The sequence below is a fragment of the Ceratosolen solmsi genome, unplaced genomic scaffold (genome assembly GCF_000503995.2).
Source record: "Ceratosolen solmsi marchali unplaced genomic scaffold, CerSol_1.0 scaffold49, whole genome shotgun sequence".
NCBI lineage: Eukaryota > Metazoa > Arthropoda > Insecta > Hymenoptera > Agaonidae > Ceratosolen > Ceratosolen solmsi.
The window spans coordinates 413,003-557,181 of record NW_011948450.1 but is presented as its reverse complement, the minus strand read 5'-3'; the positions used below and the strand labels follow the sequence as shown (position 1 = coordinate 557,181).

Below are 144,179 nucleotides of genomic sequence, written 5' to 3'. Positions count from 1 at the left end.
AATTAATGTACTTGTATAAGCATAACTTAACTAAAAATTATAAAAACATAACGTGTTTATTTATTTAAATCAAGCACACTAAGATACATTATTAATGTTGAAATAACTAATGATAAATAAAAAATTCAATGTTTATTCATAGAAAATAAAGTTTACATTACTATAATATAATATGTAATATCTTTATAATGTATATTTACATATGAGTACAACATTAATTTTATTGCGTACATGTAAATATACTAAGTAAATAAACTCATTTTCTTACTTAAAATCATCAGAAAACTAAAACAAGTTATTAAAATCAATTGCTTAATTTTCAATCTTATAGGAAATATTAATATTTGTATATTAAGAAATGAGAGAAAAATAAAGTAAAGAGATATAGAGAACAGAGTAAAAAAATTATGAAAATCCAGAGTACATTTTGGACACTAAATGCTCCTTTCGATGAAAACAAAAATTGTTGTAATATAAACGTGTAGTTACTGTCTTTTTTTCTTTCCTCATCGTTTTCTATTTTATATTGGAGCAACTTTTTATTTTTTTGTTCAACGAGTACATTGTTTTTAATCTTGAGTATTATCAGAGCGGTTAAACTCCAATTAGATGTGGAAAAATGCGAACATAGCAATGTAACTAAATAGAAAAATGATGGAAAGGTATATGGAGAGGGTAAAAACAAAAATGAAAATCATAGAGAAAGGTGAAGACTCAGAGTGATAATGATAATAATTTTCTAACAATGAATTTTCTAGGCAGCACCTTTTTAACGGCTTTGCTTAAATTCGCAGAGTAACTTCATCGAGAGCTATTCAAGTGAACCGATAATTCCAACGCGCGCCTCTCGAAACTATTGCAAAAAGACTAACAGCCTCTTGCAAACGATAATTATATACTATCTTTTTAGGAACGTTATCTTTCCAAGGACTAACATATTTTGCTGCAAAAAGAGAAGGTAAGTTGATCATCTTGAAAATAGGTAAGAAAAATTAGAAAATATATTCGTTTTATATTTCAATCACAGTATACAGCAAAAGATAAAAGAGAGAGAAAGCGCGTGAGAGAGACGATTATTTATGACTGGTAATCATTGCCAGTCTAAGGCAACCATTTCAAATTGGTCCTCAGCATAACTCACATTTTTCTTTAAACATCTTATTCATTTTTTTGTGCAGTTTATTCTTCTTTTTACATGTAGTTTCTTTGCTTATAATCTATTTATAGTCTTATGTATAAAAATAAGTATAAAAGTATAGGAGTCTGTAGTTTGAAAAGCAAAAAGCTTATAGTATGATACAATTGTCATCCTTTCAATTACCACCCTTTATTTCTGAAATAAATTCTATATACATTACATGCATTCACAATAAAAAGTAATTATTCAAGGTGCAATATAAAAAATTATCTTTAATTAATAATCTTTAAATGATGAATTCCGTTACTTTATTTTTTTTTTATATATTTTTTCATAATTATATAATATTTAATTTATTTGTATATATAAGTACAATAATTCAATATAATTTTATACAAATATAAATAATAAAAATATTAATACACTGAGTAAAATATATCATTTTGATGTTATTAAATAATAACAATAGTATATTGATAATACACTTTTCAATCATTCAAAATTAATTGAAAAAAGAAATATTTTGTATACATGAAACGTAATTTTAAAACTTCATTGATATGAAAGCGAAAGCATGACTAAGATTGTTTAAAAAATATATATTTGTTGCATATGCATTAATGAATTCGAAAACCCAATTGAAATGGGTGTATATATATGACTATTGTTTTTTATACAATATTAATTCGATTTTATAATAACAATGGTAATGCCAATTCTGACACGTAAAAATGAACAGGAAGATAATAACAATGATGGTACTAATATAAAGTGAAGTTGCTATTTGTATTACGTATTACAACTAACTTTTAATAATGTTGCACCTAAATCTTTTATAATACGTATGCATATTATTATATATTTTTAAATACCATAATAAATAATTATATACAACATTTTATAATAAGACTATATAAAAGGCTTTTGTTAAAATTTTAAATGTATTTTCTATACAAGTAAGATAAATTAATATATATATATATATAGTATTAGGAGTTAAATATCCAAAGTAAAATGTGAATTATAGTTGTTCATAAAAGTTACCATATTAAAGTAAGCACAGAAAAACGCTGATCTTGGAAATAAAAGCAAAACACTAACAGGTTAATACATGAGAAGCTCTCTCTCTCTTTCTTTGCTCCTTTCTTCACTTCACTGTATGGACTATGCTTCAAGGTCAAGAATCATTCATATTGCCTTAGGGAGTCGGTACTGTGCAAATCTGTTTTCAAGGGAAGACGAGCTTTGTTAAAGGCTACCGTTTAACTTACCGGCTGCTTCTAGACTAATTACGTCCTTGTTGAGGGTCCGGAAACGCCTTCTCATAAAAGTTTCTGCCGCGCTTGCGTTTAGTATATATACTCCTAGTTAAATCAGTTTTTAAACCGCTTTAATATATACATTAAATTTAACTTGGAATTTGATGAAGAATTTTTTTTACAGTAGGTGAAACTTTCAATCAGAAAATCATAAAAATTAATGAAACTTATCTACCACTATAGTATTTGAATGTATATGCATTAATTATTTATTGAAATGGTCAATGTATTGATCTTTATTTTAGAATTTATATTTCTAATTTAAATATATTTGTTCATTTAGAACTGTTATTATTTATATAATTATTTTTGTAATTATTCTCATCGCTCAAGTAGCAAATTATAAAAACTTTAATATATAAATCTTGACTTTGAACCATTTGCAATTGTTCAAATCTGCCACCTTTCTTCCTTTATACATAAATATAATATTTATCTATCGATCTCATATATTAGATACGTTTCTTTCTATAAACTTCTATATACCTACATTTTAAAGTGTAAATAATATAATCAAAAAGCAAAGATAAAAATAATTATATATAAAAGAAACGAACGATATATGCTGTGATGGTGGTAAGCCAGCCGATTTCGTTGAATCTTGCCAATAAAAACTATACTATACTAGTTTTTATTATCTATTTAAATATACATAGTTATTTTAAGTGCAATATCAAATATATATCAAATATATATAAGTATTCATTTGCATTTTAAAAACTTCTTTATTTTCCATATCGTAGCTACAATATTTATTTATATAATCATAATATAATTATTGTCGTCTTGTGGAATATACAAGATTTATATTTTGTTTAAATATTCAAATTGTAATATTCAAAATTTTTTTTAATTTTTGATATGTGATTGCCACTTTTAAAAGCCAAGTGTAAAATAACTTTAATCCAAGTTACTTCAACTAATACACTAAAATCAGATTTAAAAGATTTTTTCTATATATTTATATACACATATATTATAAAAATTACATTGAGAGACAGTATATATTGATTTATTAAAATATAAACTTCATTATTTATGGGTTAATAATATTATATTAAAATTAATTTTGTTATAAATTGTAATATGAAAAAATATATTTGGAAGGATTAAAATATCAGTAAACGTAAGCAATAATTGAAATTTTAGCTCGAAAGGAAAAGCAAAACTAACCAGTGAGAAATTAGTATAATAATGCTCCTGCAAGGTAAAATCTTGCTTTATATCAATGTCGAAGAAAAGGATAATGATATAGTCGTACCAAGGTAGAAATGTTTCTAGTTATTTTTGCTAGGCGGACTAACGCGTTTATTGCCGTACTTTAAATACAATTGTGTAATGGTTTTTTCCAATGACCACTAAGATGTTTCATCATAGTTTCAACAGCAACAGATATATCAAAAGTTAGTATAAACACTTTTTAACTTAGACGATACAGCGTAATATGTTTAGTGTGAGAACCCGAACTTGACATCGACAAGGACGTGTTTCGAAAGGAGGAAATTAAAAATGTGACTCGGACCAGACGCGGCCAAGTTAAAGGAAATAGTTTGTCGAATAGATCCAGACTCCTCTTGTGCTACGACTATCTTAGTCTATAATCTAGTGTTTGTTATAATATAAATCACACTATTATAAAAAGCCAAATTATTATGATAAGGCAATATTAAGTTAAATAGTCCAATTTTTCATTTATTTATGTATATAGATCATTATATCTTTTTATGAAAATAAAAATCCTTCTAATTTGAATAATAATTAAATTTATACGTGTAATACTTCGTTTCTCCCATAATAAGTAAGTATTTAATGTATAAAAATATAATTTAACAAAATTTAATATTTTTTATAAATTCAGTAATTTATTATTTATCTTAATAGTTCCACAAATTTCTTTACAAGAATTATCTGCAGCTTAAAATATCTAATATCTTATATAAAATATTTATAATATTTATTTCTGTTAAACTTTTATATTTATTCTAGTATATTGATGGATATTTATCTCATCATTATATTTTGTTCTTATGAAATATTTGTTTTATTTAATAGTAATGTAATCTTGTAAAAACGCTATTTGGTTTTTATTCATTTTAAATTTTAAAACACAAGAAATGATCAAGTAATATTTTTTTTCTTATAAGAATGAGTTTTTTTCAGTGAAAAATTTTTTTTGATTTATCAAAATTTTCCCTGTATTTTTAACTAATTTTTAGTTTTTATTTTGATGAAAAAATTATCATTCTGTTCTAACAAAAATTTAATATCAACTAAAAACAACAAATACAAAATCGGACATAATAAAATTAATGATTTACAATTGTTATACGCAGATTCAATTTGCTGTAGTATGAATAATTACTATGAAATCTATCGTATTAACATATCATATAATCAAAGCAACGATTTTTTTGCTTATTTCCAATGTTAATTTTATAAATAATTTAATATGTAAATAAACACATATTTACGTATGTAGATAACGATAGAATAATTTTAATATTAAGAATAATATTAATTAATATTAATTAAGAATGTTAAATAGTGAATAGTTAACATGATTTGTATAAATATTTGAATTTTATTACTAAGTTGGTATGGAATTTATTTTAAAATAATAAGTGTAATATTTGCTCCCAAACCATTATTTTTCTTGTTAAGTATTCAAATATTTTTCATGGAAAGTGTTCATTTTATAATTATAACAATTTATACAATTATATAAAATATTTATATTTTGCTATTTACACAATATAAATATTAATTCTTTGATTAATATATTTTTGCTTTATATTCCTTGATCTATGCAATGAATTATAATTTATACGAAGAATATTAAATTATATGTTTTATTACATATACTATTGGTTAATAGTTTTTTATTAAAAAGTGATATAATGCTGAAATTGTAGTTCTTTTTAAAAGGTAAGATGTAATACATTTAGAGTATTGGCACTATTTTTAATAAACTTCAAATGGCAAACTAAAATATTAATACTTGTATTACTTTCATACAATACATGTATATTATTTATTATAATCATTTGATCTTTTTTAGATACTCATAAAGGATACTTTACTTAAAATAGAAAATGTTATAATGATTCAAATGTGATTTCATCATATTAATATTAAATCTAGTACAAAGAAGATTAACACATTTAAATATAATACCGTAAAAAATTTCTTACAATCTTACGAATTCAAGTATGTTGAAATAGAATATTTGTATCCCCATGGGGGGGGGGGGGGGTGGGGGGGGGGGGGGGGGGGGGGGGGGGGGGGGGGGGGGGGTATATAGAATAAGATTACCTAGTAATGGATATGAATGTTTTAAGAGAATTTGTAGAATATAAATAAATAAACTAAACGTATAAATAGCGTAGGAAAATGTCTAGGAAACAGCGAACTATAGATAGATAAATAGCCACTTCTAGATGTTGTTATTCCCAATACTTCTACTGTAAAACTTATTTTCAAATATTTGATTGAAAAACATTTATAAATATAATGTATGCATTCTCAACTAATATATTTTATATAATACGACGAGTATTACATACATATATATATATATATATATATATATATATATATATATTTGTATTCTGTTTTACATTATTATTTAATGATAACTTTAATGATTTTTATACAGTTATTATATTAAGTATATAACGTACTCCTATTAAAAGTGGCTTTTACCTATTTCAGATTTTTGGAAGTAAGGCGGACCTGCAGCTACATACACAAATTCATATGCGTGAAGCTAAACCGTACAAGTGTACCCAGTGCTCTAAAGCATTTGCTAACTCATCGTACCTGTCGCAACATACACGCATCCATCTCGGTATAAAACCATATCGTTGTGAGATCTGCCAACGTAAGTTCACGCAGCTAAGTCATCTACAACAACACATTCGCACACACACTGGTGACAAACCATATAAGTGCCGGCATCCAGGTTGTACGAAAGCATTCAGCCAGCTAAGTAATTTACAAAGCCACTCGCGTTGTCATCAAACTGATAAACCGTACAAGTGTAATTCTTGTTATAAATGCTTTTCCGATGAACCTAGCCTTCTTGAACACATACCTAAGCATAAAGAATCTAAACATCTCAAGACTCACATTTGTCAATATTGCGGCAAGAGTTATACACAGGAAACTTATTTAGCCAAGCATATGCAGAAGCATGCAGAGCGCACTGATAAACGGCCACCTATTATCGGTTCAGGTCTTAGGCCATCTATTCACTCAATGACTGGACACCATCAAGAACATTATTGGCCTAAAGTCAGTCCTGATTCAGTTATTAGTGAATTGCACGAGCGACTACCTCATCACCATCATCCAGCAGCTGAATATCATCAAGCACAACCATCAGGGGAAATGTTATTACCTCCGCCACCTCACTCACATCGGGATTCTCTTGAGAACGATTCAAGGCAACAGACGCCTCAGCCATCTAGCGGTCAACAAAACCACCCAAATCATTCCACTCATCCGAATAGTAGCTCAGCCTTCACCCCTATCTCCTCTATCTCTATCAATTCAATCTCTTCAATGCAGCATCCGCTTAACCCACTCAACCACCTGCATTATCCAACAAGCCACCATCCAGCTTCAAGACCCTACCTTTACGAAACCTTCAATTCCCAAAAGGCTTCCACAACTTCTGCAGCTTCGACTGTAGCTACTAGTGTGCCAACTAATCAGAATTCTTCATTTCCAAACCAGCTTATCAGCTTGCACCAAATCCGAAATTATGCTCACCAACCAAATCTAGGCAATCTTGGCAATCTCGGTAACTTAAGTAATCTAAGTAACCTGGGCAACCTTAGTACAAGTATGGAAAGCCACGCACTCATTGGCAGCCTCAAGGATAAGTAGTAGCCATTTGAACATACAAACCAAGCAGTACTTATCATTACAAAGAAGAATTAATACATGCACCATATATTTTGGATTTTTTTCATTTATTTTTTTCAAAATCTCTGGATGATTATACGCTAAAGTTCATTACGAATCCGCCTGTTTTCTGGCCATGAGTTAACGTGTTTATTTTGCTATTTCATCTTTAGTTATTGCTATTATCAAAATAACTAAGTGAATAATTTTTTGTGTCGTCCAGTAATTCGCTTTGTTTTCCCTCTCTTTCTCTCTCTCCCTCTCACTCATATTCATTTTTCAGAGTAATTTTTTTCTTATCTGTTTTTCTTATTGTCTATTTCTATTTTTTGGCTGCTGTACTTCTTATTTTTTACACCGCCATTTTCTAGAAAAATTCGTACTATACTTATCCTAACATCCTGATTTTACCTTTTAAATTTATCTAATGACAAATTTAGATCGATGTATCTTTAAAAAGTTAAATTATTTACTAATTGACAGTTCAATGCTTGGAAAGATATACGTTATATCGTGTGATACATCAAAAAGAAAAGTCGGTCATGGCATTTTTTAAATGTGATCAAAGATTTAACCAAGGAAATCGGGGCTATCCATGCGCACATTTTTGAAAACACGGATATACAAGCCACTCAGTTCTAATTAATTTTAGAATACTAAACGATTTCTTGTAAAAAATTATTTAACAATAATGAATCGTTATTTTTTATATTAAGATAATAATGAGTTACTAAATTTATATTGTTTATAGTAATAATTTTTATAATTTAAATTAACAATAAATGTTTATACAAATTTACATTTTTACAACTAATCAATTATTTTTATTGCTCATGTATAACTCATTATTGTATAATTAATTATCTATGTTTCGTATAAAGCATATAATAATCCTTGTATATAAAATTTAAAAAATTCAATTCATATAAAAATAATTGATTATTAAAAACGATAACTTATGTTTCACTATTAAAAATTCGATCTTAATAATACTTGGAACTTGTATTTTTATCGTGTTTGATTATAGTTTATAGAAGTAAATAGAATTTCGTTAGTTTATATTGTTTAAAGATAAATGAGATTGTTATTATTATTTATTAAAAAGTATATTTTTAATCAATTATTTAAGAAATTAAAGTGCAAAAATTATATCTTAAAATTTTTAGTACATTTATTTAAAAGTATATTGTTAATTAAGCTTAGTTGTATATTGTTATTAAAAACTTAGTAAATATATCTTATAATTCAACTCCTATTTTATATTTGAATTAACAAAAGTATACTTAGTTTGTATATGTAATTGAAAATATAAATCTATTATAATAACATGTTTTTATTCTCATTTGAAAATTATTTTAGGAATTATGAATAAAAATGTTCAGGCTTAGTTTAATTAAAAAAACTCTAATTTATATTAAAGTAATTTATAGATTCCATCGTAAGAAATTCGTTCTATTCATGTTCTAACATGTCCTCTATTTTGTATTTTGTAAATTATATTATAAAAATTTATAAAATATTGGAAAAAGAAACTAGATAAAAGTAAAAAAATCTTAACTTTAAAAAAATAAATATGTGTAAAAAAATTTTCAAATGAATTTATAAAACAATAAATACGAAAAGAGAAATATGTGAGAAAAAGAAACCAATTAATCGCCTTTTCCTTATTTTCTAATAATTCTGAAATCTTTAACCAATAAAATCATTGCTTTATTTATATATTAAAAAAAAATTAAAAGTAACGTGATTATTTAAAATAAATTCTTTTATATTCAAAATATATAAAAAATGTTTTTTAATTCTTCAGCAATTTCAACACACTATTTATACAAGTTTTAATTATATAACTGTTTATAAAAACACAGTTATTTATAAATAAGTAGTGATATTATAAAGTTATTAAACAAATCAAAAGCTCGACATTTGATATAAATATTTATTTAAAATTTCATACAAATTTGCATGTAACATATTTTTCAATATTTTTATTATTAACCACTAGGTATATTTTATTGTTATTGAATCTTGTTAAACTATATTATTAGTAATATTATTTTGGTCAAACATTAATTAAATTGACTTAAAAAATTTCATAATAAATTTAATTGCTTTGTATGTGCGTGAGAGTTTCAGATATGTACATTATTAAGCACTGTACATACAGTTTGTATTATAAATTATTAAAATACAATTTCCAAGAAATATGACTTTATAGTTTAAAAGTAAAATAATTTAGTAAGAAAATTGTACAATAAAATATATTATAATCATGCGTAGATATTATTTTAACGTTTATATTATATGAATTTAAAATAATAATCTTTGATGAATTTTTTTTTGTGTGCACCCAGTTAAAATTTCCTTGGTCGACTTGGATCATATTCATAAAGTATTTATGTTCTTATCTTACATAAATAAAAAAGGGTTTATTCCAGACGTTCGATAAGAGTCTATCATTGATTCAAATATAATTTCTGAAATTAAGTATCCCACTCTTGGCTTTTGATTCGATAAACTATAAATGTAAACTTCTATCTAAATCATTATATACAAAATATACTCTTAAAGAATATCCAACGTTCATCAATTATTAATAAAAATTCTCGCGACTGGTGTAATTAAAAACCGTCCGTTTCGCAAGTGTACAAAATTTCTGCATATGCAATTTTTAATATATTTAATACAAAGTTTTGCATATTCAAACATCATTAAATTATCTATACTATGCATTATAAAGCAGAAACTAAATATTAAAATTTATATTTTATTTTAGCTATGCGATAATGGAATATCACTTTTTTAAACGTACGGAAATAAAATAAACGATTAACTATGATATGTATATTTTATTCTTTTAAATAACTTTATGTGGAAGTTTGTGTACATACAGTTAAAAATAACTAAAACGCCAAAAATTTTAAAATAAGATTTCTAGAATGATTAATACAGCAAATTTTTCACAATTTCAAAATGTATAATATAGTATATCAAAGCTCACTAAAGCACCGATGTTTTCAATAAATTAGTTAATTAAATAAATTTAAGGTTAATGAAACGGATGGTGCAAGGCTCGCGACAAAACATATTGTCTTTTAGAGTTTTTCTGTATAAAATAAGTTATGTCTTCAAGATTTGCAAGAAAAATTATAATGAAGTTTTATGTAATGATTCATAGTATTTTAACTATACAAAGACGTAAAAAATGCAAAGATAAATAATGTCATAAAGCGATCGTGTGTGAAAAAGTGATAGCGCATAAAAGAAATATTAAAAAGATCACTTTTAGATTTAAACATAAAGGGAGAAACAATATAATGCGTGGTATGAACAGAACTGTGATATTGTTATTATATAAAAATTAAATGACGGAAGAAATGAAAGAAATCTAAAGTAAATACTATACCATAGGGTGAATTACATAATACTGTATTTTACAAGAAAAGTGCATTCTTAAACGTTTTAATGCGATTGTACGTAAGATAAAAGGAATGTATGTAAAACTAAGAAAGTGTAAAAATAACAAATTATTAATACATAAGTCAGCGAGAAACCCTGTAAAAATTGAACGTATTCTTCAATATTAACCATTTCATCCGGTACTTTTATTAATAAATATTAATATTGTAAGTATCAATTCTAAAAAAAGAGAAAACTATAAAAAATTTTTAAACAATGAAAATGTATTATTTGTAAGAAACGTATAAATTTTACAGGGTGCTTAGTACATTGTTTTTACGCTAATCTCCGATTCTGGTATTTAAATAATTTCAACTATTTATAAGAAAAAATGGGAAAAGTCATTGTAGAAGAGAATGTTTTGAAAAATAACATAGAGCGAAATAGTCGTTTAGAAATAAACAGAGCTGTATGTATACTATTATACATATATTGTACTGTATTAAATGTTTTACCACAAAAAAGTGCGATATTTCGATAATTTTTAATATTAAAACAAAAATTTATACGAAATATTCGTGTATAAAGGAATTCTAGATATAAGCGAATGAGCAATAAACACGAGAAATACTAATGTCTAAAAATTTATTAGATAAAATGTATACACTGCATATGAAACCAAGGCTATGCGATTTTTGGTATTTCTCGTGAAGTTGTCCGTTTCCTTCCTCCTTTTACATAAAAAATTTTTTGACGGGGGTATAGGTTTTATTCCATATGAAACGATAATGGTGAGGCGTTTATTTGTCTGTTTTTCAAGTAATGTGAGTGGTAAGCATACAAATGGCTATGTCTGCTTATATCTATACAATGAAACATGGTTGAGAATTATAAATGGCCGTATGAAGAAAATTTCTTTAATATATTACTTCCTTAAGTTAAAATTAATTATTTTCATGTTTAAATAAATATTATTTTGATATTGAATGTTTTAACTGTTCATTGACACCAATTTAATTCTAAAATAAATGATACATATAATGTTAACAATCTATTATTCATTACTCAAAATCAAATTCAGGTACTGAATATTTAAAAGAAGGAATTAGAATTTTTTAATTCATTAAGTTTTAATAGTTGTCATAACCTTCAAAATATAACTTTATTCTTCAACTGTTAATATTTTCTTAATCGATTTTATATATTTTTTCGTTTTTTGGCATGTTTTAAATTAAAATTTGTATACATGAAGTTGTTAATGATTGTACATAAACAAACAAAACTAAGCAACATTTCCATCTTACTTTAGAACTAATTTCGGTTCTGTAATATATATATATATATATTGTAAAACTAATACTAAAAACATTTCATTTTTAACATTTAAATTGATGATTGTTTCGATGTATAGAATAGTTACCAAATACAAATACTTAACAAATTTAATTTATTAACTAAATTAATTATTTTAATACATAAAAGCAATTATTTCAATATTTTAAATAAATATTTTTATTGATAAAATTATTATAATCATGAAAATAAGTTTAATTGTAGTATACATTACACAAAATACTTTTTTTATACTAATAATGATTACATGTCTAAAAACATTAATTTTATTTATAATTATATTTAGTGTAATGATAGAATGCAAAATTTTACAAATTATTTTTAAAAGAGTTTTCAATTATTTAATTTTTTTACAGTTTACAATATGAGTAATTTTTTTCTGTTACTTTTGTGATTTATATTTAGATAAAATATAAATATTGATTTCTTATCAAACTGTAATTATTACAAAATAAGTGATATAAAATAATCAATATATTATAATAGAAAAACTTTCCATAATCTTGTATTTCTCATGAAGTTTATAACAATGATAAAATACAATTTATTCTTACTCACTTAATTGTTACATAAAAAAGTTTAATAATTGAGAAGCATTGATACATCGTGATATTAATCTTTTAGTTTTCAAAAATAAGATAAAATATTTTCACAACTAATAAACATATCGGCTAAATAAAAATATGTAATTATTATAATGTCAACTACAGAATGAATTTGATAAAATTACTACAATAAATGTATATATTTTGCATTTGAGCATATTGTCATATTTTAGAAATGGAAACTCATTACGTCGAAACAATACTCAATTCAAAATGGGAAAAAAATATCCCACGTGAACACGTTCAATAATTTATATAAAAGGCAATATATCATTCATTCTGTGTTATAGGATTATTTTAGGTGTTATAAACTTTACGTATTTACACTTGACTATCATGTAAATGACGGTGAGTAAGAAAAAAAGAATGATATGGATCAACGACCAGTAAGAGTATTCGAACGAGACAGGAAGGAAGGAAGGAACAGCAAATTTATTTACTGAATTCATGATCGTTTTTTAACTTTTTTCTTATGCCGCCATTGTGCCCATATTATCAAATTAATCGTATTTTAGAGAGATTACCTACGTCAATCAAATAGGAAAGTAGTTTAACATGATATATAACTATATGGCTAAATTTTTAAATGTCATTGATCTATAAATTATTTTATAATTTTTTCTTTTTTAGAACATAATGTTTATAATAACTACTTAATAACTATAAGATTTTATTTAAATGATAAATAACAGTGGTATTTTCGAATTATATATTTTATTTAGTGTTTTCTTGCTATTTTATTTCATCAACAGTTAATTAATAAAAATACAAATAATATATAAAATATATTTATATTAAAAGTAAAATTTATTGAATACAAATTGAGGAATGATAACCATTGAATAAGCAAGTCAATCAGCAGTCACATTGTATTAATATGTATAAATGTTTATACGAAATGATTTTAATTTAATTGAAAAATATCATAATCGTAATTTTTAGGAAATGTCAAGATTTTCGTCAAATTAAAATTGAAAATTTTAAGATTGAAAATAATTTTTATATAAAATAATGGTATAAAATAAATATAAAATATAAAATAATGATATTTAATTAGAAAAATTAATAAACAGAAAAAATTTTATCAACGATTAATTTACTTTTACCATTTATAAAAATGTTTTATATACTCATTTGTTATAAAACAAGTTCATTATTTTTATTTGTTTAATTATTGTACATTTTGTGTAAGCTATATATAATTTATGAATGGTTAGATTTTATTAGTGTTTTGAGTTTAAAATTGTTTTAATAAATAAAATTCGAAAACTTTTTTATACATAAAATATAGTTAAAAGTTATAGTATGATGTACTGTTGGGTAACTTTTATAAAATAAAACATATCTCTGCATTGTCTCATTTTAAATATATATATATATATATATATAAATAGAGAAATGTAGAAATAGAGTAAAAATAGTAAATATAGAAATAGAGAAATGTATATAATTGTTTTGTTTTGTACTTTGACACATTTCAATTTTTTTATAAAGAACAATTTTTTAATTATCTTTATAACATAGAAAAAAAAGAATGATGTTACTTAATATTCGATTGGGTTTTTTATTAAAATAAATAAATGTATAAATCAACTATCATGTTAATATATACAAGAAAGTTGTATTATTTTTCTTGAATCAATCAATAAAGTTCAAGTAATGTAAAAAATGAATACCTATTACAAAATCAGATAAATGCGGAAAGGAAAGATACCGATCGTGGAATTATGGATAATGAACACGTTTTACCCTGAATAAGTATCTTGGAATTGTCAATAAGTTTATTACAAATTGGTTTAACATTATTACTGCAAAGAGAGTCGAGATGTACCGACACCTTTTCAGTCATTTGTAGAAATCAGAATAATATGAAATTAATTAAAAATGAATATCCTTATCTCCTCTTTAATTACCTTTATTAGCTCCTTCCTGTATTCACATATAATATAACTATAATACTAAGCATTTATTTACAAATAATCAAAATATAATTATAATTAATTTATAAAATTAATATATAATTATTGTTATTTTACATCGAATAATTGTTATCTTATTACGATTACATGGAATAGAATAAAAATGAGATTTTTGCATTCATTACATTATCATTATTACTATCGCTGTTGTTGCTATTATTAAGACTATTTCATTAAATATGGCAAAATATATCTTAATCAAATTATTAATTTTTACTAATGTAAAGCCAGGGGAAGTAATATTTGGAAAAAATACATGTCCCAATTAATTTTTTTTTTTTAACAATTTTTTATCAAGTATACTTAATCGTTAATTTTACTTTTGAACTATCTATCGTTAAATAAAAAGATGTAAATAAGATTATATAAATGAAATAGGTTATATTGTATCCTCTGCAATATAATTTAAATTACCATAGTTTTTCAATTTCACACAATGATTTGTGATACTCTTTATGTTGAAAAAATGTTTTAGCTTCAAGTATAATAATTATAACTGCTTAAAAGCTATTTTTATCATTGTATCTAGCTGTATTGTATTATTAGCAATTTCAGGTTATCGCTATCTATATCAAAAGTATTAATAATTGTAAATAGTAAAAAAGTATATATTTATGCAATAAATTATGTAAGGAATTTATATTTAATATAAACGCATTTATTATAGCTACTTATAATTTAATTCGTAGATAATATTGATTCTTTTAGTTATATGAATAAGATATAGATAAATATAATAAAAGATTACTTAAAATATAATTACGATAGTATTGTAATACAATATTATAATATATATGATAAGTTATTAATTATATAAGAAAATAATCTTAATAAATATCTATACTATTAGAAAGATTAATTTTGTAAATTAGCCAAATGATTTTAAAACTGTGTTAAGCGAGTTATTTTAATAAATATAACTAATTATTGAAATTTTGCTGTGAATTACTTATAAGAGGAACGATTACAAATAATTTAAATTGATCTGCATTGTTATTCATGCTACAGTATATAATTTTATATTGTCAAAATAATATATATATATATATATATATATATATATATATATTTATTTATTCATTTAAATAAAATTATGACTTTCTTAATTATATCGGTTCTTATTCATTATAAATATAAAATAATGTAAAAACAAAGTAATAATGTAATCTTCATTTTAAACTATTATGCACTGTTTTTTCCAAAGAAGTTGTTCTTTTTAAAATTTTTATATAATCCTGTCATAATTTTCAATAAATTTATCAATTGGGTACTATAATTGTAGGAGTTTGTTTTATTCAGGTAATCGATTCCACATTTAGATAAGTTACAATGTGTGATTGAACATATCCTCAAATGAAACAGAACTCCATCAATTTTTATTCGTCTAGAATCATGCCCGCGGATACTTTGATACCATGTTTCCATCCTTTATTCTTTCACATATATCCTTTAATTCCTGTAATAACTTCAAGGCTTAATTAACATTGCTTTGAGAATGTCTGCAATATAAAATTACATAATTTAAACAATTTTTGACACAAAAAAACAATTCATTTATCTTCAATAAAAAAAATCATACGTACATTATTAAATACTGATTCTTCTATTATTATTATTAAAATGATTCTATTAATTTAAAAATCATTTATATTTAAAAAGCAAATTGGGTTTAGCGAGTACTAATCGGATTAAATATGGATATCTATTTAATGTAGATAGAGTTTATTGATACCAATTAATATATTTATTCTTGTTATTCGTAAACATTGGTTAATCTGTCAATGTACATGTCAGTAAAATTCAAAATCTGATAGAAATCATGATTGTTTTTTTAAAAAAAAATATCATGATAAAAAATTATTTATACAATAATTTTTAATCAAATAAATATTTCAATCAAATAAATTACAGTTAATTGTCCCTAAGTTATTAAAGAGAGACATCATATTGAAGTAGTGTCAGATGCTTAATGCTAGACAGTTTTAATTTCATTTACAATTTTCTTACACAAAAATAAAATATTTATACAATATATTTGAAAATAATTGCTAAAGAATTTTTTTTTTAAATAATAGGTATAAAATATTCATATGCTCAAATAATAGATTCTATAAAAATGTAACTGTTAATTATTCGACATTCTACATCCTAAGGTAATCCAATGGTTTATTTTCTGAGAAAAGATAAGAATGTTAACTATAAACAATTTTTATTCTTTAGTTTCTCCAGGTAAGAGAAATATTTTTTTGAGTGCCATTTTTACTGTGTATTAATTAGATTACTTTTATTATAAACTTTCCATTCTAACATCTTCTATGGGTTATTTTGATAAAGTAAAGACATTTATACTGTTATAAATCTATGTTATCTGTTTACTTTTTGTAAAAAGAAGCAGCAATGTAATATAATTCTGACAGTTCATTAATCTGGTGAAATAGTTTATAAGAAGTAGAATACAAAAAGGCTTATTTAATAGATTTCATTAATATGTATCTAGAAACAATATTAAAGGAATATATTATATTTAGGTTTAAACAAAAAATCTAATAGTTTTATAGGTAATAACATTAATAAATAATCCACAGAAGAATATCAACATTTATGGATTATTTAAATACAAATATTGTTAAAAAAACGAAGACTAGTATTTTAAATTTTATCGTAAGTTTATAGAACAATATTCGCGGTTCTATAAACCTTGTTGAATTGAAATTATGTTTTAATCCATTATCAGCATAAAAATCTAGAGATGTTTTGGCAATCGTTTGTTGACCATTAAATAATTTGTACTTGATTATGTATATAGCTAATTGTATATGGATCTCATTACCTTTAGTTGACGACCAAGGAAGTTACTTAATGAAAGTTTGACATCGATGATTTTGTCAGAGCAAAATCAATAGAATTGATAAAAATATTTTCTGGGCTCTTCTGTCTAAAACAGCTGTGACTGCAAATATAATAACTACTTTTAAATAAATTTTTTTATTGAAAAACTTATGTGCATGCTATTATAATTCGAGTCAATTACTTTGGTATATTGCTTGTATTCACTTAATATACGTTTAGAAAAATCAAATAAAAAACTTACCAAAGGTTCATTTACATAAAAAACACATTGTAAACCATGTAAATATAAAAATGCATAACTAAAAACAATCGTTACAACGAAAAAATGTTTAGAATTCAATTAAATGATTGAATTTAGTTTGATGCTGATAAAATTGAAAAAGAGAAGCAATACTAAATTTTGTTCATGAAAGTTAAACAGTAAGCACTATAAATGAATATAAGGAGGAAATTATGACAAAACTATTATGTCTTGCCACAATTTTATTTGAATATTTTTAAGTAGATTGATAGAAAATATAAATAACTTAAACTAAATAAAAAATGTAAAATACAATTAACAATAAAATTTAGACTCTTTTATTCGGCCTTATATTTATTTTTAAATTCAATAGCTGTAAAAGAGCTATTTTTAACCTTCAAATAAATAATTTGTTGTTAATAGTATATTGCTTAAACTTGTTTGAAAAATAAACTTTTTTCACTGCACATTTTATCTTAGCTACCTTCGGGTCTTTTACTCCGTATAATAAGCAATCTATATTTTGTTGATAATCTAATAAATTTAACGAAAGAAGCCACAAAATATTCAAACATGATTATTAAAAAGATTAATCTTCTATTAAAATGAATCATATTATCATCATAAATCATATACTATTTTTTATAATCATAAAAAATAAAAAATTGTAAGAACAATTAAAAATATAAAATTAAAATATAAACTCAATAGAACTTTAACCTCTATTGATAACTAGAATATAATAAAAAGAGAAGAAATTAAGTCAACTATACAAGAATACAAGTAGTAAATTGTAGTAATAATAAATTTCAATGAAGATGAAAATGATAGTGCTATATAAACTAAATACTAAATAATGAACTTAAATAATAAATAGAAACAGTCAAGTGTTTATTTTTTATGTTTATTGTAATAATTGTTTTGTTGGGTTTTTACACAAAATAATATTGTGGTCGTAGGTTATTACATATTTCTAGAGACATGTTGGATTAAAAAAAATAAATATTCAATATATATGACACTTATACATAACTGACAACTGTTTATTTGCTATAAACTAACATGTCAATTTACCTCTTCTTAAGCTTCTTATGTAAGTGCTTCTTATGTTCACCAAAAATAAAAACGTTATTAAATTTACTTTGAAAATTTAATCAGTATGTCCGGTATGGTGTTAAACGCATACATACACATATAATATATAGATTCCTTGGGTTCCATATTTCTTAGTTTCCCAATTTTCCTTCTATAATATTGTATCGTGCTTATTGTTATATGAAGATATGCTATCAGATATGTCTTTAACACAACTCCAACATATATTTATTCGTTACGCTTTAGATATTAGTTTTTCTCCAGCCGCTTGACTACACGAGACAATTAGAGTATACTCTCCTGTAAACTGAGTTCCAGTATTTTATATATAATTCATACAACCATAGGGTGAATACAGTAAGTTCCAGTGTAGGCCACTTATTTTAAGAGTGACAAAAGATTAAAATAAATTAAACGACTACTTAACCAAGTATTCTAGTTGTTATTAATTCGAAATTATATCGATTTTTTTATTCTTTCCTTTTTTCTCTTCTATTTTTTTAACTTCTTCTTTCATAAAAAAAGTCATCTACAGATGACAATTTAAGATATTTACATTATTAATAACTTACACTATAATATATTTACTCGTAATATAGTGCAAATTATATTCATAATAATTTTTCTCACTAAAATATACTTTATTTGTTTTATATATCATTTGAAACTATAATTCTTTTGCCAGGTATTTGTTTTATTTCTATTATTGTATAGTTATTTGGTTGTTTCTATAGTTACTAATTCATAAATAGTTTAAACTTGAGCATATACATTTTAATTATCAGAATTCTGCTTATTTAAAGTCGTTAGAATGATTACTTTTAAGTTATACATTGATTAATGCGTAGAGTATGGTGCACTGAATTGCAAGTACATTTGAGCAAGATTCAAGTTTATTTATTATTTATTGGAGATAAATTTATTATAGTAGAAGTTATTTTCAAACTTATAGAATTTTTGTTTTGAGTTCGGTATTCAACCCGCTTATTAAATATTATTATTATTATAGTTTACCTCTATTATTATTATATTTTTCCCATTCAGCGATGACCTTAGATTATCGTGAAGATTTGCAGGAAATATAACATATTATATTTCGAAGTCAACCTGTATATATATATATATATATATATATATATATATCTTTTCTGAATAGATTTATTTTGAATCTCACATATCCATTCTCATCACAGAAAATACTTAGAATCACCTTGAATAAAATTTAGATAGTTATTCTGTCAGATTCTTGATTAATGGAAAGCATTAGACGATATTATATCACACGCAATATTTTTAAATATTTTAAAAAGCTATTATAATACTTGTGCTTGTAGTCAAAATAATTTATATTTAGTAAAATAAAAAATTCGAATATTTATATTAGAATAAAAAACATAAAAATAAGATTTATATATCTCTGTTATGCATATGTATTTTTTATTTGATATTTTCAATATAAAATGGCATCATTATCAGTGAAATATATATTGAGTTAAAAGTAAAGCCATGAAAAATTATAGTATTAAAATGTCATAATTGTGTTTTATAATTAAATTATTACTAGTCATGATTATTGTGTAGTCGACTCATTAAATGTTTGATGTTGAAATTCCCAAATGAGATAGTAATTTAATTATATTATATGCATTTATATTATAGAAATTCTTATAGTTTTTGATAAGTGTATGTACAATTTACAATCTAGATAGAACATAAGTGATAATCTGTACAATAAATATTATTGTTGCTAGATTCGGTTATGAATAAATAAAATTAACTTTATACAGCTTCCTGTATAAATATATCTTGTATATATATCTAAAATATATTTTTAATATACAGATATAAAAGTATATAACAATACATAATATTATATAAATATATTTTATATAATAAAATTATTTTAAATAAGATAATTTTATAAATGAGGAAAGAACCTATTAATATTTATGTCTAGCTTTTATTTTGAATTTTGAAATTATTTTAGGCTTCATTAAAATAACAAAGTTACTAACTTTGTCATTATAATCCCTAGTTTAAAAAAAAAATTTTATATAATTTAAATATTTTACATATCGTGCGAAATTACTTTTATTAATTAGCATACAAATAATTTAGATATAAAATAATTAATATGATGAAAAAAGAAAATTCAAGTACTGTAAAAAATCAAAATGCATTCATCCAGAATTAAGCTTTGAATATTAAATTTGAATTTTTTTAGGTAAAATTTTAAGTATTATATAATTTCTATACATCTAATTAATAATCATTAGTTGAAATATTGTAGGAGGTATATTAAAGGTATATTAATTTATATAATAGAAAGATATTCGCACTCATGAATGAATTTAATAATAATTCTAATATTGATTTAAGATCAGAAAAATTATCAATTGGGATTCTCGAAAAATTCGATAAATACTACACATAACTAATTGCCCACAAAGGTTACAATGGTCAAACAATTATAGATATGTAACTATAGGTCTGAAAGAATTTCAATTGTCATATGATAAATGGCACAGAAGAATATACTATTAAATTTAAATTGAATTATTTGAAAAAAAAATAGTTTGAAGAACCAAGTTTTATTTATTTAATAAACCCATTGATACCTAAATATATTAATCTAAATGTGTTTCTATGATTTATGACGTACAATTAAGTGTCTGTACTTTATAATAATAATAATAATAATAATAATAATAATAATAATAATAATAATAATAATAATAATAATAATAATAATAATAATAATAATAATAATAATAATAATAATAATAATAATAAATGTTATTATTTTCATTTTTAATAATATTAAGAAATAGTAACAAAATATAACCAAGAAAAAAAATAAACTAAAAGTGTTAGTAATTAGTTTTAATATTTTAATTTTTCATTTATTATTATATTCGTTATTTATTAGTTACAATATGTAATAATTAGTACTAATCATTGTAGAAAATAAAGTTTAATGTTCTAATGTACCAACAAGTATTAATTAAAAATGAAGAATAAATATTAATGTAAGTTAACGTATTTTGATATATCATAGTATGTCTAATATATTATGCGGTGTATAGTAGTAATACGGTAACATAACGTGATAAGATGTTTAGAATCAATCTCGTTGTTTATGCGAAATGATTCAATATCGCATAATATGATAAAAATAAAAATTCCTCAATAGTTGCGTGTATAAAAAAAGCAAATATAATATTCAAACTTTGACATAAAAAAGTACGATATGAAGTTGCTTCAAATTATTAATATGATTATTTGAATTACGAGTTTAATAAACACAGAAATTCAAAATAACTAAAGGTATAAATAAATAGAAAATTCTATGCATAGTGTTAAAAATAATAGATACTAATATACTATCGTAACTTAAATAAAGACAAATAAATAAATCAAGGAGACGAATAAAACTAGAAAGTAAAATATTACAAAATGTGTTTATTGTATTGAAATTAGACATTTAACAGTGATAATAAAAATAATATTATTTTCTTTTATTAATGAATGATGAATTATTAATGATGATTTATAAGATTAAATAAAGTATTATAATTAAAAGGTGTAATAACATTTAAATCTAGCCTTCGTATCTGGATTAAAATAATTATAATATTATAATAGTGCGATAATAATAATAAATCATATAATATTTTATAATTTATAATATTTTATAATTTATAATAATATTTTATATTTTTATAATATTTTATTAGAAATTAATAAATAATTAAAATCAATTTATTTAATATAAAATTATATCGAATAATTTTAAATTAAACTGAGAAACGTAGAAATGGTGTTTAAAAATCTTATATAGATAATATAAAATTTACATATATTTATATATATAATTCTAAATAAACTAAATTAAAAAATGATGAAATTAAAAAACTAATTGGGTAGATATAATTCTTATATCTTATAATGTGATAATTTTATATAATAAAAATTTGAATAAAAATAAAACAATGGATATATGCTGCTAGCTACAAAATCTTATTTAATATTTAAATGAATACATTATTAATTAGTTTAATTTATTAAAATAACAATATAATTTTTTATTGAATAAATATTACATACTAATCTCATAATATATTAATGGTCCCATAAGATTTTATAAAATAAAAATTTAAAAATATTTTACTATATTTAATTAGTGTATTATAAATGCAGAAAATATTCGACAAAGCAATAATATGAATATAAATTTAATTAAGTATAGGGATACAGTTTATTTATACAATATTATGTATTACGTTTTTATAAATATTAATATTGGTTTTCTATAGCTAATTCCAATCTACTCGTTATTTGATCACTAGTGGTTCCTCTGTAATATAATTAAGATATCAAAATTATTTAACGATGTTTTTATGATTAATATATATATCTGACAGAATATTTTGTCTGATAGAATAACCATTCACTGACTTGTTCGTTATATCTTATGAAATATAACAAAATGTTTTTGATAACTTTCGAACTTCCGTTGTTCATAACGATATACAAATTTATGACATTAAAAATTAACATATTTAATTAAAATCTATGTATATAATTTACAATATTATAAAGCTGATGTTGTTCTATAAACCTTAACTATATTTTGAAGCATTTTTTATTTAAGGAATAATATATTATCTCAAAGAGGATTTATAATATTTAAAATCATACAAAAACTGAAATATTACAATTAGAAAAATTCTTAAAATTTCTTTATAAATATTAAAGTATATCTCAGGATTAAAATGCGAAAGGTATTTAAAAAATAAAATAATCATAATTATATAATATGTATTAAAATAATTATATAAATGTGTTGTACTTATAAATATAACTAAACATATACCTAAGAATTGTAGTAATTATATATATAATTCTATTAATATCGTATCACAATTTAGGTAGGCATATTTTCACTAAAACTGTAAAAAAATAACAAATTTAAAGAAAACAATAGCTAAAAATAAATAAACAGTTTAAAATTCCGACTGAACTATTTACTTGCAAATTACTTAAATGAATAAATAATTATAATTAACCTTAATGAATTATTCTGCAAGTAAATAAAATTGTGCATTAAAAACATTATGGGTTATTACATATATATTGCCTTTAATGATCAGTTCTTCTGAGTTAGTAAATTTCAGTTACATTAATAAAATTAGGAATTAACTTTACTAATTCTTTCATTTTTATTTTGATCTATGTATATACCTTGCTGTATTTACCTCTCTTAATTATCTTTTCTTTTTTCTATTATTATAAATTATTTGTTTTTTTAAGATTCTTTATAACATGTTTATCTTAAATATCCTTTTGGATTACCTTTCTATATGGAAGGAAAATATCAATATTAAAGAAAATAACAATATTAAGGATTAGTACTTCATTGCTTTTCTGTTAAATTAAAAATTCTAATAATGAACAATTGTTTTATTGCATTTCTCTCCAATTATTCTAAAACATATTGATCATTAAAACTTACAACATTAGCACTAGTTATCGTCTGTACAAATATCGAATGTATATTTCGTAAACAATTAGAATTTCAGACATATAGGTATACATTAACGTATATAGTAGTCTATATATATATATACATATATATATATATATAATAAAATTTATGATAACAAATTTATAATTTGTAAATTAATAATATAATTAGTTCTAAAAGCAGCTTATAAATTATTTGTATTTTTGAAGTTATGTATTCTAAAATTTTTATAAGCTTTATATTTACGTGTGTTTTTAAAAAATGGTTTTTGAATAAATTGTTAATGAATTTTGTAATTTTTGTCATATAGAACAGTAAACATGATTTGCAAGAACGATATAAGCATATACACGTGTATATTTCAAAATATTGTTTAAATAAAATGAAGTTAATTAAGTGAATTCGGTCATAGAACAGAGATGGAAAATTGAAATAATTTACCTATTACATGTAATTGGATCATTTCAATTATAATTAAACTCAAAAATTTTTTAAAGACCATTTCTAAAATACAAAAATATAAAACAATATCTTTTTAATTTTCCTTTTTTTTTTAATAAAAGATCAAACAACCGCGCATACATTAACCAATTAGTATATAGCATAGAATCTAGATTAGCTCATTCGTATCGTTACATGTATCTCTACTTTCATAGTAAATACTGCCATCTAAGAGAAAGTGTAGAAAGCTTATACTCACTAATGAACGAATAAAACAATCAAGTAAAGTTAAAAGTATATTATTAAATTATCTATTTAATTATTTTGAGTGTATTTTATTATTTAAGAAAGAATGAAAGTTTACTTATTTCTATAAGTAATTTAAAACAAATTGTTTTAATTTAGAATTTTCTAGTTTTCATTCGAATGTTTCGATAAAATTTAAAAATCAAGGATGACCTTTCTAGAAGTAAGTTTTCTAGTAATTTATTTTGTAAATATTATTCTCCAATATATTTTTAACATATTACAGTAATATAATTAAAGTAAAACATATTATTTATAAAATATTATATTTTAGTGGCGTCGTTTTAATTTTTTTGATCTTAAGAAGGATGTTGATTCTGGGAAAATCGTAGAAATTCTTGGTGTAAGCATAATTTTATTAAAATTTATATTTAAATTTAAATTTATACTTAAATTATTGAATGATAGGAAGCACGAATCATAGCAGGAACAAGTGGAAACGGACACTTGGTGTTTGGAGATAATAATGGAAATATACATTTAGTCAATAGACAATATGAAATAACTACGTTTAAAGCATATGAAACTAGTTTAACTGCAGCTCAACAAGTACAAAATTCTATATTTCTCTTCACAATCGGAGTACAATGATTTATTAAATAATTTCCCATAAATGTTTAAATAATATATTAAGGACTTTATATCTATTCTAGGAAGATGAAACTGGATGTAATCCAACCATTAAAGTATGGAATTTAATAAAAAAAGATAAACAAGGATTTCCTACCTGTGTACGCATCAGTAGAGCTGTACCTAGCTATAGAGCAATACCTGCAAACGTATTATGTGTTCACTCAAGTTTAACATTAATGGCTGTTGGATTTGAAGATGGTTCTATTATGCTTTATAGGTATAAAAGTTGAATCAACCCTTGATTTTTATTTATAAATATTCTTATATATACAGTTAATATTTAAATTATATTTACAGGTAAAAACTAAGATATATTTTCTATGTAAAAATATATGATTGAATGTTATCCTTTATAGTAAATTATTAGTAAATAACTAAATAATGTTTTATTAAAGTACATGGTGAAATTAATTTTTAATTGTAAATTTAAGTGATTGATATATTTTCAACTTTATTTAGTTCTTTAATTTAAGGATTAAAATAAAAAATAATACTTGCTTAAAACATGTTTATTTTAGAGGTGATTTGACACGTGAAAGAAAGAACAAAATAAAAATTTTAAAAGATAGTAATTCAGCAATAACTGGCCTTGCAATAAAATCAACATGTAAACAAATGTATTTATTTGTAGCAACTGTTAACAGTGTTTATATATATAATATAACAATTAAAGATAAAGAATTCAAATCCGTTTTGGATAATATGGGTTGTCCAAGAAAATGCAGTGTTCTTGCAGAATCAAAACAAGACAACCATTTTATGATTGGTCGAAATGATGTAAATATTATAGTTAAAAATATTTTTATATATAAAATTTTTTATAGACAAAATTTTTCAGGCTGTCTATTGTTATACTCCAGATGGTAGAGGGCCATGTTATGCAGTAGAAGGCCAAAAAGTAATGTTAGAATGGTTTAGAAATTATTTAGTTATAGTTGCTAAAGACACAGGAATTGTACCTAGAACAACTACTATTTCTACAAAACCAAGGTAAAATTATTAATTATAAAACAGTAGTTTTTATATTTATAATTTTATTTGTATTTAATAATGTTCAATATTAGTTCTATAGAACCAATACCTCCAGGAGCTGATAAGCACATTATTACAGTTCTTGATATTCAAAATAAATTTATTGTTTTTTCTGCTACCATGTTATCTATTCAAGCAGTTTTATCAGAATGGGGGGGCTTTTTCATACTGAGTGGAGATTGTAAATTGTATCATTTAGATGAAAAGGATTTACAGTCAAAATTGACATCACTTTTTAAGAAAAATTTATATGATGTTTCTATTAGGTATTGCTATTTAAATAATTATATCTAATATTTTTAAGTTTAATTTTAACTATACAAACTTTTATAGAATAGCTAAGAATCACCATTATGATATTGAAGGTCTTGTTGATATATTTCGTCAATATGGTGATCACCTATATTCTAAAGGTGATCATAATGGCGCCATAGAACAATACATAAAAACAATAGGAAAACTAGAACCATCTTATATTATTAGAAAATTTTTAGATTCACAGCATATAGACTATTTAACTACATATCTTCAAGCTTTACATAAACAAAGTCAAGCTACTGAAGATCATACAACATTATTATTAAATTGTTATACAAAACTTAATCACACAGATAAATTGAAAGAATTCATAATGGTAAAAATTTTTTATTTCAAACAATTATACTTTTGAACAAAAATTTCATGAATAAACCAAATATTTTATAGACAAAAGATCGTGAAATCGATTTTGATGTTGAAATTGCTATAAAAGTTTGTCGACAAAGTTCTCCTCCGGATGCATTGTTATTAGCTCAAATGCATAAAAAGCATGGGTGGTACCTTCGTATCCAAATAGAAGATAAATTGGAATACAAAAAAGCTTTAGAATATATAGCTACTTTAGATTTTGAAGAAGCTGAAATGAATATGAAAAAATATGGAAATATTCTTATTGAAAATATTCCTAATGAAGCAACACAATTTTTAAAATATCTTTGTACAAATTATAAACCAACAAATAAATCATTATATAAGGTATATTTGTTTATTAACTAAATACAAATAAATAGTTTCTTTATATAATTTATTAAAATATATAATTATGTAATATTTAGGAACAATCAATTGGACAAGCTAACCCTGAAGACTATATACATTTATTTTTGAAAAATTCTGAACGACTTGTAGAATTTTTGGAATATTTAATTAAAACCGATAGCAAGTAAATAAAAAGTATTCATTAATAATTTAAATTTAAATACCATAAATAAGTTTCAGATTAAAGAAATTTTATTTTATAGATGGAGTACACCAGTATACAATACTCTAGTTGAACATTATTTACATGTTTGGTCTTCTTTAATAGAAGATATTGCAAAATTAAAATATGAGCAAAATGTTGTACGTTTATTACAAAGTTCAAATGCATGTTATAGCAAGGATCAAATATTAATATTATGTCATCAACATAATTTTGGACGAGGAGTGTTGTATCTATACGAAGAAAGGAAATTGTAAGAATATTATGATTTTATACTATGCTTTATAGTAATATGAATACAAATTTTATAGATATCAAGAAATATTGCAATATCACTTACGTGAAGGAGATATTGATCAAGTTTTAGCTACGTGTAATAAGTTTGGTCGTCAAGATCCAAATTTATGGATTCAAACATTATGGAGTATAGTAAGAAATCAAAATACACCTCCTAAATTTTTATCTGATATTCTTGATTATATTGGTAAGATTTATCGAAAAATTATTTTGTTCATTTTTAAAAATAAATATTCTGTAAATATGTATAAATATTTTTGTAGCTAACGAAAAATTATTATCACCGTTAATGGTAATTGATGCACTTTCAACATCGTTGACATGTACTTTAGGAGATGTTCGAAATTATTTAAATAGTGTATTACGACAAGAATACGAACAAGTCCAAGTTGATACTGAATTAACAGAAAAATATCGACTAGATACTAAAAAATTAAGAGAACTAATACAAAGTATAAAAAACAGTACAATTATTTTTCAAGGATCAAGGTGTAGTGCTTGTCATCATCAGCTAGAATTACCGTCAGTACACTTTATGTGTCAACATTCTTATCATCAACAGTTAGTATACATTAATAAACTTTAATAATTTTAAATAAAATTTTAATTATAAATATATTCTAGTTGTTTTCAAAGCTTCTCAGAAAATGAAAATGAATGCCCAGCTTGTATGCCAAATAATAAAAAGTGGTTAGATATTATTAGAGTTCAAGAACAATCAAAAGACCTTCATGAAACTTTTCATAGTCTTTTAGACAGAGCAGAAGACCCTTTTTCATTAGTTGCAGATTATTTTGGTCGTGGAGTTTTCAAAAAACTTATGGTTATTGCAGAATGGCAACAACCACAAATTATAGAATTGATTAATCAAGAACAAAAGTTAAAATATAATGACTATGAACTTGATGTAGAAACTAAGATTCGATTAACTAAAGGAAAACATAGTATGTTAAATAAATAAAAATTTAATCAATATATAGTGTATTGTGTACCAAAAATTTCATTTTGTTTTATAGTTAAACCGAAAGAAAAGACCAAAACTGATTTATTTTCATCTCAGCCATTAACTGAGGATTTACTGCATGTAGTAAATAAAACAAATATCTATAATTCACCATTAGAAGCTAATATAATTGGAAGTGGTTTTTCAACAACTCAAGCCATTTTAAAAAGAGAGTCTTCAATACTTATTCCTGAAGCTAAAATTGTAAATAATGTAATATCAAAATCTTCACTAGCTGAAAAAGTATTCATTCCACCTAAAATATCAATTATTCCATCAAATCCTTTTAAGAGTGATTATGATGAATCTAAAAATCCATTTTCTGAAGATTACAAAGATGATAAAAATAACCCATTTGAAGGTAGCTATGGCGACTAGTAAAAAATAAAATTATTTCTTGTGAAATTGATTCATTAAAAATTTGTGCATACATAATACATAATATCAAGCTTTATATAAATCAATACATCAATGCTTTATTTGGATATATTTTTTTATTAATATTATTTTAATTTTATATTTAGAACATAGATGTGTATATAAAACTGGTAAAATAAAATAAATTATATAAATTAGACATTTAATAAAACGAATGTAGTTATTATATAAATATAATTGTCTAAATTGATATTAAAAATTATTATTCATAGAATGTTTCCATATGTATATTTTATTACTTATTGAGAAGGCATTTAAAGTATTCACATTAATTGAATTTGAAGATGTAGGGCGCATTATTATGAAATATTGATTTGTATATTTTGGATTATAAAAATCAGAAAGTTTGGGTATAATATCCTTTTCTTGAGGTTCCGGAATCTTATTTCGTACAAACCTAAATGATGGTTTATCATCCATTGATAAATTTATCAAATCTTTATATACTGATTCATATGGTGTAAAATCTAAAGCAGCTGAAATCTTAGAATATAAAAAATAATGAAATAGTTTTTTCAATGATAAATTTGTAATATACCTTCAAAGTTTAAACATACTTTGCTATTTGAAAAATGTTTATCCATCAGTGATAAATGTTCGGTATTATTAATTAATTTTTCTGTTTGAATTTCTTTCAATTTTTTTATAATGCAAATACTTGAATTGTATTCAGGAAATGATAATAAATTTATAGAAGTATTTCTTCCTTTACTATCTTCAATGAAATTACTTGTATTTACATTGTGTTTCTTGGACAATATAGTTGGATGTACAATATTATGTTTTCCTTTAGTATGGAATATTCTACTTTTTTTTAGATTTGTTTTCAATAATTGTTCCATGCTTTTATTATTAGTTGAGATTATTTTAAATTTTGCATAAGGCATATATTGTATTTTTTTTTTTAATTTAATCGATTTTTTATTAAATATATTATCAGGTAATTGCAATACATTATTTTTTAAAATCTTTGTTGAAGTAAATGTTACAAATTCATTTTTCACTTTGTTAGATTTGACAAACTTGGAGTAATTGCTTTTATCTCTTTCAGGTATTTTATTAATTTTATGATAAACATGTTTTTCTTTTTCTTTATTTTTTTCATTAAATTTTGATTTTGTGCAATTTATGTCACATATATTTGCATTTTTCTTAATAATTTGTATATGCGACGGTTTTTTAGATGTATTAATAATTTGAACAATTTGTGTATCATCTTCACAAGTTATATTTTTTGTTTTATCTTCAGGCATAATCTGATGAAATTTAATATTTGAATTACTAGTATCAATATAACTTTGTATCTTAAAAACATTATTATTTATCTTATTATTTTTGGATTTAGTATAATTTTCAATATTTGGAAGTTCAGATTTTAAAATAGTACTTGATTTACGTGAATCAATTTCTATTATAGATTTTAATTCTTTTATAGAGGGCATAATAGATGTAGCATTATTAAAATTTCTTTTATCAATATTGTATATACGTTTTTCTTCATGTTCGCTCTGTTTAATAATTTTAGAATCATTATTTATATCTTGTTGGTTTGTTATTAAAATACTATTTTTTAAAATTTTGATTGGAAATTTTATAGGGAAGCTACTTTTAATTTTTACCTTTTCTTTACTATTGCTATTATTGACTTCTACATTTTTCTTTGTAACGACACTTTCCAAAGATTTATTAAATCTAACTTTTGGATGTTCTATAGACAATTCTACTGACTTATACATTCTGAAAAATGCATTCACTTATTAAAATTTGTAATCGATTTAAAAATAATCTAACTGCATAAAGCACTATCTACTATTTTCAATTGGCAATCAAAATGTATACTAAATGTATACTACACAGCATTTTATTGTGATATATCGTCGTCATAAATATACGTATTAAACATCGAAATAAAACGTAAATGATGCGCTTCGAAAAGAATCCAGTCTAATTTTATTCGTTCTTTTTAACATGTTCAATATGAAAATCAAATTATAATAATATCGAGAACTTTTAATAGTTAAATAAAAAAATATGGAATAAATACTTGAAACTAATAAATAAATGTTATCTTAATTTAATTTTAATTAATAAATATATTTTAGAAATATTAATTCAAATATAATTGTTGAATTGCAATTATATTTAACAAGTAAAATAGTATTTTTATATTGAAATAAATTCAATTTATTAATATTTTTCATTTGTATTCTTTAGTACAATAGAGTAGTTAAATGAAAGATCTAAGTTTTTTTTTCAATTATTTTAAAATTTTGTTTATATTTTTGTTGGTTAAATAATTCCAATTTTTAACTTCTGTGCTTGTTCATTAACCACTACATTTTTATAGAATTATAAATATTGTAGAAATAATCTATTCATAATTATTTTATATAAATTAAAATTGTTTATTTGTTTAGATATTTAATTAGTACTATAATTATTTTTGTTTATGTATATTGAAAATTAGTTATTATATTTCTCAGTATTTGATTTACTGAGCTTTTTGTTTTGTACAATAATTTTGATATTAAAAACTATTTCCATTTTTAATATTTCTATTAGAAGCTGTAAAATGTTATTGTCTTTAAAAATTTGTAAAGGTTAGGAAATTTTTTTAAATTGTATATCAAATATATTTGCATTTTGATTTATAAAATATAAAAAGTATTAATTTTGTATTTGAAATATTTTTATAATTTCAAATGTTATTGGAGAAAAAATTTATAGAAAAAATAAAATATTTTATTAAATGCAAAAAATCACACTATAATATTATTAGTAAATAGTTAAATAAAGTTTAATAGTAATATCAAGTTTGTTTTATTTTACATATTAAACCTCTTTAATAATGAACAAATTTGAAAATAAAGAAACTTTCATGATCAAGGTATTTCATAATTGTTTCCTTTGTGATCCAATACAGGGACGATGATTAACTTTTGATGTTTTATGCTTCTCCTTTTTGTTTTTGTTATCGTTCGACTGTCCTTGATCTTTTTTATTGCCTATTGAATAGATTAAAATAATAAATGTACAATAAATTCTAACATATCTAATTAAACTAATAACTTACTAATATTTTGAAAATGAGTCTCTAATACTGTTGTTCCTTTTTTACTTATTTGCTTTTTATCAGTTTTAAATAATAATTGATCTGTTTTAAACTCAAAATTTTCTTCGACTCCTTCAGAATAATTTCTTTTTTTGAATGTACTAAATACCTAAAAATACATTTATAATAAATAATCTTGACAATTTCATAGTTTAATAAAATTATATGAAAAATATACTCTAGGCGTAATAAAAGGTCTGGCATCAACTTCAACAATATCATCTTGAATATTTGAACCAACATTTTGATCATTATAGGTATCATCATATTCATCATCATATTCACTTGTAACTATACTATATTTATTATAAATATTTTTCGATTCAGCTATATGAGATTTTTCATTTAATAGCTCATTCAAATTTTCATATTTATCTTTTCTAAAAGAATGTAATTTAAATAAAATTTGAATTTAATAACTAAATTATAAAAAATATCTAATTTACATTTAATTAAATGAATAATAATAAATTATTTCTGATAAATTAATTAAGAATGTTGATAAAAAAGAAATCAAAATTAATACTTTTACCTTTTGCCTTTATGTATGCTTATAGAATCTGTAACATCTTTAGTCATAATGTCAAATTGATTATTTTCACTAACATTTAACTTTTCTATTTCGTTCGATAAATCAATTGTAGGTGCTAATTTCTAGAAATATATTATTTGTAAAAGTGAGATGAATTAAAATAAATATATTTATTAAATAAATTTATATATATATATATATATATATATATGTATATATTATACTTCTGAATCCGATGGAAGATATGGAAGAGTAGGATCTAAGCTCTTTAATTCAACTGGTAAACAATCCTCTAAAACAGCATTTATAACTGACTCTTTATTGTAATTATAATACGTAAGACATTTCTACAAATTAAAGCATTTTTAGAATTATAAAAATTTGTAAATTATCATTTTATTGTGGATTTACACATATGTACACTAGCAGTATATACAACTTAGATAAAGAAGTAAGGGAAGTAGCTTTTAAGTACCTAAATTCACAAATGATGATTTAATAATTAGTTTATTCCATAACTCTTAGGTATTGATTTCATAAACAAATTATATTATTTTACAATTATTTTATTTTAGCGTTATATCAACCAATTATACTTTATAGGCGTAAACACAAAATTCTATTCATTTGCATTTAGCCACTGAAATACATGTGTAGAATTGAAATACCGCTAAAAGCATACAGTAGGATTCATGATTAGATATTATTGTACTTTTACTACCATTAAATTTTTGGCAATAATAAGCTTATTAATTGTTGCTATTTAAACAAGTCACACACAGTACTTTTTCTAAACTTTAAATTATGTATCATATCTTTTATAAACCTTCTTTGGTTTTGATATTTGTTATATTTTTTATAATTTGATCTATTATTAATATATACTGACAATATTTTTTTGTAGTTTCCATTTGCATATAATTCTTATGGAAGTTTTTAACACGCCCTCACATTTTATAATTAAAAATAATAATAAATAATAATAAATTAAAAATAAAAAAAAGCCAATAACATTAATATTAATGGTATTAAATTAACAAAACATCTAAACCGATTCATATATTTATAAAATAAGTCATATTTCCTACTTCATAGAGTAAAAAGTTTATTATAAAGTACAGTTATTATAATAAAGTAACATTCGAACATTCATATACTTTTTATAATAATAATCAAAAATAGCAATAGGTCAATAATAGGGTAAGTGAAAAAATGAATAAAATATGGATATATTATTCTGAATTTAATAGGTAGTTTGCAAAGTGTCGAAACTGTTCTTAATAACCAAAAATTTCTAAATGAATAGGAAACTGCCAGATATAACTTATGCAATACTTGTTACATAATATTCATCAGTATTTTAAGAAAAAACAGATACAGATAATAATGATCTAGTACTTTACAATTACTATTATACTATTATATATTATATATAATTATTAAACAACTCAAAAAGCAAGTAAAAATTACTGCACTTTCTAAAATAAAGTAGAAACTATTATAATAATAAAAAAACTTAAGTATAAATTACTACACCATCTATTAAGTTTTACATATTCAGTCCCAAGCAACTAATATTTATTTACTTAATTTAAAAGAAAAACAAATATGTATCAAATAAAAATATATATAAAATTGATGTATATTTTAAAAGCATTGATAGTATATGAAATATATTAAAATTTTAGAGAGTAGCTAATTAGATTCTCTTAAAATAAACTGTGTTAAAAAATAGAATCAGTTTTTTATTGAAATTTTTTATTTTGTTCACTCATTGAAATAGATATTTTTTGTTATGCTTTCCTCCTATTTTTATATATTTATATATGAAATTTGCATGTGTAGTTTGAATCCCCAGCTTAATGCTAAGATACAATTAATTTTCTGTATATATATAGTGTGAACAAATGAATTATTTTTGTAGTTACTTTATTATAAATTAATTTGCATTTGATGATTTAACTTATTGATTACACACTTAACATAAGATTTGACTATATTAAATAATAAATTTTACTTAACTAAATTCATAATGATAACTTACTAATGTGCATAATTAATATACAGCTAATTCGTTTAATTTGTACAATATTAAATTAAATATAGTCTATTTTAATAATTACAAACATTTTAGATGTTTTTGAATTAAAAACCATTCATTTTTATTAAAAGAAAAATTAATTTTCATTTATTTTTAATGTGTATAATAGAAAGATAATAAATTTTATAACTAACTTATTCTATTTGAATCTAGATGTATTGAATCCTATGAATTAAAAAACTTATAAATTACTAAAACAAAAATTTACTTATGTTATGAAAATTTAGTACTAAAAAGTAACTACAGACATTTTAAAATATATTTAAGTTAATAGAAAATAAGAATAATCACCGGTAAGTACTGTGAATAATTTTATTTTACCTGAATCATTCCTTCACTAAGATTACAAAAAATATCTTTTATGTCGGATATTAGAGATAATAATTCAACTTCAGATTTGGCATTTGTTTTATCAATAGAAGTTTTATTTTTTGTTTCTAATATGTCATTGCTTTGAACATAATTAGATTTTATCATATCATTCTAAAATAAAAAATATTTTTATTAAATTATATATAAAAAGCAAATGTAAATATTTATTAATATCCAGTTGATTAATGTTTAAAAAAAATTACTTACAGGAATTCTTTCAATTGAAGTACATCTTAAAGAAAAAACTGGTTCATCCAAACAAGAGAAAATAGAATTTACAATAAATTCACATTTTATTATATCACTTATGAAAATTTAAGGAATCATTGATTATATACTTATAATTTTATTATATTAATTCTAATTAAAAATTAGAATATATTTTACTTAATTCTATGATTTCTTGTATTAATAAATTGTATTAACAAATTATTCTTAAAATTTTTATTTATACTGTTATTTTATGGGCTATTACTTTTTCTTTCTTTATACTAATTTTATATCATTCTGCCATTTAGGTTTAAAAATTTATCAGAATAAATTAAAAATATTTTCATTTTTCTTATATAATCAACTTAAATTCATCTTTTAAGAATAATACACTTTTATATAGGATTGTTTTTATTTCCAAGTTGTAAACTCAGTTTTTTATAAACATTTATTTATATGTATTTGAAATAATAGTAATACTATAAGTACTCGGTGCAGAGCAAAGTTTAAATAAAATATAAAAAAATATACATAATGTATAAATAAATTGTTTTAATATTTTATGATTCTTTAAAACTAAATATTGTAAATTAAAGATGGCAAATTTTTTTATTTTCAAAATTTTTATAGTCAATGATATTAAAATATATGTTATATTTTTAATACATAAAACAGTTTTATTCAAATAAATATTTGTATATATGGAATTATTAAGATTCAAATTTTTGCATAAAACAACTAGTTAATAAATTTTTAATATAATTATGAAATTTAATACAAAAGTGATCTATTAATTTTATTCACAGATTATTATAATAAAGTGTATGTTAATAAATTAATTAAAATACATATGATAAAACTATTAATAAATTAATATTAACAAATTTTTATTATTAGAGTACATTCAATAATTTGATGTAAATGCATTTTAACAAGGATACAGATCGGGATAAAGATTCAATAATGTTTGAAAATCATCAGTAACAGGATAAACATTATGATAATCAATTATGAATTTTCTTTCAGATAATATGTACATCAAGTTTAATAAAAAATCTTCTACAATTTCATTAATTTCAGAAGAAATGAAATTTCTATAAAAAATATGAATATTTTTAAAATATATAATATGTAAATTTAACTTTAATATTACCTATTTCCAATATTTTTTATTTGTTTATAAATAATTGTTCGATAAATATGTAAAATTTCTATCCTTATAACATCAAGCCTGTGTTTTAATTCAACATATTTTTGTACAGTTTCATCTACTGATGCTAGATCATTTAATCTTTTATAAATTTCTGGTATTGTATTACTATATATTGATATTATTCTAAATTTAACATTAATTAAATCTATTAAAATGTCTATGAAATTATTATATAAGTTAAATAATTATAAGTATTTACTTTGCTGGAAAATCTTCAACTTTAAAACTATCCACACAAGCATCATAAATATCTAAAAATATACTGATTGTAGATACTGTATCAAGCAAGTATAGTATTAAGTATTCCAGATTAGGGAAAGTTATTTCAACATTTGCTCCACCTCTTTCAGAAAGAAGAATTGGTTTTCCTTTTTGATTAGTAGGGCAATCTTCAAATCTTTTCTCAATTTTTGTTAATGCCTGCGTAATCAACAATTTATTTAAAAAAAAAATTATATTAATAAATTAGACTTTGTATAATAACTACTTTACTTGTATAATAAATATAATAGCCTTTTCAAGATCTGCTTTATAAAATGGTTGTAAGACAAATACAGAATTAACAATTTTTTCTACAATTCTTCTATTATCACGTCCATATTGTTGACATAACTCCATTAAAATTGGTACAGTAAATATATACTTATTATATAATAACTGTGCATGCTCTTGCAAATTGATATATTCTGTAGGGCTTTCTTTATTTGTTACTAGTCTAGTAAATACAATGAGAATATTTTTTCTAATCATATTAAAATGTTCCCTTAAATGATATGTATTATAAAAATATTCTAAAGTATAAAAATTTGGTGCCTCTTGTAGAAATGTAATAATTGAATTCATTATACATGGGTTAAAAATAATATTGGACCAAAACCTAAAAATATATAAATATTAAGAATCTTATTTATATTAGAATAATAATTTTAATAGTCAATATCTTACTTATAGAAAGGTAAATAACGTAACCAAATTAAATCATTTAAAATAAAACTAGTAAGTTCAAACCATTGTTCTTTGGCTCCAATAATATCTTTTCCATTTGAATCTATTAAATTTGGTGTTTCATAATTTAAAAAGTATTTTTTTTCAACCCAATATTTATCCTATAACAAGAACATAAGTTATACTTAGGATTAATAAATAAATATTAAAGACAATAATTTTATTTATATCAAGACTTACTAATGCTGGAATTCTTTTAATAATTCCATTAATTTGAATTTCAAGTTTTAAATCTTCTAATGGTTTATTTTCTGGATTCTAAAATAAATTTTATATAAGTTTTTATACGACCAAATTCAAAATATACCAATATTAAAATTATGTCTAAAAAGAAGATAATATTGTTTTACCTGAAATATATTAAATTTCCTAAATAATATATCATTCATGGTACAAGTTGTATTTTGAAAACAGCAAACAACAAAAATGTATTCATGTAAATTTTTTTACTCGTAATAATCTAATCTATTAAATTTTTATACAATAATCATACAATAATAATACAATGGTAAAATTATACATATTAAAAATATAGATAAAAATAATAGAAATTAACTAAGGAATACAGAGTATGATTTTAGAGATTATATAGTTGAAAAGAAAGATAAACTTATTGACTTTCAATTAGGTATAAGATACTTTATATAATATATTTAATTACAAATATAAATATTAATAATTTTAATATTAAAAAAAAACTATAAAAATGAACTATAAATTAATCAGCAAATATCTAAAAAATATTTAGATATACATATAAGTAAATTGTCCATTACTATCCTTAAATTGAAAAAACGGTTTATGTATATTTTACTAATGTACAAATCTATAAATGATACTTGTTTGTAACATTGTAAGCCTATATTTAAAGTGCATATATTCGAGAGAACTAAAAAACTTAAATTTTCAATCCGTATGCTTAAAAAATACTCATTACTTAGATTCTTTGATTATTATTATAAATATGATAATTTAGCAGATTTTGAACAAAACTATGCGACGAGTTTTCAAAATCATGAATGGGAAAAGTGCTATATTACGTAAGGCATATACAATACACATTACTCCTTGTAAAAACTTACAATTTCTCTATACAAATTCCCTATTTTAAATATATAGGGTATTCAACAAAGAATGTTCCGTTTTACAGAGAATTTATTAATCTTAATTGGGATTGATTGAAACATGAAATTATATATATATACAATTTTTTAAATTTAATAGTTTAAAAGTGTAAAATAAAATTTATAACGTAAATAATAAAAACATAAATTTTTAGTTACATTCTTGTATAACAAAAATAATCTAAAATAATTAATATAGTTTAAGGTAATTGAAAAATTAGTAATAGTTTAATTTATTAATATAATATAATATAGTTAATATAATATAATATAATATAGTACTATATATATAATATAATATATATATAGTTTTATATAATATATAAAACAGTTTAATTTATTAATATAATATAATTTATGTTTGTATCTATGTAAATTTGCAATATTATATATTTTTTTTAATTTCATAATTTATATAAATATATTTATTTAATAAATATTTTTAAATATTATAAAAATATATTTCTTATATAGTATTACGTAAGGAATTATTCATCTATATTGTAATTAATGTAATTAAAATATAATTTGTTATTAAATAAATTTTAATAACAATACCTTTTCAAAGAATACAGAACTATATTATTTTTTAGATACCATACATAATCAGTACATTGTCTTTATCATTTTAATATAGCTTATTTATTATTATTAATATAACTTTATGATTCAATTAACTCACTCTTTATGTACGTATTAAAATTTTAACTAAATACAATTATTTTATTATAAAATTAGTATTACTAATATCGAATATCGTATTTTAAAATTTCTTGAAAGTTGAAATATGAAGTTTATTAATTTTCTATCGAATAAGTCAACTCCCAATTGTGATGTTATTTTCCCGATTTCCACTGGATTTTGATATTACTAGCTATTCTATAGTATAGGTTCTTATGTTTGCAATATTTTTACTTTGTATATTTATGTTTTTAATATAGCTAGTAATATTTAATACTAATAATTTGATTCTTTAATACTGGTAATATATAAATATATAATTAAAAAAAGAGTAGGTAATTTTTTAATTTTATTATTATAAAATAACACAATTTACTATATTAAAGTATTATCTAAAAATTTTAGAGTCAAATTAATTATTAATTCTTACTAATTTTTATTTTATTTGATAACGATGAAGAAATTATCATTTTTCAATAAATATTCAATTAATTGTAATTATGGTATTATTCAATTTTTAAGTTAAATTTGTAAAAAAATTTACTATGTAACTTCTAACAGAATCATTGATAGCAGGATTATAAATTTTTTAAGTTTTCAAAATACATGTAAAGTAGTGATGAATAATAAGAAATATAGCTAAATGTAAGTATTTTACTTCACTTTATATATTAAAAAATTTAAACTACTAGTTTAAGCAATACCTGATTATACAGCTTGGTAGTATATTATAATTTATCCAATATATTAATAAGTACGCTGATCAAAGAAAGTCATATATTTTTAAGAAGCCAACGATTTCAGTAAGGAAAAGTAGAATTTATGAAGCTAATAGTTTAATAAAAATTATAAAAAAGGTAACTACAACATTGATAACATGGAAAACATTATAAAATACATATATTCATATAATATTGTTTAATTATGTATGTTACGGATTGCAGCAATTTTATGCGGTAAACAAAATGGGAGAGGTAAAGTCACCTATGTTTAGTAAGAAAAACTTGCGCCGAGTCATAAACAATTTTGCGAACTCGAAAGGCCTCACTACACAAAATAGTCGAATGTACGACCATAATTCCGAGAAGTATTAACACGTGAATCCTGCAAAGCTATGCCCTATTGACGTCACGAAAAATACGGCATAGTAACTGCCACCGATGCGTTGTCGGCGCATCGAGTTGGTCCGAGAATATTTAAGGAGCCGCGCTTGACGCTCTCGCCCTCTTACTAGTTCAATCAAGCATTCATCAAGATCGGATCGCCGTCCTACAGATCGAACCCAGCTCAACGTAAGCCAAGCTAGTCTCGGCCATCCAACACTGCACAGAACGACTCCAGCCCAACGGAAGCCAACTCACTCGGCCCACCAACGCTGAAGAGATCGACTACAGTCAACGGAAGCCAAGCTCACTCGGCCTACCAACGCTGCGACAGAGATCGACCTCAACACACGTAAGCCACGCTATTTCACATGTTCTTACGTACCATTAGTGCAACAGAGATCGACTCCACACACGTAAACTACGCTATTACACACGTTCTTACGGATCACTAATACACGGTTCCCATCAACTAAATAAGCAGCAATATTAATAAGTGGTCATTTTCTTACAATAATTGTCATTTTCTTCATGTTTTTCAAAATAATGATGAAAAATAATTTTAATGAATTTCCTTTCAACAATTTTACTAAGCCAATTAGGTTTCTAGTTAAGTATTTATTTAATAAAATTCTTAAATATAAGTAGAAAAATTAATTTCATGAAATATAGAGGAATTTAGCATTGTTCGGAATTGGAGCATTTTCCAGGTATTTGAACATTGGGAGAAGTATTAGCCTTCTAACTCTTGTATTTGTAAACATTGTGTCTGGGATATAAAATAAAAAAAAACCTCCCGGTGATGTTGGGTGGAGGTGTTGCTGGCAAGTGGAGGAGGCAAATGCAATGATTCAATTCTACACACAGTATATCTTGGTCTTTCCTTTATTAAATACAATAATATAATAATAGTTAATGGTATAGAAGTGTATGAATGGAGAGTATGAGTGACTTATGTATGAGGTTTCTTCAATTGTTTTACGTGCTGATGAGAGTGTGTGCAATTTCAGTAGTGTGAGGCGTGAATCCTTCCTTTCATGAGAAGTGTCGCTGTTGTAGCCGGCGCGCACTAAAGGATCGAATGAGTTAATGCTACTTTAGCCGCCGGTGTGCTCCGTTGATGTATGTTGTAGTTATAGTTTTGTTATTTTCACTCTTAGTTTATGTTTGCACTAGCATTTCTTGAATATAAGTTTAACGGATTCTGATAGTTTTGGCATCACTATTGGTTTGTTAGATTACTTATTACTTGATGATTAAGTACTTGCATAGCTACAGAGAGTGATAACTGTAGGTTGTATGCCTGAAGATAGAATAGTGAGCCCGTTGTGGTGACTTCGTAATTGTTACTATCACAGTGCACTGGGCACGACGCGCTGCTCTTAAATATTCTCGTAGAAGCTTGCGACGCCGGCAGCACACCGGTGCCTGTTGCTATACCAAAATTTGTCGTGACGTCAGTAGGATATAGCCTTGGAAGGTTCATCGGCATTGCTATTCAGAAATATAATCGTATATTCGAGTTTTCGGCGTAGGAAATTTCCCGAATTCGCTAAATCCACTTGAATTCCACTATTGAATTCCGTTTTCAACTGCTTCAATTCCGAACACATTGATTTCGGGAATTCTCGAATATTCTATGCCTTATTTTCCAGTGTCCTACAATATTTCTGCTTAGCAACGTCATTTTAAATTCTACCAAATTTGTAGAGCCTTACTTTCTTGGAGTTCTCGAATATTCTAAAGCTTTAGTCTCTGACGTCAAGCAACACTTTCGGCGGCAGCACCTATGTATTGTTGCCAGCTAAATAAGCTGCCGCGCGAATATTTAAAGTAAGCTCGCGTCCAGCCTCTCTCTCAATGAAGACGCCTTGACACTGATCACGATTTGTTCAATTCCGTGTACGTATTCAACAGGCTTGCAGGCTCATTATAAATTATTCAGTCAATCAGTTATCAGTCATTACGCTATTCAGCTAGTGCTTTCTGCCATACACCAGTCACTCAGTTGCACTTATTTTACATATATCATTCAGTCTAACTTTACAGATAAAAACTAGGTACTCAGTTACGCTAATGCAGTGAAGCCATTATATTCAATACCCTTTCAAGTCTCAAGTGTGCAATAATTTAAAGCAGTCAAGAGTGCTGATTGCATCACGAGAACGGACACGACTACAAGAAGCGCAATTTCTAGGTACCCATTCGCAGGATCCAGCAAGGAAACTGAATCGCTGTAAGTAAAAACACAATCAAAGACCTATTAATAATTGTACACCTATCACAAGCCAACAAGGCACCTCTCTAATTATACGACAAGCACCAAACAAAAAAGGCACCTATCTAATTGAACGACAAGTACCAAGCCAAAAAAGGCACCTCTCTCGAAGTGTGCAGCCAACACAGTCTCTCCATTGAGAACTCAATACGTTACCATCACGTGACATTACACGAAAAAGTACCAGAGATTTACAATCTCTTACTATCAGTATAAAAATTTACCACCAAGCACACTATGTCAAAAGGATCCGGAGATTTACGACCTCCTACCTCTATGTAGTGCATGCTAACGCCACGTGGCAACCACCACCGAACTACAAGATCTCACCGATTCTCAACGTCATCTTAGAATCATTATTATTGTGTAGTTTATAAAAAAAAGGCAATAAACAGCACGATAAGCAAATACATGTAATTATTGAATAAATGCGCTATCCCTTCCACATGCCCGCATTTCTTTCCCTCACCCGGCAACTGGTAGTTATAGTCTAATCTAATCCTCTTGGTCATATGACAACGGATAATGGAATTCTACGCAAGCATAAAATAATTAAATTTATCTGTATATAAAAATTATAGTTTATGTAGTGCATTTAATATAATATATTATATTATAAAATAATTGAATTACATTAAATTTTTGTTGAATATTAATAGTTATTTTAATTATTTTAAACAATATACTATAAATTTAATAATATTAATAATATTCACATAAATCCCTTGAAAAATTAACTATACCTTTAGTAAAATTTAGCTTTTTCATAATTAAGCCTTTTATTTGCAGCAAATACACAGCATTTGTCATTTTTCCCCAAAGAAAAAAAGACCCTTTAAAAACATTCGCTTATGTTCTTATTACAATGTATCATTCAATGAAATTACAGTTCTAAATATATTTTTTACATATCTGTATTTAATAAAACCACTGATTAAATTTTTGAATAATGAAAAATAATAATATTTAAAAAATCATTACCTTTGTTTACTATTTTCATATTTGTTATGATTACAAAGGAACGGATTTGAAGGAATATTAATTAGGAATAAAACTTTACACCAAAATTGGTATTTGTAGTGTAATATATGATTTCATACAGTTCAATAAAATCATTGGACAATAGATTGATAATTATATATAAATAATAATATATGCTAAAATAATAAAAGAAAATGTATTAATAGTATATAATTAGGAATCTTTAACTCCAAAATTTATTCTCAATTCACAAAATTTATAATATTAATATTTTTTATAAAAAATAGTTAACAAACATTAATATATATATATATATATATATATATTAACTTGTTTAAAAATATATTCAATTACATTGTAAAATTTGATATTTTATTAAATAATATAAAGTACATAAATTCCTAAAATCTAGTTACTTTTTCTAAATTAAATTCCAACTTAAGGTGGGTTCTCATTTTTAGTAAATCCTACTGTTACCAGCTACTACATCTTTTGTAGATTTTTTTATATCTATTTTGTATTATATAATTATCTTTTTTATCTGTATAAAATACAGGCATTTAAATATAAAAATATTGTATGAATGAAAATTTACTTTAATAAGTTTAATAAGTAATAATTTAATAAGTTGTAAATAATTTACTGAATTTCGTATTATTTTACAGCCTTTAAAATGTCTTTGATACAGTTTAATTCTTCATCGTCAAAAGATTCAAATATGACTTTAGAGAATATATATAGATCTCCACAAATTAGAAAAAAAATTTTAAGAAATGTTTATATGAATGCACAATCTTTGCGTAAGTATAATTATTAAATTTATCGTTTTTAGTTTATGTATTTTATAATTAATTTTTTATTTATAAATATTTTTATTCATAGAGAACAATGTAAATAATAAAACTATAGGAAATTTAGAGCGTATAATTAATAAAGCTGATGCAATAAATCAAGAAGCAAATAGTAAAAATAATAGTAAAGATACTTTATATAATATTTTTTCTATATTAAATGATATACAAAATATTTATTCAAAAATTTATTTTTAAGTAAAAGATCAAAGTGAAGTACTTTTAGATTCTGAAATAATGACAATTTCATCTAATGTATTAAAAAAATGTACTTTTTCATTATCCAAAAATATTAGCTGTTATAATTTTCTTGAATTTTCTGAAAAAATAGTAAATATATTTTTTATTTATGTAAATTAAAAAATTTTCAATAAAATATATTCAATTTTCAATTTTCATTTTTAGAAAAATTTTTTATATACTGTACCTGATACTATATTGGATAATAGACATGATTGGTCTCTTATAGGAAGTGAAATATTATCATATTTCAAACAAACTGCCACATTTTCAATCATATTAGGTATAACAAAATGAATGAATTTTATATGAAAATTTATTAAAATTATTTGCATATTTACTTTTAGGTACTCTTCAATTAATTCCACGGAAAGAAATTGTAAGACGTATAATTATTAAAGAATCTCAAGCTTTTATTAAAAGACCAGAAAATATATTATTCAACAAAATTGAAAATAGTGTAGAACAAACTGTAGTGGAAATAATAAAAATTCTTGGACATTATCAAAAACAGAATAAGAAACCATTAGATTTTTTTACATTAGTACTTCATCCTACTGATTTTGGAAAAACTGTTGAAAATGTATTACATGTTTCTTTTTTAATTCGAGATGGTATTATTCAATTTACAACAGGTAAAAAACAAATCATTTTATATAGAATTATATTGTTTATTAAAGTATAAAATATTGATAGATGCTAGTGGAGTTCCACAATTACAAAAAATTAGTAAAAATGGATTAACAAACTCAAAAGAAAATAAAAATAAAAAAAATATCCAAAATGTTCTAACTTTGAATATGAGTCAATGGAGAGTAAGTTATTAAATATATAAACAATTTTAAATATTGGTTCTAAATTCATATTATTACAGGCGTTGGTACAAGCATATAACATAGAAAAACCAATGATTGATGGAATGTAAATACAAAAACTAGATCGTCGTTAATGTAAATCTTACGAAAAATTAGTATTACTTAAAATTAAATATTCCTTTAAATTTTTTTAACTATTCAATGAAAAATTATAGAAGTTTGTATTTAAAAAAAAGGTATTTTAAAATAGTAAATAATATGGATGTATTTTGATTAATTATTTATTATAAGTTATTTTTATAAGAAATTAGACAAAATAATAGACATTTCTCAATACAAATATATTTTTGAAAAAAATTTTATTAAATTTTATTTAATATATACCCTTTCATAGTATATTAATAAAGCAATGAAAAAGTAGTGCTGTTTAATACACATTTTTTCATTATATATAGTGTTTATATTTCAATAATAAATTGAATTATCGATGTACATATTTTGAATGATATTTTATATGAATAAATGATAGATGACATATTTGTTAAAATAATCTCATTCAGAAAACTCATTAAACTAACTTTTAATAATAAAATTTATGAGTTAGCCAAAAATTCTGCTTTGGCTACTACTTCTTCAATTGGACCAACCATATAAAATGCAACTTCAGGTAAATGATCTAATTCACCATTCAAAATTTTCTGAAATCCTTTGATTGTTTCTGCAAGTGGTACTAATTTACCTGCATGACCAGTAAATACTTCAGCAACCTAATAAATAATATTAAATATTTAATCAGAATGTAGTTTGATTTAATAAAGAGTTTTAAAAATTGAAATATACTTGGAATGGCTGAGATAAGAATCTTTGAATTTTACGTGCACGTGCAACAGTAAGCTTGTCTTCTTCAGATAGTTCATCCATACCTAAAATAGCAATAATATCTTGCAACGATTTGTAATCTTGTAAGATTTTCTGCACACCACGAGCAATATTATAATGCTCAGCACCAATTATGTTTGGATCCATAATACGGGAAGTTGAATCGAGAGGATCAACGGCGGGATAAATGCCTATTTATAAGATATGTAATAAATTTTATTTTATACAACATTGTGATGATAAATTATGATTACCAAGCTCAGCAATAGCACGCGACAAAACAGTGGTTGCATCTAAGTGAGCAAATGTGGTGGCAGGTGCAGGATCAGTCAAATCATCAGCAGGTACGTATATGGCCTGAACAGAAGTAATGGATCCTTTTGTTGTTGTTGTAATTCTTTCTTGCATGGTCCCCATGTCAGTTGCTAAAGTTGGTTGATAACCCACAGCAGATGGTATACGCCCTAATAAGGCTGATACCTAACAAACAATTTAAAAATAATTTATAAAATTAAAAATAATTCTATAATATTTTAATACCTCAGAACCAGCTTGAGTGAACCTGAAAATATTGTCGATAAAAAGTAACACGTCCTGTCCTTCTTGATCACGGAAGTATTCAGCAACAGTTAAACCAGTCAGAGCAACTCGTGCACGAGCACCTGGGGGTTCATTCATTTGGCCATATACAAGTGACACCTTAGATGTTTTATCTTTAAGAGAAATTACACCAGATTCAATCATTTCCTGATACAGATCATTGCCTTCACGAGTTCGTTCACCAACACCAGCAAATACAGAGTAACCACCATGAGCTTTGGCAACATTGTTAATCAACTCCATAATAAGTACGGTTTTACCAACACCAGCACCACCAAATAAGCCTATTTCATTAGATAAATTACTTTTTTTTGAAAATCGATATGAAAATAGAGTAAAAATAATAGTATAAATACAATCATACTGACCAATTTTACCACCCTTGGCATAAGGAGCCAACAGATCCACAACCTTTATTCCAGTTACTAAAATCTCTTGTTCAACTGACATCTCTACAAACTCTGGAGCATCAGCATGAATAGGAGCAAGTTTATTAGTTGGAATAGGACCACGTTCATCAATAGGTTCACCAATGACATTGATTATTCGACCTAAAGTTTCAGCTCCCACAGGAATACGAATAGGATATCCACTATCCAAAACATTTTGGCCACGTACAAGTCCTTCTGTACCTAATTAGCAATTACATAACAATGTATTGCTTATTCCATTTAAGATGTAAATTTATTTCAAGCAATTATTTGAATAAGTTTACCATCCATAGCAATTGTACGAACAGTGTTTTCTCCTAAATGTTGAGCAACTTCCAAGACTAGTCTAGGTGTACGATTTTGAACCTCCAAAGCATTAAGAATAGGGGGTAATTCATCATCAAATTGCACATCAACAACAGCACCGATAACAGCTACAACTTTTCCTTGAGCACCTTTAGTTACTGTTGCTGATTTAGTTGCATATTCTCGATCTAAATTTAAAATGTATAATTTCCAATACCATGAATTTCTTTATTAAAAGTCTAAAAATTTATTTACATATTATAATTGATATCAACAAAATATATATTAGATAATAGACAACCATCCCAGAATTATATAAGGAATATTTACTATTAAAATATCTTTATGGATGAGTAAAGGATATGTAACGATAAAACTTTAAATTAATCCATGCTCATTTAACCATATTTAATTTAAATAAAACAAGAATGAAAAATTTCAATAATAGCTAATTACAAATTAATTAAATGATTTGTTCTATGGTCCTTAAGTTCATTAGAAAAATGTTATGATATAATGAAAGAATTTTGCAATTTTAACAAAATTCCAAAAAATTATTCAAATTCTGATTTAGATGACTTTAAAATTGTAATCATATTTCATCTGCACACTCAACCAAATAATGTATTACATAACAAGACGAGTTTGCATGACATTTTTATGTAAAGCAAGAGGAAAAGTAAATTATGAAATTGATTTAAAACTTTAAAATAATAGAAAATAATTTTTTCATGAGTTAAAAATACTTTACAAAAACACAAAAACAAAAAATAGCGTAATTCGACAAGAATATGGAATCGATTCCTACCGGTACCTATAGTTAAGGATTTAAAGCGTTTAAACTACTAAAACCTAAATAACTTACTGAAGGTAGGTAATGTTCCAACAATTTTTGTAAACTCTTGTTGAAATAACGTTGGTTTTACAGTTCTTATAATTCCAATAGCAGTTTTCGACATAGCGCTTAACATCATGACGATTAGGTGAAAATGAATTACGTCTTACAGCAAACGTATGACTGAGAGATGAACTTTAAATAGTACGGTATTTAATGGATCGTCTGATGCAAGTATATAAATCTGACTCAACAATACTACATGTATCATACAACAGAAACTATTTTAAACGCATTATAAACGCATGCGCAGGAAAACTGTTACTGGATTGGTTTTTGTAAGTGCATGTAATTTTGATAAATCAAACAACCCTCGAATGATTTGATACAATGACATTTCGCTCATATTTTTCAATAAAAAATGTTATCTATTTATTTTTTAATATGGTATGTTATAAAATGTATCAAAACAGTATGCCATACATTTTTATAAATATTATAACAGTTATACAAATATTGAATAAAATATGTTAATTTAATATTAAAAAAATGTCTTTTCACGCAGGCTTTATACACTGAAAATATATATATTTATATTATTTTATAATTAATTGATTTAACTATTCAATATAGAACAATGTGCTTAAATTATTGTAGCTATAAGAAACAAATAATTGTATTTATTCTTAAATAATTCATAAATATAATTTAAAATATGTAAAATTATTTATTCGAAATATATATTTATTACAAAAGAGTTCAAATTTATACTCAAATGAATTTATATAGCTATAGTTATTTAAAATAATACAATAAAAAAGCATATAATTTCATTTTATTATTAATATGCCATTCTATATTGAATTACTTCTATTATTACTTATTAAATTTTCATTTTTAAATAAAAATTTAAGTAAATATTAAAATTCAAATAGTGTGTTATAATTAAATATGATCATACATTTTTATAGAAGAATACATTAATTTACGTCTATTGCACAGTTGATATTAGTCATTATATACAAAAAATGATTTATACTATATTTTTGAAATTATTTTAAATTAGAACATATTGTAATAAATCACTAAAATTTACTTAATTAATTTTTTCTAATAAAATATCAATTAATTAAATAGTCTATAAAATTTGTTAAATATATTCTAAAATATACACTTATTTGTTTACTAGTCAATAGCCGTAGTAAAAATTTTGTTTGTGATATAAAACTTTCACCATATTCTTATCCAAATATGCATTTATTTCATAAGTTCAAAAAATGTTTAGTGAATTTTCATTATACTGAATATATATACTATATATACTGAATTCTTTTAGTTAGAAATATGCATATTAGAAATACTTAGCAGAATATGCATCATATAAATAATATAATTCATATTTTTTAATATTCAAGTTAAATTTTTTTTACATTTTTAACGAACTTAATATGACGTTATATTCATGGCATGTATATGATAGTCTATTTTCTAATGAGATAGAAACGATCGATGAATAATACAAACTTAAAACAAAGACCAAATTTACTACACTGTTATCGCGTTGATTGTAGCGAATATAGTAAATGTATCCAGTTAAGTTATATACAATAAAGTAAACTTTAATATTCTAAATAGAAAGTGCGATATAAAATTTAAACTTTAAAAGCATAAGTGCGGTATTATTACTCATTGTATTTTATTTTGAAAAAGTAAGTCATAGTACTAAATTGCTTCTTTGAAAAGAATTGTTTTTTGTATGTACTATTGCAATATTAAACAGCATACGTAACAATGTTAATGTAATGTATATCTAAAAATAATGTAGAAAATGTAATAAAAAATAATTAATATATTTATATTTATATAATAATATATAATCTGTTTTTAACAATAACAACATATTTGATAATTTTATTCAACATTAGTTTTACATTAAAATGCATATTCTTAAAATATAATTATTAAAATAATTATTTTTATAAATTTTAAATACAATATTTTATTAAATTACAGTATTTTATTAAATTGAAGAAATACGGAAATATTGTTTTTTATAAAGTAATAAACAAAGATTACGTAAACTTATTGATACACTTTGTAGAATTCAATATTAAAATTGTGCGCATTTAAAAGAACCAATAAGCATTGATATCTTCTAGCATGCTTCAAATTATTTTGAACTATGTTCCAGTTCTAACTTTTCTTTTGATTTTTTTTCCTTTACTTTACCGCCAAATATTAATACAACTTCATATTCAACGGTAATTTCACAGGCCGATGTCTTTAATATTGTACAGTATTTTATTTCTATAATCTGTCTCATAATTGTTTTGATCACATTATCAATTATCGTAAATTGAAGAAAAATGTATGTACAAGTCGTGACCATCGATGGTAAAAAAAAGACGGTACTTAATGTTTCAAAATTAACAAAAATTAAGGATTTAAAAAACGATATTGAGCAAGAATTTGGAATAAAATGGGCGCAACAAGGTTTGTTTTTTTGTGGAAAACATCTAGAAGATGACTGCACTTTATACGATTATAGTATTAATATAAATAATGTTATACAGGTAAGTTTTAGTATTTGAGTAATTAAAAAATTAATATGAAAATAATATTTAAGAAATATTGTTAATCTATTTATACCATCTTTCTTATTATTTCAAATATTAATTATAACGTATTTGTTTATATGCTTTAAAATTTGAAATATGTATTGTTATTTATTTATGCATTTATAATCTATTCAGTAATTTGTAGAAAATTCCAAATTTTATTAATAATTTGAATGTTATAAAATCCTTATTTAGATTATTATACAATAATATTGATATAAATTTCTAATATTTAATAATAAAATCGAACAATTGTTAATCAAGTAATTGATATTTGCAAATAAATGTTATTAAAAGTATGTATTTGATAATTGAATCAAGATTTAACTCATTAATTTGATATATTAAACTTATTTTATAATATAGAATTCTACAAGTGTTAAATAAGTAATAATTTTATAAAAATTAATTTATTAAGTTTTATATATTTATTTAATAAAAAATTCTTTGATATAGGTAATGATAAAATCAAAACAAGAGGACCTAATTATAAAAAATAAAGGAAAAGAAATGAGAAATGATGAACCAATGGTAGAAAAGACTAAAGATGAAATAAATGTAAAATGTAAATATTATAAAGTAGGAGATGCCATTGACTGTACCGATAATGCTCTTGGAGCTTGGTTTGAAGCTTTGATCCTTAAAATATTTACAAAATTTGGAAAATTAATGTATAAAGTTAAATGGGATTTACCTGATTCAAAAGACGATGAGCCTTTCGATGTTGATGCAACTTCTATAAGACCTAGAGCATGGAGAATTTTAAATTTCAATCATTTGGATGTTGGTAAAAAAGTAATGGTAAATTATAATTTAGAAAATTCAAGTGAAATAGGTAATTGGTATGATTTTACAATATTAAAAACAAATGAAACTTTTAAAGAATTAATTGGTACTGTACATATTGGGGATGGCACTCGATCTGTTGAAAACTGTACAGTTAATACAAAATTTGATATATATATGATTGAAAAGCCAGTTTTACTTATGGAAAGAGATGATGATTTCATTACTTCACATATACCTACAACACGAAGGAAAATACCTTTCAAATGCTCCAATTGTCTTGATAATCCAAAAAAAAAGTGTCGAGAATGTAGTTGTAAAATTTGTGGCAAAAAAAATGATCCTCATCTTACCTTGCTTTGTGATGAATGTGATGATGCATATCATATGGCTTGTTTAAATCCTCCTTTAATGGATCTGCCAACCAATGATGATTGGTATTGTCCAGATTGTAAAGTAAATGCTAATGAAATTGTAAAATTTGGTGAAAAAATCATACCGAAAAAAAAGCATAGCAATGTGGTTGGTAGTAACAGAGATTGGGGAAAAGGTATGGCTTGTGTTGGTAGAACAAAAATTTGTACAATTGTTCCTCTTAGTCATAGAGGTCCCATTCCTGGAATAGAAGTTGGTACTTTATGGAAATTTAGAGTTCAAGTATCAGAAGCTGGTGTTCATAGACCTCATGTTGCAGGAATTCATGGACGTGCAGATGACTGTGCTTATTCAATTGTTTTATCTGGAGGTTATGAAGATGATCTTGATAACGGTGAAGAATTTTTATATACTGGTTCTGGTGGAAGAGATTTGTCTGGAAATAAAAGAACTGCAAAACAAAGTTGTGATCAACAATTAACTTTAATGAATAGGGCTCTAGCTTTAAATTGTAATGCTCGAGTGAATGTAATCGAAGGAGCTGAAGCAATTAATTGGAAAGCAGGTTTACCAATCCGTGTTGTACGAAATTTTAAACTTGCTAAACATAGTAAATATGCTCCAGAAGATGGAAATAGATATGATGGTATTTATAAAGTAGTAAAATATTGGCCTGAAAAAGGTCAAAGTGGTTTTAGAGTCTGGCGTTACTTATTAAGAAGGGATGATCCTATATCGGCTCCATGGACAAAGCTAGGTAAAATTAGAATTGCTCAGTTTGGTTTGGAAATGATTTATCCCGAAGGTTACCAAGAAGCTCAAGAAAAAAAAGCAAGATCAAAGCGCAAATTTGATGACAACGTTAATTCTGTATCTTATGTTTCTACACAAAAAAAGCAAAAAACTGCTTTTAAAGTAAGCAATGAAATTACAAATTTGATAATACAAGATTCATCAAATGCTAAATTATGGAGTCAGTGTAATGACTTTAAATCTCAAGGCAAACAAGCATATTTTGAAAAAGTTTCTATGGAATTTTCTTGTATTGTCTGTCAAGATTTAGTATTTAAACCTGTTACAACTCCATGTGCACATAATATATGCATAGCTTGTTTAAAGCGAAGTTTTGAAGTCAATACTTACGCATGTCCAATGTGTCGTACATCTTTAGATAAAAGTTACAAAATGTTAGTTAATGAAAAACTATCATCAATTTTACTTTCAATGTTTCCAGGATATGACAAAACCAGATAATTGTAAATTGACTTTTTAGGACAATTACAATTATCCTGTTCTTTTTTGAAAATCAGTATTAAGTATTTATAAACCAATAATTTATATGTATTTTTATTAAATGACTACCTTTGTATTAATTCAAGGTTCTAAATATTAATCAATTCTTCTACTTTGTTAGATTGTTGAAATAAAATAGTCAACAATTTAATTTAGCAAATTAAATTTCAAATAGTTGAAATTTTTAGAAAATTTTAGAATATTTTTTATTTTATGTATTTAAAACATAAATTTTTCGAAAATGTATTTATAATTATAATAAATGGTTATAAAGTAATGATTTTAATCACAATTTACAGTGTAAATTAAATTTAAACTAGAATTAATTTTTTAAGCTATCATTTATCATTTATACTATTTTTACTTTAAAACAATACAATTATTAGTCTTGATATTTTATTATAATTGAATTCTTTTCAATTACTTTAATATTATAAAAATACACTTACTTTTAAATAAATTTTAAATTAAAATTAAAATAATATTAAAATTAAGAGAACATAATTAAACTAAATATACATGAATATTAAGTTTTTTTACATTTTATTACTATAAATTTAAGATTAAAAATATGTTTTAAGACCTAGAAGAAATTAAAAAAAAAACAAAATTACTTAAAAAGATGGAAATATATATTTGAAAAGCTTATAATTGATGTTTCGTAGTAATAAAAATTAATTTTTTACAGTGATTTGTATCAGTTTCTATATGAATAATTTTATTGAAAATTTATTAAAAATTCTCACTACTTTCTTTACAGTAGTAAAGAACTGTATACATTTTATTTGTGTTTAATTAAATTTTGATAATAAGATATATTGAATTTATTATTTTATAATAAAATATATAATATATGTAGATATAATAAGTTCTGTGATTTTTAACAACTACTTAATTTATTATAAGAGTAATAGAATCAACCTTTAATTATCTGTAATTTAAGTAGTACTGTAAGGTCAATTTAAAAAATAATCAATTCAAATGTTTTTAAATTAAAACTTAGTAAATACATAATTATAATTGTATATTGTATAATGCATTTTAAATTTACCATATAAAATTAATGTTATAAATGAAACAATAAAATTCAAGTAAACATTGAATATAGGCCATCCAAAACGTAATATCATTTTATTAAGTTAATTTATTTTTATTAATTTTAATATATTAATATAACATTTATATTTTTTTATTTAATAGTTTTGTAATATATTTCGAATACATTAATTCGTTCCACATGGGTCTATGTAGACGTGCAAATATAAGTTTATATTAATATATGTGTATATATATATATATATATATATAATTATAATTATAATTATAATATATTAAATCAAATTAACTCTCTGTGTAAATAATATTAATTACTATGTACATATTCCAAAAACCAACTATTATATTATTTGGAACTGGCAAGAATATTTGTGGATAGAACTAGAGTATTGCAAGTGACAATCAGCACTGTGTTCCAACAATAATAAATTTATCCTTTAATTTAACTAGGTCAATATTTCTATAACACAAAATAAATTTTAATGATAAATCTTGAAAAGTACGAGTAATGAAATTTAATTTTAATTTTGTTTTCCACATTTTCTTAATTATTTTTATTGCACCTTCAACTGAATAATATTTTGATTCTCATTTATTAATTCAGTTCATCAGTAAGTATTTATATGCTAATATCTTTTGTTCTCTTTATTTTTTATTTTATTTAATTGGTTCATTTTTCTGATTGTATATATCACGGCTGTACCTTGTGTTGTGAATAGGGACAAAAAATCCTGTAGCACGCTGTTGTTGCTAATAGTTTGGCGCATCTCCACAAAGCCTGAGCCTGAGTTATAATCTGAGTTAGTGATAAACTTTCTATGAAAGGTAGTAAAGTTGTAGACGGAATGATAAATATGCAGCTCGTTTAGATTTGGAATGCATGCATTAATTATATTAACATGTAATATGCTATTTGCGAGTACCGCCCCCTACATAACTGAGAACGGTATAAAAAATATCATTCTTCCAACTCGTCAATGCGACTTTTTACTGCCATTTCAACCACCTCCAAACTTGGGTAATCCAACTCCTTGACGAGACACAATACAGCTGATAGAATGTTCGAATTCTGCAACATCGACAAAACGGAATATTAAATAGACTTTATCATTAGAACTTTTAACTTTACTTAATATATAGTCTTTACTAATAAAATATTCAAACGTATTATTATTTTTGTAATGTGTAGATGTATTTATTATTCATTTTCGTACCTTCATTATCATTTAGAAACATATTAAAAAATGATTTCAAATTTTTATTTACGGATGTATCGTAAAAACGTTTTTTGTATTCATTGTGAAGCTTCGAAGTTAAAAATATATAATATTCAAGACAGCTTATAAGACCATTATTTATTTTTATTTTAACTAAATTTTTATAAGTATTACACAGGTGAAAATAAAAGTAAAGGGACCTAAAGTAATTTTTTCTTTTTTTAATTAATATATTAATAAAAATACTTATTAAAATCGTAATTGAATTTAGTTTTTGTTACAGTATTAAAAATAAGAAATAGTTAATATATTTGCAAAATAACTTAATTAATTTTTGGCGGGTGCATCGTGATCACCACTATCTCTAAAGTAACGTTCTTATTAGTGACTATTATGACCTTCCTATATCTATCACCTCTTTTAAAAACTTATAAATCATACAATTTATGATTATATGGTAGTGTATAATGTTATTACTGACACTGTCTTTTGTACTTCATTAATATTCTGTTCAATGTCTCCTCAAACTCAACTCTAATCGATGCCTGTCCAGGCACGTTAATGCGTTCTACAAATATATAAATTAATTAAAGTTCAGAAATGTTTTTCATTTTTAAATTTATTATGAGCTGTTCTGTTTTGAAGTTTATAATTAAGGTGTTTTATATTTTAGATTTGTTAAACTTTTTTGTACGTAGTATATTCAAGTGTTTCTGACTTATATAACCCTCTCTTTGAACTTGAAATACCTTGATGTGATTTCATATCACAATGTTTAAAAGAACACAACTAACATCATTGCTCATTTATAAACAAATTTTATAAAAAAATTACATATAATTTTTTTTTCGAACATTACTATTTTTATTTGAATAATTCTAATTTAACGCAAGATTTTTGGAAGTTGATACGTGCTTTATATTTTGACACGCTGATAAATTTTAAAGTATATAATTGACTCCACAATCTTACTCTTCCTTTATGTTTTATTTCGTATTTATTAATTTTTTCTATATAGTAATGTTATTTTATTCCATTTTTACCAATTTTTAAAGTGACATATCAATGTTGCTGATTTGGCAGCATTATTTTTTATGCCATTTATAACACATGTTTACTGCTATTTATCTCTTTTATTTTGCAACATTGTTCACCTTTTCTTAATATATCACTTTACTAAGAATATTTGATATATGAATAATTTCCACTAATTTTGGATCTCTACAAACCCGATATTATTTATTTTGCCTGAACACCGTAATAAGAGTTCCTCACATGAAAATCAATATTTAAATCATTTTAATTATGATTCAATTATTTTTATAAATATCTTTGTTATTATTTTCATATACTTTGAAATATTAATATTTGAAATAACTAAATATTATTTTATTAATAGCTAATTAAATATGAATATAGTTATTACTATTCTGATCATTTATATTTGGTCAGACTATAAGTGTATTAAATATAATTCCGAATGTTATTAACATAAAGAAATAAAAAATAAAGAAATTAATTTTAACTTATTCATTTATTATATATTATTAATTTATTTTAATTTAATAATTATAAGTAAATTATCTTTTGCATTCCTGTACCGAAATAAATGCAAGAAAAAACTAAAATTTTGTAAGAAAATTAGATATGGTACAATTTAGAAAAAATATTTACACTGCAGCTTTCTTTTAAATTAAAATTAATTGACTTTTATAATAAAAATATTATTTTAAAAATTTCTTTCATAATTCTCTAGTTTCTCAATTTTTGAAGACTTTAACCAGGTAAGGAAAACGGGAACTAAAGGATTAAGAATAATACTAGATAGCGAAGAAAACATTAAAAATTACTTATTTATTAAACTAATACAAAATGAGTAGTAACAGTGGTTAATATAATAAGGTAGATAGGAATTACAAAAATGAAGTTACAAATTTTACACGCAAGCTGCAGATACTGGATACAGTTTTAATACACATTTTAAAAACTAAAATATAAACGTTACATAAGGCTAAATATAAAAGAAATATTCCAAATTCAAAGCATCATGAAAAAATGAATACTTTTCTAATCACCGTACGAATCAATTCATTCTTTTTATTTTTGTACCTCTCTATTTACATAATTTATTTCTCAAAATACCATTATTAATTATAAAATCCATACATACGGAATAATAACATATAGCACCAATATAAAATATTATATTTACTACAATATTTAATTTATTATCATTATGCATCATATGAATAAGTATTGTTTGTGGTGGAGCCCGTGAAAGAACTGTAACAAGTAAATTTATTCGTTAAATACAGTTATGCAAATATTAATACTATAAATTAATAATTTATAATACTTACGTATTTATACATGCATTTAGGATGGCAATGTCAAAAACTTCATAATAAATAAACAATTCGTATTTTACTATGGATCACTATTGTATCACCGTGCAACTTAGAATATTATAACTTTAATGATATTATTTTATATATTTTATTTTTATCAAGATTTATGTCAATAATATAATCTACAAGCTAGTACCTTAGTATTATATTATTATATTGTTAAATATATATATATATATATATATATATATATATATCTATTATTTTTTTAATTACTTTTTATGTGTTAATATTTAACATCTCTTATAATAGTGGTTTCAAAAGTTTTCAAAAAGAAAATATTCTTGCGAAAGAAATTCGACTTATTGCCAGTATTCAACAAATGTACACAAAATTTGTTATTTATAGTATATTTTAATGTAATAACAAAATCCGTACATTGGTAAAAGAATTTCACATAAGTGAGTGCAAGATAATAGTCATGGTTTTAAAACAAGATTAAATTAGTTATAATTTCTCCATCCTGTATTAGAATAGATTTATTACATTTCTGAATAATTGTCCCTGTTATTAGGCATAAAGGTTCAATGTCCAAACCAAGTTTCGAGAAATAATTCATGTGTGACTAAATTATTAATTGCATTTTGTGATGGAGAAGTTCGATGTTTTTATGTTCATAATGCGTTCGATCGAGAAGTAAGGATGTTAGATCAAACTTAATTATACATAAGACTTTTTTATAATATTTCATTTATTTTACATTATACATTATCTATTTTTAATAAGTATGCCCAATTTAGAATTGTATTACACTCTATTGTCATAAAATGCGTGTATGTGTGTATATCACGAGACTAGTAATGTGTGTATTTATGCTATGTTAGACTCGCTACAAAGCACCCATTTCTTTACATTATTTATTACTATCTCAATATATTCTATAACGCGAACATTATTTCTTTCTTCACAACGAATTATCTCATTTTCTCTCTTTGCGCAAGCGATATTCTTCTTTTAAGTTTCATACTCAATGTTATGACTCCGCATTTCATTATAATTATATCACTGCAAAGATATTTGTGAAGCTTTAAAAGAGGCGAGTATTAAAGGAGCAGTAACCAATCTCTTCATTAGTTAAGCTAGTGGATCTCTTATTCAGCATTCTATTTTTAATTTTGACTTAGTCTCATTTATAAGAGTTTGAAATTTACTGAGTCCTGATGTAACACTCACCTACGATTAACATATGAATAGTAATAATATACAATCCATGATTACAAGCAAAATAGCTACACTTTATAAGCAATTTCAGATTATAATCAGTCGGCTAATTATAAATCAGACACATGCACATACTATATAGTAACATACTGGATAATATATAGCCACACCTAGTAACCTCAGGTTTTAAAAATTATCTATCATTTAATGATGCATATAGATATTAAAAATGCAAAGAAACTCTAAAAACAAATAATTGTTAAAAATATTTATTTATTTTGTAGATGATTGCTCAACATCCCTTACTAAATAAAGTAATTGTATTAAAAAAATCCATGCTGTTACACAAATTATTAGAAATCCATGTTGGCATCTTTGAAACTAATATTGTACTCGATTAGTGGACTTGATAGCAGTGGTTAGGTATGTAGCATTGTACTATATATGTTAAGGTAATTAATCGAAAATGTTTTCGATATTTTTTGAATTTTTAAAAATAAATATTGAAACAACGTATAAAAAATATACATAGTATTCATCTATTAGTTTATAACTCTATTCACAAAAATTAATTTAGCTCCAATGTATTAATGTCGCCAAAAGCAGTATATTCATTCATTGCACGTAGCTTTTAAGTTCTTGTACGTACTTTCATCCTAAGCCTATAAAATTGCTTCTATTTAAGCAATTAGTATAGTTTTTGTTCTTGGTTAACTAAACTGAAGAAACCAGACTTAGCCTTTAAAACTATTTTCTGTCTTTTGAGCAAGTAACTGATAGTTGGTTTAATTATATTCACATGAGATGTAATTTTGCTTTATCCTTTTATTATTTTTCATATTTTATCAAGTACTTCAGAAACATACATAAAAATAATTCAATTATTATGTTAATTAATCTATACAATTTGTGCCATCGCACAATCATTGTTGGTGAAATAGTAACACAAGTCACGCGTTTCACACATGCATATAAATTTATTTACACATGCTATTTTGTAGTGCAAAATTATGATGGTAAACTATTAGGATGAAATTTACATTTATTTACACTTCTTATATCTTATAAACTAGTCTTGCATATAATTGCACTCACTATTAACTTTTACGATGGTATCTTTTTTTCTCTTTTTAGTTTAGTTTTGAGCAATTTTAGGTTTATTTTATTGTCATGTAAGAACAATATTTTTATTTATATTTAACTTACTTATTTTTACTAATATTTAATACATTTTTTATGTCTTTTCTAACAATCAATGTTCTTATGAATTACACTATTTCTTCAAATTCATTATTAATAATTATTCTCATCGAGGTATAGAAATTATTATTATTACATATAATAAATTTAAATGTATTTATGCATTTTTAATTAATTCCATTGGGTCACAGTATAAAAACTTTTAATAATAATTTTATTTTTTATTTATTATTAAAATACATAAAATAAAATGTAATCTGTTGTATATATAAATTGTACTCACATTATAAGAATATATTATTTTGTTTTTAGTATTATTTTTCTATTACCCATTTATATTAAATGCAATTAAATGCATAAATTTGGAAAAAAATTATATATATAAATTTGAACACTATATAATATATGTTTCTTTATAACTGCAAAAATTTGTTTACATTCAAGTGTTCTTTCAGTTTGATATTCTATTTAAAAATAATGAAATATGATCTAACTATCTCTGAAATGCTTAAAAAAATAAAATATCTTAAAAATCATTTTTAGTTTAGATATTTCTAATTGAACTTATAATTCTTTGAGTTAAACGAGTTAAACTATTTTAGAAACTTCAAAATAAATCTAATTTATCAATTTTCGTTATTAAAATATTGTAATAAATAGCTATTTTCAGCTACAATTAACACAATATGTATCTTAATTTACTATTATAAATGATTAATGCATAAAATATTTGTATTAAAATTGAAATATTTTAATAGTATAATTTACATATATATATTATCGACTGAAATATGGAAATGTTCTAAACAATAAATTACTCTACTTAAAATAAATAAATATATAATTTGTTCATAGCAGTGGATACAATTATAAAAAAAAGAATTGTTAATTTTACGTAATATAGATTAGTTGTAGCAAACTTACCCTTGTTACTGGTCTTTTTTGAAACTGAAATTGTGATCTGCGTTTATGTTTCTCAATGCACCTTGTCCAATCAGAAGTTTGATTAAGATCTTCCTTTTCAATAAATATGATCAATTATTGACAAAATTTATTATATTATATTATATTAATTAAAAAAATATATTACTAAATATCTTTATTGATTTTAATAATTAATTAAACAAATATTGTATTTAATATCTAAAAAAAACAAACTTTTATAATTAAAAATATGAAACTTCTATCTATTTATCATTCATTACTTACTTGTAACAAATTAAGTGACTGAAAATTTAATTAAAATTGGATTTTTATTTTTATTAAAAAAATTAGATTTGAGATCTATATGTATGTAAAATTAAAGTATATTTCATATTTTTTAGTACTTCTTTAAACTTTTAAAATAACTTTTAAAAATAATATTTTATTTCGTATCCTATTATATTATAATCATATTTTTATAAAGTTATACATTATTTTAAAATCATTAAATAATCTTACTCTATCTATATTTTGATTTATTACTTCTCTCTTTGATTGTTCTGACATTGATCTTTGAGAATCATCATATTCAATTCCCCTTTCATCATTATATTCTAGTAGCGGATTATGTGTGCGTGGTGAAATTGGTGTATACATTCTTTGATTTAAATTATCATAATCACCATTATGTCGTAAGGCTGTTTTATCATTAGAATTCTAAAATATTCAAAAATTAATTTATGTAACTATAAAAAAAGAATAAAAATGTTATGAATAAGAAAATTGTGATCAAAATAATTTAAATATGTATTGAATATATATTATGTTATATAAATTTCAAACCCAATTAAGTTATTTATTTATTTTAACCCAGTATAATAACCATAGATGCCGATCCAGTACTTTTTATTAACTGCATGACATTTACATTTCCCTCTCCCAGAAATCATCACCTTACCGATGAGAGGCAAACGTAGTTATGGATAATGCATGTGTAGATCATTGAAATTTGTTATTGTGCCATTAACATCCCATCAAATTGGAAGAACCGATGCCAGTGAAACAAACTGCATTGATCCGGATATAGAATATTCACAATTTGTAGCATCAGACCCATCATTAAACATTATTTTCCACATATTCTTTGTATATTATTTCATTTTTTCAGCTCCCAATTCATCGTTTTGAACGACCCTTATACCAGTGTTAATAAATAGGTTATTCAATAGCTTTTATCTATTAAATTTAAAAAAAAATCAAGAGCCACAATGAATTCTGAATAATTAGTGATCAAAAAATTATTTAGTATGTCCATTTCACCATTAATATTAAAGGAAATAAATACAAATACAAAAATTTATGAAAAATAAGAAAAATTGTTGTTAAATCATAAATATTAAGGGCTTACTATTAAAGGATAAATATTAAAGGGATTTCATGTTACATTTTAAGCACTAATGACATATAAATGGTACAAAAATTATGAATGTTTAAATATTTAACTGTAAATAAAATGTACACACCTCATATGAATAACGAGTATTAAAAGGATACTGACGGTGGTGAACAGATGATGTATTATAATTTGCATTCCTTTTATCAGTCTCTTGGTAACTATCTAAAGCATTAGTGTTTTGGTAACTTCTCTAAATAAGAAATTAATCTATATTATTTATAAATAAATAAATATATATATATATATATATATAGATAAAAATTACCTGTTCATCTGATGAACTGTAATTCTGACTTTGATCAATATCTTGTTCTTCAAAGTACTTGGTCATGGAGAGCTATTATTAAAAAGCACTTATTGTGATAGCAGAGATTTTAGATAAAAAATATAATTACGTCTATTTATATATTTATATTAATTTTTTAATTTCAAGCTATTCAAGCAATAAATTAAAACAATTAATGAATATAAATTCATATTTTAAAATAAAGATAAATATTATAGTTTTATACTTTACTTTCTAGTTATTTATACATTTAATTATTCCTATAAATTTAAGTACATAGAGCGAAAAAAAAATTATTTTATTTTTGTATCAAAGCTTTCTATTTTATATACATATATACATACGTTTTGTTACATAGTTTTTAAAAGAAACTCTTAGTATTTAATTTTTTATTTTGCCTTGACAATTGTTTTCTAAACAATTTTATAATTTTTTACTTCTTTTAATAGTTCGTGTTAAATAAGTCGTAATTTTTTTATATATATAAATATTTTAAAAATTATAAATTTCACATAATAGGAATATAATACATGTTTTATAAACTTGTATAAAAAAGAAAATTAAATATACTACATTATATATTTAAAAATGTGTAAAGTTAATATTTTCTATTTTTATCTATTTAGGATAAAATAAATAAATTGAAAACACACTACAAATAAAATACAAATATTTACAATGTATATACATAAATATATATCTATAGTTAAACATTCATCTGGTTTGAATTAAATTAGTAGAAGATAATAAAACACGGTGTAATAATATTATTGTAAGTTTATATAAATAAATTAAATTGTCTATATAAAAATTATAAAAGCACTAACTTCACTTTATAAAAAATCTTTTAAATAAATTTTATAAATAGATGAAACTTTATTTTCATTAAAATAATTGACATAAAAATTTATTAGTGTTAGAAATATACAAAAATTATTGACAAACTTAACAAATTATTACCTACATTTTTTACAATTTAATTATATTTGTATTTTATATAAATATAAAAATACAATACAATTATAACTTAACAAATTAATACCTACAATATATTTATATTAATCACTTCCAAATAATATTAATGGAAACATTAAATATAGTAAATATATTATATTGGTATTTATATTGAAATTAATAAATAAATAAATTAATAAATTAATACGATAAATTATGCCAACTGAATATTATATATTGTTATGTAAGAAATTAAATAACATAATATATTTTTAAAGTAATATTTAAATAGTTAATAAAGAATTGTAAAGCAAATATTTATAATTAAAAATATTTTTAAAATATAAAAATTGCTTCAAAAACTAATACAAGAATATTTTCAGCTTTATATTTTGAAATTTAATATTTTAAATATATAATTTAAATATATAATTTTACTAATAACTTTCAATATTTAATTCAGATCTTCTTTTAGTAGAAGTAATAGAAAGTAAACAAATAACTAGCATATTTAATATTTATAGCAAAATTCATAAAAATTTACTACATATTTAACAATTTAACGTACTTCTGGAGTACCACAAGGAGATGATGGTAAAGATGATTCAGCATGAATCAAGTTTAATGGATGAATTAAAGATCTTCCTCTGACCATTGCTGTTTGTACTTCTTCTGGAGTTACTATTTTATCATCTAATTTTTCTAAATGAGGTAATGTTTTAATTATTGATAAACGATATCTACAAAATAAAAGATAAATAAATAATGTATTATAAAGTTGTAAAATTATTAAAATTTAATAATTATTCTTAACCCATCAATTTCTGCACAAGGATTTTCTCCAAGCCATAAATTTCTTAGCTTTGAAAGTGCTTGAAGATAACAAACCTCATTAAGATCTCTAATGTTATTTTTTCTTACAAACAAATCTTTAAGATCAACACAATTTTGAAAATCTTTAAGACTGCTGATATTGTTTACACTAAAATATATTATAAATATAATTAAAACAATAGTAAATAATTTTTAATTAAAAAAAATACTAATGAAAGTAAATTTTAAATTTTAGTTATAAATTTTTTTTAATTTTATAATCCATGTCTCTAATACATGAGAGTATTTGTATATTCATACAATATATTTATATATTTAATATTTACTTATGAATGTTAATTTGTCTTAACAAATTATATTTTTCTTAAGTAAAATACATATAAGAGTTATAAAAAAAAAAAGTTAAATATAAATATGTATACAGAAATGGATATATTTTATCAATATCAGTTTATATTTTATATGTATTGATCATTTAATATTTTATTCAAAATTTCATTAACATTAAAAATTAAACAAGAGACTTAAATAATACATGAGTAAAAGGATGTGATACACTTTATTATTTAGAAAAATAAATAAAATTATTCCCTAGTTTATTATTTATATTTATTGCTATATATAAAATTATATATATGCAGTATTAAATATAGTTATTTTCTCTATAATTACCTTAGTGACAATATTTCAACATTTCTCATTTTACGTAAAATGCTTACATCCGTTAATTCAGTACCCCTGGACAAAGCAAAATAAGTCCATTAATAATCCTCAATAATTATAAAAAATATATAATAATGATGAATTTCATACGCAATAAAACAATAGAAACTAATGTATTTTCTATTTTTATAAAGAACTTACCAACAATTAAGTTTTTTGACAGCTGTACAGTCGGACATACGTGTCCGAGCGGCAACCATTTCTTCGGTTAACCTGACCATTATTTCCAATTAATTTTTTCAGAAGCGTTGTTATAACAAATATAAGTAATAGCATTAATTCTTTAATCTTTGATCCTAACACTTACTTTGCAGCTTCAAAAATAATAAAAACATTAAAAAAAGATCAAAAAACGTTATAGAATCAGCATATAATCTGTCGTATTTTCACGAAAAATTTTGTTGTTGCTGTAGCAACATTTCTTAATCATGGTATTCTAAACAAACTAATTCTGATAATGGACATACGAAAAAATTGAACAATCTTACATGAATGTAGTATCAAAACTATAATTTGTTACAATACGAAAAAATCGAATAATTTGACACTGATAACTAAAAATTACAAGGTTATAAATCTGAACTTATTATAAAGCGTGTAGCGTTCCAAGTGTCTCAAATTTTCTCCTCTCGTACAAAAATAGACAAAATACAATAAGCTTCTGCTCAATTTTCTCAATATTGATTCTTGGCTTTATAATACCCGTTACATTCTTAAATACAGAACTGTAAATACTTACTCTCCTAACCAATCTCTAAGCGATAACTATCAAGTTACAGTTTCTATATGTAAATACGTATTGTTTACCTTTACAATATACATCTATTAATACATTACCTACAGAGAAAAGAGGCAACCTTGTACATTATTCTTTGTTGTTATTCATATTATGTAAATTTTTTGGTAAATGTAGGTAAAAAAGCAAAGTAAACGTATTGTTTTATGAATTTAAAACAGATAATGAAAGACTAAGGACGCAAGGGACGAAGAAAATTGTTTAATAACTTATTTAGTTATTGAAATTCTAAAAACTTAAAAAATACATATATGCCTATATGTGGAAAGTTAACTGTTAAAAACTTCTTTACTTTTATTCACAATTTTTTAAACAATGAAATAAATTTTTTATGTTTTATTTAATTTAAAGCGATATCTGTTTTTTATCGTTTGCAATCACATTTTAAATTATTGTTCTGTATATTTTTAATAATATCAATAAAGATTGTTATCTAACCCACATACAGCGATATATGTTTATTCAACAATTTTGTATTTCTTTTCAGAAATTGTAAAATAATTCTCCAAGTTCAGCCATACAAAGGAAATAAAATTGTAGTTTATTCAATATTTTTTCTATTTACACATGATAGAAATATTATTTTCTATTTGACTCTTACATTCCTATTTTATATTACATACAATGCTTAATTTACACTGAATTTTATTCTGATTTTGCAATTCTTAGTGCCTTATTTTTAAATAATTGCGAGTGATCATATGCATTTCAAAAGCAGTATATTTTACACTTATTTTTAATACTTAGATTTTTCAGTTATTTAATTTTAATTTTCCTCATTATATCACAGATATCTGTGATATACTTGTACATGGATTTTTTAATTGAAAGCGACTTATTTACTTATAATCTTTGATTAGTATAATTATTTCAATAAAAAAAAAACTTTTAAATAGTTAATTGGAAATTTGTTAGGTTTGATAATTTAGTTTTAATTTTTACACTTAAATCTTTGTATTAATTATTTATGCTTTATTTCTTTCTAAAATTTGTCTGCATAAATTATTAATATTTTTGATAAATGAATATGGTTTTGTATATATGCACGTGTATGGGATGTTCGTATGTGTAAGTAGGTACTATATTAATATAAGTACGTGGAGATGAACGAAAGTATAGATAATTAATTATATATATATATATATATATATATATATGGAACGAAGAAATAGTCAACTTTCAAATGCGTGTATTAAGGGAGGAGCACTCGAAATTCAACTATAACACGATGTTTAAATAAGATAGTATGATTATTGTTATTATATTGTGCATACAATTGAATAATTGTTATAAAAAATTGTATACTTTTGTACAAAAATTCGCATGATTTTCTTTTTTCTGATAGGTATACATTTTAATAAGAATGTACTCTTAAATCTTAAAAAAATATTACTTTATATAACGTATTATGAGAACCCAAATAATTCAATTCCAATACAATACAAATTATACAATACAAATTACAATACAAATTTCTTTTGTAGGGGTCATAAAAATTAAAGGACACATCTCGTCAGATGAGGAAAGATTCATAGATACCACATGTAGATAAAAATTGCTAGTTGGAAAAACACAGATTTTCATATTAAAAAATGTGAATTATGATGTGATAATTGAAATTACAAATTAGTTAAAAATATCAAAACCGAATTAGTGGTGGGTTGTTGAAACAGAAATTAATTTATCATGCTAGGATAAAAAAAACTACAGCCACGGTTTTTATATTAATTATTGCTCTTTAATTATGATGACTGAGAAAGAAATACAAACTGTACGTAATTAATTAAAGCCATATAAGGCAAGTCGAAAAAATTGAAGGACCATTTCATCATTGATTTAAGAAACAGGTATTGGTAAGTTTACCTCAATGTGAAAAATACAATCTACACAGGATTTATATCTAACTCATATTTTATTATTTAAAGTTTATAAAAATTCTTATATTTGAAATTTATAAATTTCTTTTAAAAACAAAATCTGCCAGTGGCAAATTTGTTAGGCTTCTAAGAAAAAAAGATACCTATAAACATAATAGTTACAATTTGTGTAAAAAAAAATTAAACAAAAGAGTAAATTTCTAAATAATTATTCATTGAATAAAAAATCATAGAATAATCACATTTTGTGTGCATGTATTCATTTATATATAAATATATTATCAGAATAATAAAAACTAAAATAAATTAAAGTAATATAATCAGTTTTAAGTTTGTATAAATTTACTTGTTTTAAATACTCTTTATATAATAGTATTAAATATTAATTAAATATTGATAAGATTAAGTGATTTACTTAAAGCATGCATAATTTATGCATATTAAACAATTTTAATAAATAAAAATCATTACTCTAGTAATAATAAAAATTGCATCTTATGGTAGACTATTTTATCTAACAAGCTTTGTAACGAGACAGAATTCCTTAGTAAGTAATCGTCATTTTTTACCACTTTTGGTTGTTATAACATTTATATATTATTTAATACATTTAATATATAATTAGGTATGTACTTGGGTTATTTTTGCAACAAATAATTAATGTCAAATATTACAATTATAAAGTTTAAATGTAAACACAACTGTACTTACAAATCACTAAATGTGTTATAAGCAAATCAGACATTTTATATATATCTATTATATTTTGGTGCTTGTATGCAGTGTTATTACTATATAATTTATACCAGTGTTGCATAAAAATATGTTATTATCTCATGATTGTATTTATACTTAATGTAAAGAACCCCATAAGATCGTACTTATTTAAACATTTGTTCTATTGATATAGCATTGGCTATTAACAATTTGAGATTTTTTTTATTAATAAATGAAATTTTTTTTTCAATTGGAATGACAGCTCCTTGTTTTAAATGACGATTCTTTTTTCTTTTATTTTCTTTTGAATACACGAGGACGTGAACGACATGATATAAAATAGAATATATACTCGAAAGTCACAATAAAAATGTAAATGAATCCTAATAAATTCAAGTTCTGAGTTCCATTTCTTATGTATGATTATTTAGAAGTAATAATGTTAAGCGTTATGGTTAAGAATATAATTATTTTTTTATATAATGTAATTGATCTTTTTTGTAGATTTGTAGTTCATAAATAAATTATTATAATTTAATGAAATTTTTAATATTTATATAACTATGTTTACTATTTTCCCGATCATAATTAATCAATAATTTATTATATTAAACAAGAATTATATCGAATGAATATAAAAATATGCTTTTCAATAATTTTTATTACATTAACATTTATTTTGTTTTTATTCTTGATTATTGAGAATTTAAAAAAAGTTTATTATTTAATACAGGAATTCAATTTCTTGTATAACATCTTGTATAAGAGCACATCAAAATATAAATCAGAAATTATTTTATTGTCCAAATTATGTAAAAAAATATATTTAAAAATTTTTTCATCAAGTATCACTGATATACGGTAATTTTTTTATTTTTTCTCTTTTTAATAAAGTATATAATTAACATTTTTTATTTATACAATAGGAAATTTTATTTTGTAATTATATACTTTTTGGAAATTTGATATTTCTATTTATTATTTATGTTTCCTTTAATCTTTTGTACAAATTGTCATTAAGTTGTATTGTATATGTATGAATTCAAAGATGTATTATATCTTTTGTGTTTATATTAAAAACTACTTTTTTTATTTATGTAGGTAAATTATAAATGTATTAAATAATTGTTTTTTATCGTATAGTATTTAAACAAATATTAAAAATATAATGTAATTAAGGTGTATGTTATATTTAGCTGTGATGTCTGTACCATACAAAATTTATTCAGAATTTCGAATTAAATTTAAATAAACTATATTAATTAAGTACAATTATGCACAGCAAAACATAATATTATAGTAAAATATAATGTAGGTATAGTATGTTTAGATTAAAAAGTATCTATTTGTAAAAAAGGTGTAATGTAATACTTTTATTGAAGTATTTTAATTAAGAAATATTTTTTATCAAACTTGTCAAATACTAATATTTCGTGAAAATTTTTTTATATAAAATATAATATTAATATTATCTAAGTGTAAATTATTTATAATATTTATTTCATTTTGGTAATGAAGAATATTATATAAATAAATTAATTACTTTATTATATTTTATTATTTCTTATTACGTTCCTTATTGTTTTATATAATACTGCCATTTCTTATTGCAATTAATGATATTAAACTAACAATATACTTGTATATAATTGTATATAATAATATATAATTGTAATTAGAAAGTGGATTCTAAGCAGAAACATATTAATGAAAATATTTTTAAATTTAGTTTTATATTATAGATTTAGTTTTTTTTTTATTAAATTAAGTTGAATAAATATTTCTCAAGTTTTTATTTTGTAACACTATATTATTTTTAGACGATTTTATAACTTATTTTGAATTTATCATTATTAATATATCATGTTTAGTTATATAATACAGTATTGTCATTTTATCGTGTGCTATAAGTATACTAGTTCGGGATTAAGTAATAAGCCAGTTTCTATCGTTTCTTATAAATTGTATATGTAATTTATATGAAATCGAAAAATTGTAAATTATAGAATAAAATTAAACTAAATTAAAAATTTTAACTAAACTAAAAATTAAATCACATATATTTATTCATTGTTAGGATATTAAAAATTTAATTGCAAATAGTTTTGTAACAATTGAGTTGCGAATTCAATTATTTATAGAAGTTGTTATATTAAATAAAAATATTTTACTGCAATTATCTTATAAAATAAGTTTGAAAGAAAACGAACTCTACGAAGAATTAATTGAGAAATAATAAACTTATATTGTAAACCAACGCGTATTTTGTATAATTAATATAATTAAAGATTCTATATGCATGTTTGTTAATTCATAATCTAATGAAATTAACTTTTTAAAGATAATATTTCTAAAAATTATACATTTTTTTTTAGTTCACGCACATTATATCTAATTATATGAAAAATAAAATTAAATATATATATATTTATATTATTATAACATTTATAAATAAATATTTTTATAAATTATAATAGTTATTTATTTATTCATTTATATATATTTTTATAAATAAATATAAGAATATAAGCAAACAATAGAAAGTTTTGTCATTTATTTAAATTATCACTTTTTTGAGAAAAGTATATTTAAAAGTATGGAAGCTATCGTTTTCACGGGATACATAATAAAAATACAGTAAATTTTAAATTGCAAGTAATTAAAAAATGAAAGAAATAACATGATTAGAGTAACAGAGCAGAGGATGTACACTGTGCTCAAACGCTCAATAAAGCGTAAGAATTAAACTAGGTACTTCTTATAGAGTAATGTACAAGTAACCTGACCGTTAGGATCGTCAATTTCACATTTACATCTGATACAGATTCCAGAATAGTTGAAACTTTGGTTTTCTTGTTTTTCTTTTGTAAATGTTTAAAAAAATTTGTGTGTACTTTAATATTTATTATTAGATTATCATTAATTTTATTTGAGTGCTTTTTATTTTGGTTGTATTCTTAAGAAAATCAAGCAATAAATATTTGAAATTTTTTGATAAATCGAATAACTCCATTGTTGTACCAATTTTCTTTTCGTTTTAAAAAAGAGATCGATGGAAAATAAGGTTAAATATAAATTTGAAAGGATAGCAAAGAAGTCTGTGGACGTAAAATGACAGAGTCTGCTTCGACACAGAGTAAGGTAATTTTGACGAATCAGTCGCTGGCGTACATTCACTAATGGGTAGAGGAGGGGGGATAGAAAATAGCAAGTGAGAAAGTTCCGAATATTTCGAAAGCGTTAGTGTAGTAGCAGCCTGACAAAGATCGTGTGGTTATCGTTTGTTACTTTCACGATTTTTTCAATTTTAAATTATTCCTAAATTTTTTTATATCTTCCTGATTGAAAAAGACAAGGGGGCAAAAGTTTAATAACGAAAATAAGAAGTGCGTGCGTATATGCAGGGGTACGGGAAGTGGAAATTTATCAAGTCGTAAGCACGACGATTGTCTGTCTGGTTAACTAGCTTCTCTTTCTTGTTATTTTCTTACTGTTGCCGCCGCCATCACCGCCGTGACTGAATTATTTCCTGGTGCCTTTTAATTTCTCTTTATTATTTAAATTTGTATCTAGTAAAGAAAAAAAAAATAAAGAAACTACCGCAGTGTTGCGTGTGTCATAATACATTGGTTATTGAAATTTGACGTGCGATTCTTTACATCTTTTAAGTGACAAAAATATCAGTGTGACGTGAGCTCAAGCGAGTTGTGTAAGCAATAATGACCGACAAGAAAGGTAATTATGAAAGATCCATACGTGACAAAAGCACACCTACAACAGGCGCTTCGCCACCTTCCTTTATGTTTTATATATATAAGCCTCCGAGCTTAAATAGATTATTATATATCAGATATTAATTTGTTTTTAATTATTTTATTTTGTATTTTTTATCTAATAATTATTGGAGTATGGCAATGAAACTAAGGACCGTTCATGTCTCTTGTTTTCTCTTTCTTTTTCATCTCACCCCTCCCTTTTTCTCTTACATGATCTTGCTAAAACTCTTGTTTTCATTTCAAAAGATATTCTAATTATATCTTTCCATTATATTCCACTTTTTTCATCTTATTACATTTTTTCTTACTATAATTAGTTTTCTTTATTATCTTGTTCCTACTAATTCTTTGGGGTTTCATGTTTCAACCATCTTTCCTTCCTTTTTTTTATTTTTACTTTTGTTTAACATATTGCAATTTTTATTTTTCTTAATTGGAATTTTTCAAAATCTGTAATTAAAAATAAAAATATTTCTCTTATAATTTAGTTGAAAGCGTGTAATGTTTGCATCCTTAAAAATAGAGAAGTTTCCCACTTTTGACATGAATCAATACGGTTTTACAATCGTCTATTTCCCTCTCTCCGTTCCTTTGCTTCTTCCTACTGCATAGACTAAGCGTATAAACAAAATGGCCTCCGCGCAAAGGTTTGGTATTTACCAAAACTAATGGAGTAAAGGAGAAAAAGAAATTAATGCAAGAGATTGAATCTGAGAAAGGGAAGATATACTTCTTTCATTGCTCATAATAACAGAATTTTTGTATTTTTTTTATTTTACACATGTATTATTTTTTTAAAACAGATAAAATGAAAATGTATTTTTGTTGTGTAAATGTATTGATGTAATATATATATTATCGTTTTTTTTTAACATAACGACAGTAATAATAATGTATTTGACCCTGGCATTATTACGTGAAACAAATTGATAAAGAAATAATTTATATTTATATAATCGCATATAAAACTATTTCAGGGATGAAAAAATAAAATAGAATGTATGAAGATAAATAATTACAAGCTAGTACGTAACTAAGAAACAGTATAGAGAGGCTAATGTAGTGAGAGTAACGTTGTTGTATTACATTACTTTGTATTCACATGAAGGTATTATGAGCATGTGAATATTAAATATATATATATATATATATATATATATATATATATATACTTTCTAAGTAGCAAGATGCTGAAATTGATAGACAATGTTTCAAAAATTAATTTTATTATAGTAATTACTAAAAATAAAAAGAATACAGATTTTTTATATATTCATTTATACAATTAATTTCGTTAACATAAATGCAATATATACACAGAATTATATCATTTTCCATTTGATGAATATTATAGAGTTTGTGGAATAATAAAGATTATGAATAAAGAGTTATTAAAATTTGAATTTTTTATATTTATAAAATGAAGTTAAAAATAATATATTCATTTGATTTTATACAAAGAATATATTTATTGATCTACTTGCTCTATTTTTAATATAAATGTAAATCATTAATAATTTATATTTATTAAATTATACAATTGAAAATTGGTACAAATATTTTTTGAACTTGTTGACATCAATTATATCATTATAATTTTAAATGTTTATACATAATTCAATAATATTATCTTTAATATTAATCCAAATATTTTATTATTTATTTAATATAATTAATTTTTAATGGTTATTAGGAATAAGGTGCGTCAGTATTTTATTCTCATTTTTAAATTATACAATAAAATATTTAATATAATTCATGCTGTCTCAATATTGCTTAATATATGTAGAATTAAGAATTTAAAAAACACAATACCTAGATATAAGATTTGATAAATAAAAATAGATTAAGTAATATGTAGATTGGGGATTAATAATTATTATATATTCAATTTGTTAATTTGAGTCTTTTTATAATTATACTGTCAATTTGACAGTAGTCAACAATGTGAGGGTAGTTCCTACAGTTCTAGCTGTCAATATGTTTGCAGTGGACCACAGACATATCAAAGACGATTTGATCCAAGTCAGTAGGTGGAGCCTAGAAGACTGGAACTTGCGCAGCCTAAGCCACGTATCTAACCTCAGCTTCTCTATATATTACCTTAAATCACTACGTGTTTAATTATTAATTATACCATTATAAATACATATATATATATATACACTTCATTAAGTATATATATATATATAAAAACAATAAAGCACTGTATGCCTTCAAATGCAAAAAGTATCGATATTCAATCTTATCACTTAGCAATCAATTGAATTGTAATAAAATATATATAAAATATTTTATTTAAGTTTTAAAAATACATAATTTAATTTATAAAACTTTGTTAGTCATGTTAATTACGTAATTAATTGCAGAACCAATTACAAATTGAACGGAAATATATATATACATAAATTTGTTTTATGAAAATATTTGATTTGAAAATATATGAATAGATCAATAATGTTAATTATCTATACAAAACAAGATATTTTTAATTTTGAAATTAATAGTTTATTATTTTATAAAATTTCCCATTAAAAATTAAAACAAGTTTTGGCTTGCAGATCTCAAAAAACTTATGATAGGCTATACTTTTTGAATTGGAGACATCAGCTTTTATATATCCACATCAATATAAACATTAGATATTGATACGGATGTACTGATATTTTGTACTGAAACGTGGTATTGGCTGACTGCTTAATTTGTTCCTTTTTTAACAACCACCATGTCCTGCTGATGTACAGATTTTTATGTATTTATTTTAAATTGAATATATACAATTTTTTGTATATTTTAGAAAACTGTACATAAGCATTGATGACAAATCAGCAGGGTGGACACGAATGCTGTATCTAAGCTCAGCGTATTTATAATACTTTTATACAATAGTAAATCGGTAGCTCACTTTTAACAATAGTGCATGTGCTTTTTTAATTTGCCATAAGTTTCTCTTGAAATTATTTTAATCTATATTTAATAAATTTCAAAAGATAAAAATGTGATAAAACTTGTGGTTAAAAATTGCATGAATGTAAAATTTAAAAATATATTTTAAAAATTGTAGATGGATTGGTTTTTTCTAATAGAATTAGTATTTTAAAATATTTATTTTAGCAACATTTTTATAATAAAAAATGTAATATCATATTTATTTTGTAAGCTTATTCATATTTATTGTTAACTAAAAATATGAAATTACCTTTAAAAATTTTATTAGCAAATTTATTTATGTTAACAATATATATATATATATATATACAATTTAGTTAACTTGATAAATTAGAATTTTAGTTTGCATGATAATATTCAAAATATTTAAAAAATTGTAAGTATCTTTGTCCATTTTATTGAAAATAAATTTTTTTTTACTGCATATTATTTTGTTTGTTATGAAATTAATTTACAATAATGTATAGAAATTGATAAAGATGTTTGCATTAGTTTAGTATATTTTAAAATTGTTATTTTGCATGAATTTATGTGTTAATTCAATTTTTTACATTTTTCTTCGTTGGTCTCTTTTTATCTCATGCTTTTTCAAATGCATGAAATACAATTATATTTGAAACTATAATATTTGCTTTTAAAGTTAATTGTAAAAAGAGATCGCATATATATTTTTATTAAAAATTTATAATCTATTTTATTTTATACAAAAAACGAGAAATTTCTACTAAATTAATTTGTAAAGACTAAAGAGGGAATAGAAAATTCTTCTCAATTATTTGATTGCTTTCAATTTACGAATTTCGGGATTATAGAAATTTCTTTTATTTTTTGATTTGGCACGTGACAAAGCATGTATTAAAATGTGTATACTGTTAATAGTGAGCTTAATTATAACAGCGTTAAATACAATTTAATAAATCTATAATATTTATCAAGGGGTCTTTATAGTGATAATTAAGCGATAAAACTATTTATTTTTATTATAATTTAAAAAATTCTTTTTTAAAATTCAAAATAAATAATTTCGTTAATCGCTTTATACACTTGAAGACATGCTAGTGTTTCATTGAAGCATTTCGGTACATTCCCATCTTTAATAAAGCGAACGAATGTACAACCCTTAGGCTTGTGAAGTTCATCATAATTTAACTAAAACTAATTTTAATCTTTATTAAGAATTCTGTTTCATAAAGCAGTTATATATATTTGGCTCGGAAGCAAACTTAGTCGAATGCTTATGGGACAGTTTGAAGGCAGGAAAATTTCACTTTATAGTAACATAAAATTAGTAATTTATTACATAATTCATCATTATTAAATTCGATGATTGTTTGCACCGTGGCACACATAATTTTATATATTGAACACCATTTCATTACAAGAATCGAGTTTATTTTAAATGCAACATTTCTTATTCAAATTAAGAATAATAATTTAGGAATAATAACTCTAAATAATAAGTAATAAGTAGTATAAAATGTTATTTATTTATAATATAATGATTCTTGTTTGTAAATGAGGGCTCAGTAATGGACAATTTGGTGTGGGCTGACATTTATGTTAGAATACAACATGTCCATTAGCGGTACTGAGCAAATATTGTACGCAAATACAATTTTACCAATTAGAATTTTAAATATTTACTAAAGCATTTTTTTACTATTATTAATCAAAATAATTTGTTAAAATAAAGCGGAATGAATCACATATTGATTTTGCGTATTTTTAATGCTACAGTACTGTATATAATTAAAAATTTTTTTTTTAATTTGGGTAATTTGTATTAATTGGTAAATTATACTAAAATTTACAATCATTAATACAAAAAATGTGTATGGTTTTTTAATAAAAATTGCGCAATGCTTTTTAAGCCGTGTAATTGTCAATAATACGAACTACCTAACCAATGATTATATACTACGCAAATACAAGAACTTTTAATCATGTTTGATCTTTATATATTGGATATTTGCAGAAATTTGTGGTTTGCTGAATCTTGTCACGACCTTTTGAATGTGTGGAACTTGATATATATATACATAAATATTATACATATTCATCGTACCACATTACTCATTGTATAAATTACACATTCACCGCTCGAACACAACTTCTTGGTCAATCTCTTGAATAAAATTGAACTTTCGTCTGGTTGAAAAAATGTACCACCTAATATACATTAAATTAGCTTGTTTTACCATAATTTTTTTTCAAAAGAAATCATATTTTTTACATATGGCTTTATTTTAGCTCAGTTTTATTATTCTTTTTTCACTTGAAACAAACCTTAGAGAATTTAGTGCTTATAAAATATATCTATCCACTTATTAATCGGATTTTAGCAAATTTATTCTTGCAAATTTTCTCTCAGGTTTGACTATTTAGACGAATGTATTGGCTTTTACCTTGTAACGCTATTTGCTTTGAATCGGTTTCGTATTATGCCTTAGTTTTAGAATTCAAGGTAGGTGAAAAATGCGAGAATCAATTCATAAGAATAATTTTAATCTTTTGAGTTGAAGTAATTTTTATAAATAACTATGTTTATTTATTTCATAATTAAAATGAACAGAAAATTATTCTGGAATTGAATCACGTTAAATGTGCTTGCCTTCGATTCGATTTCTTGATGAAAGTTTTAAATGTAATAATAATAAGTTTTTACAAATTAATTTATAACTTATATAGTCAATTATATATATATATATATATATATATATATATGCGCGCGCGTGTTGTGTGTACTGTGTGTGTGTACGCGCGCGCGCGTCTGTTATATATATATCGAAGGTAAATAGCACATCTGAGATGCCCAACTCATATCGATCGTAAAATAATGAAAAATTTAAGGAATGCAAATGAAACTGACAGAGATAATACATGACTTTAATACAAGAAAATTGTTTAGATAATAAAGTTCATTACCTACAAATTGTAGACTCCGGTCGGTGTTGAATGGGCAATATATACTATTCTTTCAGTTATTTTATTTCACCATTATTTAGTGACTAACATTGTTTAAGCTTCAATTAGTATTTTGATCAAAACGGTGTTATGTCATGTGTAAAATATACTTGGGTGTGGGAGTATTATTTTCAGCCTCAAACTTTTATCGTATCCAATTAAGTAGTTTTAAATATTATTTTCAGAATATGAACCCGTGATTAAATATGTACTTGTGTATTATTGGACACGTTCAATAGTTTAAGGCATAAAAATACTTTATACATTCACCTAAGTGTATTGTGGATATATAAAGTATATAATATCTGTGGGCTTTTGGTACTGTGTACCGTTGGCTTAAATCAAACTAAAAAATATTATAAAAACAATATTTATTTATTGAATGGATTTATGTTGCAGCATATCCAGTAGCTCCTCACCCGCCTACTGGTTTTGTTCCAGCTCAGGCACAACCAACTGCATATGGTGGTAAGTTTATTTTCAAATGTAATCTTAACTTTTTATGTTCTTAAGTGGTTTTATTAAGATTATTTTTACAGTTCCAGGAGCTGCACCGTATGGGGTTTTTCCAAATCAACCTCAACTTTATGCTACGCAAGGACCACCACCTCCAACATATGATCAAACTCTTACACATCCAATGGTGATTACATTTTATTGATTATTCTTTTATTGTAAGTGTGTATAATAAAATTAATTAAAGTATAAATTATTTATTAATGTATATAATCAACTTCTGTTCTTAAATCCCTAATAAAATATTGTTAGCAATGAAAAATTAAAAATATAATAATGTCAATTGGCAGTTAATTAAAATATTTACAAATTATTACTAATTAAAATAAATTTTTTATTTTTATGAAGAGTTTTAAATTTATATTGTACTATAATTTTAGATGTACCAACCAATGTATGGTCAAGGTTATCCTGGAGGATACTTGGCTGGTTACCCAACTGCCTATGGACCACTTCAGTATTATCCACCATTAGCAGCAGCTGCAGCCTATTATCCCACTGCTATGCAACCTGCTCCAGTTAGGCCAACAATTATGGTATCCGTAAGTTTTTATTGTTATGTTTCAATCTATGATTTTTGAAATTTTATTAATAATTGTATGGAACACATATCATTTAAACTTAAACTGAATAGTTATAATCAAATGATTACATAAAATTATACATAGCCTTTTACATATTTTCTTAGTTCCATTTTTGTATCAATTTAATTCAGTTTTTTAAAATATATTCATTTCCAATAAATATTATATTGGGTAACATGCAAACAATTTTAAATTTTATAAATGACTATTTTTGTTTAATTGTTGATTTAATTTTAACAAGTTGTTTTGAATATTAAAATATTTTAATATTTTGCTATTTATTTAATAAGAAAAATAATCATGCATTGATCTAAAACAGTAAATTAAAGTTATATTAAAAATATTTAGATAATTTAATACATATTTTTAATAAATACAAGAATAAATGAATCTAAGATTCAATTTATCTTTAAAGCAGAATGGTTTTGATGGCTCAAGATTTGATGGAATATCACAACCAGTACTCCCTCCACCTCCACCTGGTGTAGCTGCAAATGCGGCACAATTAGCTGCAATGGCAGGTCATAGTGTCGCACTTTCGCAAAAGAAGGGTTCGTTCTTAGGAGGAGGAACAGATGGTGGTTACACATTTTGGTAAATCGTAATCGTGAACTAAAAAGTTCGCACGTTAAGAAGAGTGAACAAAAGAAGAAACAAAGGCATTGTTGTTAAGATCCGTATAGGCAAAATAGAACAAAAAATTCGACTGTTTCCAGAGTCTATACTTTTTTCCTGTTGGGTATTACATATTTGTTGAGAGACCATTTTTAATGGCTGATATTAACATCAATCTGTCTGTCTTTAAACTGAAACAAGACCACGATGAATAAATTTAAAAATGTTTCAAACCAAATTTTAATTTTTGCTTTTCAGGATACATCTTTATTACATCTACCTCCGTTTTATAGTTCTATAATTGTGATTTGTTTCATGGTCTTCTTTCTATTTGACAGCCAGACTATACACCTACGAATTTTTCTTATTGTGAAAAACCTTGAATCACTTTTGTAGAGAAGATAAAAAATGGACTGCTCAGTATTAAAAAACATTTGAGAATAGATATGCTACTATAAAGAGAACACTCTTGACGATTTAGGCGAGATCATTTATAGTAAAAGAAATTATTTAAAGAGACAAAAATTAGGGATTGATAAATACATAAATAGAGAGAGAGAGAGAGAGAGAGAAAGCAATACCTGTCATCTGCAGATAAGCAAATATATTTGAAAATGTGTTCTAATATTTTTTTTAAACGTTACTTGGTAGACTAAAAAAAAGGGAATTGCTCTGAATATTTCATAAATTAATTTTTTTTAATACTTATTTTGATTTATTATTAATAACCCTTAACTCAATTTAATTAAACTCATTAGTATTTTTTGAGTTTCATGAAATTTGTTATTAGTGAATTTGATATTTATTATTGTAAAATAAATAAATCAGTTATAAATAATTCTTAAAGTTCAAAAATAAAATTTTACATTACAAATAAAGAAAATAATACGTAGTTACTAGAATAAAAAACAATTAAAAAAATATTTTCTTCATTTATCAAGAAATTATTTATTATAAATATACAGTAATATATACAGTATATTTAGTAAAAATAAAATATCTACAAACACGTTTGTAGATTAAACATCATTTATACCTTTTCAAATATTTGATTAATTACTAATATTTCTTTTCAGATACAAAAATCCTTTTTCTTATAGTAGTCTTTCGAGTCGTTTAATAATTTTTTTATGCAGATCAGATCAGGTAAACCTTATTTAATTGAAAATAATGTAAAGAAGAATTGTTCACGGTATAATATGTTTGCAACAACTTCCACTAATATGATGAATACTGTAATTTATGTTCATTATTGATCTGCAATTGTTTTCATATACATAAATAATTATATTTGTTAAATTGAATGAATCTCAAATAAACTGCAAGAGTGAAACTCTAGAAGAATAGTTAAAACCCAGAATAAAAGAAAGAAAGGGTTTAAGCACATTTCATTAGAAGAATACAAATTCATTTATCTGACTAGACAATTATGTCATGAACAATTCTTATGTCATAAAAGGTAAGACTAATTATTTGAACATAAATCCATGCAGTTACACTGTTTCATTAGTATATATTAGGTAGTATCGTCTCTATCCATAAAGATTTCAAATCTGTAGTGCATTTATCTTTCTCATAATTGATTATTAGTGCTTTGAAGCATTTTTAAATTAAAACATCTGCCTTGCTCTGTGATCATAGAAATAGTAAAACGAGTCAGTTAGAACTTATTTTACAGTTCTGTCTGCATTCTCATACTAAATATGATATTTAATTAAGCAATTGCATCAGAGTTAAAAATTTACAATCAGTGCTAACCTATATTATAACTGAAAGATGTAATTTTATTTAAAATTTTCAGTCATGTTAATGCCAAGCTTAAAAATGAATCATAATTGCAATTAATTAGGCACAATTATAAGAATTGTCATTTCAATTTAAGCGTACTTTCAAGCACAAATTTTTTTATTTATTATTTTTTTTTTTTAATATAAAGTATTGCGTGAATAAACATCGTATTGGTAAATAATGATTAATAAAATCATTTTTGTATCTAATGATTTGATTCTTTATTATTAAACTTAAAAATACTCAAACGTGACAAGCATTTATTAATACAGAATTGTTATTTCGTAGTATAAGAAAATCTACGCCAATTTTTTAACCGAGTATAATTCACAAAACTATAGTTATTTTTCTCGATATTAATATTGCTAAAATAAAAAATTTTAATTAAAGCTTGTATCATTCCATTTTCAAATTATTATTTTAAAAGATGAGTCATGTTTGAGAATTTCATGTCATAAAATGATATACTAAGCAAAAAATAAGATATAAACAACTAAGTACGTACTGGTATTTCCTTTATTCAATATCATTTTTACATCAATTTGTTTCACAGTAAAAAGATGGATATTTAAAAAAAAAACAATAACTATGTATTAATAATTATTCAACTTTTAAAAAAAATTTAAACATTAACAAAAGTTTGAATAATAAAAAGAAATTGTATCATTGATATTTATATGTATATTAGATTACTTTATTGATTTATTTATGATAAATATTTTTAAATTCAATTTTTTGCAATGCATTTTAACAAATTGCTTATATCAAATGGCAATGATAAGGTTTTATAACATGGAATGCGTGCAATAAACAACCATCGCTATTGTAACAATAAAATAAATTGTATTAATTGCAATGATAAAATTTGTCATGTTAAAGAAACATTGACAAAAATGTCCAATATAACAGTTAATAAACATTATGACCATACATTACGAAATAAGAATTATTATACACTTTATTTATACAATTATACTTTAAAAAATGTGTATTGTTTAATTTTTAAACTATTTGAAGTTTTTATAAAACAATCAATTATCAAATGTTTCAGAAGCTAAAGTATTTTTTATTGAATTTAAAAATGTTGGTAAAACATTGCAACAAGTATCTACGCACGTTGTTGCACATTTTTCAAATTCATTACTAAATTTATCTATATCACTTTGAGCTAAATTTGATCCTATTTTGTCTTTAATTTCATCATTGCATTCCATAACACATCTTTGTAATCGATTCTAAAATAAAATAATAGAAATTTTAAGCTCTACTTTTAATTTGAAATAAATTTATTCATTTTGTAAAAGACTAAGTACCTGTATTCTATCAAATTCATTTTGAACATATCTTTGTGCTTTATTTAATAAAACACTACAATTTTCTACACACTTGTATACTTTTTGAACAGTATAAGTTTTATTATCGCAGCATATTGCTGCACATCTATGCATATCCCCCTAGAAATGCATTTTTACAAAAACAAATTAATATAATATACACACAAAAAAATAAATTTCACATTCTGATAGTACATTGTATTTTATATACAAAATCAACATTATAATTTTATGCCATTTAACACGTGTCAGATAATTGAACCTTCTAAATTCCGATTACCTGCATATTTCGAAGATATGTTATGTCTATGTCTTCAATGATTTTTGTCATAAGATCTTCAATTCGTTTCCTTTGTTCATCAACCATTTCTTTATTCAATTTTATTATCTTATATTTTAAAAATATACTTCATTTAAAACCTACCTCCATTAACCAACCAAACCTTGAAAGTATATAATAAAACAGTATAGGCAGATATATCTTTCATTGCCCAAATCGGATACATTTTAAGTTTAATTTGCGCTTTAAAAATTTTAGGCAAAAAAATGAAAATATGTAGGCTTATAACATTGATAACTTTTGAATTTTTTATTAATTTGTTCTATTAAACCATGTAAAATATTTTTTGAAATTAATAAAAAGAAATTATTCAACCCCTCGAAACAAATATGCCCATGTGTTAATAAAGTAAAACGATAATGACTTGACAGTATTTGATAAATTTATGTTTTTATTTACTTTAAGTAATGTTATATTTGTAATCATAATTATTTATATTCAAAATTAAAGCTCTTACAATTTAATTGTATAACTATATAATATACTATATTAAAAAGCGCGAAGTACAAAATGTGTATTGAACAATATTTTTCATAAAGAAATTGTTTTATTATATAATTTACGAAAAAATCAATTTAGATTTAATAAATTTCATTATAAAATATTAAAATAAATAGGAAAAAACTTGTTTCCATTAATTTATTTTTTAGCAATAACTTTTTAAATGATTTAATATATTTTTTAGTATTTAAAATACACTTAAATAATTAGCAATTTTTATATAATAATAAATTTATATACAAGTTATATATAGCGTACATATATAGCTATATACAAAAAAACAAAAATCTTTATACTTTATACCAAAACGGAGATTTTCATATATTTTTTAAATGGTATATTTGTCAAGGTATAAGAAACGATATATATAACTAAAATTGACTAAATATTTTCAACTTTTATTAATATAACATTAGTTAGCATCAACTATGAAATTGGTAATATGACAAACGGATTATGTTAGATGATAATGAATAAAAATAGTGTTCAATCAGAAACATAATTGAGATATGTTTCTTTTGTGAATGTAGCTATGAGTACAAATCATACTAATTGCTGCTCTTTAAATTTTTATTAATAAATTCAACTTTAGAATAAATGTGTTTACTATTTCAAGAAAATCATTTTTAATACTGTAAATAATTGAATTAATTTTATATTAATAAACTTTTTTCTACATAAACATTCACAATAATATTAGAAAAAAGTATAAATGATTAAATCAATTTTTAGAAATTAATATTCGATATATATTTCGTGTCATAGCTTGTTTCACGAGGTACTTCTTTCAAAGAATATTAAACATACTTTAAATAGAATAGCACGCAAATTTAGTTAGTTTATATAGTAAACTACTTATTGCTCAATATTATTAGCGATCTATAAATATTCCAAAGCAATTAGTTCTGATGCAATTGAATTATATTGTTAAATTTTGAATCATTTACGTATAAATAAACAATTTCACTTTTTTTCTCATACGTAGCTCATAGATTCGTTGATGAAACTGAATATCTTAACATCTTTATTTTTATATTAAACATAAATGATAATCTATATTTTGTTTTCATTTTGCATCATAAATAATGCAACCTCTAAATATAGTTTTGCAATCGTGATTTCTCAATTTGTTTTTTAGAATTCTAGTATTAACAACAATCTTAAAATATGGACTTTATCATTGGTCCTCGATGCTTATGATTTACAAAAAAACTGATTAAAATTATGTTTACATTTTATAAAGAAATATTAATATTTAAAAAAAAATTTAAATAGAAAAAGATTAAAACATGAATGAAAAAATAGAAATATTAATAGTAATATATTAAATTAAGAAAAAATATTATTAATAAAAGATAAAAAATTAGTTTTTAAATTTACATAAAATAAATAAATTTTAATTTGTATTTTTAAGTATTCATTATTCATTTTAAGCATTCATATAATAATTAGTATCAAGTAACAAATTTAAATTAAATAACTTTTATTGACAAAAATATAAATTATTTTATATGTATACATACAGATATAGCAATTATACAACTGTTTACAGAAATTTGTACATAAAAAAGTATTAAAATTTACTCAATTAAAAATAAAAATATTAACCATAATAGATGAATTAATATAATAAATATATTATAATATATATTACTTTTTTTTAATATACAAATATATGTAAAATGTTTTGAAAATATATTTTAAAAAGGCAGAACACAAAATATATGAACTTCCTTATTGTTTATAATGGAAAGTATCTGGTAATTTTTTCTCGGGTAATGCATTATTTTTATTATTGTGGTTCTTTGGACTTGGAATATATATTGCCTATATTATTTCTTGAATATCCTACAGAATTTCATATTGTACGAATTCCAAAGAGCTAATAAGCTTAAGCTGGCAATGCGCATGTTTAAAAAATGCATACTGCATCATTTGTAAGACGTACTGTATGGTCAAACCTTCGCAGAGAATGTAGTATAATACAAGTACGTAGTTCAATTTAAGATTAATCTGGTTTCTGAACAAATTTAGTATGAATATCTAATATATTAAATAATTTGAAATAAAAGATTACTCAAAATATGTTGAATAATAGAATTTTTAACTACGTATTATAATTATATAGCAATTTTTACGTAATTTCATTTTATAAATTTCTAATTTCTGTGAAATAAAGTCATGAATTAAGATTTTATCAAAATATTGATTTATAATACATAGTACTTGAAACTATTAAATTACTTTTAATAGTATGCATTTTTGTGTAAGTTAAAAAAAATAATTATTTGAGTGTGTAGTAATTATTGTTTATATGTTATAAATATAAAAAATGTTAATAATCAAATAATTTTTTATAGTATATTTATTGTAAAATATTTTTACACTGCCAAAAATTTAGTTTTAATTAGTTTTTCTACATAATATAAATTCATAAATAAAACATAATGTAATGTCTTAATATTTGCTGATCAATATAAAAATTGAATTACTTTCATCATAATAAAAATGTGTTGCCTGAGTAATATTACGATTAAAATATTTTATTTGTCATAAACATAAACAGTAGATCTTAAATTTTTATGAAAATTATTAAACTAATTAGTATTTTGTCGTGTTAATTTCTCACATATATTATGGCTTATTATTGATATTTATATAGATAAAGATGTTTTCTTAAGCAATTGAAGAACTATAGTATCAAAAAAAGAAAAAATATTATTATAGTCATAAACACTTATAATATATACTTTATTGTATACAAATTCAAGCATATACAAAAAAAAACCAAACATACATTCATTTTAATTAGTTTCAAAACCTTAGTAATGACAATAATGTAAAGATAGATTAAGTAATTTACACATTACGTTAAAATTAATATCAAAATATATTTTACATTACTAAGTAAAATTATTTTTGGAAAATAATAAATAAAAACTAAGTGTTTAATTTATTCTTGACATTTAAATAAATTTGTTATAATTTTTTTAAATTAATTTTTATTTTATTTATAACTTATATGATAGGTAAATAAATTCTTATTTAGATAATATTGTATCTAACAATAATATTTAACACATTAATTTATATTATTAAACTAAGTAGTATCAATTAATAAACATTTAATATATATATAAATTTTTTAAATAAATCTTATAATTATGCATAATACAAAATTAATATTGTTTGGTATTTTTATTATTTATTTTATTTTTTTTATTTTTATTTATTTTTAATATATATTATAATAATGTATTATAATAATTTTAAGGATTTTAATTTTATATTGAATTCAGGCTGTCAAATTAAAAATATTAATGCTTAATTCCTAATTATAAATATATAAACATATTAAATTCAAAAACTTTTCTGATACATAATTATAATTATAATAGGAACTTTGGAATATAAAACAAGTTAAATTATTTTTCTTCAGTAGATATATTTATATAATTATTGAAAACTATGTTTGAATATTTATATATTATGCTGCTAATACAATTTTCAAACAAATAAATACAGCCTACTAATTATTCTCTACTAAATTAATGAATTAAATTTTTATTAGTGTATACACGTATTAATAAAATAAATTTTATATATTTAATAATATTGAGTCAAATATATTTGTTTTAATACATTACTAATGTATTTAAAACATTGATTTAAAAAAATCTAATTTTCTAATATCACAAAAAATAAATTTAAAGACAGTTTATGAAAATTAAAAAAATGCTTATTTATCTGAAATAATTTTAAAAGAAAATGTCATTTTAATGAGTATTTTAAAGTGAATAACAAATTTTTTTATTGTAACATAATTATTGAATAACATTCTTTATTAAAGTTTTATTTATATTTTTTAAATAGTTGCATGAATATCATGTGATATATTTTCTATGATAGTAATAAATTATATACTGTGTTATATACCTAATGTAAATTAACAATACATAATGTAAAATTTTATTAAAATTACTTTAATAATTAGTACTAATTAATAATATATAATATAATAACAAGAAATTCTATAGCTGTACAAACAAAAAATCCAATGAACCTTCGGTCATATGTTAAAATGAAATATAAAGTTAATATTTTGAATTAATAAAAGAACATCTTTATGACTTAGTTTTAAGTATATAGTTAAATTTTTTTGAACATGCTTTTCAAAATATATTTATTTTTTAATTTTAAAAGTTTAAATTGATTACAAGTATATGAATTTTTAATAAAATTGAATAATTTATTGATTTAAGAATGTTACAAGAAATTAAATATTTGATTTATAATAACACTTTATACAAATAATTAGAATACAAATTTAAGGGAATAATAATTTTATAAATGAAATCGTATAAAAACAAATATTTTATTTATATTATAAAATAATTTAAATAACATAATGTTAATTTTAATATACATACTTTTTAGATCATTTTCTATCTGGTAGTATATCCTTTTGTGGATTACATATAACACAATTCTCCTAAAATTAAAACATGAAATAAGCTTTACAACAAATTTAATATTTTTGTACTATACGAATATTAGTGAATTATTTTTATCTTTTAATATTATCTAAAAAAAAAAATATATATATATATTTAATTTAAAAAGAAAAAATTTAATATAAATAATTTAATTACTACATATTATAAATTAAAAATATAAAAGATATAATTATTAAGAAGTAGAAATATTGAAAACAATAAAACTACGATTTAAAAAATCTGATTTAGAATAAAATATAAAATAAAAAGGATACGTTTTATTAAAATTGAATTGATTATCTTACTACAATTTGAAAATTTGGTAAACACTCTTCATGAAATGCATGTTTGCAATAAAAAATAACTAGATTTCTTGATTCTAAAAATTATATAATAGTATACGTTAGATATACAGAATAATTTATGGTATAAATGTGACTACGTACCTCTAACAATTATTTTTCTATGACAAGCTCCACACATTTGATCATCTAGAAATATTGTTTTTTAATATTATAAAATTATAAATAAAAGTATAATTGAACAAACATTTTTACCATCAATAAAAATTCCTTTTTGATGACATTTAACTAATCTTTCATGTAAGTTGAAATAGTCGCTAGATAAAATTTTTTTACAACCTTCTTGGACTGATATTTGAAGATTATAGTCACACATCATTTTTACCAATGCCTTTTTTAATCCAGGAATTTCTAAAGAAGGCTTTATTCTTTGAACAATTAGTTGGGGATCTACATACGTTCCAATTTTTTGAAGAAGAAAAGTAATAGCATCTAGAAATTATAATATTGCTAATTAAATTAATTCATTATCAATATTAGATTTATCATTTCATATATATTACATTACAAAAAGTTAAAGGTAAATAATTACCGGATTTGTTTAAAGAATAATTAATTAAATCATTCCATAACTCTTCATCATCATGCTCTTGACAAAATTTAATAGCACTTTCCATATCGTTAAGTTCTCTTGTCATTAGCTGTAATGCTTGTGATGTATTTCCCATTCTACCAAGTAAGTAGACCATTTCTGAATAAAACTGTTTCTGACTACAAATATCTAAGGCTTGCTGAATTGGATAATTATCTGAGCGTCTTAAAAGTGGTAAGAGCTTATCTCTAGAATAATCTGCATATAAACGCACGAGTAAACCATGATATTTTCCCTTAGAGTCTTTTGTATCTTTTTTATCTAAAGCATCTAAATACTGAAATATATTAAAAATTAATAAAAAATTAGTAAATATTTTTATAAATACACCAGTTTTATAATTTTATAATTTTACCATATATAAATATCTATGGTTATTTTGTAATTTTTGAACAACAATTTCGGATGGCACCTTGTCTTTTTCCAAAAAAAATTGTATAGCTCTATCAGCATCTAAATCCATTAAACCTTCAATCATATCATAAAATGAATTATAAAGTTGATGTTTTTGAATTAATAAAAATACATCCTTGTGCCTCAGTTTTAAATACATGGCTAAAGCTTTATCATATTTTCCATCATGACTATATAATATAGCTAATGCTTCAAGAAGTACATTGTGCAATTCATTATTATGGACTTGAAAATGCCCTAAAACCATATTTACAACAGCAGTCACTGTGTATAATTTAGGTGACCATTCTTTTACTAGTTGTAAGAAACCATCAGGATCTAATTTTAAATATTCATATAAAACCATTTCATATATATGTGGATCTAGTGTTACATCACCTCTAGGAAGATATGCCGAAATAGTACGTAATTGATGAACTTTAGCGAACTTATAAACTTCATCTTCCCAAAGTTTTTTGTTTTGACCCAATATTTTTAAACACAGTTTTCCTGCTTTATCATATTTTTCACAATTCAGCAAATAATCTAAATAAACACGACCTACATCTGTTAAAGAATGTTTACAATCTTTACCACCATTAAGCATTACGGCTTCTAGAGCTTTTTCAAATTTTTTATGATTCAGTAGCCATTCTATTTTATCATCTGCATCATATAAACTAGCAATAACAATGTCTTTAGGACTCACTATAAAAAATCTATAACAAATATAAATAAATCCATTGAATAGATTTTTAGATTATATATAAAACGCATTTTTCATATTCTTATATCATATCTATTCTAGATCATAATCTTATATTACAATATAATATTCAAATATGTATACAATCAAACAATACTTAGCTAATAAAATTAACTAAATCGCAAAACTGTTATTTTTGATATTTTTTTGACAAGAAATTATTAGTGTACCTGTTTTCTTCAATTAAACAATCTAAATGGTAATCATTACAAGTATATTCTTCATACCCTCTTAAGGACAGAGAATTTGCACAAAGAGTATTAAAATCTTGATATTTTGGTTCAATAACATGTAAAGTAGGTCGCAAACTTTTACCATTTTCAGTTAATTCTTTTAAACAGCCTAATAAAATCAATTGATTTTCTAGAGGTGCAATACCAGATATATAAAAATCCACTTGAAATGTAGATACTATTTAAATAAATGAATTAACTAAAGAGTTTAATTTTAATAATTAATAATAATATTTTATAATAAAAATACCTGGTTCAACAATAAATTCTGGTAATTCACGATTTACTAATTCTCGATTACAACGTTTCTTTATTTGACAAATTCTTACTGTATCTACCCATCCAATTAATAATGTTCTATCATCCGACCATCTAAGATTACATCGATAATGTTCAGGAGTAGCACTATAATATAAATTTATTATTAAAGCTATTTAATAGTATATATAAATTATAAAATTATTAAAGATTAAATAGTATAAATGCTTACTCAACTGTTCCTGCCCATTTAATAAGTCCTAATGAACATTTAGCATTTAAATCATATATTCTTACACTAGAATCAAATGCCCATGCTATAAATTGTCCTGCCCATGCTACAGCATATACGCCTCCTTCTGCTTCCCATAAAATGGTTGGCTTCATTCTTGATAAAAAAGTTTTCTCATATAAAACTAATTTATCTTCTCCTATAAAGACAAAGCAAATGTGAATTTCCTTATAAACTTTTATTACATATCAATAATGTTATTTACCTATAATAAATCTTCTACCACTTCCACTTTTATGATATTTTGGATCAATTGCTATAGTTTTTACCCAATGTCCTGTACTCATATTATGATTATTTTCAGTGCTGTATAATCCATATATAAAAACTCTTCCATCGTTACTACATGAAGCAATAAAATCTCCATTTTGATCAATGGATATTTGGTTGACAGCTACTGTATGTGCCTGAAGACTTTTGGACTCAATACTATTACCTTGATGATCAAGAATGTGAATCGTGCCCCAGTGAGAACCCAAACACAAAAACTAATAAAATATGAAAATTCTTAGTTTAAAAAACTATAATGTATCAATCAAGAAAAATTATTTTATAAATATAAGTCCTTTAAGAAATATATTTTTATAACAAAATTTAAATTTACCTTGGGATGAACAGCTATACAGCTGGCAGCATCTTTTTGTAAAATATTAACAAGATCATTTCGCATCCTTACATATTTCAATCTGGGTTCAATCTCATCATCGATTTCTGAATCATTTAAGTTATTTTGTTTACTCTGTAATGTTTTATAATGATAACATAAATAAAGATAAGTAGAATGTTATTTATCAATAACTTACTTTATCTCGACTATTTTCCATTATTCTATTTACTGTATAATAAAATAAAAATTACAAAATGCCGGTTCTTTGAATAATACAACTATGTAATTTCAAATAATACTTTTACTGTTTTGTAAGCTGATGTCACTAAATGCCTATAATTATTTTTATTATTAATATAACATTTGTCCAGAAACGTAGCCCAATAACAATCTAACATATTTGTCCCTTTAATTGACTCTACTTAATGGCGCACTTTTCAAATATAACAATTTTATTAATATTTATAAATATGCGTATTCAAGTAAAATATAAAAATAAATTTTAAACGAAAAATTTCTAATATATATGTACAATTTGTTTAAAATTAATTTTCATAAAGATTAGTTATTTATAATGAAATATCCGGTTATATCAATTGAAATATAAATGAATATTAATTTTCAGATAAACTATATTTCTGCAACTTACTATTTCAAAATACTATTTCATTAGTCAATTAAGCATCAATTAATTTTCATGATCGTATGTCCGATCAGCAATTCAATGTTAATTTTGGAGAAAATGTCCAGTATAAATCAAGATTCTTAACTGTTGTTTTTTACTTTTTACTAAATTATTTAATTCGCTTATATATTAACTTGGAATCATTCTTATTATACATTTTTCATAAGTTTATTTTGTTCACTGATTGAGTCCTCATAAATTTGCATTTTAGCTTTAATTTTTTGCTATAATTGAGTGTAACAAATTTTGTATTTTACTGTTCTTACCAATTCCATTTATATAGATAATGATTTTATCTCCATAACACTAAATCAGTAATAGTGATTATTTTCATACAGTCAGCGCCATTATAGTTATGATTTAACATCATAATTAGTAAAATTGAATTAATAACAGTGTTTTTTCAATTGGCATAATTATATTAAAGGCTTATAAATAATCAATTTGATTGATAGTTAATAATATGTAAAACAAATATATTTTCAAAATTCATTTTTTTCGTATAAGGTTGATGTTGAAACATATTTCAACAGATTGAATTTGAACTATGAAATAAAGTTTGACCGACTATATTTCAATGACTAGAATTATCATGAAAAATGTGTGCATTACAGCTTTCCATAATATAATTGATATTTTGGAAATTTTTTGACTATAAAAAATAAAATAAATGAATATGAATGTCTATTATTAAATTATATTTTTTTAACTAACAAAGTGATAATACGTATTAAGATAACAATTATAAACATATAACATGATTTATAGATAAGGTTTAAATGAAATTGATTAATGAAGTTTAAATTAAATGAAATATATAAAATATATGTAAACTTAGTAAATTAAATTATTACTAGTTATCAAATTCAAATGGATTATTATAAAATATCAACCAAGTTAATGCAAGGGAAATGTTCTTTTAATTCTAAAATATTTTGTATTAAAAATATAAAAGAATATTTTTGATAAAGTAATTAAAATATTATTTTAATATTTTTTAAGAAGGTTGAAAAATATTAATTAAATTTATTATATATGAGAATATTGATTATTGTTAAGTTTTTTTATAAATTTTTTATTTTAATAATACTCTTTTTCGTTACAAGATTGAATTTAATAAAGTAAAACTACCTAGTCCGACCATGTAAATTGAAAATTGAAGATACATTAAAAATTTAGAGGGAACTGTTGCATCATGCATAAAATAAACCTTAGAATGTGCACATGCACAATGGCTGGTTGTCAAGTTAAAATGGAAAATGGCGCCACATTTGGCAGTTACTAGATACATATAAGTTATGGATAATTATTTAAAAAGATTACTGAAATTTGCAATTGCGGTCGTCAAGTGAATTATTGCAACATTTCACGGCGCGCTATTATCACCCGTGAAACATATTTTTAGTATGGCTGTAGAGTTTGCCACTAGAAGACACGAAGAGCTCATTAACGAAGTTAAGACCATGCTCTGGGGTCCAGTTGTTAAAGAAGAAGTTTTTCAACGTTGGGCTCAAGGTAAAAGCCAATTTGACAATTATTTGAAATTCTTGTCAATCTTTATTTGTTTTCAGGTTTCTATTTTAGCGCCGATGAAAATTCAGCTCTTGTTCAAGATGAAGGAGGACCATGTGCTGTCATAGCTCCACTTCAAGCTTTTATTTTAAAACAGATACTTACAGAAAGTGATATTAATACTTGGAGTGATATTAAGCCTGAAAAATGTAATGAACTGCTTATTAAAGCTATGTCAGAGATACTTGCACAGGCTGTAGAACCAACAAATACAAAATTTTCTATTTTACTTATTGATATGCCAAACAGTATTGTCAATGGAGAAGTACCAATAAAAAATACACAAATGGATGTTGATTCTGTGTTAAAGGAAATTGCAAATATAGAAAGTACAAGTATGCAAATTGACAAGCCAGTTGTAGAGTCTCAAGTTTTTCACTCAAGGTTAAGGTATAAATTATTTTTAATTATAATTATTTTAAATTAATTATTTAGATGAAATTTAGATAACAATTTTAATATTTTCTATTATAGAATTCATACAATAAGTAGTATCGAAGAAGTTCAAAAGTTTTTAACTCAAAATATAAGTATGTTTAAGGAACAATTTGGTGTTTTATTATTATTGTACTCAGTTATATGTACAAAAGGTATACGTCAAATGCGATTAGAGATATCTGATTTAACTGATCCTTTAATTCACTCAATTTTTGGGTATGGAAGTCAAAGTTTAATTAATTTAATGTTAAGTGGTCGGGCTGTAAGTAATGTTTGGGACCATGATCAAGATGTTGGAGGACTCAGTGAGATAATTATTTGTCAATACTGTAAATTCAATACTTATAGCTTAACTGAAATTATTTTATTATTACAGAATTAAAAGGTATTGACCAACAAAATGCTGTTGGTTTTTTAACTTTATTAGAAACTCTAAGATATATTGAAGTTGGTACTTTTCTTAAATCACCTTCAAATCCAGTTTGGGTGTTAGGATCCGAAACACATTTGACAGTTTTATTTTCTACAGAAAAAAAATTAGTGAGCGCTGAAACACCGGCAGAAAAAGCAAAGCGAGTTTTCAAAAAGTATGACAATGATGGAAATAATTTTATTCCAACAGATTCTTTACAAAATGTATTAGCAGAACTAGGATTGTATTCTGATATAGAATAGTAAGTTATCTAATTTTTAAATTTTTTAATTATGTTTAAAATAGTTTTATTAACAAGATATATTTCTAGTGTTGATATAATGAAAAAAAAGTTGGATAGACATAACGATGGCATAATATTAATAACAGCTTTTATGTATGAATTCTTCCCAGAAGAACCTAGAATATATCCAGATACTTTTATTCTTTATCATTATAATGGTTTACTTAGAAGTAATATAAATAACCAAGTAAAATATCATAAAGGTCAAGCGATTTTATTAGAGAGTGTTGTTGAGTCTATTTTAGATAGTAATCCTATGTTGACTGTGTTACAAACAAAGTGGCCAAGTATTGAAGTTCAGTGGGATGTAAATCAAAATCCCAGTATTAATTAAATTGAAAAAATATAAATATATTATTAAAATATGTATAGTAAAAAGTATACTGACACAGTTAAGTACAAAATATGATTGAACTTACTTGTTAGTAGACTTACAAGAAATGTAAGGGAAATACTAATACTAATACAGACAATGATTCTAACTGGCCTTAAAAGAAATTGAAACTTTACTCCAAAGATTTTAATAAATTGTTTGGAAAATTAGAAATTTATATATATATACACATACACACACACACAGAGTGAGTTGCACTGAAGTTTAACATCTAAGTTACCAAAATGCTTGCAATTTCATACAAATTTTGCTGTTTTCTAAAAACTCTGATTTTTCAGAAGATCAAAACTATCAAAAGTATTTTACGGAAATAAAATTATTTTATGCTATTTTGAAATCCATTTTATGTAATGTTTCATTTAAAAAAATATTAAAAATGTACAAAATATTGTGAATATTAGATAAAATTCATTGAGTTTTTATTATACACTTTCATATTTTCAAATTTATTTCTTATATATTTTAAATGAAAATATTTTTATAATTGTATCAATTTTTTTGTAATTAGTTTATTATCTTTTTAAGTAAAAGCCTACACTTTGGAATCTTGCATTAAATATCCTGCAATGACTATAAGCAACTATGTATAGTAAAATAAATGAACAATTACATAAATATAAAGCTATATAATCATTTAATTTTAGGACAACGAAGAATTCGATTATTTAATAATACCCATATTTTTTTTACAATTGACAGTACCAGTACTTGACTACAATTTTTAAATAAAATTTTTATTTTTTGATAAAAATATCTTTTATTGTATTTGTTAAAGGAAATGTGTAATTTGATGAACATGTAGAATTCCAATCATCCATATTCAAGGAGTATACCATGGCACCTTTAAAACCATTTGTTTTAATCCATTTTGCCTAAAATATATTAAAATTTTTAATGTATAATTGAAGATATTTATACTTGTTCATAAAATTATGTTTAAATAAAAAGAACTACTAATTACCTTAGAACTAATACTTGAAATATCATCATACGAAATCCATTCATTATCTTTATATGCATATGGTACATGACTATCATTAACAAAAACTCTTACTGCTCCATTTTTTAAAAATAGGCAAACTTGTGGATATGAAGCATAGCCTAAATAACCTACATCACCATAACCACTAGCTGGTGCTTGAATTTTGTGATTTGAAGGATTATATAATTTGTAACTATGACCATACAAAGGAATTCCAATGACAATTTTTTTTCGGGGCATTCCCTTCAACACCCAATAGTTTGCAGAGAAATTGACATTTAAGGATGTTAAATACCCTGTTTCCAAAAAATGTGGATACAATGGAGAATTAAAATCCGTAACTGGATAATACCATACATAAAAGTGGTAATCATAAGACATCAAATTAACAAAATCAATATGCCTTTAAAAAAAATTTAATGATTTTTAAATGTATATTTTATAATTTTATAATATTACTTACTCTGCAATTGTTGGAACTTCATAACACTGATCGATAAGTGCTCGAGGAGCTGCAACTGCAGCTGAAAGAATTAACTTTTGACCACTATGATCAAATTCTTTTCTTAATTCATATATCAATTGTGCAAAATGAATTTTTTCATGACTGGGTTTAATAGCCCATGCAGGAAATTCCCAATCTAAATCTAATCCATCTAAGTTAAATATTTTTGTTACATTTAAAACTGATTGAATGAATCTAGAAAAAATGTTTAATTAATATAAAAGTTGAAATTGTTATATAAATATTTACATACATTTTTCTGTGGCTATGATTTAATACCATGTCTTGAAAATCAGAGTTATTATTGTTATCAACACTGACCATAACTTTTAAATTAGGATGAATCTTCTTTAACTTTACTACATCTTTATAAACATTTAAATTATTTCCCAAATCAATCATGCAATTATATACTGAAGCAAATCCAATAATAATATGTGTACAAAGATAAGGATTAATATAATTTGGTATTAATGAGATATAATTAATATTATCTTCAATTGTGTAATAACATACAATGAAGGGTCTACAAAAATCATAAAATTTATTGAATAGTAATATACTATAAATTTTATTTTTTAATCTTACTCTTCAATTTTTGTGATGAATTTAAAAGTTACAAAATTTCTGATATGATTCCAAATCCAATGCATCCATAATACACAATTGTTTACCAACTTTCCCTCAGCCATACTAGTTTTATAACAATTGTGCAATAAAATACCAATTAAGAACAATCCAAGAGGAAATGTAATTATAAAAATTATATTAGGGTAGGTAAACCTGCAATGTAAAGAATTTAATGATAAAAAATATAAATGCAATAATACTTGCCAAACAAAATTTTAAATTAATTATTATTCAGTCAGAAATTAAGTCAGAAATATAATTATCTCAATTGAATTCTTAAATAAAAAAGATAATTAAAAAACAAAATCACTTAGATTCTCCAGAGAGTAAAGTGTACTTAGCTTAGGTACAAGAACCTTATAAATTTATAAGCTTTATCACCTGTTTATTCTATATTTCACTTTAACTATTGTCATTCTTATTGAAAAAATGCAAAAATACTACTGCCCGTAAACAAGTTTAATTCATATTTTTTATATAGTATATATATATTATATTTATTGCTATACGTTCAATTTTGTTAATGCATAAACATTCTATTAGAAATGTGCACTACTAATTATTACAGTTTCATTCGGTACCAACAACTATATCTAATACGCCTTTAAGACGTATTAAGGCTTACTAAAAGATTTAATCTTATTGGCCCTTTCGAATACGCATAATTTCAATAGAGAATTTTAGTGATGAAACAAGTCATAATGTAATATATTTTTTACTAAGTAAAGATAAGGTAACGTGAATGTTATATAATTATTATAAAACATAAATTGGAGAAATACTTTTTAACAATTACATATTATTTATTACTATTTCTTTTAATAGTAACATGTATTTATATTTGTCATTATATCATTTTTATATAACATAATATAATATATTTTTTATTAGAGAGATTCTGTTCATTTCCGAAGAATGATTAGTATGGATCAGCGAAATGGATATTCTTAAAATTTCTTAAATCATGATACTTTATGAGTAATTGATTTTTCTTTAATTAGAAAATTGAGAGGATAAAAGTAAATAAGATTTTTAATATTAAATGTAAACTGGGATAAAAATTGTATGCGTTATTTCATTATTTAATGTAGCAGTATTTTCCATTTCATTCGGTTATTTACAGTAAATAATTTTTAATTATAAAAAGATTTTAATGCTTTTCATTTCATAATGATTTTAATATATCAATTATTAATCAAAAAATTTTCAATAAATTCTATAATACGTAAATGAAATTTATATTGGCACTATTAATTAAATAAAACTAAGAGTTTATAATGATTATATAATTAGTGCATATAAATACAAAATTGGGTTGCGAATATTATATTAAATTTTTATTTTTTTAAATATTTTAAACAAAAATATAATACTATTTATGTTATTAAAAAAATGAATTATTTTGTTATGTTTAAAAATTTTAAATAGCATGAAGGTAAATTGTCATATTAAAAGATGATGAACTTTTTAACTGACTTATCGAATTCATACTTTCACATTTATTTAATATGAGACATAGTGCGAGGTGTATTATTTTATTAATATTACATTTATTATTTATTAATATTACATTTAATAATATTACATTATTCCAATAACAGGATGCTTGAATTTTTGCCTAAAAAATTTTATTTCTCATTGGTAAAAAGAAAAAGATTTTGATTTAATGACAGATTTAAATATGCTTCTGAAAAATAAAGTAATTTTTTCTTGACTGTATATTGATAACTAGTATATCTATATTACACTTACTTATTATACTTATTATAACATTATACTAGTACAATAAGTTCAAGTTAGAAATATTTAAATAAAGTAGAAAATTTTCGTAAAAAGAGAAAACGAGGAAATTTGTATATAATATTAAAGATCCGATAAAGTACTTTTTAGTTTAATATTAATTAAATTTAAAGATGACAATATATTCGTTATTTTCTATCGTTAGGTCATTTTCAAATTAGTATGAAAGATTAAGATAGATTTTTATTGTATTTATATGGTTTGAATAGCAATAGTACCGTAGTTTATACGAATTGTATAATATTTTCTGTATAATTCATTGATTTATACATAATTGAATTATATAATGAATTATACATAAATGAAAATAAATTGATTTATTTTGAATTCAAAATCAATTATACTATTTATGTTTAATTAAATTTCATAATTATTTTTTTAAATTAAGCTGTAATACTAAATATTTTGTAGAATAAATAATAATATTTTCCGTGTAAATTTATTTACCGTATTAATTATATGTTTAAAGTTTTTATTATTATTCTATAATTATTTTTATTCCATAACTTAAGCCAAGAAAATATAGGAAAATATACAAAAAATATATTCTTCCACGTAACTAAATCGTTAATAAATAACTTTATATGAATTAAGACAATTTGCTTGTTAAAAACAAAACCTGCTAAGTATTCGGAGGTTAAAGTTATTAGGAATAACTATATTATTTTTAAAATCTTCAATTTCAATTTTAACAATTTGAAAATATATTATTTATGAATAATTAAACTATTCAAATTATTTGTAGTACCAGACAGCAAATGTAAAACGATTAATTTTAGAAACCCATATTTTGATGGCGTAAATATTTACTATTAAAATGATTTTTCTACTATTTTAGGGGGTTAAAAAAATTTAATTATAATTTTGATCTTTGAAGGTTTCTTAAAGAAATTGAAATTACAAATCCGAACAATTCTGAAAATTTTTAACCTTCTAAATGGTCCATGGTTCGTAGGTGGTTTCCACGTGGTGGTAGCATGCAGTACACGTTGAGGTAAGAGGTCGTAAATCTCCGGGTCCTCTTAATGTAGTGGACTTGTTGGTAAGTTACTACACTAAGAAGTGAGAGATCGTAAATTTCTGTACACCCCATAGTGCAGTGCCATGTGGTGTTTTGGTTGCGAGTCTCCTCTTGATGCGTGGAAGGATGAAGAAATGGTTCAATATCTTAATGTGTCTTGGTAGCGGTATCTTATATATATACAGCATGCAGTGACAGAAATAGTGACGTCTTGATCTAGAATGCAGCGATAGGAGTAGTGACGTCTTGATTCAGAATGTATCAATAAAGGATCATAAGGGATTTAATTATTGAAAAGATAAAAAATCTAAGTATTACACCTAATTAAATAAAAACTTAACCAAGAAAAATTTATAAATAATGAAAACATGTTCGTATCAATTATTTATAATCGTTTGGATTTATTTATATTGATTCAAAATCGATGATAAGCACAAATTGAAATCGTAATAAAGTCTTATGATTAATAATCATGTAATACATTAGATTTAGAAGAGCTAGTATATATGTAATATAAGATTTTTAATTTCAATTTTATTATATTACATATAATATATATACATATAAGAAAGAATTTATTCTTTACAGTATAATTCAATGACTCTGTTTAGGATTGGATCACTTTTCAAGAAAATTAATTCTCCGAAATTTGTAATCGTTCTAGCTCGCGAAATGGTAAACATTGACTCCGAAATTTCTCGATCATTTTAACGTTTTTACTTACGAACGTCTTGTAATTTTTATCTAGTTTTCGCATAGCAACATCGTTTTGAATTCTACAAAATTTGTAGAGCCTTGTTTTTCTGGCGAAGTAAGCTGTCGCGCGGATATTTAATGGAAGAACGCGACGAGCTTACTCTCTCAATAAACTTCTCTCAGAGAAGACGCCATGACACGAATCAGGGTCTGTCTTGACAGGACCGCCATGGAACAGTCGCTATCTCTCAGCAGAGCCGCAACTGAACGAACAAGCCTTCAGTTTCGTGTGTGTATTTAATAGGCTTGTAGGTATTCATTGTAATAACATCATTCAGTCAGACTTCACAGCTATAGGCTAGTTACTCAGTTACGTCAACAGTGAACCCATTATAATAAATACACGATGTCCGATTATTAAGGATTTGTTTTATGGCTCGAACTGTCAATTCAATAGTTCAGTGGATTAGTCTCTTTTCATGATAAATTAAAAGGAAATAATAAGTGGAAGGGCTGAAAGATATTATGTATTTTAGCAAAACCAATGTTTATTATTTGTTAAATATTATAATAATATTGCACTGTTGTTGAGAGAGAGAATTATTCTATTTTAGTAGTGAGGATGTTTCTTCGCGTTCTTGATTATTGATGCTATAGAAATTACTGTGTATCGTGAGAGTTGAGGTTATGCTGATGTAAATATCAGCCTGCGTTGTCGATCATGCTCATGAATGAGCATGAGAAGATGGTGTTAGAATCAAGTATGCTTGGTAGAAATAATGAACATACTTAATAATGTAAAATCTTGTTTAAGCTCATCTCTTGCATAATCTCTAGTTATTATGGGAGCAGTAGAAAGCTAGTCACATGCAAGAGTCATAAATTACAAGCCTTCGAGCATTGAAGGCTTGATGAAGATGTATTTATTGTCGATTCTTCTATAAATTGTTGTCTGGATTTGACAATATAATTGACGTGTTGCGTCAATTGTGTCGACTGTTTGAGGGACTGCACGATGACGAAGTATTAGTTCGAGAGAACGTACTCTATCACCTGTCGACTGTTTGAGGGACTGCACGATGACAAAGTATTAGTTTGAAAGAGCGTACTCTATCACCTGTCGACTTATTGAAGACGGGTTTAATGCAACTCGATTTGCTCGTGTGCGACTAGCTTATTTAAATAATATAAAGAATGTGTACTTTGTAAATTATCGACAAGGTATGTTGATTTTCTGCGTGGCTGGCGTGCCCCCCTTCGATTACGATTCTAACAGCCTTCACTGTAAAATCACTATCTCATCTTGCTGATTTCCTTTTAATAATCCACGTGTAATTTTAAGTTTGTTGCCGAATATGCGGCCACGTGTCGTCATAATATATTAAAAACACTGAGTGGTAATAAGAGTTGAACGAACGCGAGGTAGAATTACAATGAGCCTATAAGCTCCTTGAATACGCGCACGAAAACCGAAGGCTTGATTGTTCCGTGGCGGCTCTGCTGAAAATATCGACCGTTCCATGGCGGTCCCGCTGAGGGCAGACCGAGACTCGTGTGCCATCGCTTCTACTGGTAGAGGGTTAGATCGGTTCACTGCGTTCGGGTCACGCCAAGATGTTTGTAGAAAGCGCAGTTCAAGAAGAAAGAGCTTCAAGAAGAAGCACTTCAGCTGGAGGGCAATTCAGCAAGAGAGCGGGACATGCCGCATGCTTTATATATCGACGCGGCGGCTCACTTAGCTGGTAACAAAGCATCGTTGTTGCTGCACTGGAATATTACATGAGGCGCAGAAAGAAAAATTTAGAACTTTCGAGAATTCGACAAAAGAAAAAATAAGGCATAATAATGTTAGAGAATTTCGGGCGATGTTATTACTCGAAGACCATATAAACATTACGGGCCATTTGAAACCAAAACTTACCAAAAGTATACGAAAAATCTCGTCCAAGTGTTTAAAGAAATCTGAAATCTAAAAAGTCTGCGATGCCGACAATTGGCGGTCTTGAAACTGGTTTCAATCCCGAACACACGGTCAATTCTCAGGTGTGCTATAATTGAAAGTACTCAAGAGTACGGACTGCATTACAAGAACATACACTACTACAAGAAGCGCAAAATCTGGGCACTTGCTTGAGTCAACTAGGTGGAAACATGTTGAACTGCAAAAGGCCACTACACTCATCACTAAGACGTCATTGTAACCGAAGCTGTACTCTCAAATAAGGCGCTACCACTTCTGTATTAGACGTCGCTGTATTCAGAGCTGTCCTCTAGATTCAAGCACTATGACGACACTGTAACCAGAGCTGTACTCCGGATTAAGAAGACAATGCCCACTATATCTCGATAAGTGCCACAGCGCGCGCACTACCAAGATACACTGAGGTATAGAATCATTTGATTTACTTATCAAAACAAGACTCGTACTTAAAACACCATACATGGCACTATACAAAGAGTATCAAGGATTTAGGACCTTGCACTTCTGTATAGTAAGTTCCACCAAGCACACTACACCAAGAGGATCCGGAGATTTACAACCTCCAACCTCAACTCGGAATGCCCGCTATCTGCACGTCAAAAAATCACTAAGGAACGGTAAGGTCTCAACGTTCTCACCACCAACGTAGAATCATAATTGTGTATTTGTAAATCAAAACTCAATAAATAGCACGAAAAATAATTATGTTGATTAATGAATTGAAGCATTAGATTCTCACTTATTCACACTGTTCCACCAGTAAAATGGTGGATATGGTATAATCCAACCATCTTGACTGGAATTCCGAACAAACTCAATTTAATAATGATTAAGCTATTATTTGCATATTTGTTTGTTTATCTTTATTCATTTTTATAATTTTTGTAATATTTAAGTATATGAATATATTATTGTTGTGGTTTGGTACAATTGTAATATACTTATAATTGCTGGTAATCTCTATTTAGCTTGTGTAAGTCTGATTTTGTATTTTATATCTATAATCATAAGTCAGGTATCACTGCCGGTATTTCGTTCAATTTTCAAAAATTTATTATAAATTTATATTGTAGTTTTCTATTTAAACTAACTTGTTAAACAAAATTAAAAAAAAATTAGTTAAAACATGTAACATATTTGACGATAAAAGTACACTTAAATAAACATAATATTTTTAAAATTAAATTAAAATACATTTATTTATTTATAAACTAATGTCTTTAATTTGATAAAATAGTGGTACGTTAATTTAATGACAAAATTTTGTTTTCCGAAATTCTTTTTTATATTTCTGTACGTACACAAAATATAAATTCAAATAAATTTTAATTAATCAATAGAAAATTGATTAGTTATTCCTGGTTCTACAAAAAAAATATCAATAGAATAGAGACATTATACAAAATATACATAATAAATTTTTTCATATTTTTAATCTGATTTAATTTTAAGAACAATTTGTTAATATGTTTATTAAAATATTTAATAAATATGTTTTATTGTAGTAGTGAGTATATATTTTGTATTAAAATATTGATAATTTTTACATGTTTATATACAGTCTTTAATAAGTAAAATAATAAAACTAATATAAGAATTAATATCTTTTGAAAAAGGATTATTCAGCAGTTATAAATACATAATAGAACCTATAAAATTCGAAATTCATATTGTTTCGATAGGTAAATCGGTGAGTTTAAGTAGATTTTGATCTTGTATTAAAAATGTATTTTTTACTATTGTTAAATCAAGATGTAAGATAATTATTAAATATACAGTATGTTTATATGCTAATTTTGAGGTTACATTACCATTTTCTCTTTACAATGAGAATAATTATGTTACTGTAAATTTATTATAACAGAAACAAATTTATTTTCTAATATTCTTTTATGCATTAAAATAATAAAATTTATAAATAAATAAATTTTATTAATGTTTTAAAAAACTGCATTGTGATAATGTGAAGTTTTTCTTAGTAAAACTAATGGTGTATATATACTTTGTAAAATTCAGGGAAATTAAAGTAATATTTTATTTTTATTTTTAATATTTAATGGTGGGAAGTGAATTGTAAATAATTGATATGATTGCTTAATCTAATTAATTAAACATGACATGTATTTAAAACTACAAAGATCACATAAAAAGAATTTATAATATATTACAAGAAAAAATATATGGAATAATATGAAATTTTTATTTGAAAATGCTTGATACATGTAAACTGAAAATTATATTTTAACTCATAACATAGAGAACTTAAGTCATTACTTTTATTTATATAATCTTTTATGCGGGTTAACTTTTGTTGTAATTACAAAAATGATCATAGTATGATTTATATTATATTGAAGGTTTTATGTATACAGTAATAAGAAATATAAAATAAATTGTTAAAATTTTGTCATTATATTTATACTTATTGATCATTAGAGTAACCAATTTAATTTAATACTCTTTAGTCACTTGTTTTATAGAATATTTATGCAATGAATAAAAATTATGATAAGAAGTCCAGTAGACCAAGTAGATCTAGAGAACGAGACAGGGAACGTGAAAAAGAAAGGGATAGAGAATATAGAGAGCGAAGACGTTCTAGAAGTAGATCAAAAGATCGTAAGAAAGATCGAAAACGATCTAGATCTCATGACTTAGATAAATCTCGAGGTAGAGATCGTTCCAAAGAAAAAGATGTAGATAGAATTCGTGAAAGAGAATGTGAAAGATCCAGAGATAAAGAATATGATAAATCTAAAGAAAGGCGAGATGTTAAAGATTATAAAAGTAAAGATGATAAAAAACAAAAAGTTAATCCTATATTTGTAACTGATGAAGAGAAGAGAGACGGCAAAGTATCATGTAAAAAGGAAGATGAAATAGAAGAAAATATAGATCCTAAAGTAAAACCAATAGCTAAAAAAGAGCCTTTGAGTTTAGAAGAATTATTAACTAAAAAAAAAGCTGAAGAAAAAGCTCGTGCTAAACCAAAATTTCTTTCTAAACAAGAACGAGCTGTATTAGCATTACAGAAACGACAAGAAGAAGTTAGTGCTATCAGAAAACAGCAAGAAGAACAAAAAAAGAACATTTCTCAAATTGATGCATCAAATTCAAATAATAATAGAGAATGGGATGATCGTGATAGGTATATTTGATTTAAAATATATTTATCTAATTTTGTTATAAAATTATAATTTTTCTAATTTTTACATATTAGTAAATTTGTATAAAACTATTGATATTATAAAGTTTTAATACAAATAATTTAAGAAAATTAAATAATAACAGTACCCAATTTAAATGAAAATATTTTATTATTTTTTAAATTAACAAAATGTTTTAACTTCTTGTTACCCCAATAATAAAAATTATATTTACAATTTTATGAAAAATAATTTAGTTATAGCAATAATTTTTTATGCAGACGTAGAGAAAATCAAAGGTCTCGTGATGAAGAAATTAAAGATAAGGATAAAGAAAAAGAAGTAGAAGCTATAAAAGAAAGATATCTTGGATTAGTCAAAAAGAAACGGCGTGTAAGAAGATTAAATGATCGTAAATTTGTATTTGATTGGGATACTTCAGAAGATACATCAGTTGACTATAATAATATTTATAAAGAAAGGCATCAAGTACAGTTTTTTGGTAGAGGAAATTTAGCTGGCATTGATATTAAAGCCCAAAAACGTGATCAAAGTAAATTTTATGGGGAATTATTAGAAAAAAGACGAACAGAAGCAGAAAAAGAACAAGAAAAGTATCTAAATTTTTAATTTATATAAATATATATTTCTATATTTATATATTATATAAATTTATATAAATATAAAAATACTTTAATATTTAATTTTAATATTTAATATTTTATAGGGTAAGATTAAAAAAAGTGAAACGAAAAGAAGAAAAGCAAAAATGGGATGATCGTCATTGGTCAGAAAAAGCACTTGATGAAATGACTGAACGTGATTGGCGTATATTTCGAGAAGATTACAATATAACTATTAAAGGTGGTCGTATTCCCGATCCAATTCGATCATGGAAGGAATCTGGTTTTCAAAAAGAAATTTTGGATATAATTGACAAGGTTGGTTATAAAGATCTCACACCAATTCAGCGACAGGCAATTCCAATTGGTTTACAAAATCGTGATATTATTGGTGTGGCTGAAACAGGGTCAGGTAAAACATTAGCTTTTTTAATACCTCTTTTATTGTGGATTACAAGCCTTCCAAAAATTGAGCGTCTAGAAGAAGCTGATCAAGGACCATATAGCATAATTCTAGCTCCAACACGGTTTGTATCATTTATATTATATTGTGTATTTATTATTATATTTATATTTAAATTTATTATTTCAGTGAGTTAGCTCAACAAATTGAGGAAGAAACAAATAAATTTGGTCAACCATTAGGAATCAGAACTGTGGTTGTCGTTGGTGGTCTTTCTAGAGAAGAACAGGGTTTTAGATTAAGGATGGGATGTGAGGTGATTAACTTAAATCGTACGCTTATATCTTGTAAAAAATATGTATACCAATATATATATATATATATATATATAATATGGACATATTAAATTTAATAATTATAATTATTGAATTTATAAAATATTAATTTGATTTTTTCATTATATAATTGCAATAATTATAATCAATAGATTGTTATTGCTACACCTGGAAGATTAATAGATGTTTTGGAGAATAGATATTTAGTTTTAAATCAGTGTACATATATTGTTCTTGACGAAGCAGATAGAATGATAGATATGGGTTTTGAACCTGATGTACAAAAGATTTTGGAATATATGCCTGTTACAAATCTTAAACCTGATAATGAGGATGCTGAAAATGAAGAAAAACTCCTGGCTAATTATAATACTAAAAAGAAATATAGGCAAACTGTTATGTTTACAGCTACTATGCCAGCAGCAGTTGAAAGATTAGCTAGAACATATTTAAGAAGACCAGCAGTAGTGTATATTGGCAGTGTAGGTAAACCTACTGAACGAACTGAACAAATTGTACATATAATGGGTGAAGCTGATAAGAGAAGAAAACTTATGGAGATACTTAGTCGTGGTGTTGAACCACCTATTATTATTTTTGTCAATCAAAAAAAGGGAGCTGATGTACTTGCAAGAGGGTTAGAGAAACTTGGAGTAAGTTTAGAATATGTATATTAATGTTATGCAATAAAATTATACTTAGTGTTAATAGTCTATATTGTTACTTAGTACAATGCTTGTACACTTCATGGTGGTAAAGGACAAGAACAGAGAGAGTATGCTCTTGCCTCACTTAAAAGTGGAAGTAAAGATATTTTGGTTGCTACTGATGTTGCTGGTCGTGGTATTGATATTAAAGATGTTTCTATGGTTATTAATTATGACATGGCAAAAACAATTGAAGGTAAATAATGAATGAGTAGTATTGATATTAAACAAAATAGGTTACTAATATATCAAATAAAATTTAATGACGTTATATATTATTTTAATTTATAGATTACACACATCGAATTGGAAGAACAGGTCGTGCTGGAAAGGCTGGTATAGCTATATCTTTTTGCACTAAAGATGATAGTCATCTTTTCTATGATCTTAAACAAACGATCTTATCAAGTCCGATTTCGACTTGTCCTCCAGAGCTACTGAATCATCCGGATGCACAACATAAGCCAGGAACGGTTGTTACTAAAAAACGACGAGAAGAAAAAATTTTCGCTTAAAATATTTAACATAATTTTGTTTAACAATTATGTAATCAGATGTAAAATTAGAATTAAAAGTATGTCGTTAAATATTATAATTGTGAAAAACAAAATAAATATTTGAAGATATTTTTTTTCTAAGCAATTTAAGTTTAAATCTATAATTTAATTTTAAATTATATTGTTTCAAATATTACAAAAATATCTAAAGAACAAAAAACTAAATATTTACATTTTTAATTAAAATTAATATTTGTACTTTCGTGTAATCTAAATATGTATAATACTATAATAGTACAAATTGATCAAATTAATATCACGTTGATTTTGTATTTGCTTCATTAATACAAATTCAAAGTGTTAATTTATCCAAATACAAAGCAGATTTTTTATTGATAATAAAATATAAAATTATAATCAATTTGATATTTATAAAAAAATTTCTAATAGGTTTTGAATTTATAAAAAATGTTTTCTATAAATGTTTTCTATAAATGTTTATAAATGTATTGTTTTTCTCTTATATTAAACAAGCAATATATCTATACATTTACATAAAATTACTTTATATTTTGTTATGTCGATCATAAAATAAAAAGATTACAAATTTAAATTTTGAACATAAATTTTTATAGTAAACATTTACGAGGAATGTAATTAAAATCGTTTAAAGTATACTCTTGTTTCTATTTATCTTCTCTGATTATTATTGAACTTAGTAAATTTATAAATTGATCTATGGGACAAGTAAAGTTACATCCAGGAATAGATAATGGATTAAGTTTATGTTCTGTAGTATTTCTCAGAAACATCGGTAAACAAAATGCAACATACTAAATTCATTACTAGTAATTTAACAGAAAATTTGCCCCCTATCAATTGATTTCTTATGGCAGTTTTAGATGTATCATCTACATCAAATTATTTGGTTTGCTGCATCAAAGCACAACTGAGTAATAATTTACACTGCACTATTTTAGTTTTGACTTTGTAACTGTTGTATTTTTTCATTAATAATTTTTAGACATACGTTACATATTGTTAGACTTACAATTTAAATTTGATATAATCTTTTCCATTACTTTCATAAGTTTATTGTTATTGTTTTCTTAATTTTTAATTAATACACTCGAATTCGTCTTAATTTATTGACCTATTTTTTTTATAAGTGCATATTATATAATTAAATTAGAAATAATTTTATATTTTCTTCATAATTAAGGATTTAATTAATTTAAAAATAATGTCACAAATTAAAAATATTTTTTTCTACATCGATACTATAATGTATCCATTAATATTGTAATGGAACATAATCTTGTATCTATCTTAAAAACATTTATAATATTGACAAATTTTATTTTTTATTTTATAATGTATTTTAATAAATTTACTGCAATCATATTACTTTTTTTGTAAATAAACCTTAAACTAACAACTACCTATCAATGTGTCGAAAACTATTGACGTTAAAAGCAGATGATTTATGTTACAATATAAGTGAAATATTTATTATTTAAAGTACGACCTGCAATTGTTTTACATAAAAAAAATCATAAAGTTTAATTTATAGTTCAAATAAAAAAATAAAAAGGTATTTCTTCTAATAACAAATACTTTGAAAAATACATTGTACTTAAAGAATATTATTTAATGAAAAATCAGTAACATAATTTATTATTGAAATACGAATTTTTTCAATAAAAATATTGTATATAATATTATATAGACATATTTAAAAATTATTAAATAATAACGGAAACAAGATTAAAAATCTTGTATATTTCATTTTAATGGTTTTTATATAATAATTGATTGTTACGGATTACAGCAGTTTTAAGCGGTATACAAAGTGGCAGAGGTGAAGACACCTTTACTCAGTTAGAAACACCTGCGCGCCTGTATACATATAGTCATAAACACAATTCTGTGAATTCGGGAAACTTCACTATGCAGAATATCGAAATATTACAATATAATTCCGACTAACAAGGCCGACGAACTCCCCAAGGCTAGACTCTAGTGATGTCATACTAACGATCGGCATGGCAAGAGAGAACCAGTAGCCACCGGCTCCGCAAGCTTGAACTAGGATATTTAAGGAGCTGTACTTGACGCTCTCCCTTCTTACTAGTCCAATCAAGCACTTATCACGACAGGCTCGCCATTGTACCTACAATCACCCTACATACCTCGCTCGTTCTTACGATTACTACTACAACGACCCTTGTCAACTAAGTAAGCAGCAACGCACGACTGACGTGCACCAATACCACAACCACATCTGATCTCACGTAGGCTTACGCAGCGACGCATTACGAACGTCACTCACCTTTATATGCATGAGAGCGGTCCTCACGCTCACGAAAGTACCGCACACTATCGACATTGCATTACATCGATACGAGTGAATCTCCCACTCACTCAAGCAGTGACGTAACACAGACATCCTCCCACCACTCTGACCACTACGGCGCTCATCCTACGCCGGTGGCTAAGGCGGCACCAACTCGCTGCCCCCACCAGTGCGAGTCTCCCGCTACAGCTAATCAACATAAAGAGAAGGGGAATTACGCTCCAAGCTACCAAGAAAATACACTACAGGCTTATCGCCACCAACAATTAATTGAACACTCATTTATTTATTCTCTCACACATTCATTCTGACATCCATAGATCATTAACTATTTATTATATTTATTATATTTAATAAAAGGAAAGACAATAAACATTAAAGGCAGTATTGAATAATTGCATTGCCCCTTCCACTTGACAGCAAGCCTCCACCCACCATCAACAGGAGGTTTTAAGTCTGATCCCAGACAATGATAATTAAAACAATTATGAAACATAAAATTATTATATAAAAAAACTTTTTACAATATCAAAAAAAATATCAAAAGTATATTTTCAAAATTTTAATGTTTTTAAGGTATTCTAAAAATTAAGGTCAATTATAAATATTTAAAGTAATAATAAAAAATGTTGACAAAATGCTAACTGATCGAATGAATAATTTTTTATTAATTTAGTAGCCGACAGATTAATGGTTAAATAAGCATTTAATAAAAAAGACGGTATAATTATCTACGAGATTGCGAGAACTTCTTGCGAGTATCAGACATCTGGGGAAAACCCAAGTCGCCCAGATATCTGGGGAAAGCCCAAGAGTGTTGCACATCTGGAAAAAGTTTTTCAAAAACTGTTTTAATTGCTTAAGAATCCACATGGGCTCGTGCAAAACACATACAATTCCATTTTTGACAACACCAACTAGGCTGTCGCGTGGAAATATTAAAGCAAGTCGCTAAGCTATGCGCTACTCAGCCATAAGCTAGTCACTCAGGAGATACACGCTCTTTCTTAGCAGGGCCGCCACGAGACAGGCTCTTACACTGGGGATGCCATGGATAGAACACGCTCTGTCTTAGCACGGACGCCGTGGAACAAGCTGCCTAAATGGGGGTGCCAAGGAAGAAACAGGCTCTCTCAGTGAAGCCATTACAGAAGGAATACACACCATTCTCCAGTGTGCAATAGCTAACAAATAGACAAAGGTGCTAACTGCATTACACGAAGCATGGTATCGAAGAACACCTTATCACGAAGGTGTACCAGCAGTCTCTATTGAGGATAACTATTACATATTCAAGTCATACTCACTCCAATTGAATATGCAGAACTTCTTGCTAATCCTTACAACATTAACAAAGACCTCAACTACATAAATAAGTTATACTCCTTTCCAAGAAGTAAACATAATCCATTGCTAATATTGCAAACATATCATCAGCTTCAACAAGGAGCAACAACATTATTGTGATTGAACATGGTTCATACTCTCCTGAGAAGTGAAGTCACCTCATCAATAATGTAATAGTCAATAAACGATAATAAATGATATTTAACGAAGTCTGCACACACTGCAGTCTGTATATCTGAACGGTCCTTCCATTTAAGTTCTTACCTAAGCATTCGCCAGGGCGGACAGCAAATTATTAGAAAGCTATCGAAACATTGGCAGTTCGAGTCAGGAAATCAAACAGTTTCGAACAAATCTAAATAACAGAAAAAGTAAGATGCTGATAGACATTTATTTCTTATGAAATCGTATTTTAAGAAACAATTAATTAAGAAAATATTATCAATACAATAGTTAACAAAGTAATAAATAAATAAATATGATACTTACTTAATATTAATTAATTACTTAATATTAATTTTAAACAACATTACAGTCATAATTAAACAAATTGTAACATTACTGTCTGGGGTCAGACTAGAAACCTCACTAAACTGTAATTACCGCTCTGCGTATTAGTATATACTGTAACGAAGACACGTGGCCATAAATTTGGTAGTTTAGTTAATAATATACGTGTACATTATTAAAAGGAAATCACAGATTTTAGTAGTGATTTACAGTGAAGGCAGTTGGAATAGTAATCAAAGGGGACGTCAGCTGTAAAATAACACACCTTGTCTGCAGTTTACGAAGAACATTTTTATATTAATAAATAAGCTAGTCACACCTCGCAATAATAGGACGGGCAAACTTACGTTCTTTCGAACTAACAACTCGAAGCCGTACAGGCCCGCTAGAGTCGATCGGGCAAACTTACGCTCTCTCGAACTAACACGTCGAAACTGTACAGGCCCCCAACAGTCGACACACAAGTGTCGTTATGCGTTAAGTACATTGTCAAAGGCAGACAACAATAGATTGACTAATCGACTAAAAGTACATATCATCAAGTCCTTCAAGAGCTCGAAGGCTTATCATTCATGACTCTTACCTGTGACTAGCCCTTTTACTGCCTCCATAAATAATTAGAGACATAATTGATTACTTCCCAATTTCCATAAACATCTTACACCATATCAAGTACAGTTATTCCGCATATCAAACATACTTGATTCAAAACCATCTTCTTATGCTACCTCATGAGCATGATTGACTACATAGACTAATGTTTACATCAACATGACCTGAACTTCAAGATACACAGTCATATCCATAAAATCTATGATAATCAAAAATACAAGGACACACCCTCATTACTACAATAGAATAATCTTTTCTCAACAATAGTGCAATATTATTATTATAATTATTAATAAATAATAAACATTGTTTTACTAAAATACATACTATTTTTCAGCCCTTTCACTTAGTATTTTCCTTTAAGCTATCCTGACGAGAGAATAATCCACTGCCACTGAACTATTAAATTGGCAGTTCGAGCCATAAACTAAACCCTTAAAAACGAACAGTTACATACAATATGACTTTAGTAATCATTATTTGACTTATTTTAATTAATTTGATATAATTGTTAATATTTAGGTTCTTTTGATTTCAGTAATTTATTCAAGTGTATCGTTCGCAATATAATACGATCTATAATAATAATACTATTATAGAAATATATAATAATAAAACTTACATTCTAACACTAACATAGGATTCATTAATCTATAAATATCGATTCTTTGGAGTGTTTTGGAATATTTTCTGATATTTACATTAAGAGGATATTTACTAAAGAAAAGTTCGTACTGAAATTAGAAATTTTATTAATATATTTATTTCGAGAAGAAGTTTGAAAAAGTTTTTTGGTCAATTAATCTATCGGTAGATCAATTTTTTAATTTTGTTAACATGGTAATAGAGCTTAAGAAATTCCTTCTTAACAAATATAACACGCGCACGCGCGCGCACGAACACACACGCATATATATATATATATATATAATTTACCATTTCTAGATAATAATAGTGTTTGAAATTCCAGCTACCAGAATGGTCCGAAGACCAAGATAGTTGGATTAGACCCTACCACTGGTTTAATGGTGGCGAGGTGGGGGGATGAGTGAGAGGTTAATGCATCAATTCAGTATAAACTCAATTGGTTTTAGTGATTTTTATTTTATGTTACATTGGTAGTTGTTGTTAACGGTCGTTGTGAGAATTGTTGAGCTCGTCGTAATTCTAACAGTTGGTCATAAACTGTAGAACGTCGTCCAGAAGTGCAAGGAATGACAGGTCTGGTTGTACTGAACACACCTTATTGTACCTTACAGGGGAGAGAATCGCAAGAGTCGCGAGACCGTCGGCGTTCTCATTCGCGATATTTACAGGGTGAAGAATCGCAAGAGTCGCGAAGCCATGAGCGCTTTCATCGGCGATCTTTAAAGGGGAGAGAATCGGTGTGCTATGGCGTGTAGAGACTAGCTAACAGTATCAGCGCCCTCTTCCGCGGTCTGATAAGAATCAAGTTCAAAGGCCTGAGCGATGATACCTGCGCAGTGAGGTAATGAAATGAAATCTATCAGTATCGGTGCCCTCTTTCGCGGTCTGATAAGAATCAATTTGCAGAGGCCTGATCGATAATACCGGCGAAATACCGTAATGAATAATAAATAATGTAAACAAATAAGTATATCTTGCACGGATTCCTGTAGACAGATGTGTAGAAGTTTTAACTGTTGTGACTTGCACTATTTCACTTACTCAACAAAACTGATTTGCTTCGACTTGCACCGCTCTTTATATACGATTGTCGAGATTTAGTGGCTAGCACTAATACATTTGGTGTTACATTGTCGCAGCTGTTTCGCATGTCGCTATAATTTCAATTCCTGGAAATTCTGTTAAATTCTCGTAAAGTAAATTTGACCGGCTCTAGATTTAGAATTAGGCTTTATTAGACAAAGGCTTTAAGGTTTACCGAGAATTTTCGTAGTAAATTAATTCAAATATTTCAAATTTTAATGACTTTAAATTTCATGGAATAAAATTTTTATTGTTGGGTACGTGAATCCTAAATAAATAGAGTTTGATCAAACAAAAAACTAGCGAAATAGAATACTTTCACTGTAGTGAGTTCGCACTTAGTCAAAATATGTTACAATTTATGTTTCAATAAAATAGATAATAATATTCATTTGAATAGCTAAAACCGACTTCAGCTTAGAGAAAATATTTAGGATTTTGTTAAATAATAAATAGTTGTAGACTCAACTATGACTTAAAAATCAAAATGAACATTAAGAAGACAAGGTTTTACAATAAAAAAATAAGATTTCCCAGATAAGTATACTATAGTTGTTGAGTCTTGAAGATTGTTAAAAAAGAAAGAAAAATTTAAGACATTGAGAAATAATAGAAGTACAGAAAAATGGTATCATACACCTTCTTAAAAATTAAGGTTTCGAAAAGAATAAAAAACATACTTAATAGATACAATTAAATGTAAAATATTCTATTTAAAGAAATTATATAGGCTGAGAAAAACGATTAATAAATTTCTAGGATGAAATTATTAAATTAATTTTAATCTTAGACTCATTTATGTATGTTTTTATTATGCAAAATGTTATTTTCTATAAATATTAATAGCAGTGTGTCTAAAAATAGAGTACTGGACGAGGAGGGCCAAATATCTAAAGTTAGGTGTAAACTCCCAGATGGTTGATGGGAGCATTGCAGATAAGTGGACAGGATAGTGTATAATGATTTTTAGTTGATGTTTGAATGTCTTCGTTTCTTGAGTTTTGTATTGCTATTGCCACAGAGCGGTAATATGCGTTGTATGTGCAGGTAGAAGGTTGATAATCTTTTTAGTCCTCTATATGTAATGCACGTGGTGGTAGAGTTATACACTTTGAAGAACAAGGTCGTAAGCCCCTGCGCTTCGTTGTATAGTGGCGCGTGACAGTAGCTTGAGTTTGCCTTGTTATTGTTGCATTGCTTATCTTATAGGCTCTACAGGTGTGCTCTTGGTGACACTTCATCGGAATTTGCAGATATTGCCGCGTACGGCGCCTCGTAAGTCTATCTTGTGGGAACTAAACTTGCCTCTTATGCGTTTCCAGATTGTGTGCTCTTGGTCGCTCTACAGTTCCTTACTTTGTTAGTGTCTGGGATAAGACTAAAAGCTTCCTTGAGATGTTGAAGGGGGGCTTGCTGGCAAGTGGAATGGACAATGCAATAATTCAATACTGCCTTTGTATGAGTTGGTTTTCCTTTTATTGAATATAATGATATAATAAATAATCAGTGGTCTATTGAGGTGAGATTGAAAGTATAATATCAACAGAGTCAATCTCAGTTGTATTGATGGTACGTAAGGACGTGTGTAATAGCGTAGCTTACGTGTGTGGAGATAGATCGTTGTGTATTGGAGGTGATCTCTATGTAAGTGGTGTTTGACTTGTAGGACGGCGATCCGAACTTGATGACTGCTTGATTGAACTAGTAAGAGAACGAGAGTGTCAAGTGCAGCTCATTAAATATTCTCGTACGAACTTGCTGCGCCGATAGCGCATCGGTGGTTGTTGCTAGGCCGATGTTTGTCGTGACGTCAACAGGGCATAGCCTTGTAGGGTTCATTTGTTATTACTTTTCGAAATTATAGTCGTATATTCGAGTTTTTTTGGTTAGCAGCATTCTTCGAGTCCGTTTGCCATTTGTTTATAAAACAAATGTTCGCGCGCTCATACCCCTCTCACTTTTATTTCGCTTAAAACTGCTGCAATCCCTAAAACATACTTTGTGAAAATTCAAATCCAATATTATTAGGGACTTCACCGTTAAAACAGTGCAATGGCAATTATCATTCGATACAATTCGGCATAGTTAAATAAATTATTTAATTATCCATTTATAATATCTTGTTCAACATATTTATTTTCTTACATATTTGTAATACTGACATAATCTGAATTTTTATTACTCATTTCATATTTTCAAAATATCCCCTACATTCTTTGTATCTCCTTGTTCAAAGTGATTGTGTTTGGAAATTTAGAAATTGACTTTTATCAAGCCCATAAAAATTATTTTATCTTAATGATTAAGGAAAGGCTGGATAAAATATAGATAAGATAATTCTTATATCAATTATTAATCTAAGATGGATTATTACTAATAAATATCTTTAATTTATCAATAAATTTGTACTATAATATGTTGATCGTAATTGACAATTTCTTATTATTTTTTTAAGTATTCGATTCTTCAAATTTTTGGGGAATGTATTTTATATGATGGTATATTTTTTATCAATATCTAAACAAAATTATAATATATTTTTAATCAATATCTAAACAAAATTATAATATATATACCAAGCTAGCTTTTTAAATTTAAAATGGATCAAATTTGTGGCTTTTAAAATTAAGTTAAAAATGTGTTAACTCACAATTAATGTTGGTTTCAATTTTTAATTGATAAATTTTATACAATATAAAATGTAACTGAAATGTCTTTACTTTTCATGATTGGACTTGTTTTAATTTTTTTTTTGCTATCTTTCATAAAATTTTTATATTTAGTTACAAACAGTTACGAGTTCTCTTGAGTAAATTTTCTGATGCTATTATGAAATTTGAATTGAGTTCCTTAAATTAGAAATCAAAGTTAAAAGTGGCATTTATAATATACTATTCCATTGATAAAAGATTCAATTTTTTATCAACAAAATATTTTTTATGAAATAACATATTTATGATCACCAAACTGAAATTTTTCATTTTCCTATCTTATTTCTACTAAATTATAATATTTCACTGGAAATTAAAAAAAATTTTCAATTCGATTATTTGTAAAATCTGCAAAAAACATTTTATTTTGGATATGGTTTTTATTAGTAGTAAATTTCATATATATATACTTAAATATGTTCTAATTTATTAAAAAAATTAATAAATTTGACATTAGAAGTATTATATAATTATATATTCTATTTTAAACTATATACTAAATATCAAATATCAAATTCATGACCAGATTGCATATTACATGAATTTATTATAAACAAATAACTGAGTATATTATTTAATGCATTAAATTAATATTATACAAACATATTTATCAAATTATATTCATTATTTCTATATATTTAATATTTTATATTTTATATTTAATACCTGTATATTAAAAAAATGTAAGTTAATTTAATATTATATGCATACTTAATGCTAATAAACATTTCAATACATATTCGATACTTAAATCATATTAAAAATGATTAAGAAAGTATTTTATTTATTAGCCTATGGTTCTTAATAAAAGAAGTCTTATCAATTATTCAATTATCATTCAATTATCAAATATTAATAAAAATAATTTTAATTTAAAATACTTTCAGAAATATTTTTACTTTAATTATAAAAATTCTTTTAAAAAAATATTTTCGTCGATTTATTTGGATTGTCTATTACAATAAAATAATAATTATATAAATTTTATTACCAAATATCAATCTTTCATTAAATTCATTGTGCCCAAACATAAAATAAAAAGTGGATGTATATGAGTATGATGTTATTATACGTATATATTTATTTGTATACATGAATTACGAAAATATTACATTTATCATTATATAGTATAATAAAATAAAAAAATAAAAACACGTATTCAATAAAAAGTATTAAAAAATTAATGATAATACAACATATATGAAAAGCAATCAAAATTTCTTTTAATGAAATACAAATTTGAACAAAAACTATAATTTATACGTTGTTACCTAAAATGTTCGGACTGTTGTGCAATAAATTCGAGTTTTTATTTAATTCAAACAGTAAACAAATTAATTTTTTCGAATGCAAATAAATATAATGATTCGTTAATTTCATTTTTGTTAACAAAATTTTTATTTAAAATAAGGACAACAATTTAGTCATCAATTTTTTTTAATATGATCAATACACTTAAAATTTAAATATATTTGCTTCAAAATTATTTCTTTTTAAAGTAATAGTAATATATATACATTAAAACACATTTTTTGAAACCAATTTACGTTTCAATATATATTATAATGTAACAAAAAATTTAAAGGTAAATTTGAATAGTGTTATTACTTGTTCGCGAATGTAGCAAAATATCAGATATGAATAGTAAATTTTACAGGTCAATTATTAATACTTTTTTTAAAAGTGAATTAAGGCTCTATATACATTTGTAATTAAATTGTAATATGAAAATTGCATTAACAATAATTGATAATATAACAATCGATTCTCTTGGTCTTAGCGATATCAAATGGTTCCAGGGAGCGCCGTCGAGTGTGATAAGTTTTTATGACACTCTGACTTGATATTAAATGAGCAGGAATTTTTTATTGCATTGAAAAAGGTCTTGCAATCTCGAACAATATTCAATACTTGATAGTGAATCAACTTTTTAGTACTATGTTTAAATGTTTAGGAAAAAGAATTGTTACTTGTAAGATTAATGTTTTCATAGAAGAATCTAATTTCTGGAAGGTACTTATGAGACATATTTTCACAAAAAGAACATTAAAATAATTTAAAAATCATAACAATATAAAAAGATGAAAATTCTTTAAACGAGAATAAAATATATATTTGAATTATTGAAAATGAATTTCTCGCAGTTTATAAAGTTTAATGACAAATCAACTTTACTTTTAAAAAATATTGAATAAATAATCACCAAATAATCTTAAAAATCTCCGTGAGTCTAATTAAATTTTCAAAATAGACAAAAATAAATAAAAACAATGCTAAGTTTTATTTGTACATAAGTGTATATTTTATAAATAATTTTCACAAATTAGCCGTGCCAATTAATTTACATTTACTAATTTAATAATTGTTAAGACAATAAACACTTCTTATAATAAAAAAAAAACTTTTTAAAAATTATATATGTTTCAAAATAGTGTACCGGACGAGGAGAGCCAAGTAACTAAGATTAGATGTGAGCTCCCAATGTTGATAGGAGGATTGCAGGCTAGTGGACAAGATAGTACATGTATTCAATAAAGAGTAGTTTTGTTATTTAGTTTGTTTTATTTATGATTGCACTAGTTGAATTATAATTAGTTTTATTTTTATAATTGATTTTTTTGCTTTTCTTGATTTGTATGTTTATTGCCACTGAGCTATCACATAAGTCGCATACACAGGAAGAAGTTGATGCCTTGCTGGTCCTCTATATATAACACACGTGTAGATGGAATAATACACACAGAAGAGCGAGATCGTAAACCCCCGCGCTTCCTTGTATATGAGCACGTGGCGTTGCTTGTATTGCTTGTGGTATGTTTTGCAGATAGCTTTACGTATCTGCAGATTCGCGCGTATAAATTGATATAGTTATGTATTAATTAGGAATGGAACGTCACCTCGTAGTTCTGCACGTTGTGTATAGCTATGTTTTGTCTTGTTCTTTGAGTTGCCTCGTTTGGCTCCTAGCAGTTTGATTGTGTATACTATGCGAACTGATATTCGTAATTCTCGTTTCCCCTTTTTACTTGTATTGCACTGCTGCGAGTGTATGATTTGATTATCTAGCACTTGTGTTAAATAGAATAATCTTGCGTAATTAGTCTGGACTTTATAATTGTTTGACTGCGTTTTAATTGACTTGTTCTTTTTCTGTTAGATAAGATAAGATAAGTGATTGTGCCGTGCCGGTGTTACCTTTTTTAAAGCCTTCTCTCGACCACACGGTAGTCGGTGAGAATTCCCTCACTTTTGGTGTCGTCAATCAGAGCTGTCTTGTCGATCATGGCGTTGCCAATGAGATTTAGTCTTATTAGTGTGCCCAATCAGAATTCTTCTTTAGTTTATGGTAATTCTCATCACGGTGCCTTTCGAGTGGTGGGGTCTCCCACCAGTGAGTCTAAGATGGAGGCTCCAATGAGAGCGGGTCTTGCTCAACTCCCTTCCATGATGGGGAGTCTTGGCCCAATCAGAATTCTTCTTTAGTTTATGGTAATTCTAATCACGGCGCCTTTCGAGTGGTGGGGTCTCCCACCAGTGAGTCTTTCCAAGATGGAGGCTCCAATGAGAGCGGGTCTTGCTCAACTCCCTTCCATGATGGAGGGTCTTGATGCCGCGCTTTACCCTCTCCATCCTAGCATTGTTGCATGCATTTCTTATAATCATGCGCGTTGCGATCGGTCAGTGTTCTGAAGGTTAGGTGTAGCATTGATTTGAGTCTATCATCTGGCTTGTGTTTTTCAAACTAATTTTAAGACTTGTGTACGCCAGATGTTTTGTGATTTGTCGTCAATAGATGGTTTATGGCGAGGCCGTGTCAAATGTCTCGTAGCATTAGTTTTATGACTTATTTTGCTGGACATTTGGATCCTTGTTCTCGCCAGATGAATTTATGAAGTTTATTTTCTTAAGATATTCGAAGTTTTGCTGAATTGTTTAGATTTAGTTAATTCGAGGCGCGTTTTAAATGTTATTACTCGCGTAGCCGAGAGTTGCCTTTTTCGGAACTCTTATCTCGATTTTTCCAGATGTTTAATGAGCTGGGAGTTTTCTTACATTCTTGAACAATATAATTATTTTGATATGACAATATAAAACATATATCGATTTTTAATATTTTAAGCTATAATCTTAGAAAGAGGCTTCCGATTATTTTACATGATTTATGCCATATTAATTTAATACAATATATTTTTAAACATGCATTTAATTGTCTATTATTATGGATTTAATATAAATAATTACTTTAATTTATATTTATGTTAGATTTTTTACTTTTTAATGTTTTTTATTGGTGGAACACTACGTATAATAAAATAAGTTTAATAATTCTTTTTTGAATATATAATTTATTATACTTTTTTTATAAAAAAATAAAATAATTATGGATTTCATCAAATTAAAAATATGGTTTTAAATACAATTTTATTAATATTATGTTACGAACATTAATGTTATGATTCGGAGGAATAAAAATAGTATAGCAAATGTTTAAACAAATTTCATATTTTTAAATCAGTTAATTAGGTTTATATCATTTAACATAAAAAAATTAAATATCTATATATTGTTGCATTATAAGTTTATAATATTATGAATAAAGGACCTCATAAATGTATAATTGAATACGTAGTACACTTGTAGTTGTAAGGATTATTATTATTTAATTAAAAACAAAATTAATACATGAAAATTTTTAGTATTACGCATCGTAATTCTAATTTTTTCTGTTATCGCATATTAATTTTCTTTATTAACATTATTGTTCCAATATCGAACAGGGTTGCGAAGCAACTGGTTATCGAAAATATAATTTATCGTCAGAGTATTTAGTTTTTCCTTCATTATCATTTTATTTTCAACACATTGTTGATAATTTTCAAGACTCTACTCTGTCATCGTTTTATGTTTTCTTTAATAGTTTTTAATGTTGTATTATCTTATTTGTTGTTTATCAATTTGCAAATTCAGCAATTATCTTTTTCAGCTGCCTTTTTAAGAACAAACTGCATTTACAGTTTACAGTGAATTCTCAATTTATTCTCTATAATTGTATACAAACATGTATATCCTATATCAGTCGACACAATTAGATTAGTATAAGATATTTGTTATTAGATATTAATTAAATACGATTATTAACTTAAATTTATTTATCCTACAATTTTTTATTTTCTCTTTTCATTTATTATATATATAGATGCAAATATGCACGAACATATAAATACAAACATAAAAAATGTACATATATATATAATAAAAATAATGAAGATTATAATGATAATATTATATAAATATTGTTCGAAACGGATCACTAAACACAGCTCCCATCAACTAAGTAAGCAGTAATACTAATACGTGGTATACGGTACGAGGAATCCTCCCACCCGTCAAGCAGTGACGTAACACGGATATCCTCCCTCCTTTAGACCGCTACAGCGTGCATCTCGCTAGCGGCAACGGCGGCCTCATCGCTGCCCCTTACCAGTGACGTCACACAGGCGCCCCCTACTCAGGCCGCTACAGCTCTTCTCGCCAGCGGTAACGGCGGCATCATCGCTGCCCCTTACCAGTGACGTTACATAGGCGCCCCCCACTCAGGCCCCTTTTAGTCTGATCCCAGACAATTCTTATTAATAATAATTATTTTGTATAATTACGATGAAAATCTCTACAGTTAAGAAATTATACAAAAAATGATTATATGTTTAATTTATAATATTTAATTTAAAATTCTTACTTTTGGTATACATAATTTGAAGTTATTTAAAAATAGATAGAAATTATATCAAGTAAAATTTAACTAATAGTAAACCTGTTCACTAATTATTAAGGTTATATGTGAACATTAAAGAATTTATAAATTATTAATAAGATAGTATTTTGGAAGAAAATTAATGACTAGCATAAATATTATTAAATCGCTCTGCATGTCTAATAATTATATTTTTAATAAATATATTCAAATTGAATATTATAAATTCAAAATGTAAATAAGTGACTAGATGTCACTTATTTAATATTTGAATGAATATTGTTCGATTTCCATAAGCAATTTATTTAAAAGTGCATTATCTGTGTATCCTAATGTCCACTTTATATATGAAAAATTTCAAATTTATTTGGAATTCAATACAATTTTTATGTAAACATTATACTTCTTATTATTAATTTTATATTAGTTTGCATCTTTACATTCAGTCATGGAATGAAATTGGAATGAAAGAAGGTATAATATATAATATATAATAATATAGTATAGTACAATATAGAGTATCTAAGTGTATTTTTTTTATTACAAATATAAATTTCTAAACCTAATTTTTTAATCATAATCAACAATTATTTTATATAAATTTGAACTAAATATTTAGAGTAAATTATGAAATTAATAATAAATTATGGTGTAGCATCAAATAATTAATTTATTCACAAGATTAATTTATTTATGATATAATGATCTAATTAAGACTTATAATATTTAAAAAAATATTGTATTAATTTTTTTAATACTAATTTTATTTTAATATTAGATAAAAATTAATTGTAATTAAAAACATGTAAAGTATATTTTATCACAAAGTTTTTAATAATCTATATGCTTTATGCAAACATAAATATGACATGTGTCGAAATATCAAAATAAATGCATGTGTTTGAGAATGAGAGACCTTTTTTAATACAATAAAATATCTGAAATATTTCCAGTGAATAATTTGCTTACTTACTCTTGCCTATTTTGAAGCGTGCTCATATTTTCCCGGTACGGTAAAATTGATGTGTTTACTGCCAAGAAGACGTAGATTCTGACTGAGTGTCGAATATACGTAAACTAACGAGTACAAACATTTCCTGAAAATTCACTGCAACCCAAAACACTGCACGTGCGACAACAAGCAACAGGCTTGCGTGCGGACTCGGCCTTTGGGACAATGCTTGCATTGTCTCCAAGTGCGCCGCATCTGGTCGATCGCATCGGAAAAAACGACCACGCCCCTTCATCTAGCCAGAAGAGGTGACCAATAGTAAGGGCTCCCCACTTCCGACACTTTCCCGATTAGCACATTCGGGACTGAGTCCGGAAGGAAGTGGAACTGAAGGCGTGCATAATTCATCATGCTGCCCAAGGTCACTTCTGATTGGACAATTGAAAGAAGAAGGGGTCCCAAGTGGAACTGGGTCAGTGAACTATTTAAGAAGGAAAATGTACTGTACCACCACTTCTCTTTCCAAATACTTCTTACAGTATAAGGACAAGTCACTACTTACTTCTTCCAAATACTTCTCACAGTTGAAGGATAAGTCACGACCTACTCTCACGGAGGAGGACCGGAGAGACAAGTCGTTTATCTAGCTGAATTTTAATAAGAAGTTCTTTATACGATTGTGAATTAGTGTACAGTTGAATTGATCTCATCAAGACTGGATTGCATAGGACCTGACCACTTCTAATCTCAGTTGGAGATAAGGAAGAACCAAAGAGTTGCAACATTGCAAGGGAACATCATAACAAGCCACCGAAGATAGACTGGAAAATCACGATACACCGCAAGTAAGTCCTTACAGCTAGTAATGATTCTTGATTTCTCGGCTTATGTAGAAGACGGACGGATTAAAGTCCAACTACGGAAGCTTCCCGGACATACTCTAGAACAAGACCAGCTACAAAAGCCACAATGGTTTCTCAATCCCTCCAACTATAAGTTGTTCCCGCCACAGATGGCGCACAGCTTCGCATAACCTCCATTTAGGCTCTCTCACGACCGATATTTAGAGGCAACTGCACACGTGTTGAGGTAGAACACAATAACATTGCAGTGTTCGATCAGAGCACTACATCACCATAACCTCTTAGTGATAATATTCAATAGATAATAACCTACTTCTGTTTATAGTAAATATATATCAACACCACAAGATTATTAAGAAATATAAGGATCATTTGTAATTTCACCAAAGTAAATAATCCCCATTGGAAATAAAGTAAAATAAATTGATTAAACAGTAATAATAAAGACCTGTGTTAATTATTGAATCGATACATTAACCCTTTACTTGCCCGGCAACCCCACACAACATCTAGTGGGTTTTTTTCGTTCTAAGTTGATTTGTGGAATTATTTTCCGAACAGCATGTAATAATTAAAAACTTAATTTTTGATATTAAAGACGTGTGAAATTCATTAATATTCAATGCTAATAGTACAATAAATATAATTATTAAGAATTATTTTCTACGTTTTCTTTATTATACAATTGCTGTATAATGAAATCATTGTTTTTATGTTAATATTACCGATTAAAAAATTTAAAACGATTACATAGATAACTAATCAGCATAACTAAAATTAACCAGCTCGCATTACTGGAAAAAGATTACAACAACCCACCTCCAAAATGAATATATTATTTATCGTATGTGTGCATATAATAATTGTTATACATTTTATTGAAATCAAGAATAAATAAATAAATAATATATTCTTAATAATATAATTTGAAAGTAATTTTAAAAAATATATAATTCAAATAGCAAAATATCAAAAATTATTTATATTTTATATTTTTATTATATTTCATTTTATTTGGAACTTTAGAATAAGAATCTAAACATAACATAGATAAGTAAATATTGAATACATTTATAACTTATTTACTTTTAAATATTTTTTTATGCATTAGAACGTATTGTTTTTATTGTCTAATATTATTGAGCTCAAATTAAAGAGTTAAATATTTTAATCAATGTTTTAAAAAAGTAAAATACTATATATTTACTGAAAAACGGAAGCAAAATAAAAAAATACAAGTAAAATATATTACGTAAATGAAATTATTTTTAATGTTTTAAAAAGGCATGTGTAAGTTCTTTTAAAAATTTGAGATACTTTAAATATATATTAAATTTGAATTAAAAATAATTAAGTACATTTTAAAAAATTAACAATAAGCAATAAACAAACTGGAAAATAATCCATTCTTCATCGAACGAAACAAAAAATAATACTTTTATTTGGAATTTTATGCATACTATATAATAAAATCTGAAAACTAACGATTTACATAAAAAATAAGCATTCTTAAGAAAAATTATTAAAATATTTAGCAAGGTATAGTTTAGTTTAACGTTACAATTTGAAAATCTAAAAATTTCGTCACTGACATAAAAAGTTTAGGTAATCGTTCTTTCTTTTTTTTCTAATTATATAATTCAATTCAAGGATCGAAATTTAATAAAATTAGTAATGATAAAGAAAGAATATCCTATGGAATGAATCAAGTTTTTCTTTTGTTTAATATAAATAAATTCTTCCATATTAAACAAGTATATGAATAAAAAATCAAAATACAGTTTTGGCAATAAATACTTCAGTAAACATTATAGAATACTACCATAAATATGTATTTGAATAATTTATAAAAAATATAAATCTTTATTACCAGAAAGAATTTATAAGAAAAGGATTTTAAGAAATTTATTTACGAAATTTTTTATTTGAATTTATTTACTTTTCTATATTTTTCAATTTTTAAATATTAATACGAATTCATATTTATTTGGAAATATTATTTTAAAATAAAATACCTTTTATATCAAAATTAAAGTACTTATTTTCTAACTTATGGAAGAAGATTACATATTACATCACATATTAGATTACATTAATAACAAATCTTAAAACTGAATGAAAAAATTTCAATTGTATAATTCATATATTTACAAAAAATATTTAAATTATTTGTATTATATTATATGGAAAATCAAATTAGTTTATTAATAGTTGACTCTATAAATAACATTTCTGCATCACCACAAATTTGAATTTATAAATTGTATCAATATATTTAAACAATTCATTTTTAAGAAATTTTACAGATTTTAACAAATTTTACAAATTTAAAAAAAAAAAAGTTTTATACTATTCATGAAAAAATAATAGAGTGGATAAATAAATTATTAGTCTTTCATATGAATGTAATAAAATTGTGGTTAATTGTATAATTATGGATTTGGTCGGATATTGGTTGGATTTTGAAACTTATTTCAGGACTAATATTTCTTCCTCATTATCGTAATTTAAAGAACATTTTTTATATAATTTGCAAAGACACTAGTAATTTATCAATATTTTTTTCATTGATATTAAATAATTAAAGGTATTTATGTGAATTTGAATCCTATTCATTTATTTTATATTCAATACTGAACCACGTAAACACAAGTACATTTAACGTAATTAACCTTCTATGCCATCACAACATAAAAATATAATTTATTTCATCTTGGTAATTTTATAAAAATTCTATAAAAGTCCTTTACAATAAGTTTTAGAAGTCTACTGAAAAATGTTTACAATTATTAGTTAACGACTTAACAATGGTTTATTTTCATATATGAATATTATAATTAGTATGAAAAATTCGGTGCTTTTAATTTATAAACCATTTATTTGTATATAAATATTTTTAAAACAATCCTTTTAATAAATTTTTATTATTTTGAAATGCTTATATTTCAAAATTGTATGTTAATTATATGCAGTAGATATGCTTAAACAACTATTTCATTAAAGATAAAGAATATATAACCAAAATAAAGATGAAAAAATAAATTTTAAACGTTTTAGTACATATTATAGTAACTAATGTTAAAATAATTAAAATAGATTTATTGATTATTATTATAACAAAAGTAATAAACTAAATTTTTTTTAACATTCTGTAAAGTAATTTTATTTTAGATAAAATAAATTTCAAATAAATATTGAAATAAATTTATTTTACGTGTCAATATTCTTAAGCTAAATAAATATAGGCAGACTTAAATATATATGAGAATATTATAAATTGGTTAATTTCTATATCAGTTACATTTGATCTATTTACAAAATATAAAAAAAAATGTAGTCTTGTAATATTACAAATTAAGAAAAGCAGAAAGTTTTTGTTCAAAATTAATTAAAACGAAAAAAATATAGAATTAAAATAAAATGCTAAAAAGTTGTAAATGTATTCAATTAATATACCACTAAAAATTGTATTAAAATTAAAAATTTACATACCAACCGTTATGTATGAAATCGTTTAATATGGGTATGCAGTTGTTTTGTTTTTATTATGATTATTATTTGCTGACATGAACCGAGAACGTGAAAATTAGAACAAATGCATCAGTAACTGTTTATCAGTCGTCAAATCGGTTGTCACTCAAATCCAAGTGAAATAAATTACGTTATAATTTTACCTTATTCGTAAGTTCATTCTAGTTGATTTATCTTATTAAATCAACGATATCATCCGTTAATTGAACGCAGTGACGAGGAGTATCGCGGTTAAGCGACCAATCATTTGTCAAAGATTACGAAAAATCGTTCAGCCGTGGATCATCTAAGCGAAACAGGCGGAACCGTGGTCAACAAGACCCGGAAATCCCGACGTAGGAGAGCCAGGAACTCTACTACTGAGACCAAAGTATGCTGTATTTGAAATCGATCTTTATTATTAAAACAAAAATCTTTTTCCACTCATTTTACACTCTTATTGTCGCACAACCAATATTTATAACGAAATTTTTATTTTAATAAAAATTTATAATAAATTTTCCTATTCATTAAACATTTTTTTTCTATAGAATATATTCATATAATCGTGAATTTAAACTTATATTTTAGAAAAATAATTCAAATATTATTATAAGAATATTTTTTTGTTTTTAATTGTTGGTCCAGTATGAAGTAGTTAGTAGTTAAAATCATACTGCTTTTTTTTTAATTTCAATTATTATAGCACATTTAATATTCATTTCAGGCAATATTAATTAATTATATGTTATTGTTATTGAAATTGTATAAAATTTCTTCCAATAGTAACAATATAAAATTTGATATTAAGAATGTAAAATCATTTTTAAAAAATTTAATATCAAATTTAAATAAATAAAATTTACATGTTTAAAATAATTTAATAACATATAAGTGCATAATTTATTTATTTGTAATATACAAATTTAACATTAAAAAGTATAAATGATTACTATTTATTTATATTAATTGCTTGTTATTTGCAGGAAAGAATTTGAAGTTAGTCTATTAATTTTATAAATATTGTTTTATTGGCATAACTAGATTACCAAATTATATCACTGGAGTATTTTAAAATTTATATTTTCTTAAATAATATTCATATAATGAAAAAGTAGTTACAATTAACAATAAAAAATAATTAAGTTAATTAATAATTAATTATATTAATTATTATTTCATAATTTTAGTTATGATTAATTATATAGAAAATAAAATATAAACTTAAAGTTTAAACTAAACCATATATTAAAATTATATTACTCAAATACTGTGAATCATAAAAAGCATTAAACATATTTTTTTTAATTACTTAATTATTTTAATGTTTTGTACAGATGTACAGATATTGAATACAGTTCTTTTCAAAATTTTTAAATGTAATTTAAATTAAAAATGAAATATTTTGATTTAAAACTTAAATATATAATTTTCAACTAGTTAATAATGAAAAAAATTTTAAATTAAAATAGTTTCAAATAATTATAACAAAACAAAATTATTTTATTTGCGGGTTAACAACATGAATTATTGTAGAAAAAAACATTGGCCACTTCTATGGATTATCGCAAAGAAGCCCAAAAGAATCTTAGCCAAATATCCTGTTCCTCGGCACCATTACCTAGTTCATCTTTGACAACCCTTCAATGTTTAACTCCAACTCCACTTCGTACTAGATCACTTCTAACAACCCATACATATCATGTTCAGCCCGAAGAAACTAATTTTCATGTAAATCTTTTCTAATGAAATAATTTAATTTAATTTTATATTAATTGATAATCTTATATTATTTAGAGATACACTGAATTCAGCAAGTACTTAGAGACTCCTCCTTCTGAACAATGGGGAAGCTTAGTTGGAAATGGATTTTCAACTGGTCTTAATTCATTATGGAGGCAACCAAGAAATACAAAACAAATCGTACCACCGCAATATTATACTGCAGAGGATGCTTGCATTTTCACAGACAACTGGAGACATGAAACAGAAACTGGCATTGGTGGAGCAATGACAACACCACATGGAACGATTTCACTTAGATTACACAGCAAAATAAGGGTTGACATGACTATTGATCGTGCTGTGAGAGTAATCAATTTCAAAGTACGTTACTATTATTAATTTAAAAAATAAATCAAATTTTGTAACAATTTCATTAATGAAACTTAATTTTTTTAATAAAATAATTATACTTTTATTATAGATTAATTCATAAAACTTTTTTATAACAAGAATATTTTGTTAATTATTTAAAACAATATTAAGTAGGTGAAAATATTAATATTACAAATAAAAACATGTACTGTTAAAAAAATATATATATATTCTAATTTATTATATTTTAACTATCATAAATATTTTAATCACAATCTATAATTTTTTTACTTGTAATTATTCAAATTACAATAATTTTCTTTATGTTGTAAAATATTTTGAAGTGATATAAAAGGTTGATTTCAACGAAATTCAAATAATAAATAACTTTAATTAGCTTAAGCTTATAATGCATATGACAAAGCAGTGTTCTAAAAACTATTATATTTTACTTTATTTGACCAAATATCACATAAATGCACACTACTAAAAAAAGGATATTTAACTTTACAGTTTAAATTTAATTTTACATTTACTTAATATATATACATATTACTATATGTATTTTAAATTTTTTAAAATTGAATATATCATTTATTAACAAAATATAAATTATAAATACAAAGTAACTACAAAATAAATACTAGATTATACGATATATGAGGAAAATTATAAAATAATAGACTTTGTTTATTATATAATAAATAAATATAAAAATCAACATTGATTATAGAATTATTTTGTAAAATTTTAATTATTATTTTTATTTATTTATTTTACTATTATTAAATATATTATCATGATATTTCATTATTTCAATTCATAAATAAGTATATTAAAGTTACAATATCAACTCACAGATATTTTTATATTGAAAGAAAATAATTCTTCTATTTATAATCGCAATAAATTTTAATTTTTAAAATTAACTGAAAATTGAATTTTTCGATTAATAATTAAAAACAAAAAAATTGGAATAAAATTCGTTTATAAATTATAAAATATGAAATAATTGATGCCAATCAAAAAATTGAATTTATGAGTTTTGATATATTTTAATACTTTATTATTGCTTTAAAATTATTTTAATTTTATAAATAATGACTAAGAACATGGAAATACTAAACTGCATTATGTTTTAAAAGTAAAAATTTGACTTGCTGAAGACAATAATTTAAAAAATTTAATATTAAAAGTATAAAATTTAAAAATTAATTATAAATGTTATTAATTCAAAGTTTAGGACATTTAATGGATGACATGGCATGTTTAATTATATAAAATTTTTAATGAAAAATTATATTTAATATAAACAAAAATTATATAAGAAACTATCTGGTTCTGGTTCTTGGATTATGTGCAATTAAAAACTTGTAAATAAAATAAAATTTTATTATAAATAAGGTAGAATGAAATATATTTCTTAATAGTAAAATATTTAAATTAAATAAAATCGTAATCAACTTATTATTTTTCATTACATAATATTATACATTCATGTTTGTTTAGCAGCTATTATAATATAAAGTTATATATCCTTTGTAATAATAAAACTTACTTTTTGCACAGAACAATATTGTACTTTCATTAAGTGATTCTGGTTTTGCTTCGGCATTACTTCATCCCAATGGCAGAATGTATCAACATGGATCTCGTGTAGAAATCTTGGCTCATGATGTTCATGGAAACAACAAGTTTGTTGAGATTCTAATCTGTAATTAAAAAAATATTAAACTATGAAAATATATGTAATTATTAGGTATGCTAAAATGTGGTACAAGGGTGTTAGTTTTACTTCAGAGCAGTGTGCTCTTGTTTATTTAGTTGATGCTGCTGGAACTAGAACTACAACAGATTCATTTTCAGATATGAGTCAGGTCAATATATATATTCACAACAAATATTATTCATTAATATATAAATGAATCATATAAGTTTTCAATATATCAATTACGTTTTAGGATTTTTCAGTTAAAGTTTTTTATGATCAATCAAAACATGGGCCGGCCTGTATTCAAGAAGCAGCAGGGGCTTTGTCTGCTGGTCAATACTGGTTAACTGATGAAGGTGTAGAAAATTGGATTATCAATAATGTTCGGATTTCACAGACTCCAGATGGACTTGTTAGGTACTTTTTTAATAAATTAGTAATAATATTTGCAATATTTAACATTAAAAATATTTAAATTATATTAATACTAATTAGTATTTAAGTAAAATATTAATGATACAAATAAAAAATCATTATATTGAATTAAATTTAAAACACATTATGCATAATAATTTAATAATTAGTTAATAATTTTTATATTTAGAACTTATTAAGAATATAATTTAGTATTCTTGAATTTTTATAATTCATTATTTATCTTCTCATTAAAAGGTTAAAGTAAGTAAAACAATCCCAAATATAATAAATTTTATTAATAAAACATTATTACTAATTATAATTAAATAATTTATTATTATATTTAAACATAATATTTTATTTTTATCAAAATTATTTTAGGATTGCTCGGAATAGTAACAAGTATCAATTACGAACATCTCCAAGTAATGGAACAGCATCATTGACAACGCCATTTTTACATTGTACAGCATCGTTAGGCCAAACTTCTCATTTATTTGTGAAAAGAGGTGAACGACGGATGCATTATGATTGTACCAGTTTTATAGTGAGAAATGCCGGTCATAGTGCGGGTTTTGATAATAATCAGCTAAAAGTTTTTTAAATGAGAAAAGGTTTATGCCTTACTATAATTTTTTTTGTAGAATGTCAGTAATTGTCTATAATTTTCAATCCCCATTTACATTTAACAATTATTATTGAATATTATAATTGAAAGATATAATCTTTAGTATATTTTTAAAATAATTACCTTATTCCATATGAAAATAATTTTCAATTTATTTCAAGGTATATATACATTTATTAATTTAATAAATACTGTTAATATAAAATAAACATTCAAAATTTTGAAAACTTAGACTTTAATTGATTTTCAATTTTTTGTTTAGTGATTAATTATAGTCAAATTAATTTAAATATTGAATAATCCTTTTAACAAATCATTCCAATTTCAGTTTATAACGTCTTTTTACTAATGTTGCATTTATATTATGTAAAGAATTAAATAGCACAAAAAATACTAACATATTATTGGGACATGTCATCATTAGAACCTTTTTTAAAATATTTAGATTCACTATAATTTTCTTGTTTTTTTTTTATGAATATTATCATCTTCATTTTCACCAAAATTTTTAGGAAGATTTGAATCATTTGATTTAACATAGGCAAATTCTATATCCATATCATCAGAAGAAGAATCTGTATCAAAACCATGCCCTAATTTTGGTCTAATTTTATCATCAAAATTATATCTAAAAACAAAGTAAAAGACCGAATACATATCACATTTATCAAGTAGATATTTACATTATAATAAAATAACATACTTATTTTTTTCTGTCCTATTATACAATGCTACTTTAATGTTTTTCCGTAGTCCTGTTAATGTTTGCTTTTTTTCTTTTAATGTATCAATTTTATTTAAGATTTCTCCCATAAAATTTTTATCAAAAAGTTGTAATTTATTTATAGATGGTGTATTATTCAATATCTTTATTTTTTGTTCATCATAAACTTTACTTATATTTTGAATCCTAAGAAATTCCCCTTGTTCAATTTCATCAATAATTTTTGGTAGAATAGAATATGGATTGTCGAATGGAAGTTCTTGGCGAAATTTAAAATTTTTTTCTAATCCATACTGAAATATAGTAATATTTATAGTTTTTATAGAGTGGTATATATAAATGAATATTTAAATGATAAGGATTCTTACTTCACTTTCAAATAAATTATAATGAAAAGCATTATCCATTACCAATTTAACAAAAATATATGATGCATCATATAATTTTTCATCCTTACTCTGCTGATATAAATCTAAAAATCTTTGCCATTCTTTAGATGTAACTTGAATTTTTACATTTTCAATTGGTATTTTATAATATAGTCCATATAACAGATAAAGTCCACTAACTTGATCTAAAATATCAGTTGGTAATAATAAAAATTGTTTTGCAATATTAAGTGATTCTTCGCAAAATTCTAACATTTCTGCATAATTTTTTCTATATCTAAAATTTGATCGAATTGAAAGTATAAAATTATTTAAATAATATAATACTTAAAATAAATATAATTCTTAATTCTACTTACAAAAAAATTAATGAAAATTTCATTTCTTTCCAAATCTTACAAAACAAATCAAACTTAATACTTGAATAACTTTTGAAGGTTGACATTAATTTAATACAATCTTCATGAAATCCACAAGATAAATATGATATATTAATTGATGCCATCATTATAAATTAAATTATTAGATCTGTAATAAATGTTAAATTAAAACAATTTATACATAAAATATATATACTTGTATATATATCTATATGAAATTTTTTTTTATATTAATAAAAATAAAAATAAAATCACTTACAATTAAATGTTAATTAACATTGTATAATTCTATGTATTTAAAATTTTTTTTAATATTATTGATAATAGAGTAGATGATATTTAGTTTATTGTTATTTATATATTATATTTAATATTATAAATCTTGAAAATGTGGTTTATTGTTTTATTATTTAAACTCCTGATTTATTTGACTATGTATTTTTTATGATATAACAGTATATACAAAATTTATCATATGAAAATATATATCAATAGTAAGATGGTGGAATTAATTTAAACAAATAATATTATATGGCACTTTTTTAAAAATTTTAATTACTAATTCAATAAATTAAGAGTTTTACATGTGCAAATAATTATAATCAACATGAATTAATGTGATATTTCTTAAAAACATCTCTATTAATATATATTTCAATTTTAATTAAGTTAAGATGACTGCCATATATTAATTTAGTGGTAAATTAAATGATCTATTAAGAAAAATAAATTTATAAAATATAAAATGAAACAAATGTATAAAGAATCACTTGGTAAAAATGAATTAAAATAATTAATGTATAAACTGATTATAGTTAAATTCGGGATTTATGTATAAATCTGTGATTATAATATTGGTTGAATAATTCATTTGTATAACCTATTTTAAGCTTAATGCAAGTACTTCTATCATTCGTATAATAACGTGAGAAATATATATCGACTAACTAAAGCAAAGGAAAAGTAATTTTCATGTATTATACTCCCGCCCTCTCTATGACAAAAGTAAAACCTTTTTTTTAATGATTAATCATAGATTAAAGAAATAAGTACAAAAAATCTATTACTAATAACGACTTCAAATGTTATTTTAATTATATATGATTAATCTCCATTAATAATAAATATTGCAATAATTAATGTATTCACCGGTGCCAGGTTATTATGAAAAGTCACTATCTATTGAGTATAATGAAATTGATCATTATCTAACACAATAATTTACAGACCGGGAAATGCATTAACACAGTGCTTTTGATGAATTTACAATAAATGCCTATTAACCATATAGTCTTTACTTCTAATAGCGAGGAAAAAGCCAGATGTAATGTAGAAATGCGGATAGCCTTCAAACTATTTAAGAACCTTAACATAATACAACTCTATTGTGTATTTCTATTTGTTTTTTGTTATAACTCTTTTATATTCAAAAAACATAACTAATAATAAATTATCCATAATTTATAGATTAAATGCTACGGTATTTGTCGGTATAGTATTTAGGTATGCTCTTGCACGAATAATGTTAAGCTTTATCAGTGTCTCTAAAATAAGTTTATTATCTTTAAATTTTTACTTGAGATTTTTTTTACTTGAGGAAACACATTATTAGTTAATTTTCAAATACATATATTTTCCGTAACATGAACGTACAAATTATATTCTCTAGAGACGAAAGTAAGCAAACGTTTGTTCGTGTTGATTAGTATGTTTTAATATAGAAGCTTATAACTTTCTTATCTATATATTGAAAGCGTGTGTATCAACTAACTAGAAAGAGAAATCAATAATTAGAATACATTAATGCGAAACAAGGAAAGTATAGAATACCATTCTAACGTTGGTAGCCAAACACAAAACTCTTGATTTTTACATATATGATAACAAATTATTTTACAACGATGAAATGAAACACATACATACATATATATATATATATATATATTATTTATATTACTGCCGATTTATGAATTATAATATTTTAATAGTCATTTCAACAGTATATACAAATTTTAATTACATTTCAAACTAAATTGAACTGTGTGATTTCTATAAATAAGAAATGCTTATAATTATATTTAATATTATGTATGTGTTCGAGATTATGAGAACTAATCGCCAGTGTCAAACATTTGGCGGAAAACCTAAGTCGTTAGACATCTGATGGAAAGGTCCAACCGTCGTCGGACCTGTAAAAAAGCTATTCTATATGATAGAGAAGCACTCTCTAATTGGATACGCCAAAGACAGAGGCGTTCCATAAGAGGGAACACCATGGTCACAGGCTTTATTAGTGGGGACGAAACAGACACAAGCGCTGTCTGAGTGGGGACGCCAAAAAGCAAGAGGCTCTTAATGGTATACCGATAGTGGTCGAAACCATACTAAGACCAAGATAGAAGAAGATGTGTCAATCACTTTGGCTGCAATAAAAGGATTTGACACTATATCCTTCTTAGGAAATCATCCACACGCAGTATCCGGGATAATAAAATACTTCAATTTCCACACGAAGCATTCGGGATAGTGAACTATTCACCATCGAACAGGTCAAGACTACTGTATCTCTGTGAGTAAACTAAGTCTAAGGAATAAATTATTACTAATCCTTACAAGATTAGCACTACGCTATTATTACATAACATAAACACTCTCACTAATGAGTGTACTCACTCAGCTGTTAATCCTTACAAATCAACAACAAATCACCATTATCAAGGAGCATCTCGTGCAAACAAACCATCCACCACAGGAACAGTTCCAAGCAACAGTATCTTCGTGATTGAACATAGGATATACCTTTCCATCGAATAAATCCAACACATCAAATGTAATTGTAAATAAACCATAATAAAAAATATTTATTGAAGAAGCACATACTGTATCTCTACAGCTCTTCCACTTTACTCCTTCCCAAACATTTGTTAGGGTGGGCGACAATTATTATAAAGCTATCGAAACATTGGCAATTTGAACCAGGAAATCAAATAATTTCGAGCAGTATGCTATAACTTATTTTTTACTATAATGCAGATAATGCTTATAATACTTATAATTTATACTAGTATTTAATTTTTTTTACAAAGTATGTCCACAGTATACATAATCAAATTGTTCAAAATTGTGAGAACCCTTCCAAAGTCACTGGACATCTGGCAAAACTCAAGTCATTAATCATCTGTATACCAAGTCGTTAGGCTTCTGAAAACTCAGGTCATTAGACATCTGGAAATAGTCGTTACACCCAAAAATTAAAATCTAACGGTATACAATCGCATCCACTGTTGTTGAGTCTCCATACTGTCGCTGGGATCGGCAAGGGAAGGCGTTTCAATCAGAGCGTACTCTTGGCGGGAGAGCCATGAGTAGACTACTCTCTCTGATTGAAAACACAGCCGGTAGAGGCGCTCTGAGTAGAGACGCCGAAGCCAGAGGCGCTGATGGAGATGCCAAGGAAGGAAGCGTTGCTTAAGTGAACGCCGTGGTCAGCGAAATGCATTTAAGGGAGACAACGAAAAGACGCAGGCACTCTCTAGTGGATCGTCAAGGAAGAAGTTGTTACAGGCTTTTCCAATACTAGTGCGTCTCGCACGAGCGAGGCCGTTTCAGGCTTTTCCAATATTAATGCGTCTCAGCCCTTTCTCATACAGAAGCAGTCGCAAACCTTTCCAATACCCAGGACAAGGCCGTCTAATACTAGGTGCCGCCAATCGCACACTCAGCAGAGCCGCTTAATAAGGTACTCGCAACAGTTTCATACTAAATAGAGTTATTGTTTGAGAATGAGAGACTCTTTTTTTTAATGCAATAAAACATCTGGCAAATAATATCGTGAAAATAGTATTTAAAACTTCAAAACTTTCCTGCTCATAATTATTTAGCACTAGTGTCATAAAACATCTGGAAAACTAGCGAAACGTGCTCATGCTCCTAGTGCAGTAGAACTTAATGGGTTTATTACCGGGAGAACCCCAAAGTAGATTCAGAACGAATATCAGATATACGTAAAGCACTGAGTACGAAACATTTACTTAATTCACTGCAACCCAAAACCCGCACGAGCAACAACCTACAATGACCATACGTGCGCACTTGGCCTTTAAGACAATGCTTGCATTGTTCTTGATCACGGAGGAGGACCGGAGAGACAAGTCGTTTAGCTAGCTAAGTTTCAATAAGAAGTTCTTTCTACGATTGTGAATTAGTGTACTGTTGAATTGATCTCATCAAGACTGGATTGCATACGACCTGACCACTTGTAATCTCACTTGGAGATAAGGAAGAACTAAAGATTTGCAACATTGCAAGGGAACGTCATAACAAGCCACCGAAGAGAGACTGGAAAATCACGATACACTGCAAGTGAGTCCTTACAGCTAGTACAGATTCTTGATTTCTCGGCTTACGTAGAAAACGGACGGATTAAGGTCCGACTACCGAAGCTTCCCAGGCATACTCTAGGACAAGACCAGCTACAGACGCCACAGTGGCTTTTCAATCCCTCCAACGATAAGTTGTTCCCGCCACAGGTGGCGCACAGCTTCGCAAACCTCTATTTAGGCTCTTATACGACCCATATTTAGAGGCAACTGCACACGTGTCGAGTTGAGACACAATAATATTGTAATGTTCGATCAGAGCACTACAATAACCATAACCTCTAAGTGATAATATTCAATAGATTATAACCTACTTCTTGTTACAGTATATCATAATCTCACCAGTGATATGCAGAGAATAAGAAATTGATTATCCTCTAATTCTCCAATAAACAGATATATCAACACCACAAGATTATTAAGAAATATAAAGATCATTTGTAATTTCACCAAGGTTAATGATTCCCATTGGAAATAAAGTAAAATAAATGAATTAAACAGCAATAAAAAAGATATGTGTTAATTATTGAATCGATGCATTAACTTTACTTGCCTTTACTTTGCTTTACTTGCCCGTCAACCCCACACAACATCTAGTGGGTTTTTTGTTCTAAGTTGATTTTTGCTCGTTTGGCTGACGAGTCAGATTGTGGAATTATTTTTCGAACAGTTATATACAGTGCCAACGAGCACTTTCTCAAGGAGAAGACCAGAATCAAGTTACTATCACGTGGAACTACACGAAGAAATGTGAAGAGATTTACGGCCTCTTACTTCTCAGTATAATAATTTACCACTAAGCGCACCGCATCAAGAGAATCCGGAGATTTATGACCTGCCACGATTATCATCATCAACTTAGAATCATTATAGTGTAGTTGTAATTAAACGCAATAAACGACACGAAAAACAAATGTATTATTGAATTGAAGCGCTACCCCTTCCACTTATCAACACTTTTCTCCCAACAGTAATCTGGTGGACTTAGTCTAATTCTAAATATAATGAAATATATAAATAACGATTTATATATTTTTTTATATTTATATATAAGGTAACAAGAACGGTTTATAATTGAAAAACAAGTAAACGATTCAACATATTTCCATGAAAACTTTTATCGGATATATTACAACGCCAATAATATAATTATTTCTGAAAAAAATTATTCAATTGCAATCAATTTTATAGGATTTTGATGATGGATGTTTACACGGAGAAGTGTGAGGTCGTAAGTGTGTGTCTCTGGACATTTCTTCATGTAGTGTGCCATGTGGCGGTAACTTGATTGCTGGTCTCCTCCAAGCTGCCTTGTTGTATGGACAGGTGAGGAAGTCTTTCAATTGCTTCATGCTCTGGGCACTGTGTATGAAACTCTATGCAGTATGAAGCTACCTTCTTGACAATCCACTGATGAGCGTCCGTTCATCCTCCGCGGCGTCGTCCCTTGTAAGAGAGCGCCTTTTACATGGCTTCTGTTAAAGCAGTGTCTTCTGTGGCGTCCCCCGTAAGAGAGAGAGAGAGAGAGAGCACCGTCCTCCATGGCGTACCTTGTAAGACCGCAGCTTCACTTGTAGTCGTCTCCGTTAAGAGCGCTCCGCTCACCACGGTGTTCTCACTTAGGAGCGCCCCTATCTTAGCTTCTCCAATTAGAAGGCCTCTGGCTTGGCATCTCTACTTGGAACGCCTTTAATTTCTGCTTCCTGACTTGGAGCGCCTCCGCCGCTGCGTCTTCAATCAGTGAAAGAGTAGTCTAATTCATGGCCTTCCCGCTAATATGGAGCACTGATAGAAGCGTCCTTGCTTGCCTATTCAAACGACAGTATGGTTAGATTTGACAACAGTGTATACTATTGAGTATCGTTAGATTTTAATTTTTAGATGTAACGACTATTTCCAGATGTCTAATGACCTGGGTTTTCCAGAAGCCTAACGACTTCAGTTTTGCAGATGTATAATGATTTGGGTTTGCCAGATGTTTAATGACTTGGTATTGCCAGATATTTAATGACTTGGGAAGTGTTCTCGCAATTTCAAACACATTATCTTCAATAACATTGATTATTGTATGATGTTAAATTTGTGTGTATTTTTTGCTTATGGTTGCTTTACTTGAGTGACATTATTATATTTAATATGTCAAGTAATATATTACTTTTTATTTATAAATTCGATACTCTAAAAGATTAATGAGAAAATACGTAATAAATACAGTAGTCTGGTTTTTATATTTTTGAAAATTAAAGTAATTAAAAAAAGATTCATTAATCAAAGTAAATATTTTTTTGTAATTAAAAAAGGTCATGTTCTTACGATAAAAATCTACATTCTAGTCTTTGTATATGTTGTATCAAATCACACTTTCTACAAAGTTTTATAAGAATTTTATATTTAAAAATTTGCATATTAAATTTATTTAAATTTTTATAGTAATACTTCTTAAATTATAAAAATCTATTAAA

At 24.6% G+C, this 144,179-nt stretch overlaps 14 protein-coding genes across 21 annotated transcripts in view; 7 read left to right on the top strand and 7 right to left on the bottom strand.

Moving 5' to 3' along the window:
• Nucleotides 1–7,619, top strand: part of LOC105366532 (zinc finger protein rotund) — a 126,177-nt gene extending 118,558 nt beyond the window's left edge. For both annotated transcript variants that reach the window (XM_011505012.1, XM_011505013.1), the window contains one exon: nucleotides 6,169–7,619. In XM_011505012.1, the coding sequence (XP_011503314.1) occupies nucleotides 6,169–7,347 (1,179 nt within the window). In that variant the 3' untranslated portion in view covers nucleotides 7,348–7,619. The remainder of the gene's footprint in view (nucleotides 1–6,168) is intronic.
• A 17,669-nt stretch (nucleotides 7,620–25,288) lies between these two features.
• Nucleotides 25,289–29,802, top strand: Vps11 (vacuolar protein sorting 11). Its single transcript, XM_011505004.1, has 15 exons — nucleotides 25,289–25,321; nucleotides 25,433–25,501; nucleotides 25,567–25,740; nucleotides 25,812–26,008; nucleotides 26,310–26,568; nucleotides 26,630–26,781; nucleotides 26,856–27,089; nucleotides 27,157–27,457; nucleotides 27,529–27,837; nucleotides 27,918–28,024; nucleotides 28,104–28,316; nucleotides 28,375–28,547; nucleotides 28,624–28,921; nucleotides 28,985–29,304; nucleotides 29,377–29,802. Exons 1-15 carry the CDS (start codon nucleotides 25,307–25,309, stop codon nucleotides 29,739–29,741), a joined length of 3,186 nt encoding a protein of 1,061 aa, XP_011503306.1. The 5' UTR covers nucleotides 25,289–25,306; the 3' UTR covers nucleotides 29,742–29,802.
• A 3,151-nt stretch (nucleotides 29,803–32,953) lies between these two features.
• On the bottom strand, nucleotides 32,954–38,735 carry LOC105366558 (activating signal cointegrator 1 complex subunit 2; the record flags this gene model as incomplete). Its single annotated transcript, XM_011505050.1, has 13 exons — nucleotides 38,697–38,735; nucleotides 38,527–38,604; nucleotides 38,287–38,447; nucleotides 37,834–38,218; nucleotides 37,541–37,761; nucleotides 37,287–37,464; nucleotides 37,070–37,188; nucleotides 36,126–36,222; nucleotides 35,868–36,026; nucleotides 33,670–33,792; nucleotides 33,446–33,567; nucleotides 33,092–33,293; nucleotides 32,954–33,022 (listed from the first exon to the last, which is right to left on the bottom strand). Coding segments are annotated over exons 1-13 (1,953 nt in total), but the record flags the coding sequence as incomplete, so codon positions are not given.
• An 8,258-nt stretch (nucleotides 38,736–46,993) lies between these two features.
• On the bottom strand, nucleotides 46,994–49,710 carry ATPsynbeta (ATP synthase, beta subunit). Its single transcript, XM_011505003.1, has 7 exons — nucleotides 49,501–49,710; nucleotides 48,614–48,823; nucleotides 48,267–48,530; nucleotides 47,839–48,182; nucleotides 47,553–47,778; nucleotides 47,260–47,489; nucleotides 46,994–47,186 (listed from the first exon to the last, which is right to left on the bottom strand). Exons 1-7 carry the CDS (start codon nucleotides 49,607–49,609, stop codon nucleotides 47,013–47,015), a joined length of 1,557 nt encoding a protein of 518 aa, XP_011503305.1. The 5' UTR covers nucleotides 49,610–49,710; the 3' UTR covers nucleotides 46,994–47,012.
• A 1,992-nt stretch (nucleotides 49,711–51,702) lies between these two features.
• Nucleotides 51,703–54,553, top strand: UHRF1 (ubiquitin-like with PHD and ring finger domains 1). The gene is made up of 2 exons (XM_011505002.1): nucleotides 51,703–52,043; nucleotides 52,545–54,553. The coding sequence occupies exons 1-2, from the start codon at nucleotides 51,837–51,839 to the stop codon at nucleotides 54,501–54,503; spliced, it is 2,166 nt and encodes a 721-aa protein (XP_011503304.1). The 5' UTR covers nucleotides 51,703–51,836; the 3' UTR covers nucleotides 54,504–54,553.
• Nucleotides 54,554–56,137: 1,584 nt separating this feature from the next.
• On the bottom strand, nucleotides 56,138–67,048 carry LOC105366526 (protein C21orf2 homolog). Of its 3 annotated transcripts, none has more exons than XM_011504999.1 (9): nucleotides 66,903–67,048; nucleotides 66,711–66,776; nucleotides 66,019–66,186; nucleotides 65,773–65,944; nucleotides 64,230–64,301; nucleotides 64,032–64,154; nucleotides 63,028–63,225; nucleotides 62,509–62,601; nucleotides 56,138–56,667 (listed from the first exon to the last, which is right to left on the bottom strand). In XM_011504999.1, exons 1-9 carry the CDS (start codon nucleotides 66,980–66,982, stop codon nucleotides 56,557–56,559), a joined length of 1,083 nt encoding a protein of 360 aa, XP_011503301.1. In that variant the 5' UTR covers nucleotides 66,983–67,048; the 3' UTR covers nucleotides 56,138–56,556. The 3 variants fall into 3 exon arrangements, with proteins under 3 accessions (XP_011503301.1, XP_011503303.1, XP_011503302.1); XM_011505000.1 differs by having other exon boundaries at nucleotides 56,590–56,667; nucleotides 62,509–62,597; XM_011505001.1 differs by lacking the exon at nucleotides 66,019–66,186.
• A 6,333-nt stretch (nucleotides 67,049–73,381) lies between these two features.
• On the top strand, nucleotides 73,382–82,116 carry LOC105366525 (DAZ-associated protein 2). Of its 3 annotated transcripts, none has more exons than XM_011504998.1 (5): nucleotides 73,382–73,886; nucleotides 80,240–80,308; nucleotides 80,380–80,483; nucleotides 80,737–80,892; nucleotides 81,359–82,116. In XM_011504998.1, the coding sequence occupies exons 1-5, from the start codon at nucleotides 73,871–73,873 to the stop codon at nucleotides 81,536–81,538; spliced, it is 525 nt and encodes a 174-aa protein (XP_011503300.1). In that variant the 5' UTR covers nucleotides 73,382–73,870; the 3' UTR covers nucleotides 81,539–82,116. The 3 variants fall into 3 exon arrangements, with proteins under 3 accessions (XP_011503300.1, XP_011503299.1, XP_011503298.1); XM_011504997.1 differs by having other exon boundaries at nucleotides 80,737–80,898; XM_011504996.1 differs by having other exon boundaries at nucleotides 73,384–73,886; nucleotides 80,737–80,898; nucleotides 81,356–82,116.
• Nucleotides 82,117–84,374: 2,258 nt separating this feature from the next.
• Nucleotides 84,375–85,239, bottom strand: LOC105366557 (protein FAM136A). Its single transcript, XM_011505049.1, has 3 exons — nucleotides 84,958–85,239; nucleotides 84,657–84,797; nucleotides 84,375–84,578 (listed from the first exon to the last, which is right to left on the bottom strand). Exons 1-3 carry the CDS (start codon nucleotides 85,042–85,044, stop codon nucleotides 84,375–84,377), a joined length of 432 nt encoding a protein of 143 aa, XP_011503351.1. The 5' UTR covers nucleotides 85,045–85,239.
• A 4,705-nt stretch (nucleotides 85,240–89,944) lies between these two features.
• Nucleotides 89,945–93,743, bottom strand: lt (vacuolar protein sorting-associated protein light). Its single transcript, XM_011504995.1, has 12 exons — nucleotides 93,714–93,743; nucleotides 93,515–93,649; nucleotides 93,116–93,398; nucleotides 92,851–93,049; nucleotides 92,611–92,765; nucleotides 92,298–92,538; nucleotides 91,324–92,080; nucleotides 90,909–91,245; nucleotides 90,572–90,808; nucleotides 90,461–90,505; nucleotides 90,320–90,393; nucleotides 89,945–90,010 (listed from the first exon to the last, which is right to left on the bottom strand). Exons 1-12 carry the CDS (start codon nucleotides 93,732–93,734, stop codon nucleotides 89,957–89,959), a joined length of 2,538 nt encoding a protein of 845 aa, XP_011503297.1. The 5' UTR covers nucleotides 93,735–93,743; the 3' UTR covers nucleotides 89,945–89,956.
• A 1,623-nt stretch (nucleotides 93,744–95,366) lies between these two features.
• On the top strand, nucleotides 95,367–97,386 carry LOC105366523 (protein FAM188A homolog). The gene is made up of 5 exons (XM_011504994.1): nucleotides 95,367–95,717; nucleotides 95,774–96,164; nucleotides 96,249–96,517; nucleotides 96,589–96,886; nucleotides 96,956–97,386. Exons 1-5 carry the CDS (start codon nucleotides 95,609–95,611, stop codon nucleotides 97,260–97,262), a joined length of 1,374 nt encoding a protein of 457 aa, XP_011503296.1. The 5' UTR covers nucleotides 95,367–95,608; the 3' UTR covers nucleotides 97,263–97,386.
• A 643-nt stretch (nucleotides 97,387–98,029) lies between these two features.
• On the bottom strand, nucleotides 98,030–99,855 carry LOC105366556 (acidic mammalian chitinase). Its single transcript, XM_011505048.1, has 6 exons — nucleotides 99,821–99,855; nucleotides 99,398–99,592; nucleotides 99,063–99,335; nucleotides 98,768–99,004; nucleotides 98,284–98,707; nucleotides 98,030–98,194 (listed from the first exon to the last, which is right to left on the bottom strand). The coding sequence occupies exons 1-6, from the start codon at nucleotides 99,853–99,855 to the stop codon at nucleotides 98,057–98,059; spliced, it is 1,302 nt and encodes a 433-aa protein (XP_011503350.1). The 3' UTR covers nucleotides 98,030–98,056.
• A 6,038-nt stretch (nucleotides 99,856–105,893) lies between these two features.
• LOC105366522 (probable ATP-dependent RNA helicase DDX23) lies at nucleotides 105,894–110,703 on the top strand. 3 transcript variants are annotated; one of them, XM_011504992.1, is made up of 8 exons: nucleotides 105,894–105,910; nucleotides 107,418–108,085; nucleotides 108,365–108,697; nucleotides 108,811–109,233; nucleotides 109,299–109,425; nucleotides 109,597–110,097; nucleotides 110,173–110,347; nucleotides 110,443–110,703. In XM_011504992.1, exons 2-8 carry the CDS (start codon nucleotides 107,430–107,432, stop codon nucleotides 110,664–110,666), a joined length of 2,439 nt encoding a protein of 812 aa, XP_011503294.1. In that variant the 5' UTR covers nucleotides 105,894–105,910; nucleotides 107,418–107,429; the 3' UTR covers nucleotides 110,667–110,703. The 3 variants fall into 3 exon arrangements, with proteins under 3 accessions (XP_011503294.1, XP_011503293.1, XP_011503292.1); XM_011504991.1 differs by lacking the exon at nucleotides 105,894–105,910 and adding an exon at nucleotides 106,604–106,627; XM_011504990.1 differs by lacking the exon at nucleotides 105,894–105,910 and adding an exon at nucleotides 106,912–106,963.
• A 20,298-nt stretch (nucleotides 110,704–131,001) lies between these two features.
• On the top strand, nucleotides 131,002–135,870 carry fest (wurstfest). The gene is made up of 8 exons (XM_011505047.1): nucleotides 131,002–131,005; nucleotides 131,250–131,383; nucleotides 132,529–132,723; nucleotides 132,790–133,098; nucleotides 134,659–134,783; nucleotides 134,849–134,966; nucleotides 135,051–135,217; nucleotides 135,599–135,870. The coding sequence occupies exons 1-8, from the start codon at nucleotides 131,002–131,004 to the stop codon at nucleotides 135,819–135,821; spliced, it is 1,275 nt and encodes a 424-aa protein (XP_011503349.1). The 3' UTR covers nucleotides 135,822–135,870.
• Pbp45 (proximal sequence element A Pbp45) lies at nucleotides 134,723–137,449 on the bottom strand. The gene is made up of 5 exons (XM_011504989.1): nucleotides 137,318–137,449; nucleotides 136,938–137,235; nucleotides 136,549–136,862; nucleotides 136,244–136,473; nucleotides 134,723–134,801 (listed from the first exon to the last, which is right to left on the bottom strand). Exons 1-4 carry the CDS (start codon nucleotides 137,401–137,403, stop codon nucleotides 136,296–136,298), a joined length of 876 nt encoding a protein of 291 aa, XP_011503291.1. The 5' UTR covers nucleotides 137,404–137,449; the 3' UTR covers nucleotides 134,723–134,801; nucleotides 136,244–136,295.
• Nucleotides 137,450–144,179: the final 6,730 nt, after the last annotated feature.

Bases quoted from the DNA above. Each gene is read 5' to 3' on its own strand.
- Pbp45 (XM_011504989.1), bottom strand. From the start codon at position 137,403: ATGTCAACCTTCAAAAGTTATTCAAGTATTAAGTTTGATTTGTTTTGT. The intron at 137,236-137,317 runs GTAAGTAGAATT...ATCAAATTTTAG, and splicing joins AAATTTTCATTAATTTTTTT to ATATAGAAAAAATTATGCAG. The intron at 136,863-136,937 runs GTAAGAATCCTT...ACTATATTTCAG, and splicing joins ATAATTTATTTGAAAGTGAA to TATGGATTAGAAAAAAATTT.
- LOC105366522 (XM_011504990.1), top strand. From the start codon at position 106,925: ATGGTGTATATATACTTTGTAAAATTCAGGGAAATTAAA. The intron at 108,698-108,810 runs GTATCTAAATTT...AATATTTTATAG, and splicing joins GCAGAAAAAGAACAAGAAAA to GGTAAGATTAAAAAAAGTGA. The intron at 110,348-110,442 runs GTAAATAATGAA...TTTAATTTATAG, and splicing joins CATGGCAAAAACAATTGAAG to ATTACACACATCGAATTGGA.
- LOC105366556 (XM_011505048.1), bottom strand. From the start codon at position 99,855: ATGACAATAGTTAAAGTGAAATATAGAATAAACAG. The intron at 98,708-98,767 runs GTAAGTAATATT...TTTTTTTTAAAG, and splicing joins GAAGTTCCAACAATTGCAGA to GCATATTGATTTTGTTAATT. The intron at 98,195-98,283 runs GTAATTAGTAGT...AATATATTTTAG, and splicing joins TTTCAAGTATTAGTTCTAAG to GCAAAATGGATTAAAACAAA.
- lt (XM_011504995.1), bottom strand. From the start codon at position 93,734: ATGGAAAATAGTCGAGATAAA. The intron at 90,809-90,908 runs GTAATTATTTAC...TATAATTTCTAG, and splicing joins TTATTCTTTAAACAAATCCG to ATGCTATTACTTTTCTTCTT. The intron at 90,394-90,460 runs GTACGTAGTCAC...TATAATTTTTAG, and splicing joins TAGAAAAATAATTGTTAGAG to AATCAAGAAATCTAGTTATT.
- UHRF1 (XM_011505002.1), top strand. From the start codon at position 51,837: ATGTATGTACAAGTCGTGACCATCGATGGTAAAAAAAAGACGGTACTT. The intron at 52,044-52,544 runs GTAAGTTTTAGT...TCTTTGATATAG, and splicing joins ATATAAATAATGTTATACAG to GTAATGATAAAATCAAAACA.
- ATPsynbeta (XM_011505003.1), bottom strand. From the start codon at position 49,609: ATGATGTTAAGCGCTATGTCGAAAACTGCTATTGGAATTATAAGAACT. The intron at 48,824-49,500 runs GTAAGTTATTTA...TTTTAAATTTAG, and splicing joins TGGAACATTACCTACCTTCA to ATCGAGAATATGCAACTAAA. The intron at 47,779-47,838 runs GTATTAAAATAT...ATTGTTTGTTAG, and splicing joins TCACTCAAGCTGGTTCTGAG to GTATCAGCCTTATTAGGGCG.
- fest (XM_011505047.1), top strand. The intron at 132,724-132,789 runs GTAAATCTTTTC...TATATTATTTAG, and splicing joins CCGAAGAAACTAATTTTCAT to AGATACACTGAATTCAGCAA. The intron at 135,218-135,598 runs GTACTTTTTTAA...AAATTATTTTAG, and splicing joins ACTCCAGATGGACTTGTTAG to GATTGCTCGGAATAGTAACA.
- Vps11 (XM_011505004.1), top strand. The intron at 25,741-25,811 runs GTACAATGATTT...TATCTATTCTAG, and splicing joins TATTTCTCTTCACAATCGGA to GAAGATGAAACTGGATGTAA. The intron at 28,025-28,103 runs GTAAATAAAAAG...TTTATTTTATAG, and splicing joins TTAATTAAAACCGATAGCAA to ATGGAGTACACCAGTATACA.
- LOC105366557 (XM_011505049.1), bottom strand. From the start codon at position 85,044: ATGGTTGATGAACAAAGGAAACGAATTGAAGATCTTATGACAAAAATC. The intron at 84,798-84,957 runs GTAATCGGAATT...ATGCATTTCTAG, and splicing joins CATATCTTCGAAATATGCAG to GGGGATATGCATAGATGTGC. The intron at 84,579-84,656 runs GTACTTAGTCTT...ATTTTATTTTAG, and splicing joins ATGAATTTGATAGAATACAG to AATCGATTACAAAGATGTGT.
- LOC105366525 (XM_011504996.1), top strand. The intron at 80,309-80,379 runs GTAAGTTTATTT...TTATTTTTACAG, and splicing joins ACAACCAACTGCATATGGTG to TTCCAGGAGCTGCACCGTAT. The intron at 80,899-81,355 runs GTAAGTTTTTAT...TTATCTTTAAAG, and splicing joins GGCCAACAATTATGGTATCC to CAGAATGGTTTTGATGGCTC.
- LOC105366523 (XM_011504994.1), top strand. From the start codon at position 95,609: ATGGCTGTAGAGTTTGCCACTAGAAGACACGAAGAGCTCATTAACGAA. The intron at 95,718-95,773 runs GTAAAAGCCAAT...ATTTGTTTTCAG, and splicing joins TTTTCAACGTTGGGCTCAAG to GTTTCTATTTTAGCGCCGAT. The intron at 96,518-96,588 runs GTGAGATAATTA...TTATTATTACAG, and splicing joins TCAAGATGTTGGAGGACTCA to AATTAAAAGGTATTGACCAA.
- LOC105366526 (XM_011504999.1), bottom strand. From the start codon at position 66,982: ATGGTCAGGTTAACCGAAGAAATGGTTGCCGCTCGGACACGTATGTCC. The intron at 66,187-66,710 runs GTAATTATAGAG...AATATATTTTAG, and splicing joins GTTGAAATATTGTCACTAAG to TGTAAACAATATCAGCAGTC. The intron at 65,945-66,018 runs GTTAAGAATAAT...TTTATTTTGTAG, and splicing joins CCTTGTGCAGAAATTGATGG to ATATCGTTTATCAATAATTA.